General features: G+C 43.2%; 6 protein-coding genes across 7 annotated transcripts; 4 read left to right on the top strand and 2 right to left on the bottom strand.

The window, feature by feature from the left end:
- The first annotated feature begins 46,652 nt into the window (after positions 1–46,652).
- fam20cb (FAM20C golgi associated secretory pathway kinase b) lies at positions 46,653–90,703 on the top strand. The gene is made up of 11 exons (XM_079182131.1): positions 46,653–47,179; positions 47,432–47,607; positions 51,042–51,120; positions 83,581–83,673; positions 86,772–86,887; positions 87,533–87,713; positions 88,084–88,193; positions 88,332–88,413; positions 89,303–89,362; positions 89,934–90,084; positions 90,571–90,703. The coding sequence occupies exons 1-11, from the start codon at positions 46,668–46,670 to the stop codon at positions 90,685–90,687; spliced, it is 1,677 nt and encodes a 558-aa protein (XP_079038257.1). The 5' UTR covers positions 46,653–46,667; the 3' UTR covers positions 90,688–90,703.
- A 5,720-nt stretch (positions 90,704–96,423) lies between these two features.
- On the top strand, positions 96,424–98,571 carry foxl3 (forkhead box L3; the record flags this gene model as incomplete). Its single annotated transcript, XM_079183077.1, has 3 exons — positions 96,424–96,555; positions 97,626–97,794; positions 98,098–98,571. Exons 1-3 carry the CDS (start codon positions 96,449–96,451, stop codon positions 98,569–98,571), a joined length of 750 nt encoding a protein of 249 aa, XP_079039203.1. The 5' UTR covers positions 96,424–96,448.
- A 7,193-nt stretch (positions 98,572–105,764) lies between these two features.
- tom1l2b (target of myb1 like 2 membrane trafficking protein b) lies at positions 105,765–118,551 on the bottom strand. 2 transcript variants are annotated; one of them, XM_079182181.1, is made up of 15 exons: positions 118,474–118,551; positions 117,981–118,065; positions 117,162–117,240; positions 116,725–116,874; positions 115,547–115,681; positions 114,969–115,115; positions 114,177–114,293; positions 113,785–113,918; positions 113,567–113,618; positions 111,537–111,705; positions 110,728–110,854; positions 110,566–110,641; positions 109,673–109,732; positions 108,758–108,794; positions 105,765–108,608 (listed from the first exon to the last, which is right to left on the bottom strand). In XM_079182181.1, exons 1-15 carry the CDS (start codon positions 118,523–118,525, stop codon positions 108,460–108,462), a joined length of 1,569 nt encoding a protein of 522 aa, XP_079038307.1. In that variant the 5' UTR covers positions 118,526–118,551; the 3' UTR covers positions 105,765–108,459. The 2 variants fall into 2 exon arrangements, with proteins under 2 accessions (XP_079038307.1, XP_079038308.1); XM_079182182.1 differs by lacking the exon at positions 109,673–109,732.
- A 295-nt stretch (positions 118,552–118,846) lies between these two features.
- Positions 118,847–122,445, bottom strand: atpaf2 (ATP synthase mitochondrial F1 complex assembly factor 2). The gene is made up of 8 exons (XM_079182201.1): positions 122,091–122,445; positions 121,932–121,976; positions 121,656–121,804; positions 121,277–121,374; positions 120,818–120,898; positions 120,572–120,684; positions 120,207–120,322; positions 118,847–119,731 (listed from the first exon to the last, which is right to left on the bottom strand). Exons 1-8 carry the CDS (start codon positions 122,233–122,235, stop codon positions 119,594–119,596), a joined length of 885 nt encoding a protein of 294 aa, XP_079038327.1. The 5' UTR covers positions 122,236–122,445; the 3' UTR covers positions 118,847–119,593.
- A 232-nt stretch (positions 122,446–122,677) lies between these two features.
- On the top strand, positions 122,678–127,792 carry LOC306713497 (glucose-induced degradation protein 4 homolog). Its single transcript, XM_079183218.1, has 6 exons — positions 122,678–123,050; positions 123,498–123,557; positions 123,988–124,095; positions 124,190–124,291; positions 124,399–124,529; positions 126,302–127,792. The coding sequence occupies exons 1-6, from the start codon at positions 122,859–122,861 to the stop codon at positions 126,363–126,365; spliced, it is 657 nt and encodes a 218-aa protein (XP_079039344.1). The 5' UTR covers positions 122,678–122,858; the 3' UTR covers positions 126,366–127,792.
- Positions 127,793–135,280: 7,488 nt separating this feature from the next.
- Positions 135,281–137,826, top strand: LOC306713224 (NADPH oxidase organizer 1-like; the record flags this gene model as incomplete). Its single annotated transcript, XM_079182872.1, has 7 exons — positions 135,281–135,421; positions 135,520–135,600; positions 135,698–135,770; positions 136,011–136,194; positions 136,285–136,481; positions 136,590–136,697; positions 136,997–137,826. The coding sequence occupies exons 1-7, from the start codon at positions 135,347–135,349 to the stop codon at positions 137,824–137,826; spliced, it is 1,548 nt and encodes a 515-aa protein (XP_079038998.1). The 5' UTR covers positions 135,281–135,346.
- Positions 137,827–144,179: the final 6,353 nt, after the last annotated feature.

Genomic DNA, 144,179 nt, shown 5'->3' with positions numbered 1-144,179 from the left:
AGATGGCGCTCTGAGGCCCACCAGTGGTCGGGAATACATGTAGCTGACATAGTGTGTGTGAATGGAACCCACTCAGGTGGCGTCACTCTAACAGGGTACTACTACTAAACTGTTAAGTAGTTTGTTTTTTGCAAACAGCTACATTTTCATTTTTTGGGGACATTTGTTTCCCAAAAGATCCCTACTTTCTGAAAGTACAAGAACTTTCGTAGTGGGGTTTGTAGAGATGACCATCGCTGATTGGTCAAACACATGTGTGATTCAACTCTTGCACCCCTTCATTCATAAAACGAGGAAGTAGTCTAGTATCCATCCGGGAACTTGCTTGATAACATTAAAAGTAAAGTGAGGCTTTGCTGTCGGCTTCCTGACTCGCGCTGGTGACCTCAGTGGGCGAACGGCAAGTGCTGTGAATGAGAAGAAAAAAAAAAAGTTATTGAGAAATATTTTTGTGGAGAGAGTCATTTCAGATCTAAGATTTTGAGATGGTAACTGGTAAGAATAGGAGCTACTCGCTGGTTATGTAGGTTAACTAGCTTCATGTAAATGCACATTTGACTGATGTTAACAAGTTTGTGTCAATTGAAAGTAACCAAATGAAAAAATAGATGAAGTAGTTTAAGGGAAAGTGGTGAGAAAATATAAAACTAAGTAATTCAATTAACTTCACAGTTCAATTAATATTGAATTCATGTTTGATCTGTTTGGGTTTTTTAAATGTCTTTGTTCCCTGCTGCCACACGGCCGCGTTATTGTGAGCGATGCCCACCAAAGTTGACTCAACATTATTGTCCTCGCGCAGCAACTCTCCTGAAAACAGATCCAATAAAAGAGTGGCGCGGCTGAGAGTAGAAGCCGTGCATGTGTCTGGAGTGACAGCTCAGCAAGCCGGCAGACAGACAGCCAGTGAACCTTATTACATGTATATATGGAGAGTCCGCATTCCCCTGCCTCTGCTTCTCCACTGTAACTCAGACAGTAAGAGTGCACGGACCAGAAACATGCTGAGGCAGCGAGGAGAGATGGTAATCAGATTAGTTTTTCTCAAAACTTTCATGCGAGGCAGAATGTGGCCGTCATTTGAGGCCGTGTCACTCTATCGTCAAGGCCCGCGTGGATCCTGATGAGTGGTGGCGGCTTGACGGACGGTGATGAAGAGCAGGAACACAATGCGAGTCCCTGAGTGTTTAGCTGACTCGGCATGCCCGGAGAAGGAATCAAAGCAAATAGGATTCAATAAAGTCTCGTTGCAATTGATCATTCTGTAGTTTAAGAAAGTTGAGGCACACACACACACACACACACACACACACACACACACACACACACACACACACACACACACACACACACATAGATATCCGCTGCTCACACCCGTCACGTCACACGGAGTGAGATGGCCTAGATAGGTAGATGGGGAGACAGGCAGGGTGTTAGAGGGAGCAGAAAGGAGAAGGGATCTGAGGCCAGATTCATTTCCACCTCCAGTGGAGGGAGACCACCTATTTAGCCTGTCTGTGAGAGGCCAGGCCACAGGGACGATAACAGATCACAGCCCATCAGCCGCCGGAGCTCAAATCCACCCGACGGCGTTGAGAAGAGAGTTCATGACTGCGTTTCACCAACTTACGACTTCAATTTCCATATCATTAGGCTCGTCTGCGTTACATTTCCACAGGAATACAAATAACAGATGTCATGAATTTAACAGTGTAGGTTGTGTGATGAGGTTATGTAGAAAAATATGTTTTCCCACTCCTTTTTTTTTACGCTGATTTTGTCATATTTGCCAGCATATAACTTCGTTACGCCTCGCGCAGCAAGTTGCTCGCGCGGACAGAATGATCTCCCCGTCTCTTGTTTAGTGAGTGAAAGAATGGAGGAGGAGCCCCACTCTCCTGTCTTTCCCACCTCATTACCCACACCTGCACAGGACTGCGGGGGATCCTAATTTAAGTCACTCGTTAGCACCGTGCTAATGCGTTCTGACAGCAACAAGAGAGGGGGATGGAGGGAAGGTGACAGAGAGAGAGATCGAAGGAGAATGAGGGCGAGGGAGGGAGAAGGTGGAGAGAACAAGGTGACAGAGACAATTCGCGAGACAGGAGACCGGGAGAGAGGGGAAGCGTCTGTGTGCTACAAGAACTGTTCTTATTTCTCGCTTTGATTTCCATAAAATGAGCATCATCCTAAATCATCCGGGCCCTCCGCTGTTGGCCTCGTATGCATAAACCATTAGATTCCCCTCGCTAATGCACATAAACTAATGAACACAATATCGTTTCTGCACTACTGTACGCCGCGGCGCAACGGGGAAATCAAATAAACGCCTGTTTACCGAATAAATTCTTCTGTGTGTGTGTTTGCTCTGCCGCCGGTTGATTGTATGTTTTGCAGCAGATGCAGCCGCACGGTAGCTACAAACGGCACGACACCGCGGCATGCTGGGTAATGGATCGGAAGAAATTACCAAGGGAGTTGGGGAATTTGACTTCTGAGAGGGAAGCGGGGTGAATTTACACCTCCTTAATGGGTTTGGAACAAGGTCGGGAAAGATTTTTGAGTGAAAGCGAATCCCTTTGTCTGCCAGTGATGTGGAAGGATATATCCTCCATTACCTCACAATTGCAAGAAACAATTTTAACTTCCTGCACAAATCCCATTTTGCTGCCCCGAGTGAAACGTTTTACAAGATTTCCATATTAGGCCAGTTTTATGTCCCATATTTAGTAATGTATGTCTCCTCCACGGGACTGCTGGCGAAAGACAATCAAGAGACTCATGCCAGGGACAACATGGGGTTTGTAGGTCTTTACCAAAGCAGGCTGAGACGCTTCAATTCTATCTTTATTTTATTTATTTTTTTCACTTGATCGTAACATAAAAAAGACTTGAGTATTCTGTTGGATGGTGAGTTTAAAGACGACTTGAGGCGTTTCCATCTTTAGTCCCGACTTATCGCACAGCTTCCAAAAATAAACTTGCACCACGTGTATGTTTTTATGCAACAACATATTCAGCTTCAATCCATATTTGTTGGCATTCAGCCTTTTAAAACAACATTTTTCACTGCTGTCAAAAACGGTCTACTCCCCGTGCTGTAGCAATGTGTTCATCAACAATTTCACAGCACCATACAATTACATTCACTTAACCACAGTGACACAAAATCAGAAGCGTACTGCCATGTCAGTGAAGCATAGAGAAAGAGAGAGAGACTGAATGTAAAGCTAAATTCATAAAAGGCGTTACATAATTAATAGGGGTGGAAATCTCTCGGCATTCCATTTGATTCAGGGCTATGATACATGATTTATTTTTTCTCACTGTGACTGGCTGCTATTTTTCAAACCTTGCAGATTTGTAATGATTCATAATAAAAAAAAAATGTACTTCCATTATCTATTATTAATTCACTATTAGGTACAAATTGAAGAAATGTGTCAACTGGAAGGTTGCATTTCCAATCATTGCAAAGAGAACCAACAAGAAAAGGAAAATAATGTGGCCTGCAGCGGCATCGTCGTAGTAAACACACAGACTCCGGCATGTTCTGAGTCACAGAATTGTTACAGGCGAGTTTAAAGTCTCTGATTATTGAGTTTTCTGCATCGAGTCATAATCTTTCAAGTATTTTTTCCCCCAGAACCCCTAATAATTGATTATCTTTGTGTTATGGCGGACAGGTGAGGATCATGATCGATTCTTGGCCGACAGTAATCGTTGATAATCTTGTTCTATCGCCCCGAGCCTACAGAGACCAAAGAAATGTCAGAGAAGGTCTGAGGCTGAACTCGTAGCCAGGACGTCGCAGGTGTCTTAGATCAACTGAGTTTCCAGGACGCCCATTATTTCTAAACACAACCTTCCAGAAGTGTGAAGTTTGTGTGTGAAGGCTCAGTCAGTCTGAGGGAGAGCAAGAGCAGCCACTGATCCTTCTAAAACTCGAGACAACAAACAGAATAAGAGAGAAGGTTGGAGAGGCAGGGGGGGGGGGGGGGATCAGCAGGTTCATCTCGATAAATATGAGGAAATGTTCCAAACCCACTCATTAGTCCTGATCTGGTGTATAATTCGAAGGCAGAGAAAGAGACGGGACAGGAGGAGCGCAGGGAGGAAGGAGAGCTGATGACAATATGCTGCACGTTGGCATTTGCAGATGAAAAGAGACCTTCTGACTTTAAAGGCACTGGAAGATGCGTGTGAGAAGAAAGATGGGGAAATAATAAGAAAGTGCCAGAATGAATGCACCTGCAGTAGAAATGGCACCTTCTTATTGTTGATGGTAAAATCTAAAACCATTGGGCCAGAAGGTAACTGAACAGTTCCTCTTATAGAGTAGGATTACTAAGGTCTGAGCAGCAGGAACATCCGGAGATATGTTTGTCCTGCAAATAAACAAACTGCAGAGAGATTAATGGTATAAATACGTTGAGCCACTGTGGAGATATCAGTGTCTAAAGAACAAAAGTAATTTGAGGTAGTTTAGGCTATAAGCTATAAGTAGGTGAGTGATTTCATTATTTTACTTAGAGAAACATACACTGCCGAGAACATAAACCCTTTGAAAGGTCTTGTTAATGTGTCATTTTAAGAGGATTTTAAGCTGGGGAACATGGGAACATGGATACGCTGGGTCATGATTTCATGTTTTTAATGGATAAGTTAGCCAACAGAAAGGTCTAAAGGTTGTATATATTTCTTTTGTATAGCGAAGAGAAAAGATTCATCCTAGTCGAGACAACTTCGACAAACATCAGTTCAACTGAAATAACCTGTTGTGACTCCTGCACGCTGTCAGCACAGAACGTATTCAAGCTGCTATGGTCGTTGCTTTCATCCTAACAATTTATGAAACGGCTTTGTTTGATGTGAAAGGGATTGCTAGTGGTGAGGACCTTTTACAGAGAATTGTTACCCGACCGTTCACCTCAGCTCTATGTAGCATTTTAGCATCTTTCCCCCTCATTGTTTTAGTTTGACACAAATAGAGTCTAGCTGGTGAACATGGACGAGCATTTTGCAGGTGAAGCGCCAGATATTTCAGAGAGTTGGTGGAGACAACAACAGAGCTAATGTCTAAATACAGTTTCAAAAACAGTCCAATTTAAAAGGTATTTTGTCTACAATAAATAACAGAAACATCCTTAAAAACATGTCATTTTGTGGGTAATCTTAGAATATAAACTTCCATGAACTCACTGTCCTCAATGCTACGTCTCTGAATACTTCTCCTTTTCCTAAAACTTGTATGTGTAAATTTGAAACGGTCATTTGAGACACAAACAGGAACATTTCAAGAGGACTCAGAGGAGAAATACGGTTACATTTATATTGGCAACTTGAAATGAGATTACTGACCCGATGAACCAAGTACAAGCCTCCCTAGTGCAGCTAAATAAAGACCCATTCTAGTGTCGGACGTACGAGATGTGACCCTCATCTATCCCTGGATGCTTATCCAGCAGGTGTCAACCGCTCCTTTCAAATCCTGAGTGAATGATTCCATCAGATTTCACCTTTATTCTGTTTTCTGCACAGTGTAAAACTTATATACCTCAAGTTCTGACTGGTATATGTATTTTCAATGCAGATTTTTTTAGTTTTAATAATCTTAGAAAGGAAATATGGGCTCTGCATGCATTTCAGCAGATGAGATGCATATAAATATGTGGTAAAAATAACTATGCAATTAATATTTCCTCTTGTCCTAACTGTGTCTTTGCATGCTGGTAATGCAGCCTCACCGTTCAGAAATATGACAACAGAACGCTGAATAATCCCTGATTGAAAATCATATTGGGAAGCCTGGAGCACAAAGATATGAGTTTTAATTTGGTTTTGCCGATGCATTTTGAGGGATAAACGAGCAGATAGCGGCGTGATCTTAGATGGATTTCCTGGTTATTTCTTCACGGTTGACTGTTTGTGTAGCGTGTAGTACCACACTGGTAATGAGATTTTTAAAGCTGAAGTCATATTCACATGCTGCACTGCTAGGTAAAGAAGAGAATATTCAGGAATACATGTATTAGTTACAGCTCTGAGGGTTCAAGTTAAGCCACCTGCAGGAGATGAACAGGTGAGTGTCAGTTGACTGTTTGCTAAACTGGTCCCCCGAAAAGCGATAGTCTGATAGCTTAAGTAGGGTCACGCTCACATGTAACGTGCACTAAAAGGCACGCACGGTCGGCATGTCTATGTAAACAAAGCACAGAAAACCTTGTATTACAGCAGTGTATCTCTTTAGCCATTCTGTGACCAAATACACGAGCACAAAAGTGTAAAGATCGGATTAAACTGTGTGTTTCCTGCTCTATTGTTAGCGTGTCTGGCTAACAATTAGTCAGGGGTGGAATGTAACAAGTACAATTACTCAATTACTGTGCTTATGCACAATGTTGAGGTACTCTATTTTATGCTAGTTTACTACACTGCATCTATTCAGCACATTGATCTGACAGCTTTAGTTTCTTTACAGATTCTGGTTAATAATACTAAATATGATCAACTCATAAATGTTTTACTGTAGATTCAAACACCCAGCAGTATACTAAGCAATTCAAATGAGCTCCATCTTTACCAGCTGCAACATTACAGTAGTGAACACATCAATGCATCAATGATAATAATCATGTAATAGATATTATTCTGCATGATGAGTACTTTTACTTTTTACATATAGTTTGATGATAATACTTTTGTACTTTTACTAAAGTAATATTTTGAATGCAGGACTTGTGACAAAGTATTTTACACTATTGCTATTATACACTATTATTATAGTATATAGTATATTATACACTAAGTGACTTACAGGAGTACTTCCACCACTGTGTGTTCGCGTTCGTTTATTGAAGTATGAAAAGTCTTTTCTTTAACTCGCTCTCTCTTTTCTGATTCTGTTCACCTCTCCACCTAAAGTAAAATGAGTTCTGCCGTATGGTAAAGTAATGTTATGCAACGTGAAGTTTGAAACGAAATGAAATGACACCTTCAGTCATGATGAGGTGGAATGTGACCTGCTCCACATTATAAATCATATTACATAGTCTCACTTCTTAGCCTACCCTTCCTTCTCTTTTGGAAAAATATAAAAACATTGTTTTCTTTCCCCCTGGAGCTAGAATCTTTTGCTCTTCGACGTTTTAATCCAGTAAGTGTATGAAACCTATGACCAACATAGTCATACACGCTGTCATTGTGATACTTATGGATGAGACTATAATGAAAATAGATGATTCCCCATTTAGCTGGAACCTACTCAAGTTCTTTATTTCCGTGTCTTCTACAGTTGCCGCTGAGGGTGATGATATTTTTAGCTTTTGGCACGATATCGCAAATAAATAAATAGCCATGAGGTGCATATTTATAAAACAAAAGAAGTCAGCCAGAGACAGTCAATTCTGTATTTTCTCAATAACTCTTGACTTCTAAACCAAATCTGTGCAGCAGAGTTAATGTCATTTTCATATTATGCTGAGCTCCCGAATCTGCATTTGTCCTGTGTTCAGAAAGACCTCTCCGGCACCTCTATAGTCAATGACGTGAGCCATATTCTGCTTTTGTCCTTGTCCAGCGCACCGGAGTGTGTTTCCAGCTTGTTGACCTCTGCCTCAGCTTAGAAGGCGCTCTCCAGCTATTATCCTAATTTGCTCTGGGCTCCTGCCGTCCTGTAAGAGGAGCAGTGAAAGGGTTCCAGAGCACAGTGTACCTTCACAGTCGGCTTGTAATTAGCACAGATTGAAGCGCGGTGCCGTATAGCATCCCCCCCCGGTGCACGGTGACAGATGCCTTGAACGATAAACACGGTTGTGCCACCATGTTAGGATGCTTTTACAGTTGCATTTTAAATTCTGAATCAACATGAAATAGGAAGCGTGTTGACATTCGGCTTCATGGAAGCACGGCACGGTGCGAGTGGGATCATTTAACCTTTTCATTTAACCTCTTAATGTGTTTTCTTTTATTCAGGTGCAATTTTTAAAAGGGTTCACTCCTTGACCTTCAGCTACTGCAATAGTGTCAGTATCTCAATACGAGGACTTTTAACACTGGCTGGGAGATTAAATGGGTTTCATTGTGTGTGTGCGGCTCGTGTTTGTGTGTGAGATGGTGTACTTTCCAGTAAGGAGGGTCAATGTCACCGTATAACTGGGAATAGCCGCGTTATCTACCTGCCGTTTCTGTTCCACTTGACACAAGGGACGGCTGTCGAATGAATCACAGTTTAAGGGCCTCCGCCACCAACAAATAACCCCATTACCTTTGTGGGAGGATGGAGAGAGCACTCCCGTGGACTCGTCCCTGTTAATAATTAAAAACACTGATGCTGTTGTCACTTTTCATGAATCAAATTTAACAGCGTGGAGGATTCGTGTGCATCGCGTCAGTTTTGCGCTCTCATGTTTGTGTGCGCGTGTGTGTGAAAATATACTTACAACGTGACCGTAGCTGTTTGATGATGGATGGTTGTTGAACATCTGTAACTGAATTATTTTCAATGAGCTGCTGACGGCAGCAGGTGTAACCTCACCTGCTTTATTCCACAGAGTGTAACAAAACTAAACTCGATAGATATGCATCTGTAAAAAAATACACGTCAAAGGCTAAAAGAGAACTCGTTTAATCGTTTTATATTCTAATGTTGCGTCGTACCAAGAAGGAAGAGGTTTGTTTACCTGCAAAAAAAATGCTAATAGAATAAAAAAAAAACATATTTGTAGAAACTAATTTGCTGGCTACTCCACAAGCAATTCAGTAAATGAATGGCGTGTGTGTGTGTGTGTGTGTGTGTGTGTGTGTGTGTGTGTGTGTGTGTGTGTGTGTGTGTGGCTAAAAGAGCCATACAACACCTTCCTTAGGGCACTCTGCGTTATCACGAAGGACAGAGAGGTGATGTACTGACACGCGTGTCTTTGAGGCTCCATGCATCTGCGCCCACACTTGTCGACACGCTCATGCACGCGCGGGCACGTGCACGTGCACGTGCGCAATCGCACCCGGCCTCTGCGCCGGAGCCCACGGGACCTCGGTGATAAATTGTTGACAACCTGCAGTAATTACTGATCTGCGCTCCGATAGCTTCAGCCACCGTGTCCGAGGAGGAGAGATAAAGAAGGAGATGTTTTATTTTATTTTTATTTTTAAATCTACCAGTTTTGTCATATCGTACAAAGAGGTTGTGCCGTTTGATCATCGTGGAAAATGTTCTCAGACAAATTAATATTGGCCTCTTGTTTGTTTTTCCGGACAGCAGTTTCTTGTTTGAGGGGCAGAAATCGAACACTTTCCCTCGGCTGTGACTTTTAACTTTTGCTTTCCAATTTTCTCCTCTTCTGTGAGTCACCGTCCTTTGACAGAGTTCTAATGGTGCCGAGTTGAAAATAATGAATTCACAGTGTACATGCTCAAACGAGGCTCCGCAGCTACAGTAGGCCTGATGACATTTAGATAGTATTTGTGTTTCTCTGTGGGTGACCTGTTTCAAAGAGCAAATCTTCCCTTTTCATCTCGCTCAATCTCTAATTACAGTGAATCATGTTATTTCCTGCTATTGATATCTTCTCCCTGACTCCAGCTCATTCAGTGGCAGAAGGAGGAGGAAATTGGTAAATTGTGTGACAGATGGTTAGGATGTGACTCCTTTCTTGCAGCATCTGTTTGTATTATCATCCTGCATGTGATCACGTTTATTTATTTATTTTTAAGCATGGCTATTTTGTCATGGTCATCATGGAAGCAAGTTGGCATAATGGGGAAATTATCCCCTCAGAGACAACACTTTGGATAATGAGACACTTCTAATGTAGTCCGGGCATGAATGGGTTAATTGTGATCATTTCTAAATGTGCGTTCACGCATCTCTAATGTGTTGCTACACTGTAACTTAATGTTTATGTGTTAAAATCAACCCCCGGTGATGCAAACCACACCCCAAAGCACCATTCTAACTAAACGAATGGTGGTACAGTTAAAGGTTTTAAATGGCAGTAAGCAACCTCTCATCCATGCCGCAGGCTTTCCAGGTGGAAATGTATCCCACGTAAGCCCGGTATATTCATTCTCCCTTTTAGCTCTCTCCATCTCTTTACCTGATGAATGTGTCACTGTGTTTACCAGCTAGTTGCTTCATTTGTCAGTCTGCTGCTTGGTGCATGGGCAGGTATAGCCTACAGTGGGATTATCACTGTAGCTGGAAACAACGCAAACGGGAGCTGTGAATCAAAAACGGAGTCGCGGCTAAACCGAAACAATACGCTGAAAGATGCAAAAAAGTTACCCTGCAAAAAGGCTGATAATTCTCCTTTCACGTCATTGAAGTATTAGTACTGCTTTATACATATTTATGCGTTCAGTTACACTTTCATCAACTCTGTTTTTATCATTTCATGTTGCCTCCCCACATTCCAGCCGAGTTTCGGCCAACCAGTCTGTCATCGTGTTGGCAGCTTCTTTGCTCACTGAGCTCTGTAGGAAAACGAATGGGCCTCCAGTGACTTGTTGATCACGTTGCTCACAGTGGGAACATATGGCAACATCTCAGACAACTGAGCGAAGCATGTCGCGTCAACATAATCAGATCTGCGTAGGTCACTGTGTTGTCTAGGTTTGTTTCGCAATCGCAGCGATATCACAGCGACGACGGGAAGTTATTTCCATTGCAATTACAGTCGATGCAAATCACCTGCTCTTTACAAACTATCTTTTAATAGTTCAGGCTGTGTGTGTCAGTTCTGCTCCTCTGTGGCAACCAAATCAATGGCTTAATTTGAACAATTGACACCCAGTCATGCAATTGATTTAACTGGCTATCACACTAAAAGCATCAAAGCAGAGTTCAGTAATCAGTATGTTTAATCAATTTAGAACGGCCTCGAAAGCGTCGACATGGTTGTTATTATTGTTGCATGTCACGATGCGAGAGGAATCTGTCCGCTGGAACTCGGAGGAGTGGGCGGATGCAAAAGTCTGGACCCAGGCACAAAAAAAAAATCAGTGTTGCATAAGCAGCTAGAAATATGATCAATTTAAACCAGTTTTGGGGTCATTCAGAAGTGAGGCGTAAGATGATCTCACCACCCATTAACCCCGAAGACCCCAAATTAAGCAAAAATTAAAACATGATCGGTTTTATCGAGCGAAAACAACACCCACAGTTTTGACTGCGCGGCAACTACACAGTGGTTACAGTTTGTAGCGTGACCTCCCTCACCTTTCCTCAGGCGCTGAAAGGTTCACGTGGTCTCTGGCCTCCACTTGACACCGAACATCGCTCTGCGCTCCGTCCACTTCCTGCCAAGCTCTTTGTTTGCAAACCCCCCCCCCCCCCGCACTGCTGATATCTGTGGACTCGAGACTTCTCCGAAACGTCGTCTCAGGTGAACATCACCTCCGACAGTGCCAAGTCGATAAATAAAGCCCTCCGCGGAGAAGGCGCCTCAGATTTTGCGGGGAGGGGGGGAAAAACAAACTCCTCAAGAAAGTGAGAATGCCTTCGCTGTGTGCGAGACGTGTGTTTTAATGGGACGACATCAGTCTGGACAGAGCTGTTCCTTTCCCCTCCGTGTGCTACTGGCTCTGCACAAACACTTAAGTGCTGTTTGAGTGTGATGAGTCCCAAGGTTTTCTATTCCTCAGTCAACATCTGCATGAGCCAAACAAACAGCCGGGATCTTGATCGTTTGTCCTTCTGTTGTTGTTTGGCCGTGTTTGTGAAGCTGTCACCTGGGGCTCTGGGAAAGTTGTGTTGGGTACTTTTTCTCTGTTTTCTTTTTTTTTTTTACATTTCAGAGACTTGTATGATTGATAGATAAATCGGAAAACAATCAGATTAATAGAAAATGAAGATCAGAGTTAGTTGCAGCTCTGCATCACGTCTTTTCCTTCTTATCAGAATGATTAAGTGCAAATAGCACAAGTTAAAATATCAGTGTGTTATATTTGCCTCATATAAGTATAATCAGTGTGAACAAATCAACATACGCCCACAGATAGAAAGGTTTTCTAAATTAATGTTTTATTCAGTTCCTTCAGTAATTTTCTGATTTCCCTCGCATGCTATAATTAGTTTATTTAGTTAATTTGCTTGATTGCATTGGTTTAGTGATTTTTCTCTTTTTCTTTGTTTATTGTTTACTAATTGTAAAGTCGAATGAATCGATAAATATGATAAACTCGGGGAAAGGGTGGAACCCTAATCTTTCATCAATGATTATGCTGGATGATTATCAGGCACAAGTACACATAGTACACATATTCTGTCGTGCTGAATGTGTGCTCACATGTACTCACTTCCTTTTGTGACGGCCACAAAGGCTCTGTGCTCGGGTGGCAGACGGAGCACAGGGGTTTTATTGCTTACAGTGTATCCTCCATCTTTCTGATGCCACGGCTGTGAACTGAGCCGCGACGCAGCTCCTAATTAGACGCGATGGTTTAATTAGATCAACAAGCCACAGGCAGTCGGTCACTCCGACGGGCTCCTAATGAACCAAAAAAGTGAAAATAAACCTCACGCTGTGTGTGAACTGTCTCTGTTTGTGTGAATGGATGGAGAAGGGAAGTCTTTATTTTTTCTCCCCCCTTCACTCGCAGCATGTTGCCAGAAGCTGATAATTGAGACAACGCTGACAAAAATACAAAAGAAGTGTGTGATTATTTTTTTTTAGATTTTTGAATTGTCCTGAAGATTATACAGACCGGTGACACCTACACGATTCAGTGTGTCGCAGAGAACGTCCTTCGCTTTAAGGAGGGCTATTTGAATAAATTCCATTATCAATGTGCTGAGGCAGTTTTTACATCACAGAGAAAAAGTGAGCGTGCGAGGGCGGGCGGGGGGGGAATGACAAAGAAGAGACGGATAGACAAGGAGAGCGAGCGGGATGTAAAATGGTGTCGAACAGAGATGAGAAACAAAGAAGGAGGGGCGGAAGGGTGAGCAGATATGATAATAGATTCACTACAGAGCCAAACCAATTTCCATTCTTAACCTCATCCAGACCAGCTGATGATTAAGAACACAGCCGGGGTCACCTTGCTCCCGCTCTCCTTTCCCCGTCCCAAATTAGAGACACTTATGGATTCATGACATGCAGACGGGGGATGGACTCTGAATTATATGCCAATATATCATCCTGGATGCTCCAGAGTTAATAAGTGTGACTCACCCAGATAGCATATGTATGAGAGTATATATGCTAGAGCCCGAGCTTGATCTATTTCTGTGCTGCATGTGGAGGGAGGTCAGAGGTCAGACATACAGAGTTCTACTCTGAAGACTGAAGTTGTGTTCAAGAGGTGTTGAGGTTCACCTGCGTGTGACCCGACAGAGCTCAGGGTTACTTTTGCACTTGTCGTGCAGATCTTAAAGAGGCACTGCAGTCGTTAAGTATTCACTTCCAAAAAGTCCAGGGGCTTGTTAGAGACAGAGTGTTTTTATAAAGAACAGTTAGACACTGTGGGAAGTTCACTCTCCTGCTGAGAGTTAGATGAGAAGATCGATACCACTGTGTTATGTCTGTGATCCTACATGCTACCTTCAGCAGCTGTTTAGCTTAGCTTAGCTTAGTTTAGCACAAAGACCGAAAACAGGGGAAAAGGGGTCGCCTGTTCTGTCCAAATGTAACGACATCAGCCTACCAACACTTCTGAAGCTCACTAAATAACACGTTGCATATCTCGTTTGTTTCATCTGTACAAAACCGACAAGTAAAAATAAGAGTTTCTGGTCTTTACGTGGGGTTCAGCCAAGGAATAGTCTGGCACATAATCCCTCAACATCATGTTCACATGGATTAAACAAACAACATATACATTGGTTAACTTTAGAGGTGCTGGTGGGCTGATTTTGTTACCTTTTGATAGAGCCAGGCTAGCTGTTTCCCCCTGTTTCCAGTCTTCGTGCTAATAGCTGATATATCATATATGAATATACACTCTGAATCTGACTTTGTCTTGTTGTCTGCCTGTCTTGTTGGCGTTTGTGTCCAATCCTGCTGATGCTGAGTTGTGACATGAAGTTTGAAGGTGCTGCTGTCTTTTTGCATCGCTGCTAATGCTAAGCTCTCCAGTTCTTCCTATGATCACTCCAAACAAACCACTTTTGCTGCTTTGAAAACTTAATGTGCACCACAAGATATTACACTCCTTGAGCAGCTATATTTCTTGCATTACTCCAGGGCCTTGTTAAAACAGTGTAGAGGCAGGATTTACTGTTTTAAGGACACTAACATTCAAAGCTAATCTTGCATTGAGTAAAATCTCACACAGCACTGATCTGAGAAAGGTCTGTGCTGCAACCAACAGATTCCTCCCTTCTTTCACCCCCCCCCCCCCCTCTGACATCCTTTTCTTCTGAGAGCTCATTTATCCCATTGGAGTGTAGCCTGATGTAATTGACTCCAAAGTAGAGCTGAAATTGTTCACAGTAGCGCCATCATTTCCAGTATTATAGCAGGAAAATGGCACGGAAAGTCTTTTTTCATTTAGTCTTCTTTCATTTTGAGTCATTGCGTTAATTAACGTCGCAGTGGGCCTGACACCATAATGTGAGCTCATTCCGACTCTGAGGAATATTTTACAGACAGTTGGAGTAAACATTTCACCGTATAACCATGTAAACCGTAGCCTTCTGTCCTGTAAGATTATCATATGAAGTCAATCTGCTATTCGGCTTTTGTGACGGAAGTAATAATAAATCATTTTTACTACACAGTATCATTTTTAGCCATTAGGGAGTGTTGGTCTTATCTTTTCATATTTTAATTAGCTGAGAACGTTCGAATAATCCCCCAAATGTTGAAAAGCATGTATAGGAAAAGAGTGCATAGGAAAAAAAACAATTAACACCGTAATCAGTGGGGCCTATAGCAGCTAATTACTGTTCTCACTGACCTTGTTCACACACACAGAGGTAAACTCTCGGACCGTACACTGATGCATGTTGTAGTTGGATATATATACATATATATATATATACATATATAAATATTCCATGTGACTTTTTCTGCTGCAGTAAAAAGAAATGATCTAATGAGTTTGGATCACAAAAGAACACTATCAGTTAACAGAAACAGAAAATGAAATGCGAGGATCGGGGAGGAAAAGAGACTGAAGTGCCACTAATCTCTTGGATTATGTTCCTGATTACAGCGTTGATGACTGTATCCGTGTAGCTCGGAGTCCCATGCGCACACACACACACACCACCTCCAGATGTTATTTTGCTCCACCTGAAGGGCACACATGACACGATTTCCATTAGAAAATAGCACATTACATCCGTCCTCCAGCATCCAATTTTGTGGCGGGGTGGCATGTGCGCGCTAACAGGTTAATAGGTTCAGTGGTAACCCTGTGGTAAATTGGTTGCTCTGCAGTGGTTAAGGGAGTAATCAAAGTGCCTGATTGCAGCCCACTCACCTGTCCTGATCCTCGGGGTCGCACCATCAAAGCGGCCGGTCACAACCGCTTCTGCTGCTGCTGTTGGCCCGGGCAAGCAGATGGCTAATTGAACGGGCCGGGGCTTTCAGAAGGGAGATAGAGGAGATGAGTGAGGGAGGGACAAAGGACAGAAGGAAGGAAGAAACACTCGGGCAGAAGCAGATTCTGAGAAACAGTTAATATGGCAGCGTTACCATAGCAATAAGCAAATACCATGTCACTTGTGTGATTATGGAAACTGGAGATCACTTACTCACTCTGTCTAAGCTGCACAGAGACATTAGATGTAGTCATACGGAGCTCAAATTACTAGTTGCCAAAAACGTACCCACCAGTTTTTCATAATATTATCATCCTGAGTCTGAACAGAGATGGTTTCTCCTTTTTGTGTTGAACGAGGAAATCATTTTTTCCTCCGTTTTTGGATCAATAAAAATCACGTGAGACGTATTAAACCTATTCTTCCACTGTAGAGATGCCCTGTCTTTCTCACATCTATTGTCGAGCAGAGAAATGAAACAATTGCTTTTATCATTTAGGTGGTTTGGCGTTTACCTGCAGCCTACCAGCATTAGCACACGAGAAAAGAAAAAAGGATTCCGTGTTTTGGATTGAGTAAACGACCCGTAACGTCTACTGCACACCTCTCTTCTGCATCCTTTCAACACGATGTGAAGCAGCTGACGTAGTGGAATAGAGCGCTCATTCAGAGCAGTCGGGTATCAGCAGCAGTCTGGAATTGAGCTGTGAATGAGGCCGCTGATGCACGTCTGTATGTTCCGTGTGCGAACACAAACAGTCAGTCGTGTAGACTGCATATCTCTCTCCCCGCGTAGATGAATGTATGTTCTGATCCCACAGATACTGACGTCTTCAGATGAAAACCAACTGCTGGCTGTCACTGCTACGTTAGTGTGGAGAGGACAGAAAGACGAATGTTAGTGTTTACGGTATATTACAATTTAGGCCTCACGTGTGTGTTTGTGCTGAGTGTCTTACGTGTGTGTGTGTGTGTGTGTGTGTGTGTGTGTGTGTGCTCGTCCTCCACCTCATCCCGTGCATGGAAAAGAGGTACGAGTTGTAAGTCATCTGTCTTTGTTCAACGCTGATGTCCTGTTATATATCAGAGGCAAAGATGAATGCAGTTAATAGACCGTGACACAGCCATTAACTACAGCTGTAATAGAAGTGTAATGGAATCAAAGCAGCCATTTTCGCCCCTCAGCATAGGCAGGCACAGGTAAATGTGTAAAGACCAGTCGCTGTTGAGGCACCTGTCTCCTCCTTTCTCCCTCTCGTTATGTTTCTTTTATCTCCTCCTGTCCTTGCCATGCATCAGCCCCACCTGCCGCAGTCGTCCTCGAACCTCCGTCAGCATCCGCACCAAACATCACAGCCAGCAGATAAACGTCCAGTTGTCCATTTTCCTGCTGATACTCCGCCGCCGCCGCCGCCAGACAGATCCTGTGACGTCTGCTTTTATCCCCTGTGTCTTGGGGATACATTGTGACATCGCTCCCCACACACACTCCCCTACTCTCTCCTATAACCCCCATCTGTAACTCCTTGTGTATTCCTGTATGAAATTACCACATTGATCGGCGAAATTGTCATTTATGGTCGAGCTCTAGAGTTTCAGGAGATAATGGAAGGCTTGTTATCCACCAACCAGGACAGAAAATCGTTTGAAAATGGAGAGGAGTCATATCTGCACGATGATGATACCCATGTATGAACAGTGCGGGGAGGATTCATTGAAAGCTTATATTTCATTTTATTTTTCTCAAAATCCTATACCTGTGAAAATAGTTTATTTTTTTCTTTTTTGAAACAAACTGACTTGTAAAACTGAAAATAGACACTGTTCATAATCTTCATCTTACCCGTGTCACAACCTACGCTTTCCTCTTCCTTCCAGGCCTCTGCACCTACAGATATAAAGCAGAGGAGTGTTGTTTGCATCCAGAGGGAGGTGAAGGGGTTCAGTTGCTGTTGCGCTTACAATTGTGATGCTCCTCGTCTCCTTTCTCCTCCAGCAAATGACTGACATACATACATACATACATACATTGTGTGGCAACGTATACCTTATATGGTTATATGAACATTTGTATATGAATAACTCACCCGGTGTTTCCTTGATTCTTAAAGAAAATGTTTTTTTTTGCTCACACGCCTCCACGTTGAACGTAGATTAAAAAAACACACTTGCACAGGCGCGCTTCTTGTCAATCCGAAGTGTTTTAAATAGTTTGGTTTTAGGGGAGATGCATGTGTTTGGGACGGGCTGAGCACATGACCGGATATACGAGACTTGCATGATAGCAAATGTGTTGAGTGACATGTTGCTTAATTTCCTGCGTCTAACCCTTAATAACTATCTTATTCGATGTTTGTATACCAAACATTATTCTGATCCGTGTTTGCATGTCTGATCCATGTGCACGGTCAAAAAAAGGAAAAAAGTCATTTTTCGACCCGTTCCCTGTTTTCCCACCTTTCTCCATCACACCAGTCGATCCTGACCACATTATTGACATGTGCACATCTCTCCAGTACAGCACAACATCAATAAGAAACACCGTCTCCTAAACATAACGACGTTAGCTCTGTAACGAGATATGCCTTTGACCATTGACCACTGCCTCGGCTCTTGTCGGCTCATGGATAACCTGATTACATGTTTAAAACATGAAACACCGTTGATGTGCCATGTAGGCCGCCCCCCTTGGAGACGTGTTTTATATAAAAAAAGAACCTGCATCTCATCACAATATGAGAAGAATATGCGCTGAAAAGATACGATCTGTGTGACTTCTGCTGCGGCTTTGGTCTTGAAGGACGGTGTCGGATGTCAGCGGCCTGTGAAGCAGAACCAACTTGCATGATGGGAGAATTTAAAAGCTTCAAAACAAAAGACAAAAACCACAAAACTCTTTGAAGGGATTTTAATGCACGCGAACAGGGACGTATTTCAGAAATGATTAAAGGTGGATGAGCTACATCCGGTCCAGCTGACAACAATCAAAGTGATGTGATTTGTTTTTCTCTGCTTGGTGTTTATCAGAGCCGTGTGTAGCTGCTTCCTGATTAATCAGACTCACCTGTTTTCGGGCCCGTCTGGGACTGGACAAACTGAGCGGTGCATCATTACCTGGTCTGATTAGACCTGGACGGCTGCAGACGGCCACCACGGAGCTCTGCACCTGCTCCTCCACGCCAGGTAACACCGCATCATAACTTTCTCCTTCATTTAGCTGCTTGGCTGACTGCTCTGTCCGTCTCTACCTCCCTCTTGTAAACTTCAAATCATTTCTCCTTCTTTCTTTGGATTTGTGTATTTCCCTGGGATGAATGCAAAATGCGTAAAAGTTTAGACGCAAACCAGACCGAAGCATGAAGTGCAGACCGATGTCGACGTCTCAGCTCCACTGTTTGCCGACGAGTAAATCAAACTCAACTTGTCCTTCCACCTACTGTCCCCCCATCAGGTGTTACGAGTCATTGCTCTCCGGAGCACAATCCACCACTCTGGCTGCTTATGTGGCTGCCTGCTCCGGGATTTAGTAGACTTGTAAATGATGTCATCCGCAACGCGCGCACACACACACACACTCGAGGCTTCTGCCGTCTCTTGTGTTGAATAGGCCTGTTAGTCAGACAGATGGACAATTGCAGCGCTGAAAATTGTGGTTTGCTCACATTCTGCAAACGGTCACACACGAAAACACACTTGCGCTTTGACTCACAGAAATGCCCTTGAGTAAGGCACGTTTATATTAGCAATTATCTCATTTCCATTACACCTTGTCCATATTTAATTCATTAAGCTGTTAGTATTTACATCGGGTAAGTCATTTGAGCCTTTATAATCCGGGGCTTCTTTCTGCAAGGTTTTTTCTTTTTTTGATCAGAAAACAACTGAGTGTGCAGTCTGAAGTGGTAGGAAATGTTGGCACCATGGCAGTAAAGTAAAGTGCCAACTTCACAAAAACTACTTGGCTTGCAAAAGAATAACCAACCGATACGGTTAAAAAAAACTAAAAACTTCAGGGAGATATTGAGGCTGAGAAAAACATCTGCATCCTGTCCTATGAGGCCTGCTGGCAGAGGACCCTTTACCTGCGTATGTACACAACAAAACACATTGTTAAAAATTGCCTCCTTAAAACCTGTTGGTTTCGGTGCAGACACACATGCATTCACACGCAAGAGAGGAGACATAATAGAGTGAGTGAAAAGCAAGCGCGCACACACACACACACACACACACACACACACACACACACACACACACACACACACACACACACACACACACACACACACACACACACACACACACACACACACACACACACACACACACACAACGGAGCAGTAAGCCACGCAGGCTCACCTTGCTGTGTACTCTGTGAATGAGATGTAAATGTGCCCCTCACCTTGCCACCGCAAGATCCCGCTGTGATCAAAGCATTTTTCAGAGACATGACTCACAGTGAAAATCTGCTCTGAAGAATATCACTGCAGGTGGAGACACGGGCATTTTAATTACATTGTTTCTGTGTGTGTGTGTGTGTGTGTGCAGGTATCTTTTGTGCTCATATTTCGTGCTTTTGCATTGGAGCATTTCTTGCACAGTGCATGCGGGGTTCAGTTCTGTGTGAGTGTGCGTGTATGTTAGCAGGCTAAAGTGTGCCAAAGGTATCTCAAAGAGGCAGGTGGATCTCTTAGAAGAATCTTTTTTGCAGCAGCAGCAGTAGCGCTCAGAGGCTCAGCCACCTGCTGTTTACACTACATTCCTCCAGACCATAAAGCATATCATGTCGGCCTTTGTGTCAGCATATTTAACTCGAGTTTCAGCCTCCTCCATATGCGCCGTTCTGGCCCCCTTTTGACATATTTTGTAGTTCACCTTTGCGAAATCATTTTAGTGTGAAAGATTTGTGCGAAATGTATCTGGGCGGGCGATTTATATTAGCAACTTCATAAATGGTTCATGACACCGACACAACAACGGTAAATGAGGACCATGCCTCAAAGGCAGCCCAGAGAGAGAGAGAGAGAGAGAGAGAGAGAAAGTCCACGGTGTCTTGAAGATAGTCAAACAATTTTCAAGACCAGCAACTTTCAAGTCTATAAAAATTGATCTGTTTGTCATGAGAGGAGACCCATTTGGGATTTCTCGAGCGTGAAATCTTTGTGAAATGGGTGTATCAATCAGAAAAAACAAAGAGACAGAGATTGAAAGATGATAGAGGGAAAGAGCGAGATGAGAGAGGGGTGGAAGAGCCAGAGAGAGGGAGAGAAAAAGACTATCGCTTTAATTTAGTCATTGTTTCAGCTTTCCTAAATCCTTTCAATAAGAAAGGCAGTCTTCCAGCCCCCCCCCCCCCCCCCCCCCTCGCTCTCTCTGAGCTGAGAGGAGGAGAATATCGGCTGCACAGTTCGAGCAGATATGAAAAGCACTCGGCTCCTGTTACATGTACAAGTGTATATCTTGTGTCGTCTACAACGCGGGGCTGCTGCTCGGAGAAATGCTTTGTGTTCGACAGTATTGGCGTGCGGCATCCGTTTGAATGAAGCGCATTGAATCTTCAGCGTCCAACGGGCCGATTTCTTCTCAACGAGCACCTTCTCCTGCCAGAAAAAGCTCATTCACTATTATTAATGTTCACCATCAAAGTCACATTGCACAGAACTCACTAAGAATCATACGAGTATTCTAGGTCGATGATGAGAAACCCAATGAGCTGTCCACAGTTTACAATGACGGGGCATATGCGGCAGATAAACACAGTTTAATCCATTCCTTAAAGTTTTGCTCTTGTGTATTTGGTTTCTGAAAGTTCAAAGCCACCATCCTCCAAACTCTTTGAATGCAGCATATTGCTCTTGTTTGAGCCACATGAACACTGTGTCAGCACGTCGAGAAACCCAATGCTTGATATCTGCTGTGCTACGGATTAACGATTCATGATATTGGATTTTTGCTGAAATGCGATGTTTTCCAATTCGTTTTGGCCGATACAGATGTGTGCACACGTTTTTCTTCTACCTAATTGCAGAGATTATTAAGTCGCTCCTGTAGTGGAATTAAAATATTATCATGCCTAGTACTGGTATCATGATGGCCCACTAGATGCAGACATAACATAGTACACCGTCAATGGGCTAAATAAGAAAATTACTTCAATTTAGGTTACATGTAAAACCATATTTACTTTGATGTAACATATCTAGAGCAGTGGTGAAACAAATCCAAAATGTCAATATGATTAGCACTAGATAGTTCCTGAGTGAAGTTAGAAATCGTGATGAGCTCATCCGGTCCTCCTCCCTCTGCGGATGGGATTCACTGCCTGCAGGTACTGCTGTAGATGGAGAGGGAGGGGAGGGGGGGGGGCTGCTTTGTCTCAACCAGCAGCTAAGTTAATAAGAATTTTCCAAATTTGAAGATACGTGACAAACTAAACCGTTAAACCACCCCGACTGCTTTTGTTGCTGCTTGTTTATAATAATTCACTATTAGCCGAGCTAGCGGAGCTCATCAATACTTGTGGCTTTTAAGTGTGTAGAAATCAAACTGCTGGCTTGTCTGTGTGTACACGTATGAATAAATAAAAGGCCTTTTATTAAAGCGGCAAAGGACAAAAAAAACAAAACAGGCATTTCAGCTTTTGATATCTTTCGAATTTAAACTCTTCTTCATTTGTACTCTTAAGTACCTAAAAATATAGTGTTTTTAAATTTTTTAGTAGTGGTTTATGCACCCGTTACTAACCGTTAAGTCAAGTTTAGCACAAAATCACCGGTTCGTCTTAGAGGGACAAGAGTCTGCTCAGATTTTCTGCCTCACGGATATGAGTGCCGTGATTCTGTAAATGCTCGCTGCACCTCTCAGGGAACAATGGGATGGATCTTGTTTGTCAGGTACAAACAAGGAAAATCACATCAGTGGGACAACAAGTAAGAGCTGCAGTGGCAGCAATGTCAACAAACCCGAAAGAAGTTGCTGTCAACCTGCTCTATTATGTCTTAAAAGAACAATCATCACGAACAATGATTGAAATGCTTCACAAGGTCAAGAGTCACAGTTGCTCAGTATCACTCTGCACTACGGTGCTTTCTGGTCCTCTGCGCTGCCACGCCTCCACTCTGAATGTCTGCCACGCTCTCTCTCAACACTGTGAACGTGTTTTATCAGCAGTGCGATGGTCATATGCTGCCTCTGTCTGAGAGGAGCATTCAGTCTACAACAATACATCCTTACTGGAAGCAATGAGCTGCCATGGAGACGGGATGACGAGCCAGAACCACGCTCTGCAGCCATTATGTTCATAAGACCTCGCACGCCTTCACGGAAAATGGCTTGAACAATTATGAGCAGCTGGGAAACTTGACCTCGTAAGGTGTTATGATCATATTTATGACTTAGAACTGTTGGTATAAGGCATCATTACCGCCATATACCACTGTTACTGATGCTATTGCCATTATTTTTGACAGCGTAACTCATTTCCTGTAGCGGAAGTGATTGATCTGTTCAGTCAAATTGAGCTGACGGCTTGACATCGTTCAGAGGTTTTTTTTCACATTACATCTGAGCTCAAAGCACTCCGCGTTGACAGGAATAATTGGTTAAATGGTCAATTCACCAAAACTTCAGCAGTAATATGTCATTCCAGGAACAATGTCCCTATTAACTGGGATAATCCCGAGATCTCAGTGTGAACAGTTTTCATTCAAACTAATTCCTACTGTAGAAATGGGACCGATTTTGCTTTTTTTATAAATAGGATAAATGGTGACAATGGTTGACAGACATCTGAGAGCTGGCGTTGCTAGGAGACACATTGTCAACTTTTGAGGTGTCTAAATAACGTCATGCTGCATAGCCTATGAATGTTGTTGCAAGGCTTTTTTCCCTTTTTCACAAAGCCCACACAGTGTTAGTTTTGTACGAATTTGAGTGATATTACAAATATTGCACCAATGAAATTGCCCGTACGGTCGATGGCAACAATTCACGCCTCCTGGTGAACTAAAAAAATAAATAAAAACCTGCGCGTGTGAACTTGTATCTACTACTTTCATAGAAAAAAAATTCAACCATTCGAGGTAACTAGATCTTACGACGCCCAAATAGGTCCAGGAGCGTAAAAATGGGGCGACCTATGGCCCCTTCCCAACTTCATACCTCCAGCGCCCTTACTTGGACCACACCCATCTTCGAAACTCTGCTTTCATTTTGATCTCAACTACTTCAGTGGGTACCGAGACACTCGGTTACAGCGTCGGTTGCGGGGCAGGAAAGGTGCACAGCTCAACCAGAAAAAGATCTCAGGAAGCAGAGTGTGACCGGCTGCCGCGTCGCTCCAAAATGTATCCATTAAGTCTGATTTTAGGAGCGAAGAGTGGCAGCTAAAAGCCCTAAAAACTGTTAGTGATTGTGGTCAGCGCCGCTCCTCCACCGTAACATGAGCTGAAATGAAGCATGGTCTCGCTCCCCCTCACCCACCACCACCACCACCACCATCATCACCATCATCACACACGCCATCAGCACCTGCAGCTCTGCTCCTCTTCCTCCATTTGTCATCAGCCTGGGAGAACAGAGAGAGAGAGAGAGAGAGAGAGAGAGAGTACCTGAAAACGAGTGTGGCGGTAGAGATATAATTGCTTTCTTGTCTTTTTCGGTTCCCTCCCAAAAGGAGAGGAGGCATAGCTGTGAGTGACTGAGGTTATCTTCTCCGCACTATCTGCTGAAGAAGCACATTAATGAATAGTGCATTAAAAGTTTGAGTCAATGCTGCACAAAAAAAGAAAGAAATACCACACACTATCCTGCAACTACTGTAATTTAAAAACCACAATAGCTACTATGCAATCTTAAAAATGAAAAATAAAGGCCTTCAGGCATTGTGCACAGTTTTTTTTTTTTGTTATTCAAACAAAGCAAAGAAAAAGTAGCATTCACCTATTTGTGGTTACAGACTAATTTGATTAAGTACAGACTTTCCTTCTGAGAAGCGCACCATCCAGGTAAACAGAAATTCAAAAAGGCAAATATTTCAAACCAAACATGAAAAGACATGATAAAAAATGAATATGGCGCACCGTACAGTCCAATATTTTTCTGCACCTTGAACCAAAACTGGTTGATTGGCTCTGTTACTGTAGCGTGAATGCTCGTTTAATTAGCCTTGTGTGATAGGCTGCCCATCAATTACGTGGCTAATTGCCATCCTATCAGGCCAAATAAAACACGCTATCACACTGCATCATTGCGCCAGACGATCTAATTTGCTTGCGAATCGCCTGGATAACGAAATGAGGAGTGACCGACTGAGTGGAAGTGCGTGCGTGGTTCTGCATGTGAGCACGGAGCTGAAACTCGCACTTTTTTTTTTGAAGCCGGTTTGACCGAGTAGCCATAGCAACGACTAGCTGGAAGTGATCCTAAGCTCCCCGTGGAGTGTCGCGAGGGCCTCATCAGAAGATGGATCTGCACTGCACAAACCCTCGTGTGGACACAATCCGAAGCAACGCGCCCTCGACTCGGTTTACTTAACCAAAACTAAAAACGTCCCCTCCTCAAGCCCCGCAGTCATCAACTGCCATGTTTGCTCCTCTTAGAGCCCCGCCTCAGTGTATTCTCCCGATGAAAGTGAAGCAAAGAAGGACTCCCGAGTAGGTTTTCACATGGGCCGGCCCATGTGAAGTAGAAGAGACTGTCATTATGCTGTTCAGTGGAGCAGCAATATCTCGAGCTGCTCGGGGACATTGGGTGCCTGCGCGTGGAGCCGACCTGCCCCCCTCCTGCCTGTCTGCACGTCTACCTGTCTGTCTGCATGGCTGCACGTGTGTCTCTTGCTTGTTCTCCTGTGTGTAGTTGTGGGTTTTACCTGTGTGTGCACGCGTGTGTCTGACGAGAGGCTCAAGCCGTACCCAAGGGATCGGGCTCTGGGCTCCGAGGCAGCGCAGCAGATAATAGGAGTTTCTCTGCTAGATTACTGGGCCTTGTTCTGGCCCCATCAGCCTCTCTGCGTCTCTCCTCTCCTCCCAGCTCCTGTTTTAAACCCAGCTGGTGAGGTTGTCACAGCAATTAAACTGACTCCCTCTCTGTCGCAGCAACCTGTCACCTTCTTTATTTTTATTTTTCCATCTCTCTCCTCGTCTCCTCCTCCTCCTCCTCCTCCTCTCCTTTTGTCAAGCACTGTTTATAGAACGGCAATCGTCTCCGGATGAGAGAAATTGGACATCAGCCTCTCATCCTGGTACTTCTCCTCATTGCTTCCTTATCACCCTTTCCTCTCTTCTCCCATCTATCACACTATCCTTCTCCTTTATGTAAGACCTTGACAGCTGTCCTCATGGAGAGAGCTGCAGCTCACGCTGAGACCAATACAGATTCTGTCCAGACCAATGATTGCGGCAAAGACTGACTGCACTGGAGACCTGATACATGACTCTAAATCACTCTATTTGAGTGTAGTATTTGTGTATCTGCTGCCTCTGTTACAGTACTGCTTTGGAGAAGTAAGAATACTCTAATTCACAAGTAAAACTAGCAAAATATGTATCAACCAGCTGGTGAACATGGAGCATTTACCAGCTAAAGAGACAGATATTTACCTCAAGAGTTGGTGGAGACCAAAATCGGAGCTTAAAGGAGTGAATATCACACTTACATTCGTTTGGTAATCGATGTTGCTCTGCGTCTGCTGAATGCATAAAAAGCTAACTGGTTGATAACAAGTCTGACGTACGAACTTAAAAATTGTTATATATGTGAAATACCTACGTATTCATTGTAATTAGACACCAATTGACACTTCAACGTCATAACGATTTGGAGATCTTTTTTTGCTTTTCTCTGTGCAGTGTTACAGTCAAAGGGGCAGAACATGTCAGATGCAACAGCTGACGTGTCAGTCATTCAATAAATAAACATTTACATACAATAAATTAAATGATGGATCAACACATCTGATTACGTAACAGCCGTCATCCCATCCAGACATGTCAATTTCTTTCTCTGTATATTAGAAACACTGTGAAATGACGATTAACTAACTAAACTTAAATTATGGATAGTCTGTGCCGGAGGCCTTCTAAAAGTCAATTGTTTATTCACCATGGCTGAGATTACATTTAAAATACATGAATAAAAAGGGGTTTAAACGGAGCTAATGGAGGTACTTTTAGTCAAATAATACAACAGCCTTTTGTTAAGACAGACTTTTTCTTTTCTTCCTCTATAGCCAGTGCTAATCCAGGCCCAGTGGTCCGCTTCTTGACAGCCAATGAAATCAAGCTTGGCACCCACAGCCCAACATTATTAGCAAACGCACAAGAAACTCTGCCTTTGCCTGCTGGGTCTGTCTCTCCCTCCATCTTACTCTCACTCAGCTCACTAGGGCCACAATTCCCTCTGACAGGTTTCTAGCCTCCGTGTGTGTGTGTGTGTGTGTGTGTGTGTGTGTGTGTGTGTGTGTGTGTGTGTGTGTGTGTGTGTGTGTGTGTGTGTGTGTGTGTGTGTGTGTGGAGGAGGGTCCGGGCGTCATGTGTGCCTTGATACTCACACTATAGAGCAGCTCTTTTTGCTAATTGCAGCTATTAGGCCTCCAGAGACCGTCTGAGTGTAGCATGGTTAAAGAGGAGAGCGCAGTGAGATAAATGAGACATTGTATACCTCGTGTTGGAACAATGATAGAGCGACGTTAGATGTGCACTTGGAGCGGATTTGCTCCTCATGACCCAACGTCCCAACAGCGTTGAAGAGGTGTTATTCAAAGTTTTTTTGAATGCCAATAATTAAGGGTATTATTTCTTTTTTTGGACGCTGATTAGGTCTTTGTCCTAGAGATGGCTCAGACGCTGCAGTAACTGTCTTCTAACAATGTTTTTCACTGTGCTTAGGAATATATATATATATATATATACTGTATATATGTGTGCATCTTAGCCATTGACACTGACATTGACACATCCCACAGGTAAGTGTGGAGTCCTTCAATTAATGTTGAGATATTGTCACTGTATAGGTGAAAAGAAAATGTACCTTTTCAGGCAGTAAAAATAGCAACTTACCTTGAGTTGAAGACATTTTCAGTTTATTTAGGGAGGTTTGAAGAAGTTGTTGAACCCAAGATTCCTCAAATCACGATCCTTCATCTTTAATCCTGCCGTACGAAGCAGGTTTTGCCGCTGCAGCGACAACACGAGCATCCCCAAATGAGTAAGTATATCAGCAACGCTGGTGCTGACAATAATGAATGGGTGACCTTCTGTGCATTTCAGCACACGGTAGCTTTACAGCAAATAAAGTGGAATTTCGGTGACACGGTGATCATGCTGCTCACTGTGTGAACACGTGGTGGACTATGTATAGGTGCAGTGTGTCATCGGTAGTGTGGCTGTGGACAAGTATCGGTCTAACAAGCAGGGACAGCGGCGGCTCTGGGTAGCAGAATGTACAGCTGAGCCCTCGGGTACCGTCTTTGGTTTAATTCAATAGTACACACTGCCAGTTTGATAACCTAGTGACATCTTTTTACCCAACACCCAGACCCAGTTTCTAAATACTGTAGGGGCACACAATGAACCTGTGTATACTGTATTTTTACCCCCTTGAAGAACAAAAGTTTGAATTCTCTGTACTTTTTTGGTGTGAGATAATATCAGTGATACTGCAGCCATTTTGCAAGATTTTTCAAAAGAGGATAAAACTGTTTCTGAATAGAAATTGTGGAAACAGCGTTTAAACATCAAGCCTTGACATTTCTAACAAGTACCTGTGTAGCCTGTGGACATTCATACAAGATATTTCCACTCCTAATTACATCAAGTTAACACCATTATCAACCATTAGGGATTTACGACATTCAACATTTGGGAGGATCCATTGTGCTGGTAAGTTTGCACTTAAAAGAGGAAGTTACCAGACGAGGCTAACTAGCTTCTCCTTGCTCCCCACTGTCTCCTGTAGCTGGTGTTAGCTGTTTACACTGTCCCGAACTCCCAGGAACGAGTAGCGCTGTGTAACCTCTGCACGCCAGATGTGACACAACTCTGTGATTTGAATCGCAACACAGAGCGACTAGTACATTAACGTTACATCTCAAAACAACAGTTAGTTGCCTGTGTGTTCGTTGGAATAGAGGTGACATAATGAAGTATTTATTACAGTGCCAACATCGTCACTCTGTGTATAAAAAAACATGCCCCCTAGGGAGCACTGTCATGGCAGAAAAATAAATAAAACATCTTTTGGGTTTTCACAATTTGACAACAAATACCGTGGATACACAGATGTATTTCTTTCTTTTTTTTTGTTGCCAAAAACTGAATATTTTTCACAGTTCACACAGTATAACTGGTGTTGTCCCTCTGCCACAGTACCTCATGCATTCATGTAGCTCATGTCGGTGTTTGCCATCGGAGAGGCGGGAGAAAATTACAGCTAGTTTTCTAAACGAGGCGGATGTGTCCTTTCATCTGGGAATGGCTACGGCCATCACAACCTGTTAAGTGAAGGATGGCACCGCATATATACGTGTATATGCCGCACTAAGTGCACATGAAATGAAATGGATTCTGCTCGAGGGGATGCGACTGCAATATTTAGATTGACACGTAAGCGGATGCACTTGCACACCGCTGGATGTATAGAAGGCATAGACATGCTGAAACAGGATTTGTGGGGAAATTGTCTGACAAATTACTCTCCGGGGACCAATTTGAAATCAGCATTCATATTAACACTGTGCAGCAGATGCTCTCGGTGATGATGATAGCCACACGCTAAAGCCGTCCATTCTTCTCTCTATTGTCAGTCATAATGAAGTTATACTCTTCATTGTAACCGTGGAGATGGAGAAACATCAAAGATCTGTTCTTTGTTCCTTTTCAACTCGAGATGAATATATTAATTCCTTCCCTCTCAATCGCCTCCTTTTCTGTCTTGGCAGTTCCTCTCTGTTCATCTTCTCTTTCAGGCTTAAATCTCTCCGCTGTCGCTCTCTGCTTGCTGATGTTGCCAGTTTTTTTTTTTTTCTCTCCTCTGGAGCTCATCTCCATTTGGGATTTCTTGAACAAATCCCTCTTTCCCATGAAAGACCTTCTCCTGCTGTCTTTCTTTTCGAGGCTAAATCAATACCTGGACACCGCAGGAGGTGAGCAACCAACTACTGGCAGCAACAGACGAAACTATTTGTATCTCTTGATTCAACTAAGAGGTCTCCTCACCGGGGACTTTGATTTTTCATCCTCTGGACAAACAAAAACCGATCCGTTGAAAAGGCTAGCTTGACGGGCCGGGCTGCTGTTGATCAAAAGGCCTCATTTACATTTTAATCTGCAACTGCCCAGATAGGGCAGCGACTGCCACTTTCAGATGTGCGCCATCCGTCAGGCGTGCCGGGTGCCCAATAATGACGGCGATATTTCATGTATGTTATCACAATCTCCTCGCGTCTATCTGTCAAATGACATACGCCACAGGTTTAATGTGTCTGCCTTCCATTTGAATGAAAACATCGGGTTACCGCAGGTCTTGCAACTTGCAAACTGATTTTTTATTATTTTTTTTCAAACTCAGAAGATAAATTGAGCAATCGCTGCTTACGTTAATGTAGAAATTGACATTTTAATTAATTCAGTAATGCACATCAGCTCTCTGGACTCCTTTCTGTCTGAGGATCAATAATCCACTTCCTGAGAGTAAAACCATAGAATGGATTTGTGTAGAGATATCGCTTTAAACATTTATTTTACTAGAATATCCCCCACTGGACAAGATCATGACAAAAAAAAAAGGCTTTAAAGTTAAATTTCATTCAAAGCCACCAAGTAATCAATGAATGCGCTGTCTGATCTGTGTATTGAGGTGGTACTGTAAGTATCCTACACAGTCAAGAGGCACATTCATGTCCAGCATCCCTCCAGCAGATCAAAGGAGTTAATGCGTCTCTTCCCCCCCCCCCTCTCACCGCCAGCTCACGCCCTCGTAGTCGCGAGGATGGAAATGAGGCATGTCATAGATGGCAAAGAGAGACGGTGCAGGAGGTGGAGCAGAGAGGAAGATGTGAGGCGGGGACACGTGTGAAGAACAAACTAAAAAAGACAGAAGAATCTCATAAAGAAACCATTGTTAGTAATAGCCCTGTGAGTAATACAGATACGATTTCACCTCCATGCCAACCAACGGATTATGGTGTCTCTTTTCTTGAGGCCAGGATCTGCTGTGTGTGTGTGTGTGTGTGTGTGTGTGTGTGTGTGTGTGTGTGTGTGTGTGTGTGTGTGTGTGTGTGTGTGCGTGTGTGTGTGTGCGTGTGTGCGCACCTTCAACGTGTGCCTGGCTGCATCTGAGACACAATAAGAGCAGGAGAAGGGCTGCGGAGGGGAACTTGATGGCGGCTGAACTGGTCCGACCGCTCAGCGTCGCCGCCCCCCTGTATACACGGTAATGAACAGGAAACACTCGAGAAAGTGGAATGAAATCTGGCACATCTGTCATGGTGTAGGACCATTTAACTCTCCTTAAAAGCACCAACAAGTGAGACTTTTATTGCCCCATAGAACAAAATGACCTGATGTGTGGTCGATAAGGGTTGTTGATCAATACCAGTGACTCAATGATTGCTCAACCACAAAGGCTAAAAGGCCCTTTTCTCCGGCCAAAAAGCAAAGCAGAGCGGTGTTGTTGTGTCCGTATTGTGCCGGGCCATGTATCACGCCGTGAGTAAACCTTTCTGTTGTATTCCGGCTTCAAGGCGACACGATGCGAGCAGAAACATGGTCGTGTTGCTTCCATAACACGTCTTCTTTCAGACTAATGGAAAGAAAACACCTCAAATACAAATTGAGGTGTTCAGTTCGTTTATTTTGATTTAATTGTCGTAATGTAAGCGATCAACTGGGGGAAGATTCATGGTGAGATATATTAGTTAAGATGCATAATGGCAGCATTTTATTCCTAAAACAGTATTCTCTGATGGAGAGATATCCAAAACCTTTGACTCTAATATTTCAACAAAAGGAAACGAGAATTTTGAGCCTAGCGTTATCCAATGATCAGATTTCTGTTCTGGGAGTGTATGCAAAATAGCTAACATGTGATAAGTTAATGCATCATTTGCATATTTAAACATTTTCAGCGAACTTGAGAATGAATTCTTCTGTCAGTATTGTTGACGTGTTGGTGTGTGCTGGAGGAGGTAGATTACTCGGGGCCTTAGTTAGCTGCTAATAGTGCCCAGAGTGTCTGTATCTGGCTAATGAAATGAAAGAGATGCAACCACAACAGGATGCTGAAGCGGTATGAGCCTTTACACCAGTTTTTGGCATCAATTCTACAATTAATGTGAACCTTGCCTAGAGGATTATGGATTGTTCTTTCACATTACTGAATACACTATGATTTTAATGCCCTGTTGACTGTTTTTCGGTGACGGAGGAAAATACTGTCTATTGGCACAGTTTAAATGTGCATTCCCCTGTGCAGCTGCATTTATATGATCAAAGACATTTGATGAAGATAATTTAATTGGTTTAGTTTGATTGGGTGTGTTTCAAGTTCAAAAACCAAAATCCAGTGAACACTTTGAACCTGGAATTGGTCTTGATTGGCTCCCCTCACCACACAATCACCTAAATCAGTCCAATCAAAAGCAGGAAAGCCTGCATTTAGTGGTTTCTTTCTCATTTGAATTAAAGGAGCTTCTATAGCCGGCATCCGGGGTTAAGTAATGTGACGTCTTACGTCTTAATAACCATCAAATTCATTCAATGTCAGTCATTTTAAAGTGCGTCTGCGTGTTTGGTGGTGTTCACAAGCACACATTGCCTGCTGTAGCTTTCTAATGATCTACTCCAGCATGTGTAGATCATGCTGCTATTTTCGGGAGACCGACTCTAAGAAATCGACACGTATTTCAGCATGTGAGTGTTTTATTGATCTCTGCAGTGTTTCATTTGAAGCTAGAGGCCGGACTGTGGACAGCTGAGTGCTGATATGTCGTCACAGTAGATGTGGCGATGTTGGGGGGGGGGGGGCAACACCACTGTCTACTGAATTATCACCGTTAGAAACAATAGGAATACTAATGACTCCACAGTTATGGTGATCAGTTATGTATATTACTCATTTCATGACATTTTTCTCAAACAAACAACTCCGGTACCTGGTGCATCCCTTTCAAAAAGTTGCAATAGAAGATGCTCTATTTAAGTTATACTGTTTTGAAAACATGCATTCTTCAGCTCTCAGAACCCGTATTTTAAATTACGAAATCGTACAATTTAAGATTTTGTAAATATACGAGCAAGTTATGTTTAAAAGATCCGCGATACGTTTATCCTAAGTCGACAATAACATGCTTGATTTCCCAAAACACTAGAAATTCTGAGCTTTCTAATGCACCTGAACACACCTCTCGTTGAAACACACAACACAGTATCCGCTTTCAACTGTGTCAGCCTGACATAAATCTATATTTTTATCAAAGTATTTCACCAAGTATAATATTATTGTCGCCCAAAACTCTTCGGTCATATGAATACTGATCAATATTCTTTGTGTTTATTGCTATTTAAGTGTTTTTTGGAGATTTATGATATTTATAACATGGCTATATGGAAATAAGTAGTGTTTTGAAGTAAAACTGCCAGTAAACAGTCAACAAGTAAACAGTAAACATGGCCAAAACATGACATATATCTTTATAAATTGTAGCATAAATGTTGTATGTTAGTGTATTTTTGCCATCTTCTTAATTATAATGGTGATATTGACTTTGAAATTTAGATTTTATACTAAGCGAGGACACAATTTGTATTATTTCCTGAACCACATCTCCATTTACTCTGGAATGGTAATATAAATAGGTTTACTTGCAATAGATTCATATTCCTTAGCTTCTTATCTTTCCCAGGAGACCAGAAGTATGCGTACTGCATGCGCTTTATGGAGCTGGGTCTGATGTTTTGGTGTTTTTTCGGAGGGCTAGGGCTAGAAATGAACAGGTTAAGAGAGTGAACCTGCTCTTTCTAGTTTAAAAAGTTTGTGTGTGTGTGTGTGTGTGTGTGTGTGTGTGTGTGTGTGTGTGTATGTATTTCAGGGATGAACAGAGTTCGGAAGCCACTGTTTGTTTGTTGAACTTCGAAGTGATTGGATGCATCAACTAAATCAGCTCCTGTCTGTCCCATTTTCCCAATCAATCCCACTTTGGATACTGCAGCAGCCCTCCAGATATTTGATGGGCTGGGGATCAATAGTGTGATTGAATGATTGAAGACTACTAATCCAATTTACTTTTTTCCCCCCGTTTGACCACAATCTGCTTTCTTTAATTTAAAGTAAGTGAGGGATAGAGACGGAGGGTATTAGTGTCTTTGGGCTTGATTGTGATCACTGGCCACCGAGTACATCTACGCCCTGGTTTGGATTTGTCATTGTACACAGGCTCTGCTTTTCAATGCTATCCATTTAGGTGAGTGCTGTTACAAATCAGCTGGCTTTCCACCATATTCACCTTGGCACAGCATCCATTGCACTGAGAGACGCTGGACGCGGGAGGCAGTTACTCTGAATTCAAGGCTCTTTGAAAGTCTGGGACGTAGAACACAACAGGGCCCTGAATGTATTATGCTCAACAAACAAGCCGCAAATATGAGCCCTGCCGAGAACCATTTCAACCCTTTGTAGCCGGTCGCCAGAGCCGTACGTACATATCTGCATGGATGGAGGGCAAGGGGCTCTACAGTCATTGATATTTAGATGGATGCACAATCATCCAAACAGTCGGAGAGGCCTTGGTTTCAGTTGCAGCCTTCTGCGACCAATTGGGATTCAAAAGAAGACCGTGAATCTGTCCATCCTTGTAATGCACAGACTTGGAGACCTTGGTGGCTCACAATAACCCACCTTTGTTAATACCCTGCATTCGTCTTTGCCTTTTAGTGTTCCGGATGCGTCTTGTCTGTGAAGAACCCGTCAGTGTAATAAAATGAGCTGCGGCGGGAGGCCTGAGAGAAAAGCCTTTACCGGTTTAGGATCAGCCACAGGTATTAAGCTGCTCTCAGGGCCAAACAAAACGCCGGCAAGAAAAAGCCCAAGCAGGCAGGTGGGAGCTGCGGCAACAGGGAATCGGATAGAGGGAAATCATTGCGGTACACTGTCGCATGGTAATCTGAGGAAAACAGAAAATTGGGGATTTAGTGTTTGTTTTGTGTCAGAATTACCTTCGGATTGTGTCGCCATTTGACGTCAGAGTAAAGGATCAAGAAACGCTGATACTGAATTCATATTTTGTGAATGTTCTCTCAAGCGCGGACTTAACCAGCATCACGTCTACCTCAGGTTCATCTGGCTGCACCTTTAATCCCGCCTCTATCCCCCTTCCCTCGTACCATTCTGTACCTCGCATACTTCAGAGGTTTTTCCTTTTTTTTCTTCTGGGAAATCACTGGCAGGTGGCAGGAAACGAATCCTCTGCCTATTTCGTCTCCTCTGGCATTTCTCGCTCGTCACCAGTCTAATGCAATAAAGGCCGGCCACCTGCCCAGGCCACCGCAAACCACCACCTATTACAACAGCGCGTTTGTCTTCGCAGACAAAGACACAGGGCCTCTGTTTTGGGGGTGGGGGTGGGGGGGGGGAGGAAACCGGTTTGTGCGGCTTCATGTTGAAGTGAATCGGATGAAGTAAAACACATATTTTGAGCACAACTAATTCACCAGTTTCATTTCAAAGCTTGTTAGCATGTTGCTGTTGTCGTGGGAAAAGCCTTATGTTTTGAATTTAATGCGAGGATTCTATACATCGTTCTTTTCTAGGTTTTAGAGAATTCCACACTCTGAGCATACAAAACCATTTCAAAGTGACAATAACCGCTATCACGTATATACGTGAAGTTTAAACCGACGACATGTCCTGTGTGTTATAGTGTTAAGAGGAGCGATCACAAGGTGCATGTTGATCTGTTGAGGTGTACCGTTCTATGTACACAAGCACAAGGGGCTTTAGTCACGACAGTCTTGAGGGAAATAAGACAGGAACGGTTTTGTGTAAAGCTCAATCAATATGTCCTTTAAAAAGCAAAACAGACGTCAGAGGTCTTGCATGCGCTGTCCATTTAATAGTATTAGCGGTAATATAGTCGGATGTATATGGTTTATGAGGCAATACTACTTTTTTTTTTACTCCAGCTGATCATATCCTCAAATGCCTATTTTGCAGCAGTTGTCACAAAGCAAGATCCTGTAAGCTGCTGTATAAAATCACAAAAACAATGAAATTATGGATGCACAAAGCACAGAAATAGAGGCATGAATGTTCCATGGCTCATATCACCCAGCATTAGGGAGTACATTGGAACATGGCCCGTACCCTGAATGCTTTCTATCTTTAATACACTTGCTGTCCCTAATGCATTTGCATGGTGAGACTATTTCTGTAAAAGAACAGAAAAAAACAATCCTGTTTGCTCCCCAAGGTTGAGAAACGGATGAGGGTCAGACTTTATCGCAATTTTGCCCGATATTCGATAAGGAAAGTGGGGGAGAAACAGCCGCCCTCCTTTCTCTCTCTCTCCCCTCGTTCAATAAAGCTCCCATTGAGTGGAGGAAAACAGCAGACGCACCTTTTCTTTTCACCCTGAGGGGAAAGTACCTCACATTGAGGCTATCACTGAAAGGTCAAGCCTCTCCGAATCTCACGGAAACTCCATTCAGGATACACACTTCCTGTGCCATACTGGGCTTCGTCGAGCTATCATCTCCGTTACAATAACATTTCTGCAGCCCGGCAGCGTGATACGGGCTCCAGAGGAGTAGAGAATGTCAGAGCGACGCTTTGACCTTTTGATCGGCGTGAATATAGATGGGCATCTAACACTCTGCTGAAGTCACAACAGCAACCTGTGTCTTTCGCATTAACCGTGCCCTTTTTCTCTGTCACTGCGCCGTGTGTGTGTGTTTCTATAACACACCCGACTTTAGCATGTAAGCATATTTATAGTAATATAGCACCTTTTTTAAAAATGGGATTACAAAGTGCGACAAGAAGTGACACGATAGTGTGGCGCTTAGTACAAGCGAACGCCGAATAAGACCTTTTTAGGTGACCAAAATGTGATGAACTAAAAACACACGGTGAAAGGATTAAAGCTAAAGAGGCAAAAACTCTGTGGTAGCCACCTGTCAATCACAAGGTAGCCACGCCCTAAAGCATACCCTGCTTTATGGCCTGTTTTAATCTAAATGGACCATCATTTACTAAATGAACATCATGCTGTATTGAAGAAGACTCTAAACTAGCGATTGAGACCATGAACTCATGTTTACTGAGTGAGACGTAGGGTCATTCTTTCATAGACTTCTATGCAATTGGACTTATTTTTGCTCCCAGAGGAGTCGCCCCCTGATGGCCGTTAGAAAGAAGGCAGGTTTAAGGCTTCCACATTGGCTTCACCTTTCAGAACTGGAGGTTTCCGCTTGGGTTGCAATAACATGATTAACATTGTCATTTTGAGTGTGTTGGCATACTGATGTGTCATTGTGCCCTAAGTACAGCCTCACAGAGCTGCTAGCGTGGCTGTGGACTCTTAGTTGAGAGGTAAGCATAAACAACAGGTGTGACCGACTTGGTCAAGATTGCAAAAAAAGACGCTGACAAGAACGAGCGCAAAAACCAGAGTTATCCACGCTCTAAAGACCTTTAGGGTTGGGTTTTGCTTGAAAAGAAGTTTAATCATGGGGATAACAGGATAACAGCGCACATATTGAGTCTCCTTGATAGAAGACATTCATAACTTGTTTGCTAACATAAACGGTTGTGTCAAGGATGAAGAAAAGAGAGCTAGAAAGAGATGTTCAAAGGTCGTAGAGGTGCGGGGGATTTCTGAAGCTATTCTGAGTATACTGGCAGCTTTACTGATTGTTGGACTGGGGTCAGATTTGTTGCTAAATCACTCACCACTAACTGTACACACACCACTGGTCTGCTGGCCTTGTGGATTACTGTACCAAAGAAGGTAAATCTCCCTTTACTCACATCCTAGAGTTTCCTGTAACAAGGCACTCTAACGCAACACGTTTTTCTGGATACAACAGCATTCCAGCAAGTACCCAATGTAAAAATGTTGGCAGTAAAATAGACCCTTGAATGAATGCTGTATTGTTGATAAATTCATCATTGATCATGTAGTGTCCGTTTAGCTGCACTGGCGTATAAAACAGATCATAAAAGGAGCTACAGTATGACATTTTGTAAAGTGTTTTTTGGACGGCTTTATGGCCCAGAAGCACAATAACTCGCTGAAATAAAATACCCCTAGAAAACACACTTTATCCATCGAAATCCCTCTGGTGGCTTTGTGGGGGATTTGTGGTTGCACGCTAGTTTAAAGCAAGACTTGTACCTCCAGCAGGAAAAACAAAGACAAGTGCCTCTTTCACTGTGCCGCCGTGACTGGCTATCCTCCCACACAGTCATACACATGTGAGTGCACACACACACACACACACACACACACAAGCATAACACTAAGAAGCCAGGGCAGCATTGCCAAGTAGAGCCCGCTACCTCTTACAAACCTCATGTTTATGCACACAGTTTATGTGTTTCTGGCTGACAGCGACGGGACTTTGTTGACGCGCAGTGAGGAGAAGAGGAAAGCTGGGACGAGATAATGTGAGTAAGAAGAAGAAGAAGTGAGAACAATAATGAGGGGAGAGGAGCCCCATGACGGGTCTACAGTTGGGAGTGTCTTCAAAAGAGAAAAAGAAGAAGAAGATGATGATGATGACAAACCAAGAAGAGGGAGGCACGAGTTGCAAAGTCAGCAGTCAGGAGACCTGTGTGTGTTTGTGTGTGTGTGTGAGAGAGACACAGAGTTCCTAGGTGAGAACTGCTGGTATAAGTTAGATAGAGTGTGTGTGTGTGTGTGTGTGTGTGTGTGCATTGTCCACTATGAGTTAAGATCCCAGATGGAATAGGTTCATATATCATTCTCCTAATGGTGTTGGCCCTGAGTCAAATCTGTGAGATATCTCCCTTTCTCTCTCATTATGACTTAACGACTTCAGGATCCGTCTCCATTTAGCTGTTTTAGCTGGGCTGTCATAACTGTTGAGATTTACTGCAGAGCGACGCCCCCACTCCCACTGCATTTAGCAACCCAAACATGTCTCGGCCGAGCGGGCGGCATGGATTAATAGTGAGATTTTCAGTGTTTTGGATCCGTCAGGATGTTAATACACTTTTCAGGTCCCAACACAAGGCTTTTGCTCTCGCAGCACACCCTCTACTTGTGGAGGCAGTCTGCACTAAACCCATAAAGTGTTCTAATATAAATGTTGATTTTTGTGAGATGGTATCTGTAAAAGAGGTCATGTAAAAGCGTACAGGAGAGCAAAAAAGTGTTGAGCAAAAGGAGCATGTCACAAGATAAGATGTTGTAGAATTTTTTTTTAACTCTATTCGTGGTTACAGTGATTAATTCAAATATTTGCATGAAATTGAATATGTGGAAAGATAGTGTTGAGAATGAAAGGTACAGATATAAGAGAGTAAAGCAGTGTAGCAGGGACTGAGAAAACTACCCTAAAAGTAAAATGCATTAATACAACTTTAAATTATTATTATTTTTGATTAAGGTGGAGTTGGAGCAAAACTCTGCATAGGTGAAAGCAAAACATTCTACATTTAAAATGTACTAAAAATAGCAATATTAGAAAAGTGGGATTCAACGCACAATACTTTAAATTAAAGCAATTTCAGGTTATATCAATTACTGATAGTTAGGATGCAACTATTGTCATTATTGAATAATCTGTCTGGTTTGGTGTAAATGCTTTGGTTCACATTATCGTGCTTATGCTGCTACATTCCCTTTGTTTTGCGTCTACAGATGGAAGAGCGAAGCTGCCAGTTGGAAATGGATTGAGAATCCCAACATAGCAAAGACTGTTTCTCTGTCAGCATTATGTTTTCACCATTTAATGCAGGCAGTGCAATTCTTACAGAAATGTCTCGCCCGCATTAGGGCAGCTTTACCATCATGCCATATATGGAATAAACCCGTATTTATTACACACACTACATGGTAATGGCAGATTGTGAAGGATGGGAAAATGGTAAACTTAAACAAGTTGAAACATCTGTTTGATTAAAGAGTTAAAAAACTAAAAAAAATCATATTTACAACTAAGGTCCATCTTAAGGCTTTTTATTTTAAAGAATATGGTCACAGGCTTAATAGAGAGTTCTGTCACTATATAAGTCACTGCATTCGCTTTTTTGTCAGTGATAAATACTATGATGAATTGGAAATTACATGAACCCAATAGCTTTAATATTGCTTGCTTGTTTGTCAGTTTTATATCGGTTTGATTTCATATTGTACACTATTGTTTTGAAAGATTAGTGTTGTCTAACATTTTATAACTGTACATATATGTAGTATGTCAGTGTTTTGTCCCTTTAAATGCAAAAACTATCAATTCATTAATAAGATTACAATATGAAAATGCTGAAAATTGTCAGAATTACAGCACATACATATAAATTGCTCAAAGCATGAATTGATCGTCAAAATATTGTTCATTTTTTGCATTGCTTACGGTAACAATTTCATTTCTGAAACCCTTGTTGCCCATATGTTGAGAAATACACTGATTTGCTTGCCTAAAGATGAACGAGAGGATCGATACCTCTCACACATCTGTCAATCAAACACCGAGCTACAGCCGGGAGACGGTTAGCTTAGCTTAAACAAAGACGTTAGCTTAGCTTAAAGCCTAAAGATTGAATTCAGAGAAGTTAATCCGTGCCTGAGGGGGAAATTTGTGCTGGGTTTGCAAACACAAATACACACGCAAAATGAATTCACACAGAAAAACAATCTTGACATTTATCTGCTCTCTTGCCGAGTGAGATGGAGAGAACAATGCCATTTGTTGAGGACCAGGGAGGGTGCTGAGGGTCGCTGCTAAATCGGGACCTGACCAGCTGAGCGGCATGCTAGTGGGAGGCTTGGTGGTCGACGGAGCCGCACTCTAAAATAAACAGACTTGTGCTCAAATGATCCATACAAGGGACACTCATCCATCCAAGCACGCCTTCATTAAAGTGGTCCACCCAAGCTCTAATTATAGGATTACTGGGCAGCCAGCAGGACAAACACAACAAGGGCCTCTGGATGCAGCTGCCCCAAAACATGCTGATCACTGTACCTAGTGACCCAGGTATCCACCCACAGACACACACACACACACTCCTGCACAAACCCCAAACACTCATTTACACAGTGCTCTTCTTTTTTCTCCCTCTCTCCGCAGGGCGCTGTACGCACTCAGTTTGAACACACGCAAGCCAAACAAGCCGTATACCTGGGTAAGTATAGTGCTGATCGTGTACCTCCCCAACAGACTTAAAAATAACCCCAAGGTGGAGCGGCAAGGAGAGTCAGCCTCACAGTCTGATAGCAGAGGGAGGCAGACAGACAGGGTCAGGAGAACTCTTCTCAATAACACCTTATTATAGCCACAGACAGTCTGGGCTTTTAAGATGTTTTAAGCGATGGCCCAGGGGAGCCTGTATCACCACTTAAGAGTCCTGATTCAAGGGGAGTGATGCATCCTTCCTCCCTTTCCTTTTTTACTGATATTTGGTCATCTGTAGGCAGCTCAGGACCTCCCTGTGTTTTAGTTTCGGCCCGTCATTCAATCCCTCAGTGGTTGGATCAGGAAATCAATTTGCTGGTTGCTGGTATGACCAAAAATGAGGAAGTGGTTGTAACTGGTCCCTCTATTTTAATTTGCCGGGGTTTTAGCCATGCTAGCAGCACGGCTCTAGGAACGCTGGTTTTGTCGGTCCAACACTTGGGTCCAGACAGCAATATGTCATCGACTATCAGATGAATTGGCATTACATTTTTCTCAGACATTCGTGGTTTTCAGAGGATGAATCCTACTGACTTTGGAGATCCCCTGACATTTCCTCTGGTGTCACCAGCAGGACAACATTTGCACTTAGCCTGTGAAATATGTCAACATCTACTTGATGGATTGGCATAACATCTTGTAGACATTCATGGTTCCCAGAGGATGAATCCTACTGACTTTGGGGATTCCCTTTTGTTTGTTTTTTTGATCGAAACGTACAACCACTGAATGGATTTCTATGAAATTCGGTACAGACATTCATATCCCCTGAAGGATGAAATTCGATAACTTTGGTGATTTCCTAATTTAAATCATTTTTTATGGCATCTTCAGTGTGCAAAATACTTTGTATTTGGACCAAACACCTGCTAAACTAATTACATTCCCATCAACCTCAGCTGTGCTTTGTGGGTTGTGCATGCTAACATGCTAAAGTAAAATGGTAAACACATCATATATATATAAACATCAGGTTTATTCTATAGGGCTGATGTGTTCTTGGCTGTTCTGTAGTCTTTGTAATAATCTTTCATGATGGATCACAGATGTTTTTAAACCCTGCAAGATATTTTGGTGAAACATTGATTTCTTGACATTTTATGTTACTATATATCTATTTGTGGTAGTTTGTTTACATTGTACTGGCATCAAATATGGGGTTACAGGTAGCGTCAACTCACTGGCTGTGAATATACTAATGAGAACAAAACAGCCCACTTTAATTGAACTATTTTGTCATGATGAATAATGAAGGACTACATTGTACATTTTGTAGATACACTGTTCCTGTTGTAGAGCTGCTGATCTGTAAAGAGCTGCCAAGATGTGTTTCTTTTTAAGCCCTCGGGTATCATCTCGAAGAACAATGAATCACTATTTCTTCTAAATTAGATGCCAATTATTTTTTGTCCACCACCTCAGTCCTTCTCTAAATGAGGAACAAAGTAATGATCACAAAGAGAACACATCTCTCTCACACATCCCTAATATGCAATCAAGCAGAATGTCAACCTTGCTTTGTGCCGACACCCACAAGTGATAATTGTGTAAACAAAAGGCGCATCATTCATTCAAACATTGTAAGGAAATGCATGAAAAGGGGACAACAAAAGAATACAAACAATATCCAGAATACAATAAGAACCGCTTTGGGTGAGAGCAACGCAGAAACAAGCATTTCAAACATGCCACCGGGTCTTCTGTGATGGGGGTTGTTTTTACCGAAGTGACAATTTGAATGTGTCTGCGTTTTGTGTTTACACATCTGGCTTCTGAACCCGAGACGGGGGGGTGAGGAGGACGCCGAGAGTGGAGGAGGGTCGAGGAGGCGGAGGAGCAACGAGAGCGGCGTGAGGCTTATTGGGGCCAACAGAGGGCATCGTTATCTGTAATATCTATTGAAATGGACCGCATCAGATGCAGTGAGTGCAGCTCCGCTCGGGGATGGAAATTAGTCTTGTTCCCCACTCAGCCCTGGTCACGCCAAGGGCAGATCCAGACAAATTAATTTACTCAGACAATACATATGGATCGCCGGCGATACGGAGGGATGTGTGAGAGGCGGAAACAGTGGAGGGATGTGAAGCTAGAGAGGCCCAATGCCTCAGTACGCCGGCCAACCTGCCCTCACTTTCTATTCCTGTACAATACTAAACAGCTGTCAGCATCTTACTACCATGCAGCTTCATGCAGGGGGACTTTCACCTTTCAATTTAATGTCATGTATGTTCTTTTTAAGATCATTTTTTGTGCCATTTTTGCCTGTATTAGATAGACAGGACGGACGGTAAAGGGGAGAGAGAGCGACTGGGGACGACATTCAGAAAAAGAGCCACGGATCGGATTTGAACCCGGGCTGCTTAAAGTTAAATTGAGACGTAATCCAACAAGCACATATTTCTTTTAAATGCATTAAGCTCTTCCTGATACTTCCAAATGATAAACGCACACCATTGGGACACAACCACACATTGTTTGTATAAGTACAACAAGAAAGTCCTGACTTAAGATAAAATAACTCAATAACTAGCAACAAGAAAAAAAAGAAGTGCTATAAAACAGTTCCCCATTCATTTATTTACTCTAAATAGAGGTGTGTCTAGATATAGAATGTCGGCAAACAAAACAAAAATGTCATTTTTTTTTTTTCAATTCCACTTGAATCACCTCTTGCCTGAATCTCTTTGGCAGACTTTGTACAGTAGCAAAGCTCACCCTTCACCGTGGTAGTGCAGATAGGAACACGGATAGCGCTATCTTGCCCCTGTGCTATCTCACTGAGAGACACTGTGAAGTGTAGAGGACATAAATCTTGTGTATTTACGACCTGTGCTGTAGTCAGCTATCTGTTAGGGTGCCCTCCTCCTCCTCCTCCTCCTCCTCCTCCTTCTCCTCTTCTTCCTGATCTTGTCTGTGCAAGGTCTAGGGTGCTTTTAATGCTGTTTGTCACATGGGATATCGGAGGATGCCGTTTCTCAATCAGCCTGTTGTGTCACAGATTACGATCAAAAGGAGCTCTGTGAAAAAAACAAAAAAGGGTGGAAGTGGACACAGGTAATCACGGAGTTGGATCCTTTTGTCTGTGGATTTGTTGTTTTCTTACACTGCTCTTTGTCACGATAACTTACATTTCTACCCAGTAATAGAGTGAGATTATTCATTTGGAGTTGCAAATTGTCATCACACAAAAGTCCACTTCTATTACCAGATCTGAGGCGCTAATGTCATTTGACAGCATATAAAATGAGAGTTCAAAAAAAAAAGAGAAAGTGTTGATGTATCAGCCAGACGGTGCGAGACAATCCTCTCGATGCTGAGGAGCTCGGCTACAATTGCACAAGACGGGGCCTTGTGAGGAACCATTGACCCATCGACTGCCGTGATCCATGTCTGACTGACATCAATACACATTCATCTCTGCTTGTTTCACCCCAGGCCAGTAGGCCACAGGCTACAGTAGCCGGCGTGAGATCTGGACGGGCAACAAGCATCACTTTGTCTCCCGCGCTCGCACTATCGCCGACATCGAACACCAGTGGAGGCGATCCGATGGACCTTTTTGCTTTGTTGGGAATTAGTCACTGTTAAAGGGCCCTGAAATGTCAGTGGTCATGTGGATGAGACGTGTGGAAACCTGCCATGGAACGGGCGTTCCGTTAGCAGAGATGCAACAATGTTTCCTCTGTGTCTAACACAAAAGTCAACACAGTAGAGCTCTGAATCCATTGTTAGTCACTTGACACCTGATGCATTTTTCTTGTTGTAAACCAATCTCTGCCATGCTCAATGTACCACCACACACACACACACACACACACACACACACACACACACACACACACACACACACACACACACACACACACACACACACACACACACACACACACACACACACACACACACACGCACACACACACACAGATCTTCAGATTAGCGAAGACCTCTATGCTGCTGTTTTAATTTTGCCTCTACATCGGCTTCATTAACATTCACAACTAATGTTTTGTTCCACTGGGTAAATCCCCCCATAGAGCCCATCTTAAGCCATCTCTACTCTACTCTCTTATAAATCTACTCTCTCTCTCTCTCTCTCTCTCTCTCTCTCTCTCTCTCTCTCTCTCTCTCTCTCTCTCTACCTCCCCCCCCCCCCCCCCGTCCCTCTCTTGGCTCTTTTTAATTATAAACTAATCTAGGGAGGTAATCACAGACAGCATGATCACTTACTCATGCATATATGCCACACTATGAAATGCAAGCAGTTTATTACTCTGTCTCTACTGCCTATTTACAGCCACCAGGAAGCATGGATGCAGCCGTAATGCTGTGCCAATTAGCGGTAAAAGAGAAACATTAGTGCACTGACTGGATATTGGAGAGAGGCGGGTTTTGGCGTGTGTGCTTCCCGTGGTGTACACAAAGGTTAGAGGTCAGAGCAGTCAGCTTATTTCTCTCGTCCTTTATTTTTGCCTTTCAGAAGGCTTTAAAAGGTGCTTTGCGGTTTTCATTGCATGCAGCCTTTAAACTTCATCGAGGATGTGATTGGTGCTGAGTGGCAGCGGTGCAGGATGGAACTGGATCCTCAGACTGATGAGCGGTCTAATAGGCCTGTCTAATGTATCATCGATGGATTGACTGCTGTCTCGGAGGAGACGTTTCAGAGGGATTCCAGGAGATGAATTTCAGTGTGTGTATGTGTGTGTGTGGGGGGGGGGCTTTGCTGAATATTGGCCAGTGGAAAGACGCCCTCTTCTTGTGCAGCCGGGATGTGCAGGGAGGAATTATTCCGAGAGGAATACAGACGAGCGGTTGCTTCACATGGTCGCAGCGTCTCTCTCTCTCCCTCACCCTCTCTCTGTCTGTCTGTCTCTCGCTGTCTCTCCCCTCAGCCAATCTGCGCACAGTGACGCTGCGCAAAGGCTGGATCTAGTCTTCGCTTCATCATCATATTTAACACACCCACCCTGATTCGCACATGCTACAAGAAGTGCATTCTCCTCCTATCCCGCTTTTACTCTTAGAGGTTGCCTGTCCCCAGCGGCAGGATTCTCTGTCTCCTGTTACCTGTGCAGTGTATTCTGTTGGATCCGCCTCGGGTGATTAGTCGGGACTCGATGTGACAGAAATTACGCATTCCTGGATCGCTACTTTTTTTTTCTCCCGGGGACTTTCCCGAAGAGCTTTTAAGATGTGAAGAAGCTCGCACTTTCCGTACAATATTTTTTTTTTCTTTCCGGGGCCGAAGTCCCAGCTGATCCGCGGCCGCTCTTCCCCGCACAGGAACCGAGGTTGCACGGTGAGACCGATGCGCGCCCTCGAACCTCTTGGACACGCACGTTTAACCCCCCTCTCGCCCATCGCAGCTGCCTTTGGATCATACTCACTTGTCCTTTCTGAAATATTCGCTGGTCGACAGGAGCGCGGCGGCGTGAAGACGATGTGGCTTGCGCAAATCCACCGTTGGTCTGAACCGACTCAACGTGTTTTACCTGGACGCTCGCGGATGATGTTGCGCTTTTGAAACCTTCCCTGGACACCCCCACCTCCCTCGCGCATAAAGCCGGACTCTGATGTTGAAAAACAAAAACAAAGGCTGAACACTGAATCCTTTACTCAAGACGGCAAGTGAAGATGTGTCCTACGTGTTTAATGTATATTTCATTAGATTGGCGTCTAGTCTGATAAACATCATCAGCGATGTAGTCAGCTTGTTCATCTGCGTGCTGATCATTTGCAGTAAATACTCACATCTGCTCAAACGGGAGACCATGAAGATGATCCTCCTGCGCAAATTCCGGGTTCTGATCCTCATGGTGTTCCTCATCGCGTGCTCCATGCACATCATGATAGACTTGCTGCCCAAGCTGGAGAGGCACGGCAACGGCGGCTGCTCGTGCTCGCACACGCCGAGCGAAGAGCCCCAGAGCTGGGGGAAGCAGGGCTGGCCTAACAAGCACACGCTGCGAATCCTCCAGGACTTCAGCAACGAGCCCAGCTCGAACGTGTCCTCCCACTCGCTGGAGAGGGTCCCGGTCGCGGCCGACAAAACGCAGGCTCTCCGGAGGCTCGAGCATCTCGGGCCACGCGGCGACCGGAAGAGACAGTTCCTGCAGGACGCCTCAGCGGCCAAGAACATGCCGCTTAAGGGCTCAAGGTTGTCGGCTCTCTACGACCACCCCTTGTATAAGAGGTCCCTGCCGCCTCTGACAGACGAGGACACGCTGTTCAACGTCAACACGGACATCCGATTTGACCCCAAAGCTGCAGAGGATCAGGCATGGTAAAGCGTTTAGCTCGTGAAGTCCGATTTAAAAGCAAAAAAAAAATCAACTCTTAGTGCAACAGAAGCTTTAGCTAAACGTTTTCTGATTTGATCACATGTAAAGGCTTTGAGTTTAGTTCTGTGCAATCACATTATCGTAACTCTGCATGCGCGCCGATGATGGGCTGTTGCGCAACACCTGTCACTGTTTACATGAGAACAATCTGCCAGTCCTCTTGTCTCCTTCACCTTTTCCTCTCCTCACCCCAGGAATAACGAAGGCACCACGGATGAGTTCAGCCCGACGGGGGAGCTGACGGCCAACTCCTACCCCAACTGGCTCCGCTTTCACATTGGGATTAATCGATACGAGCTGTACTCCAGACACAACCCGGTCATCGACGCTCTCCTGAAGGACCTGGTCACCCAGAAGATCACCAGCGTCGGTGAGTCATCAGAAACAGAGGGGGGTGGGTGGGTGGCGGGATGGCAACAGCAGCCAGCAGGAGGGCTTCAGTGCACAGATGCAGGGTCAAAATTACACTTTTACTGTGGAAGACACCAAGCTGATACAGCGGAGAACCGTTTCGTGAACATTGTTTGATCTTAATAGCATTGTAACATGCTGATAACTGATGGTACTGGGTTTGTCCCATGATGCTGGAAAGAAATGTGCGCCATTAGATCCTCCCTGGTATGAAAAAGCAAAAATCAAGCGTTCAGAAGATGCACCTCCGGTCTTCTGTTTGATTAGTTTAATCAGGTGAACCCGAAACGCATGGTTGCCGTAGTTAGAAAAATCATCTCCACCAAGTGGTTAACGTATATAAAATGTAAAAAGTCATCGCTTATATGAACAGACATGAGCTCTTACAAGGATTCAAACAGTGCTGGGGTTTTTTTTTCAAACTAAACACCAATTTGAATCAGCACTCTTTGGGAAAGGTTCCCGCCTAGTTGCGACTGTAATGACATCTCAGGACCGGTCATAACACCTGGAGAGGAAAAAAGAGCACTCTGGTCTTTATCTATACGTTTTCGTCACGGGAAACGACCCAAATGGTACAAAAAAATAGCCCAAATGATCACAAGCCGCACCACACAAGTTTTACCCGCCCAATTGGGTGGGAAACAGAGTGTCGTTCTAACAGGAAACCAAAGGGGAGTGTGTGCCTCTAATGTAACGGGGCCCGCTGGTTAAGAGTGAGAGGAGGTTCTGCTAAAGAACAGGCACTGACAACATGAACACACCCCATAAGTATGCATGAAGGTGGAAGTCAGGCTGTCGTATGACGGAGCTGAACATGCTCGGCCCGCTCACTCCTCCTGCCTTACAAAGGAATAATTAAACGCCTCTCACGCATCCCCACAGAACACCTGGTATCGCTGCAAATCCTGTATCTGCACATCACAGGTCCGATTCAAATCGAACGCTGTGGCTTCTTATTTGATTGACAGGTGCACGGCGGACCTATCCTCCTGCAGAAGGCCAACAAAAAGCCCGCGCTGCAAGTGCACGTAGATACCTAACAGAGGCGATGATTCACGCTGGAGCAGTTATATAGAATCTATTTCTACTTTTTTCTTTCTCTTTCGATGGATTGTCTTCCTTTTTTTTTTTTTTGGCTCAGTCCAGCTCTCACATTCCAAGAGTGCTTGTCGACTCAAGGTCGCCCATCTTGCGCTCGCTGTGAAAAGTGATTGCAGATTTCAGGTTCGTCTGCCAATAACAAAACCGTTTCTGGCCTTTAGCAAACGATTAAATGCTTATCTGGGAGTAGGATTAGCTGTTTAAACTAGCATCCCTTTCGGAAGCATTCCTTCCCTTTCTTTCCCGTCTTTCTACTCAAGATGTCCTCTTGATTTTCTTTGTCTTGCTTTCTGTCTCATGAGCTGGGTGGATAGAGGAAGCGGTTCTCAGCGTCTGTGGCCAGCTAAATACATGGTGGCTCAGTAATTACAGAGCCTCAACACAGGCCAGGGGCAGAATACCAACAGGAGCCAATAGCAGTTGCATATTATCTAAACTCGCGGATAGTGCTCGGATGTGTTGTGCACTATAACCCCTTTTTGAGCAACTTTCATCGATGAGGACACGTGCATTAACATAAGCAGCAGATGTGATAACTGTTACTACGGATGATGGTGAAAGTAAAAAAAAAAACATGAAGTCTCTCTACAAACATGGTTTGTTTACTGTGAGGGGAGCAGGAAGCGAAACATTATAATTTGCACGGTCCCCGTATGCAGTTCCTGTCAATTACAGTGAGATTTGCCTTTATTTAAAATGCCTCCACACATCCACAGGGACGCTCTTCACACAGGAGCAGGTGAGGTCAGACGGATATTGATTCTTTCACTTGTAATTTCTTTCTCTTTCAACATTTTTCTTGTACTCATGATTCCCATATGTAAAAAATAAATGAGATCATTGATTGAGAAGGTTGTCCTTTTGGCAAAAGACCATCAAAACACTTCTCCCCGAATCGATCAGCTGAAGAAAGAACCGGGCACGCTGGCTGCTCTGCCCCCCCCCCCCTTCTTTTTTCCCCTTCTTTTTTTTGTGTGCAAATTTCGCTGTATTTCAGCCATGAATAGTCCTCGCCCCAGCCCAGTCCCACGAGTGCCTTTAGAATGCATTATCATGTGCAAAAAGGGAGAAAACATGAAGGATAGAAGGATGAATAGGAGCACAAAAGAGACAGAGAGAGATAGAGATGGACCCTCCAGAGAATACACAGAGAGAGTAAACAGCGGAGGAACAGAGAGCATCGGCGAGCACTGGCTGTCCTTCACCCCCTCACTCTCCCTTCCCATCAAACAAACATTGTGACATCAGCACTCTTTTTTAGAGCGCAGGCACACTCACAAAGACTCAAAGACACAAACACATGGCGACGCACACGCTGCACACGAGCTCGCGTGCACATCGGCGTGCTTTGCCATCATGGCAGATGAAGCTTCAGGCTTCGGGTGTACAATGGCATGTCTCCTAAGTGGAAATTAAATCAATGTCAGTAAATATTACATGACGATTAACATGACAACATAGTGCTATTTCGTCGTGTGTATATGGACTTTTGGTTTGTCTCTTATCTCTGAGCTTTATTTATTTCCTTCTACTGGTCAACACAATTCTGGTTGCTTTATATGCAGAATGTCTTGTTACTTCATTTAGATGAAGTTCTGGAGCCTCGTTACCGTGCTTAGCATGCTTAACTTGTTCTTTTCGCATTTTGCCACCATGCTTCATTTGTATTTTTGATTGACAGTTGTCAGTAAACAGTAGAAATGTTGAACATGGACTGCTTTTTAACAAATAGACTGAGCCACAATAGCAAATGCGCACATTTGCTTGTCAAATGTAAGGATTTGCAGGTTCACTCTTAAGATTTTGGACAGCTGGTTTGGACAAAGTAAGACAACGTAAAGACATCTCATTGGGTTTTGGGATTATTTGCTGGTCAATTTCCACTATTTTCTGATATTGTATAATCATTTTTTCGTCAGTGCAGAGCTGGTCTGGAGGTGAAAAAAGCTAATCGCAACAGTACAGTCACATGCAAAATGGCTACATTGTGTAATTGAGTGGACAATAGTTGAACACTGGTTTAAAAAAAAGTAAATAATGAAGTGGCTTTTATTCAGTTATTCATTATGATGTTCAGCCTTTTCAATTAGCTTTGAAGTTTGGCTAGTTTTAGCTAGACTAACTAGCTAATACCGCTAGCTAACATCTAGCTTGTCAAATTGGCCATTTATTTTGTGTGTCTTTAAAACAAATTGGTCTATAACTAACACCAAACCTTACGTTACAACAAATACCCACAGTGGCATTAATGTATTGTTAACGGCAGTGTTGTCTGTTTCACTTCAACAGCAATGAAGTCTGGAGGCACTCAGCTCAAGCTCATCATGACCTTCCAGAACTACGGCCAGGCTCTCTTTAAACCCATGAAGTAAGTGTTGTATGTGTTGTTAAAGTTCCTTCGAGCTCCACCGTTCCTCTGGTTGAACTGCCCTCTTCTCATCTGTTCTCCTCTGCCAGTGTCAGGTCTCCTCTCTTTAAGAAAAAAGCAATCTCTTTCGTATCATGCTAAGTGCATTTCAGCATAAAACACCAGCGATGCAGCTTTCTAGCTCCAACGACTTCCTTTTTTTTTCGCATCCCACCACCCACTCACTCTCCGCGCAGCATCAATCTCATTTCCTCATCCTCGTCTCTGGCTATATCAAATTGCTTTCATTTCAGCACAACCTTGATATTCGACTGAAGGCCGACATCGTTCCGCTGTGTCCGGGCCAAACGTTGACGAGGCATTTCCCCTCGCGGGGCTTTCAGGTGACACGGCACATCCTTTAATGGCCACGCTGGAGGTCCTCAGCCCTCAGGCAATGCTGGCTGTGCCTGATCATTACCAATCAAAACTAGTCGGCCAAATGCGATTAGTCTCAAGTCCCATATTGGAAAATACCACTGTGTGTTAGTTGAAGGTAGTATTTAAGGTTTTTGGCTTAGCTCCCACAGGCAGCAGCCTCTCAGGTATCACTCTTTCTCACCCTGGGGGCGACATATTTGTCATTATTTTTTCGTAGCTCTCTGTAACGGTGCCAGACGTAATTTCTGTGAGCTTTGTGATCCGACACCTATGTTCCTTCCCTCATCTCCTTCTGAATCCTATTCTAGTAGTGATATGAGAACATCCAGTGAACTACAGCTTATCATTAATGTCTCACACAAAGAGGGGAAGAGGAGCGAAAGCTACACTTTCTTTTGCTTTTATACTTAAGCTTACCCCGGCACACCCTGAAATACACCTTGGCTCGGCTTAACTTGTAGAGCAGACACGTCTACCACATCGTAAAAACTGCCCCACTGGTAGATACTTTGTAGTATTTGATTAATTCACATATCCTTTATCCACACTGTCATATTTAGACGATAACACATCCCAAGAGAAATGCTCTTTGCTCCTAATCCCTCCTCGATGGGTGGATTTAAATGTCACCCGTCCTTTGTTATGGTGATTATAATTTAATTGTGGGTTAATGGTTTTCTACACAAGAATGTTGTCTGGCTCCTGAATGTCAGCGTGGAGAGCGGGGTTAAGCCTGTGGATGAGAGGTAGCGAGGTTTTGCCGTGGGAGGAGAAGCTATTCAGAGACTGTTGTAATTACGGCTTCAATTGTACCGCACTAAGTCAGGACAGACGCAACAGGCCTGAAATCATCCTGACAGGTCGGTAAAGAGGAGTGAGGAGAATGAGGCGAGAGGAGGGAAGGGGAGGGACGCGAGAGGGGGAGTGTGGGTGAGGTGAGGGGTCAAGGGCGCGAGAAGATGGGAGGGTAAGGAGGGGAGACGGTCGAAGAGACGTGGGCAGAGATTGTCGTCGATACGCGCGCGGAGTCAAAATCCACAGATTATCTCTGTGCGCTGCCCTGAATCTCAACCCAGACAGAAATGTGAAATGACATTTTGAGAGAAAAGCACGGGGTGATGGGGTTGGATGTAAATCTGTTGCTTGACAGTTGTGGTTGTCAAAGCCGCCGTGATGTTTGATAATCCTGAATAACGGCAAGAGTGTGTGTGTGTGTGTGTGTGTGTGTGTGTGTGTGTGTGTGTGTGTGTGTGTGTGTGGGGGGGGGGGGGGGGGGGGGGGGGGGGTTCATTCCTCTCTGCTTGAATACACTTGACTTTAACAAAATAGGCCAACCCATACTGTGTGTGTGCGCGTGCTCATTTGGACTGCAATCAAGGTCTTGACAGATTTGCGGTGTCATTCCCGCTACAATTTCCCTCGCAGAGATCTCACACATGCACACACACCAACATTCACTCACACGCACACACACACACACATGCACGCGCGCGCACACATCCACTTAACACCCAACATCATCTCCTAGTTCCCAAATCTGCTGGTGTGTTTCCACATGATGCATCAAAGAGACAGAGGCTGAGAGATCAAAGACTTCTCCGGCTGTGCTCTTCTGCTCGGCTCCTCTCAACTCTAATGGAAATGTGTGCCAGGCAGCGAAGGCGGGCGGGCGGGCATGCACGCCCGCACGCGGTGTCTGGGTAACGATCGACCCTCAAACCATCCATATCTGTGGAAACCTGCTCTCTCTCTCTGTTTATCGGCCCCTGTGTCTCTTTCTCATTCTGAGTATTCCCCCCCCCTCCCCCCTTCTTTCACTAATACTCCCGTTTGTTTTTCTCTCTGGCTCATTCTTTAATGAATGGCACAAAAGAAGAAATCCATTGACAGGGTTGCCGTATCGATCCTCAGAGAGAGAGAGAGAGAGAGAGAATGATCACACACTATGGTCAGTGCCTCGGCTCCTCTGTATGTAAAGGTCAAGTGACAACACCCCTCAGCAGGATTTCACGATTTGGTTGAGTCAGCTTCCACTGTATTGAGACACCACCAAAATGGCTTACAGTACCTGTGCACTATGATGTAACACAGATGAATCAGCCCACTGAGCTGCTGTCTGCGGCCCTGTTTTTCCAGACATGGAGTAAACCCACTCTTGACTGGTCTAATCTGACTCGAGGCTTGTTTTGCGATGTTTGTTAAGACCACAGGTCTTGCGAGATCAGAGAGGCTTTGAGGGGAGGCACTAAAAAAACCCCAGCTGATGCCCAGCCCTGTGTTGCTTAAGTAGACCGTTGAAAACATCATGGTTGTGCTCTCTGTCACAACAGCGGCAGTGTAACCTGACTGAAACTGAGTCTGATGACTAAGCTCATTTATCATTTTCGTCATCCTCTGCATCCTGTTGTGCCTGTGGGCTGGACTGAAATAACCCTGAATTTGTGGGATTTCCATAATTCCTGCTTCTCTTCCTGTAAACAAACACTTAACGCTGTCAGGATGGGAGACTCTACCGTGCGGCTTAAAAAAAAACATGTCGATTTTTGACATAACCCCTCAAAATATACAGCACGGAGGCCGCTGGCAGACGAGACGCAGGGACTTCACATTTAAATGACAAAAATGCACATTGATGCTTCGCTGGAACAATAACAAAATAGTAGCAATTGTGCTCAAGAGAGCTTTTTGGTTCAGCTAGTGTTTTTCAAGTTGAATATGCAAGAATATTGCTGTTAAATTAAGTGGTTTGCTGGAACAAATATACTCAATATAAAAATAATAATAAAGAAAAAACATGATCAAATCAGCTTTTAGGTTAATCTAGCAAATAAAGGTATAATGAAACAAGTCTTTGTGGAAATGTGGCCCTCATTTCTGTATTATTTACACCACAAACTGAAAATCTCACCTAATATTGAACACATTGAATGTGTTGCTGTCCATAGCTACTGTAAGTAAAGATGCAGTTTGTTATTTAGAATGTCGTCTGCATACATTCAGAATATTACCCCCTAGACTGTTGGGTAGCACTAAATAAAAAGAGCCTCAAATATAACCTTGAGGGACACCGATACAAACACCGGGGGTGTTTTTTCCTTCGATTCTTCTTGATTCTCGTGTTTAATTCTTGTGTGCAGAGTCGTGTCCCCAGCTGATCTTCTCAGGCTGTGTATGCCCCCCCCCCCCCCCCCCCCCCCCCCCCCCCCCAACAACCTCCACCAATCACAGGGTTAGGGAAACTGCTGTGTTGCTTGACAGGTGAAGCTCCCAAAAAACATCTCTGCGGGTGCACAATCATAGCTTTTATTCTCTCGGCTCTCTGATTGACCGTACTATTCCCGCTCAATCATAGCTGACATTCGCTCACTCGATGCTACGTTTTCCAAAAAGGGTCACCAATTACCACCCTTTTTTGTCAGCAGCTTTGAGAAAATGACTCGAGCTGAAGACACGACTGGCAACCCATTCGGTGGGAACAAAAAAATGTTGCTCTTTGAAAAGGTACAGCCCCTTTGGGAAGACCGCTCCAGTGCAAAACATTTTGTACCTTTTTTAAAAAGCTTACCTTCAAGTTCAAATAATACTAATAAACAAAATGTGCCTTTTCGCTGTCAAGACATGTCTATGCACTTTTCAGTGCAATGAAAATGTGTGCATGTACAGTAATACCGTAAGGACCACCAGGAACCTTTTGTTACAAGCACGTCTACGTACCGAAATAGACCTGCGCCGTACGGTGCGTTTGAGTCTCAGCTGTAGCCTTGTATACTTTGAACCCGGGTGTCTGGGTAGAGAACACAGACGGGGTTTGATACTCTTCGTCTCTTTTTGTCTGCCCGTCATTATAGCTTCGTGCTGGTGTGAACTGGGGAAACAGTGATTGTAATATTTCCAGTGAAAATAGTCTGAGCGCGCGCACACAGCCCATTAGATGATGAGCGCAGATGATCAACGAAGGAAGGCGGGTAGAAGAACCGATGATTGATATAATGATGGTCTTCCGTTCCTTCTCGCTTCCACTTAATTGTATCGCTTGTCAATCAGCCGACTGTTGCCTCAGCCGCGCACAGATCAATCCGAGTATTCCTAGAAGAGATAGCGTCTCTCTCTCTCTCCGCTGCTCCTCCCCGCTGAGCGATCTATATCTCTGCCGAGTCGGGTCCATGAGTAATTTTTGATTGACACGTTCGGGGAGACAAGAGAGGGGGAGCAACATCATGTCACCTTGTTTGTGTCAATAAGGTATCGACAGCAACACAAGTGACGGCCTGGAGGAAATGTCTGTGTTGAATAAGAAAAATAAGTGGAAGTGGCTACGTAGAAGAGTTGGATGTTGCATCGTCAAGCTGCGTCAGGCGTGGCAGATTGAGGTGAGATGTTTTTGAAAATGGGGAGGGCATGTCTCAACGAAACCCCTCATCATCCTCGCTTTAAGCTGCAGAGATTTGTTCTCAAACAAGGAAAAAGACTGAGCGGCCGATGAAAGACGGGACAATCTAGCTATTGTTCCCGTGTGTTGCTGAACAAAAGGATGTAAAACAATCGGACCCCACTGTGGACTGACCTCCGTTCTTTGGCCCCTCACTTTTTGTCAGTGCGGTTGTTTGTTTGTCGGCGGTGTGTGCATGTGCGCCTGTTTGCTGCGTGATATTCTATCCACAAGGTCTTCTGTGCCTGTGCTTTGACTTTGAGTCGGGGAAATAAAGGGATGAACCGCCTCAGGACAAGTCGTTCGGAGCACAGATGATGAGTGCAGCTCTGTTTGGAAAGAGAGGAAATTCACAGCAGCGCAGTGGCAACAGGGGGGGGGTAGAAGTACCATGGTAACCCCCAAACTGCTGGCTCACATATCTACAAACGGTGCGACTCACACTTCTGCAGCTGGATTGAAGCACGACGTAAAGCATTAAGCACAAGCCTAATTGGATATATGCAGCACAGATAGTAATGAAAACCCTCTCCGCTTGTGGCATTCAATAGTTAGCACATCCAACGAGAAGCCACTGTGAATGTGTTTGCATGCATTACATGCTTTTAATTCAAGCAAAAGGATGTAACTGATATAAGTGGGTTTTTATTCACTCTCAAATTACAATCACAATTTGTGTGCACAAGTAAACATCGTATTTTTCCCCAGCTCTGAATATGAGTCTACCTAGACTGTAAATGCAATTAGGCGTGCACATGCTCGACATCTTAAACAGTGCACTCGGGGATAATGAATAATAGCAGAATGTTGTAATCGCCCGTAAACGCACTGGCTGACCTCAGGATCTAAAATTACAACCACTGTGTGATGTGTTATTTTGCAGCACTTAGGGCTTTGCACTGCTCTCTGCTTAATGATTTGACTCCACTATGTTGTAATTGTTTCACCAGGGTATTATTTGTGCTCAAGCGAAATCGTCGAAGGAACAGAGAAATAATAAAGTGCTCGGTTAAAAAAAAATACACACACACACACACACACTAGTTATCACATGTGCTTTCGGAGTGCAGCATAGGACCAAATGGAGCCCCGAGGCTCAGTTATCTGACCTCCTACTGTCGTCCCTGCAGAGACTGTAACACACTCCAGGCCATCAGAATCATGTAGAGCACAGCCGCTCTGTGTTCTCCCCTGTGTGTGTGTGTGTGTGTGTGTTTTTTTTAGCTTGAGATGGAGGAAAAGTGATGAAGCAAAAATGGTAAAATCCCCCCCTCATGCTACGTAGTTGTAATTAGCGTCACTGGCACTGGATACCAGGCCTAATGTAACTGTATTCATCCGTGGTGAACTGGTGAAAAGAGCAGAATCGCTGCACGGAGCAGAGCATCATTGCTAGAAGATGCTAAAATGACTATGACAAATAGATTTGAGTTCGTGAGACAAGTTAGAGTTCGACCAAGCTGCCATTGTGCCAGATTCACAAAGTTTGAAATGTGCTGTCAAATGAACCTGCTCATTGCTATTCACTTACGTTTTGGTAGAAAGTAGCACACGACTGAAACCATCGATATTGGAACATGGTAGAGCCAGAGGGCATTGATGTAAACTGTGTTACTCAGTGGCCTGGTTCCCATAAATCATTGCTTTTTATTCAAGGCCCCAAACAGGGTTGGGAACCTTCACTATAAAGATAGAAACCTGTTTTGTGGGTGAAATGAATGTGTTCCATTGGTCAAATAGTGACCAATCACTGGCTACACAAGCTATAATAAACAAATCTCTCTCTGTGCGGGGAACATCATTTCTTTTCTGGACAAAAATAACCTCCCTCTAGCTTTCTATGTCGAATTGATTTAATGTTCTGATGTAAAAGTGGTTGAGGGCCTATTTACCAAGCAGCTGTGAAATACCCTGTGATCAAAATTACAGAGCCAACTTGCCCACGCTGATAATAATCTCTTAATATGGGGCTGAAGTTACCATGGTAATGGACAATAAGCAGTGCAGACCTACTGCCGACCGCACTATAGAAAAACATGCTGTGAGCACGCAATAACAGATGCTTATCCAAGTAATCTACGGTCTAGTGTGTGGGGGGGGGGTAGTAATCTGTTAATGTAGTGTTGGCGTTCTGCCATCTACAGTCGCCATCCATCAGGATTTATGTATAATATAGATATTATTAAATAATGTAAGAGACGGTGCAAGTTTTAATCAGTGTAGCTGATTAGCACGATCGCTTAGTTTGACATGTGAGTTGGATGCTAACTACCACTCCCTTTCTTCTGTTTATTTTATAAAAACATTCAGTCTTCCCGTGACTGTGTGTGTGTGTGTGTGTGTGTGTGTGTGTGTGTGTGTGTGTGTGTGTGTGTGTGTGTGTGTGTGTGTGTGTGTGTGTGTGTGTGTGGGCACATGAGCACCACTTGGCAGTGATACTGTTGTGGCAACTTTCACGTGTCCCTCGCTCCTTCCAGGAGCAGAAATGTCTTGACGATATTATCAGTCAACTGGCCCCTTCAGGTAAATGTTATCAGCTCTAATGGTGCTGAAGGAATGATAACGCAGTGTTGCAGCCAGCAGAAATGACAAGCCAGCATCCAATCTGCATATCAAAGCCTCGGCTAAATTCCTCTGCCATCTGTGTGTGTGTGTGTGTGCGCGCTCATGCTCGTTCGTGTGTGCCAGACGCGCACACGCAGGCATGCATTTGAAAAGGCTGTGCTTCCATTTCTCCGCAGTCTCAGTTCCTGGCCCCTCACAATCGCGGTTCATCCGTGATAAACTCATTCATTGTTTCTTAGAAATAATAACACGACAAAAAAAGAAAAGCTTAATTACTCCGGCCCCGTGTTTCTGTGGGAACGCGGGCCTTTATAACATCTGTCATCTTGTCTCTTTGCTTTGAAGGGGCTGTCACTCAAAGGCGGGCTTTACTCTCTGTCTGAACACAGTGCACCTCAACAGCTGACGTGACGATCACGGCAGACAGTTATTCATCTTGCCCGGGCCCGGCCCTCTGCGCCGCCGTTCTTACTGAGGACCAGATGCTGAAAGCAGAGGCACAGAGGGTGGTTTCATGGCTGGAAAATGAGCCCTTTATGTCCTCGCAGGCACTCCACGACATATGTATATATTTTTCTTATTGAATACTTGAGTTAAGTGGAAACATCGTCCACTTAAGCTCACGAGGCTCCTTAACCTCAGTGTTGTTCTATAGCTTAAGATTTGTCTGATCAACATAAGGTGCGTTTTTTGGGGGTCAATCTTTGTTAACTCTTGTACATTTTAGCGTTTGATTCATTTAGTCTCATGATAACAAGCAAACCAAGTCTTTCCTAACAAAAGTCACAACTGGCTCGTTCACTGGTCGTCTCACAAGGCTTGAGATTTTTGGCAGCTGGCAGAATCTAAACAAGTCTAACTTGAGTCCTTTTAACTTTTACCCAAGAATCACAAACTCATTTACTTTCTCTGCTAAAGAACATTTGAGGGAATAAATGAGCGTGAAGCTCAGTCCTGACTGCAGTTTGTTTTGCTCCGACTATCAAATGTCAAATTCCGTCTTCGCGTAGCATTCAAACCTGGGTTGTTTCCTGCAGTTGGCTCGGAGACATTTTCGCGTCGAAGAAACGGCACCACACTCGTCTTGGAAAGAAGCGTTTTCACCTCGGTTCGGTTATTTGAGCCGGAATGTTCCAGCCAAACAAACTTGTAAACGCTCCCAGAGTTTGATGAAAACGCTCCAAATGTGAACTTGTGAAAGTCGCTTGTCTAATTAAATACTGAGATAGAATGTACTTAATGAGGCTCTGAAATAGAGACGTCACAATACCAGACATTCAATACAAAAACAAAAACAAAATAATAAATCCCATGTACTTAAACATGTACTCCTTTATTACCGTTTGCATGCTGTTTTTTGTGTATTTATTATTAATCCGTGATGATATTAAGGACGACGGTACGTCGTTAGTCTGGAGCCCTGATCCGCAGTACCTACGGTTACTGTAGAAAAAAAAACTGGTGCTTTCACTTTCCTTGATTTGAGAGCTGCGATGGCCCGGAGAAACAGCTGTGCTCTGCGGTTCATAGAAAACACACAGTGTCTGTTATCCTGCCACAGGGCGAGACAGCTCTGGTTTTTAAAGAAGTATCCAGCGTTTCATGGCGTGGTGCTGCTTCAGTCTGGTGTGCAAAGCTTCTCTTGTGATCTTCCTCCTTACTTTCTGTCGTTACCTTCACTAGCTATTAAAGCTGCTCGTCTCTTTGCACCGTCCCGCCGGCTAAAAGTGATCCCTTTTTATAAGCTGTAGTTAGTGTCAGGGAAAACACCTTGGGGGGGGGGGGGGGGGGGGGGGATGATTGGACTGTAATGAAGCAGGAGGTAAAATACCATGTTCACCCGTCGCTCTCTAACATTCCTGATTGTCAGCTTTAATTATAGCACCACAAGGTCTTTGGGGTGTCCCGCTTTTTTACTGCGTTTATCTCATTTCTTCAACTCACCCTCCGCCTCTCCCTTTCGGGCAAATGGACACTTGGTCTAATTAGGCTTTCTCTCCCTCCTCCCCCTGGTATTATGGGGGCATGTTGTGATACGTCATTAGCAAACAGCAGAGCGACGACTAAGGTTACGGTGGGAAAGAGGGTTGGTGTGTGAACCACAGCTGTCAGCGCTCTGGCTATGCTATGGATGCGGATTAAACAACATCTGTTCCACACCGCCGCATACTGTATGAGCCTGATTAGAGTAGAAAGCTCTGCTCTTACAATTCAATATCTGCATATCGCCCCCCAAGCGTCGCCACTGACGTTCCTCTTCAGAGGAAAAGAAGGAGACTGGCTCGTCAAAACAAGTGATGCAACCAACCTGAGATGGGAAGATTAAAAACGGCACCCGTAGCGACCAAGTCCCAACACGAATGGCTTGCCTCACTTGAAGCGGGATGGGAAAGGTTGCATGTCGGTCTCTGCTCAAACACCTCTGGTTGTCGTAGAGATGAGCAATTATTCAAAAGCTATAACAGTAATGTACTCAGACTGAGTTGAGTATTTTTTTTTTTCTTTTTTATTGGCACACTTTAATTTTAACTGTGTATAACAGTTTTGTTTCATTACAGTTTATAGGTGCTTTATTGGCAGGAGATGCAAATGTGCTCATTGCTGAAACAAACAGAAAACAGCAGATTATATAACGACTGAAATAGGAACCATTATATAATGTGTCAGAAATAACCAGAAACACATTATTTTCTCATTATTTACCAAATAATCTGATTACTGAAGAACATCAAATCTTTTTTCTCTCTTTGTGAAGGACTTGTTTGTCTGAAATTACGATTATTGCAAAGATATTTGAATGTGTGCAGAAAGCAGTTTTAATTCATGCTATTAGCCAATGGAGGTCAATGCACGTATGTAAACACAATATTTGCATATACGGCAAATAGGACATTTTTGAACAACCAGCAGACAAGGAGCAACATCAGCACTCATCTTGAGATTTGTTTTAAATTTAAACCACAAATTGCTGCAAAATCTGCACCTAAAATAGCACTTTGAATACTCCTTAGCTAGGCTAACTAGCTAGCCTATAACATAGGATGGCTAGCCTGCAGCCAAACAGCCGTCGGCAACGGACGCTACCTTACACCTGCAATAACAATCACCTTTAAAGTTGATGTCAAGCTTTAAACTCTGTTGCCTGTTTCCTCATATCCAGCAGATACGGAGCAACAGGAGCATCCATTTGGAGTCGTGTGTCTGGCTACCTGATCCATGTTAGTCCGATATTCACTCTCCTCTCAGCTCCCTTTTAGTTTCCACTGACCCCCTGAGGGAAATACTTGCCTGTTTAGCTGCTAAATGCTCCACTGTGCTCCCTAGCTAGTTATCTGCAGGTAGTGAACAGTGGGTCTTTCAGAGCTTACAGACCTTTCTGCATTGAAAGGCTAGAACTGAATTTTCAGGTGATAATTCTCTGAAGATTCAAAAAGCCTTTTCTCACCACGTACACTAAAATATTGGCCTATCAATGACGTTTTTTAAAAACAATTTCAATGAGAAACACGACGGTGAGATGATTTGAATATTGGGAGTGTTTTGCCTCTATACCATCTCCCCAGTCCGACAGATTATTAATGTCAGTGGGGGTGTGGATAAAGAAAGGATAAAGAAAAGACCATATGGTCGGGCTCACCAAAGGATTATGATTTGTTGTTGTTTGCAAAAAAAAAAAAAGAGAGCGAGAGAGGAAAAGTGACTTCGGCATTGTTAGGCACAGCGAGGAGAAAGCAGCTTGGCAAAATGGCACGGATTAGTGTGCTGCGAGAGCTTTCCTACCAACTGTGATGCTGTGCTGTGTGTTCAGTTAACTCAATGCAGCGTTGGGGGGGGGGGGAGCGGGCATCTATGGTGTTTGTCCAGCGCTTATTCAAATATGAGCTTTGGAGTCTCAGTTCTTGTCCAAGCACGAGCTAGCTTCAGAGGGGGCGTGGCTGTCTCATCATTCAAAGTAATGATCCGGGAAAATCACAGCCCAGCGTCTGGAACAGGGCAGGGCTTTCACCTTTAATTCCACACGTCCTCCCCTAAAGGAACAACTCAAGCAGGCGGGCCCACTTAAACATGCAGCAAGCACCAGATCCAAAACACTCCCCCCGCTCCTAAATATAGTGTGGGAGTACAACTCGTAATTTATTAGTCAGTCTGAAGAGGGGCTTTCACATCTCTCATGGCGTGTAAGGAAACATTAAAAGCAGTTTGTTTGAGCTCTCAGCCAATATTCACCCGTTTTATTCTGCAGTGCAGTAATGGGAGAGCTGCAGATAAGTGCAACAGACTTAAGAAATATTAAGATATGCACATTTTTTTTTACCATGTATTTTTTTATTCCCTGAATTAAAATGTGCTTGGAGTTGTCATGGTGTGTACATCATAAGTAAGTGTTGCGAGATGCAACTAAGGAACTAAGTTTGCGTCTCGCTGGTCGGTCGGCTTCAGCAATGTTCTCCCTCTTTACCCGCAGTTTGTTTGCTAAAGTAGAAGACACACGGCATTGCGTGCCACTGAGCTTTCTGTTTGTAGACTGTTTTTTCAAGTCATATCTTATAAACAGACTTTCGGGGGGGGGTGGGGGTGATCACACTCTCATTGGCTCATTTACTCAGCACCTTTCATCTTCCTTTGCGTCTCATCCTCATTCTGTTTCTTGCTCTGTTTTCTTTTCCTCATTCACCTCTCTGCTTCTTTTCTAACCCTCCCAAGGCCAGTTCCTGTTTTGTTTTTTTCTCTCTGTCCCTCTTCTTCTCCCCGTCACTCCTTTTCACCATCACTCCTTCGTCCTCCAGCCACACCTCGCCGTCTCTGGTCATGGGAGAATAGAAAAAGGCGAGAGGAGAGCGCTGCTCTCGCTCTCCCCAGCGACGCCTTGGCCCTCTCGTTCTCTCCCGATGTGATACGAGCGATTCCGCTGGGAGAAACAGGCTCATTGTACGCTGCCCCTTTAGTCCTCTCCTGTGAGTTTCCTTCCTCTACTTACTCTCGCAGCCCTCCATGGAAAATCTGAATCTGTTGTTTATTGTTCCCTCCTCTCGCAAAGCTCGTTTTTTTCCCTGCTCATAAAGCCTCCCAGACGGTCCTTATAAATGCTTAACAAGGTCAGTTTTGTATTGTACTTTCCAGCAGCCACCATCCGTTCCTGCATTTGTGAGGTTATAGCGGTGGTGCAATAAAAAAACGGGGGCTAGTTCCTCTGAGGTTGGAGGAGTAAGAAGCGGCCGTTCCCTTGGTTTACTGCTCTTATGAAACAGAAGAAGGAACTCATGGCGTCAGTGAGATCTGATAAAGTTTGTTGCTTGTATGTTTTGGCGTTAAGCCTCCTGGATACCTTCCTCGCTCCATCCGATTTCTTCCCTCTCCCGCTTGTAGTTTATTTCTATCTCTATCCATCTCCGTCTCGCTCTGTTTTTCTTGAGTATTTTTGCAGCAGCCTCCCCGTCGTCGCTCTGCGCCCTTGCCATACTCGACCCATGGCTCCCGGGTTTCCCTATGTGTATTTATAGTGTATTTATAGGCGCCGAGCTCTGTTTTCTATCTGCTTATCAACAGCCACCATGTGCCCCACCCACTAATTTACCAGACACAGCCCTCGGATTTCAGGACACCACAGGCCCTGGCTGCAGTCACTCACAGCTCACCAGACCTTGATGCCGGCTGCTTTTTTACTTTTTAAGTGTTCCCAAATCCCTTTATTTGTGTCCTGCTGAGACATTGTTTTTTTTTTTTTCCTTCCACCACCCATCTTTGATTATTTCTTCCTTTTACCATCTCCCTCTCCGCTAAACCCCGCCTCTTGGTGCTCTGAGACTCGCTGCCCCTCAGCGGTTCTCTCCAGAAACGACAGACGAATACTCGAACGCTCCTCTCCTCCGTTCTTGTCGTGTGTATATTACTTTAGCTGCGAGGCGTGAACTGTGATCCGCAGAGATCTGCGTGTCATAAATCAGACGTGCTAGTCTCCTACCGGTGCGTGTTGCCAAATCACATCAGGGCACATTTTTACACAATCTGTTGTTTCTGCTTTTTGCAGTAACATGTGAGGCCAATGGTGGAGACACACAGGAGAAACACAAGTTGGGTCCTGTTCCGGCGGCATGCCACAGCCTTCTTAGCCAGGCGGCAAACTGTATAATTAGACTAATTGTCTCGGCAATAAATTTCAATCCAGACATGAAAGAATTTTGAGGGGATGGAGGTGACATTACTAATTACTCACGTTTGCAGCCCATGTTCAGAGGGCCGGGACAAGACGTACGTTTCATGCCAGAGACTGGCGCAGTGGTGGATGTCGGGTAATTTGAAGCCGGGGTTGATTAAAGGAAAACTCACAAGTTCAGGCGAAGTTAAATGATATTGTGCACAGCAACCACATGATAAAAAAAAGAAAAAAGAAAATGCACCTCGGTAGTTTGACTCTGAGACAGAAAGAGGGCGAGAAGAGATAGAGACACGGTGGGAGGCAGACGGGATGAAGCGCTGCCTGGCAGAATGAGCCACTTCAGCTGGATTTAATGGGACGTTGCTAACGGATGTATGAATGGTTTATCTTCCCATGTCCAATTCAGCTCCTCTCTGTCCTCATTGGCAGTTCTGAATGAGCCGAGGTGCTACAGGTGAATACTGGGGGGGGGGGGGAAATCCTTTTATCCCCTCCTAATGACATTTATATAAATCGTGGTACCCATAACTAGGTTAGTGAATTTTTTCTTGTGTTTGAAAACTAAAATCAATCGATGTTAATTGCGGCTGGTGTTGACCGTCTGTAGATCAATTACTCTGCCCATGTTGCCTTGATTTCTTGAAGAGAACTTGTTTTTCTCGCTCGCTTCCCCCCAGTTAAAAGAAACAGAGTAAATCCTTGATTAATTGGAGTAAATAGGGACCGTGTTTACTACGGTTTTAGAGAAGATCCATGTGTTTGGGAAGTGCTGAGCATACGGCTGGATAAGTGAGACTTGGATCGTTCTGCACCAGTTGTGAGAAAGTGTGTAAACGGATGTTTTGCTGTTGTTAAACACGGCCCCCATTTACTTCAATTCAACAAGACTTTTCTCAGTTTCCGGATTATTTGTTCACCGTGGAGCCGCCGTGGGCGAGTAATTGATTTACAAACGGTCATTTTGTGGGTGAAGTATTCCTTTAAACCAAACATTTTAAAGGAACTGTTTCGAAGATCGATACAACTCTTATGTCTGTCCGCTAAATATGAAGCTGGAGCAAGAAGGCCATTAACTTATAACTAAAAGACTGGGAACAAGCGGAAACAGCTAGCCCAGCTCTGTCCAAAGGCGCTAACTCAGCAGCAAACCTTATGTAAATAAGCAGTTGTGGTTTTATTGGCAGTTACGTGGAGTAACTGTCAACTAATGAGCGTTAGAGAACAAAAGAAGATGAATGCCTCTGAAAAGAAGTTCAAGTATATGATAGGCTTATCTGTGCTGCAGCCACATAGCATCGACTGTCATATATCTGAACCTGGGCTTCCACATGAATAACCAGCCGTGGTCTAAGATGGGCCGCTGCTTTAAACACTACTGACTAGAGGTCACGGTGATTAAAAGATATCCTCTTTTGTCTCTAAATTACCACTCTTAACAAATCACTACTCTTACCATCCAAACTCTTTGTGTGTGTGTGTGTGTGTTTTTTGTTGTTATTTCTTTGAAGTCCCAAGCCTCGGGAAATGAGGAAAATCCATTAGCTGTGAGGTTTCAGCCGTCTCGCCCCTCCACTGCTGTACTTCAGTGGAGTGGAAGCGTAGTCCTGCCCTGTGGGTCTGTACGACAAGGGCAGAGGAAATGGCCGGGCATTAATGGCAGCTTTGATTACTCTCCTGTCACTAATGTAGCCAACATGAAAGACAAGAAGAGGAGAGGGATGACTTTAGCCCCCAATCAGAGGCAATCTGATGGCATCTACATGCAGCCGGGGCCATTTGCAGCATGAAGAATGGCTCTGGGGGGGGGGGGGGGGGGGGGCATCATCCAATCACCTCATACCTCCAAGCGCACACACACACACACACCATATCATCCTTATATCTGGATAATGGTTGGTTACTAGGGAGGTTACAGGATCTTCGCTCTCATCTCTGTCCTTCCTCCACCCTCTGAAGTCAGAAGCGTTGCTGTTCTGTTGTCGAAGCAGCAGAGATTCACGGCGTGAAGCCGCTCCTGGTTGTAGACACAGCTTCTAACGCAACCTGCTCTAAGACATTGTGTTCAGTCCGGGTGTGTTTGATTTTGTGTGTGTGTGTTCATGTGCGTAGTGTAAACAAGACAAGACACATTGTATCTATGGAGCTTTTTTTGTGACAGAGGATTCAGGGGCCATAGTTTACAAAGTCTTCTGCTTTTGGCCGAGCTAGTGTCTGCTAGCGTCTGCTAGCGTCAGCTAGTGTCTGCTAGCGTCTGCTAGCATCAGCTAGTGTCTGCTATTATCAGCTAGTGTCTGCTAGCGTCTGCTAGCATCAGCTAGCGTCTGCTATTATCAGCTAGCGTCTGCTATTATCAGCTAGCGTCTGCTATTATCAGCTAGCGTCTGCTAGTGTCAGCTTGGCTGATATGCACCAATAATGCACTTTAGTCATAAGAGACTAATTAGTCCAGGTGAACCAAACTAGTAACACTGGCCTATAAGCAAAAAGCAAAAAAAGGCCAAACATTTGATAGTTCCAAGTTCTTCAATGTGAGATCTTCTTTGCGTTTTTGGACTGTTAGTTGGACAAAACGGCACATTCCATGACATCACCTTGGGCTCTGGGGTATTGTGTCGGCATTTTTTTTTTACTATTTTCACTGTTTTACAGACTAAAGTATGAAGCAAATAATTGAGAAAATAATCACAAGTCACAGCCACGTTAATGAATACAAATACAAAGTATTTTGGATTAGAGTTCTCTCTTCTGTTTCATTCGGCGATGTCATTTATTAGCTCAACAACTGTGGTGTTTTGGCTGTGCCTGCTGAGGTTAATCTCAGCCAACGAGATTAGCGCTGCCTTCAGAGAAGCTTTGGCTCCTTTAAATGTTCGGATAACCACATTTCCAATTTGCCATGTGCATGTCCCCAAGTGTGTCATATAAAAAACCTCATCATGTGCTCAAAGTGCAGACATGTTGTTATCCGCCCAGTTCACAATGGGAGCCTGTGCCCAGTGGAGCCGTTTGTGTGTGTCAGCCTGAGTAACATAAGCTCAGCATGGCAGCCTGTAATGTCTGCACATAACGTAGAGGTGCATATAAAATACAGAGTTGCTTTTTTTTTTTGACAACTGAAAAGTGTATTTAAACGAAATTACTACATTTAAGTACAAATAGTTTCACTCAATTCATTTCGGGAAAAAGAAAATACATAAGTAGTAAGGAGGAGTATTTAGAAATTGCGCTAGACTTGATATTTGCGTGACAATATGCCCGTCTTATCTGTTGCAAATTAGGACTGCAATGGAGAAGAACACGCTGTCCCATCTTATTGAGGTGCTGTAAATTGCCTCATTTGCACAAATTATTGACGCTGGCAGAGAAATCTTCTCCGCACGCGGGATTGATGAATGAAAAGTCAGGAGCAAAGCTGCAGAGCTGTCTGCTAAATGGCGGCGAGCGAGCGATTCGTAGAGAGGAAGCTGAACTCGGCAGAGATGTCCAAGAGAATGTTCGTGGCAAAATTTCAATCATAACACAACAATTCTTTCCCCCACTTATGTTTTCTTAATTTGAAAGTTTTTACGATGGGCTTTCTTTATCTATGTTTTGAATCAAAACACGTTATATAACATACACACGGCCTGTAAATGCATTTTAAATGACCGTAGGCACTTTCTGACGATGATTCTAATTGTGGTCATAGTGTGAGACAGGACCCTGGTGCAGTGTAAACTATTAAACCACACCGTGTCACGCTGCTGAGCTGATTGACCCCGGCGTGAGGTTCTGTGCTGTGTACAAGCGTTGATCGCCAATGAGCAGCTGTTTGCGGACCGTCGGACTGTTCTGGCCTCGGCCTCTCTCCTGAGGAAACCCACGCACACACACACACACACACACAACAGCATGAAGATGTGAGTGTGGAAGACAGCTGGTAGCATGTGTGTGTGTGTGTCTGTGTATCATTTGAAATTTTCCACCTGCTCACTCAGCGTCAAACCTCACAGGAAACAGCATTTCCTGCCGTTAGCATTTCTCCCTCTCCTCTTGTCTTGCATGCTCCCCAGTCACAGATGTGACTCACCTGGGTGTTCTTACTCTCTGCCTGGGAGTTCATTTAGCGTCCACTATATGGCCTTTATTGCCAGAAGTCTGCACAATGTCTACAACATATGTCCGCGAGACCGCCGCCTCCACTAAAAAGGAATCCGCTCTCCACAGAAGCATCGCTGCCATTCTCTCCCCCCTTGTCATTCCTCCCTGATAATTCTATTAGCGCGTCCTATTCAGGAACGGCCCGATAAGTCGGCGGCGGCGCGATGGAGAGGTTCTTCTGGGGGTTAGGATGGAGCTGGCCTCTATGATGTTTCAGAGAGCCGTGGCTTTGTTCTCAGTGGTGTAGCCTCTAGCTGCCGCTGGCACAGAAAGCCGCAGTCTTTCCGCTCGGAGAGACGCGTGATGGGCTTAGAAAAGGCCGTGGGTCTGTGGTGGGTACTTCGGATGCCACAAAATGGCACGACACAACATCTTGTGTGTGTGTGTGTGTGTCACTAAAATGCATACATTAGCAACCCTATAGGCATATTTGCCAATGCAAAAGCACATCCATACATCTGCACACAGTTAATCACACTGACTCATCTCTGCTGCTTCAGGGAATAGAGTTTTTAACGTGCGCGTGTGACATTAAGATGTATGAAACGGAGGGCCGTGAACGGTTTCTGGCATGGAGATATTCTGACTGGGTTGGTCGTTGATGTTTCCGCTTAGATTAAGAAAAAGTAATCTCACCGCCCTGTGTGTCATAGTGTGTGCACAGTCAGGGGCTCCACCCTTCCCACGATGCAATGCGATAATGAACCCACCCTGTTTAGGCAACTACTCCTACGAGTCTTCAGTGGTTGTAGCAGGGCAGGCCTGAAGCTTGAGGGAAAGACGGATTGAATGAAAGGAGGAGGCCGAGCAGGTACAATGGAAGGAGAAAAGTAACGACAACACATTACACAAAGCACAGCTTCATTAAAAAACATGTGTTCTAAAGAGCTCATTCTGCTCCTCTTCTTTCCTGCCCCCTCGCACGAGTGTTGCTCTTGCTTTACGTTTCTTCCTCCCTGCCTCTTCGTCCTGCATTGCGTCCGTCAGGATGGAAGCGCGCTAACGCCAGGCCTTCTCGGTAATACCTCCTAATAAATCCATTGCACGCTGCGAGAGCAAAGGGGTGGATGAGGAGATTAAGGGAAAGGGAGAAGAGGAGCTGCGACAAGGAGGAGGGCGGGCATGAATAATGGAAAGCGACCGGGACTCACGCCATCCCATCAGGCCCGGCGACACCCCGGCATCCTCCTGTGCTGTTCTGGTTACCGCCAGATGAGGGCTGCGTGTGCAGAGGGGAGCGGGAGATAGAAGCGGAGAAGAATGACCCGAGAAGTGAGCGGATGGATGTGCGCTACGTGCTTTGAGTGCTGAAGGGCAGGAGCTGAGGAGGGCAGAGCGGCTGATAATTAGCAGTAATTGTTGTTCATAGAGGGGAGGAAAAGGTAATTGCTTTGGGTTTCATCTCAGGCACCTCTCTGTTTATGTTGGAGAGTTTCTCCTGTTCTCTGCTGTGTTTGCGTTATACTATTTCTATGCTGTGTTTCATGCGATCACAGCAACCATAGAAGAAGTTGGTGTCAAAGTAAGTATTTGATCATTTCTGGACCGCACGTAACCTTTATTTTCATCGCCGCCTACAATCTGGTGGTTATTTTCTCGATTAATCGATTAATATGAAATGTCATCAAAAAAAGTCAACTCAAGGTGATGTCATTAAATGCTTTGTTTTGGTTGAACAGCAGTCCAAACCCTAAATGTATTCAGTTTAATATATTATAAGTCAAACAAGTGCACCAAATTTGCACATTTAAGAAGCTGGAACCATCGAAATGACTCAGTTGCTGATTGATTTTCTGACTAATCGATACATTGTTTCAACTCTATGTTTTATTATCAGTCATTTAGCTTTTCCTTCATTATAAAGTAGTTTCTCAGGTACATTAGACAGGGCAGTATGAGTGGTGGCTAGATGTGAAAATGAAACACGTAGAGCCCCTCCCCTATAAACCTACTGTGCTCAGTCTGCAAAAAGATGTTATCTCTTAATTCTTTTGGCCAGATTTCACCCATGCTGTGACAGTTGGCTCGAAAAAATGACATGTACAATTTGAAGCCAGTCCTCATCCCGCCGAATAATTCTTCAATGCCTGTTTTAACCACCATCACAGAGATGCGTCAACCCTCCAGGTTTAGTCCCAAATGGACAAATAATGGAGGAGCTTTTAAAGTCTCTGCGAGGAGGAGCTTCGAGCTTCTTTAGCCTCGATTTTATAACTCCCTCAGATGTGGTTTGATTGCTCAAAAGGCATTACTAAACAATTACGGAGCTCCTAAGAGCTGCCGTGAGATACGGCGGCTGTGAAAAGAGGTTTGCCTCCACCTCCTCCACCTCCTCCACCTTCCTCACTCGCGTTATTAGAGCAGGAGAAACAAATTTGATTTGACCTCAGTCACATTCTTTTTCAAAAAGATCCAAACACATCTCGCTATGAAATCACGTTTGAATAAAGCAATATGGAAATGATTCACTCTCTTTTTTACGAGAAAAGGGGATTTTGATATATATATTGATCATACTGTATAACACAGGATAACTGAACAAGGACACGAGATATGATACGTATAGATATTACATTTTCCAGCCAGTTGGAGGCAGCGAGATTGTCTCTTATGAAAAAGTGCAAAGTACAACCTGATAATAACCAAACTGACATTTTCACACAACAACCAGCAAACAAAGGATTATGATTTTGTGAAGATTTGATAATGTTCATAATAATTATACATTGGATCAATGTAGCGCTTTTCCATGTTCTCAAAGACGCTTTACATACTGTCGGATGAAATAAGGAAACAAGCACTAAACTCTTTAATACGGACAGAAAACAGAGCTGGTAGAGAAGAGAAATGTGAGAATTCACTACATTTGTCTACGCTGAAGGAGCGACAGAGGGATATGCAGAGTGGGTGGGGCTGAGGGCGTTAAGATGCTGGTGTTCTTTATAAGCCTCTGCGTGAACAGTATGCAGCCGGACAGAACAGTTGTTTTATTCATTCACATTTTCCATAACAGGCTAGACAGACACGATGGAAGTAGCCTTGGAAAACACATCTCACCAAAACACCTGTGGTCCTGACACACATGCACTGACTTTACAGATCTATAAAAAGAGGCTTCCTTCCGCACTGTTGACTGCCCTGCCCCCCCCCCCCCCCCCCTCCCCCTCCCCCTGCAGGGGGGTAGAGAGAGAAAGAGAGGTGAGATGCAGAATAAAAGCGAGAGAACGAACAGCCGTGGCAGAGCTGACCTGTATGTACTGACATAGAGGCCGGTCCCAAGCGCTTTTGTTGCTGCACACTGGAGAGGAAAGCTCAGCGTAAGTGAGTGTGAGCTCACAGACGAAGGAGAAAATTGCAGAGTAGTGTTGAACAGCGAAGGTTCTGGTTAAACAAAGTGAGGAGAGCTGTCAGTAAGGTTCCAAACTTAAGAGACTGATTACGCCTTTTAATGAGAATCCCTCTTGAATTCATCTTAAAATGTCATAATAATAAAAATGTTGATAGAATATATCGAGCATCAAATAGCAAAAGCATCTTGTAGTGTAACAGAGAAAGCAGCACTGCATTTGGACGTCCTGACAGTGGTTTGCAGTTAATATTATTTTCAGGAATATGTTGACGTCCTCTATTTCTGACCTTTAACCCCCGAAGGCGTCCCACCTGCATCTCATTACAGCAGACCACGGCATTCGCTTTCCTAACCGCACCTACCGAGCCGAGCGGTTACAGGGATGAGCTGCTCAATTCCAATTACACTGCAGTGATTGCAACGTCGTCACAAAGCCTGTTCAACGGTGCACGACCACACACACACACACACACACACACACACACTGGAGAGCGCGAGTGGCCGGCTACTGTTGACGCAAGGAGAATTCAGAGAGGCTACATCAATCTTGTCAAAAATCAACATGCTTGTTAGTCTGTGTTTGTGTGTGTAATGCACGGGCTTAGCTGTGTGTGTGTGTGTGTGTGTGTGAGTGTGTGTGTCTGTGTGTGTGTTTAGAAATGAGATTCACCTTTTGCTCTGAGCGAGGTTTTACTGGACTGTGGGTCGATAGATCAATGTTGAGTGGAAGGCACACACTCAGCAAAGCCAGAATAGCCCTGGAAAGGCCACCGCAATCAGTCTTAGTCCAGCCTGTCCCCTAATCATCCAGTGGAGATTCTCGTTCTGAATGGAGGCTATTTAAAACAAACTGACACTTGAAGCACTTCCAATGTAGTCGAATATGCCGCAGTGAGAGATTGGGATAATTGAATGTGATTAGGCATTCACTGTCTATCTTATGCCATGATTGTGCACTGCTGCCGTTTGATGCTCTTTTGTTATTTACCACTAAGAAGTACGAGTGTTGCGGCGGCAGGTCAGATTTCAAAACGAATCGAACAGCGCTCGGAGGCAGAGGGCAGCAGATGTAATCTCAGTGCTTGAGTTGAACCTGAATGAGCGCAGCCAAAATCACAGATTGCGAGCTGGCGAGCCTGAATGGCGAATAAATAACCTTGATCAAAAAATGGCGAGCGTTCATCAAGAGAGCGGGGCTTCATAATAACCCCCGTAGCAGCGTTCTCGCCACCATTGAGGTTAAACTCAAACGATCAAATTGTTTCCGCCTCAGAAAAACAAAAGCTTGTTTCACCAACGGTCTGCATTATAGAAAGGTCTTACTTACTGTTCTTCCCTTTCAACTGCAATATGAGTCATCTAATATTTATTATCACTGCAGCTGGTACTGTAGGAGAGCATTTTGTTGGTGGTTGTTGCTTCAAATTGCAGAAACAAAGCAGTGAATCACATTAAGATAACTTTGTTTCATTGCAGTTTGAGTACAGTCTCGTCTTGTTCAGTCACTTGATTTATTTTACCTCAGTAAACATTCAAAACATGAGTCTCAATCGCCTGTTTTGAAGTGGTCACCAATACAACATGATGCTCATTCAGTAAGTTATGGTCCATTTAGAGGAAAATGAAAGATAAAGCAGGATATTATGCTTAAGGGCGTGGCTACCGTGTGATTGACAGGTCGCTACCACGTCAACCTCTCAATCAGGATAGAGGCGTGGCTATGCAAATTCCTCCTAAGCCCCACCCTCTCATCCAAAAATGGTCACCTCTGGCTCCAAAATCAAGATGGCGACGGGCAGAATGCCAAACTTAAGGCTTTAAAACGGTACACCACTTCTTTTAAACAGGCAGTGGAAGAGCCCAGAGCTGTTAGCCGGGATACATCTACTTTAGATAGATGCTCGCTATAACAACACCTTAATTCAATCAATCAGAATACTGACATTTTCATTTTCAATCCGTATAATAGTAACTGTTTCGTCAAAGGAATTGGGGGTTGACATTTTTTTCCTGCACTGTGGAAGCCGTGATCTACAAAAATGAAACCACAATACAAATCTCTGATTTACTCAAAACTGTGCACAACCGTAAGGAATGTATTATCTCATTTTCTCCCCTCGACAAAATGTCCTTAATTTTTCTACCCATGTATCACAATACATATATCAAAGGCACAATTCAGCCCACTATACTGTAGCGTAGGTGCATTCACAGTCCATAGAATGGTATAGCATAATGTGATTATGTGGTCAATGTGCAGCCCCGCGTGCCGCTCTGATGGTGGCAGCGCTTCATTGATGCCGTTCGTTTGAAAGCTGAATGAATGGTGCAGATTAAGGATCATCTATTATGCCATACGGGGGAAATCCATCATCTCCCCTTCCCACTCACCGAGACACGCGCATGTGTAATCCACCTCTGCTTTAGAAATGGAGATTAGGAAACTGTTCAGTTGTCCTCGTATATGGCTTATATGGGAATCCAATGATGCATGTTTACATTTCGGTTAAGAGATTCAGCTTAAATCTTCGGGACGTTTTATTGTGCCTTCATGTTTCATTTCATCTATCTTCCATTCATTTTTTGCCACTCACTTAACTCTGATGCATCCATCCATCCATCCATCCATCCATCCCGGTCTTTTTCTGGAAAAAAACCTCCCACTCCACCTCCGAAGGTGGAAGGAATGACATTAGGCGTTTTGCAATGCTTACTGTGAATTCGTTTCCAAACTCCGCTTTTTAATCCAAGACAATGTAATTAACATCCTGGTTTTCCGCTCGCTTTGTGACGAAATAAGACAAGTGATGGGATATTTCCTCGGAATATTCCATCACTGAAAAGACAACTCCTGGAAGTGCTTCGCTGGTTTTCTTCAGTTCGCCCAGTCAAACCACGGAAAGCATACTCCAAAAATAATAGAAGCATCAGGCCTGGGAGGCTCCTATTTGTTCTGAGCGGTAGACCCAGATGGAGAGAGAAGCTGACAGCGAGAGGTAGAAGAGCTGATGTGTTGTTGTATTTTTTATTTTTTTTTATAAAGAAAGACTTCCAGAGATTGTAAGGAAGATAGCGGTGGCGCCGTATTAGGACGTGTGCTGTTGGGACGAGGCATCCTGCTGTTAGAGTGCAGCGGTATATCTGTCTCCAGATTATGTTTAGATGATGGCTTCAACTTTTCGGCCTGTTTATCTGCCCCCGGATATTTACAGGACGACATGACAACAGCTCAGGGAGGAGGAGGAGGAGGAGGAGGAGGAGGAGGAGGTGGAGGCTGGATGGAGCATTGTAGCTCTTGGGCTTTATCGGTGAGTGTGTTTGTATGTGCGTGCCTCTCCATAAAGGATTAATGCAAAGAGAATGACTTATAGACTTAAACTAATGGCCCACATATTCCACCAGTCTGTCCCCTCGTCTCTTCTCTTCATCTAAAAAGCCTGTCAATAACAATGAAGTTGAACATTGTTTTTCCGGCGTCTCCCTCCTCCTCCTCCGTCACAGCCAACACTCTTCAGGGTGCCTTGCCACGCGCGCTACACCTCTTAATAGCTGTGTTTTGCTCGGTGATTTTCATTTAATTAAGGCTATTCTTTACTAAAGCACATGTCTCTTCGAAGTGCCTCCAGATTGAAAAATGCATCCTGCATCCTGCATCCTGCCTCCACGACACAACAGGATGCAGGATGCCTTCATTTACATGGTGCTGCCCCCGAGGACTCTGAGGCTAAGCTAGAAACAGGATGCAGTTTCTTTTAAAATCATATTGACATTATCTTTATTCACGCACATTGTGATCCATGTGAATCGTGGTTATGGTCGATGAATTGGTGCATTTTACATGAATACATAGCTGTTTTCCATGGAGAATTTCTCAAAAGGAGGCCGGTTGTAACGGTGTTTTTACAATACGTGTTTGTGTGTGTTATCCTAGTTGTCGTTGTCGCTCGCTCTCTGTACTCCCATCACTTGCTAGAGTGTGTTTGTGTGTCTGTGTAGCCTTTATGTGTCTATTTGTGGCTCTCTCCTGTGTCTATCCTAATCTGTCTCTCCCAAATGTGTGTGCACATTTATACGTCTGTGTGTGTGTGTGTGTGTGTGTGTGTGTGTGTGTGTGTGTGTGTGTGTGTGTGTGTGTGTGTGTGTGTGTGTGTGTGTGTGTCAACGTGAGAGAGAGAGGGAGAGAGCCTTGCTGGAAGGAAACAGCTGTCTCTCTGTGTGTCAGGCCTGGGATCTGAAGGGGTAAGGGACTAAAGGAGGAGGAGGAGTAGAAGGACGATGAAGAGAACTGCAGTGCCCGGGGAGCAATGACAGCCATCACACTTAGAAACTGCGACACACATAACCCGAACCGCACACAAGAACATGACACACACACACACACACACACCTGGATCACGGTGTGAAGGTTGTTTAGAGAGCCCTCGGGTGTTTGAGCTGTGCTAGTTAAAAAGCCTTTTTCTTCCCATCATGGCTGCACACACTGTGGTTTGAAGGTAGCAGCTGATATTTGCAGATTGAAATCAGCTGGTGTCTTTATATTGCACGTATTGAGGGTCTTTCTTTCAAGTTGTGGTTGTCGGTGTGGAAAAGCCTTTGAAATAACCAGCGTGGGGTTTTCACAACTCTCTGTTGTGTTCGGTATATATTACTCTAGGCCTTTTACATGAATGATGAGTTACTTCATGCATAATCAATTGAGCATTTAAATGAGCAAAAGCAATGTTAAATTGTGTGAAACCCTTATTATGTCTGCAGCGGATAATATATGATGAAAAAAGTTGATATGAAAGGAAACTACCTTTTCTTTTCTTTCCATCCTCTTCTTCACTTAACGTAGTGTTTAAATTACACCGTGGCTTTTTTTTTTGGGGGGGGGCTTATTTTTGGTGTGTGTGTGTTTAACCGTGCACGTGCCTTCATGAATATACCCGTCCACCATCAATCCATTACAATTCATACAGAGAATATTTAGAATGAGACAACAACAAGAAACGATTAAAAATGATTCACTGATTGATGATTCAGTGTTTTGTTTCAAAGTTCTCTATTTGGCTTCCAGGGCTGAAGCAGATGCTCACTTTAGGGTTAGAGCTCCCCGAAATCTATCAAATGAGTCCTCCCGGGGAGCTCAAGTCTTTTTCAGAGGAGCCGAGCTCCAAGTAGTTTCCCCGTACTTTAAACCCCGACCGTTCTTTCATCTTTCCTTCACTTCCTCCCTATTTCCTTCTTTCTTGTTCTTTTGTCTTTCCTGCTTTCTTTCCTTTCTTCCATCCTTCCTTCCTTCTGTCTTTGTCTGTCCGTCCTTTCGCAGTCAAACACCCAAATGTCATCTCCGTGTCCCACCTACAGATCACGCACTCGCACAAATCAACCTGTCACAGTTTCCCATTTGTGCGGCAAATCCTGGTCGCAGACGTTGCGATTACAGCGGAGGGGTTACGGCAGCAACACCGGTAAACGATAACAAGTATCATCAGACGCAAGCGCGCAGGTACGCCTGTCTCATATATAGCTAGCGAAAGGCTTTTTTCTCAATTTATCAAATGTCATTGCTCAAAAGGTCAACCTTCACATGCGTCATGCTCGAGATATAAAACAATGTACCGCCTCCTCTCGTCCCCAGTCTCCCTGCAGTGTTTCTTTTTCTTTTCTTCTTTTTGTTGACCCATAGATGGGCTTCGCTATCTTACCCTCTCATGCATTAAAAGCTTACCTGCCTCCTCGCAGCTCACCCACCCCCTCTTGAGGTTTGAAAAAACCCTTTCAAGCTGCTTCTATGTGTGTGTGTGTACATTATGATCCTATATTTGTGTATATTATAGATGTGTGTATGCTTTTTTGTGTGTGTGTGTGTGTGTGAGCGTGCACTCTCTTTGCCGTGCCCGTGGGTTTGACGGATGATGTGTGACAAGTGTGTGGAGTCAGCCCTTTGGTGGGAACCCGCTGGGGCTGGAAGATGCCCTTGTCCTTTCATATTTTACAGCATATCTTTGTACTCCTCCACTGTGGCCTATACGACCATAACTATAGGCTTAAGGTGATTGATTGCCAGTTTGACTTTGAAACCAGATAGAACTCTCTTTATGCAACGCCCAAATGCACGGTGCCACATGGATACTTTGGGTGTTTATACATCACCTTGGGACGTTCACTCATACCGTAAAAGTCGAATTAAACGACATTCTGATGTTTTTAGTTTTTCATTAATCCAGCTCAGATGAAACAGAAATCCTGGATGAAGATACTCGAGCGCGATCGAGGATTGTTGGAAAAGTGAACTGGCTGAACCGTGAAAAACAAAAAAAAAAAGGAGGAAAATAGAGCCCACTGCGTATTCAGTTGTGTGGAAGGAATTCACAGTGAAATGCTTCGTGCATAATGCTGAGCTGTCACAACTTTAGGATTCTTCATAATGGATGACCCCACTCTGTAGCCACTGGGATGCACCACTGAGAAAAAAAAAGGGAAACATGGATTCATGATGTGAGCATCCAGAAGTGCTCAACCACAGAAGCATTTTGTACATGTTAAGAATTTAGTTGAATATGACATTTCACACCGAAACAAGGTTGTTGGTGGCTGCAATTACTGTAAGCAGGGAGTTAAAGGAGCACTCCACCAATTGAGTACTAATTAGTAACAGAAAGCCTGCCGAACAAGCAGGGACACGATATGTGTGTTAACCAGGCAGGGGACGTCTAATAAAAGCCATTTCATTGCATTATGGGAAATAATAATAAGGACGTGGCCTTTTGTGGAGCTTGACCTCAACAAGGGGCGAATACTAAGGGCCTCTACTGCTTCAGCTTTTAATCCAGCTCTTGAAGCCTCACAGCTTTGTGGAAAACTAATACTGAATCGTTGGGAGTAACAACATTTTGATTCCCACAAAAACAGTGTCTCAGCTAACTGCACACAGCCGACCAAAGGGACCAGACATCTAGTGTTAAGCTGTTCTGTGTAGGAGCATGACTCTCGGTTTCAACTCATCACTGTAGGTGGGGAAAGTGACCAACACCAGAATTTCCTCTGGACAGAGTGAGTGTATTTATTTTATTTGCAGCTTGAGGCAAAAAATACCGTTATCCTGTTTTGATGTTAATAACAGGGTAAAAGGAAATTCGCTCTTCCTTGTTTTCCCTACTTCTCCCTCTCTCTCTCTCTCTCTGTCTCTTCGCCGGTGTTGCAGAGGTCAGCTATGCACTGTATGCACAGGTACATTTCCTGCGCTCTCTTTCACCTTTTATATTCTCACACCGCAGTGCAATCGCTGATAGACCTCCGCTGTCCCAACTGGCTGCTGGGGCCCCTCGGAGCGTCGAGCGGAGCCAAGAAAGTGTCTAACCACCCAGTGTAAACTATGTGTTTACAGCAAGGCCAGGGTCAGACTGGGCATGCTCGGCTTAGTACGTCTCACCTGCTGCCGATGATAAAAGATCTGATGTCGATGTCGACAGCTGGCTACAGTGGCGCCACCAAACCCTCTTTGAAAAAATACACTATTTCTTCTGTCCTTACATAACAGCATTTGGCAGTTCTACTGTGCCTTGCAGAGGAGGGAAAAAGAAATGTATGCTTTTCCTGGCAGCCGGGTGCAAGATACCTACTTATCATTCAGCATAACTCAGATGGGGTTTTGTAAATATTTCAAAGGTTAAGCTCAACCAAAGTCCAAAGTGAATGGGAAGAGTAGCTCTTGAGGAGCCAACAGCTCTGCTGCTCGCCTCTCTGTTTTCTCTGAGCTTACTGCATACTGTGTATTCAAACATTTATAGACTTTATAATGCGGTCATGCATTTATGTATGTTCACCCCTGCCCTACGTTTGGCAGCACAGCTTCCTTGAAACAACATGGCCCCTAATGGTTTGCTCGATCAGAGCGCGCTCAGATTTGGCTGAACACAGGTGCCGCTGTTAGAGGATTCAGACATAATGTTACGCAACGGCTGCATATTTGTTTCTTCAAAGAACACTAAGAGATATCTTTTGTCGTGTGTCCTCTTCCCTCTCCCTGGTTCTCCTTTCCTATTTAACTCCAGTGCCTCTGTCACACTTTTTTCTCTTCTCCACTTCTCCTTCCTCTTTATTTTTAGCTCCTGGTCAGCGGGGGGGGGGGGGGTTATCATGCCATGCCTCTAAATAACTTTATCGACATTTAAATTGGACGTGGATCACGATAACTATATCCAGCCTTCCTGCTTCCTGGCTGGCGTTCAGTGAGAGGAGAGCGCCGGTGCAGCCGGGCCCACAGGGAGAGAAATGTGTCTGAAATGCAAAGACATGCTTGTATTCACATGGTCTTCCCTCACACAGGCGTTCACTGACTCACAGGAAAGGCGGTGACACATAACACGCACGCCTCATCGAGTTGTGTTTTGATGCGTATTGCAGCTTAATGATAGAAGCGTGAATAAAGCAGCTTATTGTGGTGTCCTCCCCTATGGAGACAGCAATGTACTAGGACTATGTGAAGTATGCTTGTGGATTTCTTTAAAGGCGGTATGACCATGAATCATTGCAACAGAATGTTTGCTCACGCTTATCCCCCAAGAAATCTCCATGACGACGCCGCTCCTGTACGGTCAGCTCCGTCATGAAATACTTGCGAGTGAGAGCTCCACTATTAGGTATTTGGTCTGTGGTGCTCGGGTTGGCAATCTTGAGGAACTAGCAAGAGAACGCTGCTAAAAATGATCAACTCTTTCCCAATGAAGGTAGCTGGCAGCATCAGGCAAAGCCACGCCCCCCCAAATTATCATAATGAACGTAAACACAGGATGAAATACGAATTTCAACAAAAATACCCAAAATGTTTTTGAAGAAGATAACCTTTAACCTTTAAATATAACTGCATTTGTGTGTTGTATCATCCTGTGAGTCAGCCTGGACACAGCCAGGCTCGCTGGTTCCCCGTCTCCAGTCTTTACTCTAAGCTCAGCCAACCAGCTGCTGTGCAGTTGCTTAACATTTAAGGGGATTGTCTTTTTCATGCACTGGTCAGTTTTGGGATATTTTGCTTCCGTAACATGTCTTAGTAGTCGTGTAGTGGAAAGGGAACATCTCAATTACACAATAAGGTGTTTTTGCGGCCTCCTTTCTTTATTTGTGTCTGTAGATTTCTCCTAAATTCACCAAAGGTTAGCATTAGACAATGCCTTATTTGCTTTATTAAAATGTAAATTTGCAGAAAAGGTGTTCCTAATTTTTTTCCAAGACCATTTTTTCATTGGTTTTGACGGTATGTTATGGAGTAATAAAAAGAGATATCCCAAATTCCCTCCGTTAAAACGTTTAGCTCTAATAATTCAGCAAAATGAATCCCATTTTCAGATTTCTGTTCTGGTAATTAGCGCATATTTCATAACATTGTGCCTCTTTTTCATCGTTAAACATTTTCAGAAAACTTGTAATACAAAAAAAGAATTGTCTGTTATTGTAAGTAATTCAGCCGGGGTGTCTACCCTTTAACGTACAGAAACTATAGTGAGCTTTACTGGTGTAAATAGACACTTCGCTCAGCTTTCAAAGTCTGCACCACTTTTCCTTGATGTGGTAGCGAGAGCCGTGTTCCCTGAACGAAGGCTACGCAGGGAAAGAGAGCGATACAATCAGGAGACGGTGCTCGGCCTTTACCGGCAAGTGAGGAATGAGCGGGAGAAAGGAGAGAGGAGACGGGAGTTTGAGAAATACAGATAGAGGAAATGGGTTTAATTGTGATGCTAATCATAGCAGTCTACTGTGAAAATGGTAGCTAAATACCTTTCTGAAGCGCAGCACACAAAACGTATCACACCGCCAGTATAAATGTTCTGTTTACTTTGCACGTGGCTGTCTGTCAAACGCTCGCATGGTGATCAAGGACGGAGAAAGATGAGAGAGAGAGACCGATAAAGAGAGGAGGAAATTGGGTATTTTTCTTCTTTTTTTTTTTTTGCAGATGAGTGTGTTCCTGGGCTCTATGTTGGGTTAGTTAATGACTGGTGCATATGTCAGCCACGCAGCTGCGGAGTCACAATCAGCCAGCCAGCTGAGGAAGGGAGCGACGGATGGAACGGAGAGAGAGAGAGAGAGAGAAAAGGAGAGGCGCACAGATATAAAGTATTAAGAAGAAAGCCGAGAAAACAATTCTGCGTGAGGGAGAGCGGAGGAGCAGAGGAGGTGAGATAGAGGGTTTTGAGCAAAATAAACAGAGAGAGGCATCCGGAGGGAACAGGGAGAGAAGGAGAGAAAGGGAAGTTGCCAAGATAGTTTCCATTCTTCTCATCCTCCCTCAACTAGCTGAAGCAGAAATGGCAGAGGCTGCAGTCCAAATCATTGCACTCAGCTGCCTTCCTGGAAAGTATTTACTGTTGTCGATATAAAAAAAGAAAAAAGCAAAGAGAAGGCACTGTGTATAAAAGGAAAAATAACTCACATATGCAGCTCCTCTGAAGAAAGATAGCAATTTGTTGATGGACTGCACTGCTGTCCTTGTATTTTTCAAACACATTAACATATTTTCTATACTCGGGGACTCTTTCTATACTCGGGGACTCTTTTCACCTCCTATTTCCTTTTGACTTTGCCTTTTCACCCCAGCCGTCCTGTCTGTCCTGCCCCATCCTGGCCATCCTCCATCAGCCCTGGGATTTAAGCCTTTAAGAGCCTCTTCTCCCTCCAGTAAGAGCTTTAAGGCAGAATGTGTGTGGAATAGCAGTTTTTTTTGGGGGGGGAGGAAGGATCAGAGCCGGGCAGAAATAGGTACAGATCGAGAGCACGAGTGGGCGCTTCAGGAGGAAGTCTCTGACCTTCGATTGTCCCCTCTTGTAGTTGCCCCACAAAACACCCGCCGTAACTGCGACGAGGGCTTTTTTTTAGTGAGGCAAGGACACGTATTTATTGTGTCTTGGTTATTGCCCACAAACACTGTTTGCAGTGTTAGGTACACAGGTGTAAAGCCAAGAGGTTTTATCACTGACTGGGCTCCTCTGCAGTGAGACATAAAGATGTGTTCCAAACATGGATTGATTTGTATCCAATGCACCAATATCAGGAATATGGAATTCCTGTTAGCGTGTCGTCTCTCTGCTGCATTGTTCTTCTGTGAAATCCAAACACAAAGATGTTACGTGAGACCAGGTTACGATGAAACGATTTTTGGGATTAATTGATTCATCATTTAAGTAATTTGTCAAGCAAAAATAGAGCAACCAGCTTTCTCACGAGACTTTTATGAAACCGTCATCTTGTGATGGGCATCACTGACATTCTAATTTGCAGCTCCAGTTTAATATGTGGCATCGTCGGGTTAACACAGAGCCTTTCGCATATTGCTGACTGTCAAAACCTCGCCTTTGCATGACAGTTATACCTGACCTGTCTGCTTCTCTCCCCCCCCCCTCCCTCATTGTGCCTCTGCAGGCAAACCCGGGAGCAGGAGACCCCACCAGACTTCTTCTATTTCTCTGACTTTGAAAGACACAACGCTGAGATTGCCGCCTTTCATCTGGACAAGTAAGTCAACGTTCTGTCTCAGAGTCGTGTGTGGCACACGTTACCTGGGACGCCACGTTGTCGTGACGTAGGTCTCTGCTGGACTCACGTTGGGCTGTTCGGACTCATCGATGCAGTAGAACCAGAGATGATCTATCATCTTTTTAATTCCATGCATTCTTCTTCTTCTTCTTCGTCAAAGCCGGGTGGCTGCATGGACCCTCAGGTTCAGCAGTGGATGTCCGGCCCGGAAACGGGCCCCCCGATGCCACAAACATTTTCAGCTAAATCAGGAATAAATCCAATGTTCTTGAATCTGCTCTAACTCCTTCAAGCCCAAGTGCTTCTTTCCATCCTCGGGGGCCAACGTCCTGCAGGTTTGTGTTCCTCCCTGATTGCTAAATTTGATTGTCCTCGTGTCAGCTCATTAACCACCCAGGAGGGACAAAAAACCTGCAGAACGCCAAGCCAGACCCCGGGTACCTTTCGTTCTACGGTGAAGCTTTAAGATATGTGTTTGCAAGGTCCTCCCCAAGCATGGCAGCACAGATCCACGTGTGTGAATGCAGCAAGGACTGCAGTTCATTTCTCTTCTGTGCATAAACACACTACGAGTATTTTTTCTCTGCACTTATTTTGTTCATTTGATGTTCCTTTTCACCGTTTCTGTCCCTCGGAAACCCCTTCTTTTTCAAAACACAGCGAGCGGTGTGAGCCGGGGCCCGCACAGTCGAGGCCGCGAGGCCATGAGTCACAGCGAATGAATGCCGCCCTCCCACAGCTAGCATCTGACTGAACAATGACTGCAGCCTCTCCTTGCCTAGCTAACCACCACGCTCTCTGACTTCACTGCCTTTACAAGGCTAGCGCTTTATGGCTGGCCTGCCCGTCTGTTTGCCCCCCGAGACTCTTAACGAAAAGAGAGAAAAAAAAAACTCACGAGGCTCTCTGATCAGAGGGAGAAAGCGTCAAGTTTAAGCATCGCTAATAAAGTCAAACTGGCGTCGCTGTGTATGTTATTACAAGCAGAGGGCTTGTGTCATGAACGCTGGTGATACAAGAGGATTCTGAGGTCACTCGCATACATGTCCATTCACACACACACACACACACACACACACTAGGGCCACAGTGGGTAGTGATGTTGAATCTGCTTTTCCTTCAGGCACAATGACACAGTTCAGCAGCAATTGCATGAGCAGCAGCTTTCTTCACCAGTCTTCTACACATCTGGTCCTCCTCTCCGCAGACACATGCATGAAAATACGCTCACACACTCCCAGCATATGTGTGGGTTAAGGGGAAGAGGAGGAAAACCAAAGGCATGAAAGGCCCTGTGCCCATTCTAAATATAAGCCAGGCAGGGTTTTGCCAAAAGCAGCGCTTTATTTTTCTTTTTTTCTTATTTTGTCTGTTCTAAATTAGAGCCTGGCTCCAGAACTGCTGCCGCTGCTGCTGCTGCTGCTGCTGCTGCTGGTGGTGCAGAGGCTTAGGCTACACTGCCTCCCAGGGGGCCCGCAGACACACACACACAGGCTCTTTTAAAAGTAGTATTCACACACACACACACACAGAGCCACTGTCTTTTCTTATATAGGCTACACTGCTGTAAGCATCATTAATTATGTGATTGGATTTAAATGGGAAGTGCACTTGGTGTTGCTGCATTAGGTGGGGGGGGGGAAAAGAGAGCGAGCCGATATAAAGACTTACAAGGACCCAATATGACCTTAAAATATGAAAACCGTATCGCTCCAAATTCCCTCTGGCGTCTCGTACATTTTTCAGCTCAACGATGATTGACGCTGTTTGTGCACGGCCTCTCAGCCGGGCCTTTCTGTCCCCCAGCCTGAATACACAACGCAAGTTCAAAATGGCAACCGTGGGAACACGGTTTATCAAAAGGGGACAAGGATGTGAAGAAAAAAAAGAGTGATGAAGGGCGTCGAAAGCCGCCACCGAGCTGTTCCCTTCAGCGTGGCAGCAGGCCCGGGGCCCAGCAGGCCGGACTGTGCTTTGCGGCGCTTCATCCTGTGTCAGAGGAAAGAGACACGACTGCGTGCTGTCCGTCTCACTCAACCCGCCACCGCTCTACCCGATGGCATCATTTATATGACGGGCTCTCGGTTAACAGCGCTCTTCTTTTTCCAGGCAGCTTCTCCCGCATCTCTCTATCGCTCCCCTGTTATTCCCCTGGCCCCGTCTTTAATCTCAGTCTCTCTTTCTGTGTCTCTCTGCCCTCCGGTCTTTGCCATTAAGTGTTGTCAGGGTTATACATTTTTAAAGAGCCCGTTGCTGATGTTGTAGCCTGGCTGGTATTGACGTCAGGGGACCACACATGCATATAATAGGCATGTGGCACGCACACGAGAAGACGGTCACGCAGTCTTTCAGTTAAACCTTTGATCTATCTTTTAAATATATTAGACCGGAAAGCTGCGTGCAAGTTGAAAATGTGTTTGATGTAGAATGATATCCACACAAAAAAATTTCAAAAAAACACAAACGTTTACCATCAGGTGGCGTAACCGTCAGGTCAGGACTTGTGTCACAGTGCCCCCTGCGGGCAGTGGGAGTGAATGACACGGATATAATAAGGCCACATTACCGTGTTTGTGTGCTACAGGGACTTAATGGATAAGGCGCTGGCCTCCTAAGCCAGGGACTGTGGGTTCAAGTCCCACCTGAGGGGATGTGGGTCTTTTCTGCCTATGTTTGCAGAGAGCTTGTTCTTTTTTGCTGCACTCTACTAGCACTGTAGGTGATCATTTAAAACTCTCAAAACAATATTTCAACATTTTCAGGGTTATTGGCAAATCCACACCATTAAAAGTGTGCAGTATTATCGGTTTCTGTTTGCAATGTAACCGTGGATGTGCAGACAACCGGTCACTCGATTAATTTGATACTGAAGAACACTTCAAATGGCGTCATTATCAGGCAAGTTCTAAGCATCATTTTTCCATCGCGAATGGACACCAGAGATATAGATATCCGTGTGACAGTTGTGCTAATTGAGTTAAAGTGTCTTAACTGCCTCCGTGAGCCACTGTTTGAAAACTCCTGCTGTATCCTGACGACCGAATGTAACCCCCTCAGTGTGCGTCTCTGCCCTGTAGGATCCTGGACTTTCGTCGCGTCCCTCCCGTGGCCGGCAGGCTTGTCAACATGACGAAGGAGATACGAGATGTCACGCAAGACAAAAAGCTCTGGAGGACCTTCTTTATTTCACCAGGTGAGCACGGAAAAATGGCAGAGTTATTGGTTTTCAGAGACACGTCTAGAAGGGAAAAACATCAGAAGCAGCGAGATCAGAATGAATGAAATACCCCAAATGCATCAATCAGGATTATGTGGTGATCCCAGAAGAAAACAAAATAAACAAATGCCATCTGTGCCATCTTCAACAGTGTTTGTTCATCCTGCAAAAGTTAAAGCCAAGCGAAAAATGAACAGTTTCCTCCTTCATAATGCGGAGCAAAGCTCGTTCTGTGCCCTGAATTACCGTGATATTCATTTGCATGGGATTAGTATTATCAAGGGGACTCTAGCTTGTGCCAAAGCACGACTGTTAATTAGCGATACAACTTTTACGTTTATATATTACACACGGGGAAAACTTTCACAGGATTACAAATTACTGACAATCTCAGCAATTATTACAAGTCGCTGAACGTCTCCAGGTACTTTCAATCTGGGGGAGAAGTGGCCTTTAAATGATGTGGTGTGCATTTCAGAATAGGTGGGTGTAGTCACATTTAAAGTATGTGACACTGCGTAGTATAATAGAAGATACCTAACTGTCAATTTTTTTTATCTCTATAAACAATGGTTTGACAAAGCAGCCACAACAATGCCTGTTCTTTTTCTCACATCTCAGCCAACAACGTGTGTTTCTACGGAGAGTGCTCGTACTACTGCTCCACTGAGCACGCTCTGTGCGGTAAACCAGACCAGATAGAAGGATCCCTGGCTGCCTTCCTGCCGGACCTGGCCCTCGCCAAGCGCAAGACCTGGAGGAACCCGTGGAGACGCTCCTACCACAAGCGCAAGAAGGCAGAGTAAGCGATCGATTGCTGCACTCAGACAGTGCTGCGTTAACTGAATGAAGCAGACGCTGAGGGATTCACTGTCGGGGCCCAGCTATCAGAGGATAGTCATTACACTCGCTGTCAGATACCAGGGACAGTAACTCGTGAGAGCTGGGCAAGAGATCTGCGGGGTGTAAGATATCATGTAAATCAAGTTAAAGCTCACTGACGTACTAATAGAATAAAACAAACTGTGCCGATCCTGCCACAGAAGAAAGCACTTAAATGCAGTTTTGTTATGATAGGGGGGAACGAGATTCATTTGTTTGCAAAGCAGATGCATCAATTCTTATGAATTAGAAATGGGAACAAGAAGTTATTAAGTTATTCAATCCTTCAGATGGGAGGTGGACCCGGACTACTGCGAGGAAGTCAAACAGACTCCACCGTACGACAGCGGGACACGACTGCTGGACATCATCGACATGACCGTCTTTGACTTCCTCATGGGTGAGTCTCACCGTCCTGCGGTGGTCTGAGCCCCGTTTCAGAGGTCAATACACACAAGTGGTGTTCACAGTACATAACACACACACGCACGCATGTGCTCTCTCCGTTTCACCGTTGGCTGCTTGTATTCTAACACAGGGAACATGGATCGCCACCATTACGAGACGTTCGAAAAGTTTGGAAATGAGACCGTCATCATCCACCTGGACAACGGCAGAGGGTAAGCCACGGCATTGTAGCTCCAGAGGTTGAGAGATTTTCATGCGCTGCATTCGTTATTCCACTAATCTCTGTTAACGGATTCTGCCTTTTGGCATCGGAAGCGAGCCGAGTTCCAGATTTTAGTCCGTGTACTATTGACCAATCGTGTTTGAGCAGGCTTTGGTTGAATGCAGGCAAAACCGTCGGTGTAGAGGGCAAAAGAAACGCGTCGGCCCGAGATGCGATCTTGTAAACTGGCTACAATCTGGTCGTACGCGTCGTCTCTCAACTCCCAACTCCAGTCTCACATCTTAAGTTGCTGATGGGACTGTAAACAATGAGCAGCGCACAGAAAAGACTGATACTGTAGATCTGATAGATGTAACCCCATCGCCCCGAGAGGCTCATCATCATGCGTTGAGGCATTGCAGAGTATTATTCATAAACGGTATATCTCATCATAATGAGCTCACAGTTGATACGTGTGTAACACGATGTAGACGATGGTTTGAGACATACAGCATATAAGGGATGTCCATGGGGATTGTCTTTTAAATAAATCAGAAGAAAATCATCCTAAAGAAATCTTGTTTTTCAGGATAACTTATTTCATTAGCAAATGTATGCACTCCTGAATGTTCATGAAACACGCAGGAAACTGCACAAAATGATGCACATATGAATAAATGAATGATATATGTAGGATATACTGTTAAAGCTGAGAAAAAAAGAAAAGTTTGGGAGGAAATAAGAAGAAGAAGAAGAAGAAGTGATCAGGACAACAGAAGTGTAAAGCTGCTGCAGAGCAATCACACTCATCAAAAACTCTGCAAAATATAAGATGCAGACAAACGACAGCACAGGAAACAGATTTCTAAATCATTCATGCTGCTATCTCTTCACCCTAGCTTTGGAAAGCACTCCCATGATGAGATATCCATTCTGGTGCCGTTGACCCAGTGCTGCAGGTGAGGTCTCCTTTGCTGGTATTCTCGTATTCATTAAGGCTTTATTGATCCCGGTGCTAAATATACAGGACTGTCTCAGAAAATTAGAATATTGTGATAAAGTTCTTTATTTTGTGTAATGCAATTAAAAAAACAAAAATGTCATGCATTCTGGATTCATTACAAATCAACTGAAATATTGCAAGCCTTTTATTCTTTTAATATTGTTGATTATGGCTTACAGCTTAAGAAAACTCAAATATCCTATCTCTAAATATTAGAATATCATGAAAAAGTATACTAGTAGGGTATTCAACTAATCTCTTGAATCGTCTAATTAACTCGAAACACCTGCAAGGGTTTCCTGAGCCTTGAAAAACACTCAGCTTGGTTCAGTAAACTAAATCACACGTATGGGGATTATCACAATATTCTAATTTTCTGAGACAGTCCTGTAAGCATGGATTTTCACTTATGATTAGTCGGCGATTCACATTATCAGTATTGTCGAGCATACGGGTATGACTGTGCAAGATGCCACACTAACCCCCCCCCCCTCCTCCTCCTCCTCCCGGCTGCTCTCTTACTGCAGGGTAAGGAAGTCGACCCACTTGCGTCTGCAGCTGCTGGCTAAGGAAGAATACAAGCTGTCCATGCTCATGGCAGAATCCCTGGTGAGGGACCGCCTTAGTCCCATCCTCATCCAGCCACACCTGGACGCCATGGACCGACGACTACGCCTGGTCAGTGCTACGTACTCGTTTGTGTGCCCTTTTATTTGAGCCTCGAAACAAATTGTTGGAATTTTGTGTCTTCACTTTCGTCTCTGGTAACGTTTTGGCTCCATGCCCACTTGTTGTGGTTGGAGGTTGGGCCTGCACAGGTTCCACATGTGTGGAGTTTGCGTGTTCTCCCCCGTGTCAGCGTGGGTTCCCTCCGGGTTCTCCCGCTTCCTCCCACAGTCCAAAGACATGCAGCTTAGGTTCATTGAGGACTCCAAATTGCCCGTAGGTGTGAATGTGAGCGTGATGGTTGTCTGTCTCTATGTGTCAGACCTGTACAGGCTATAATGTCAGCTGGGATCGGCTCCATACTACACACTAGAACTGTAAACATCCAGGAAAAACTGTCATTTGTGTGTCGTTTTAAACAGTGAATAAAATCATCTTTCTCCTCTATTCAACAATCAAACCTGTTCTCTTCTCTTGTGGTGTCTTTTCTGCCACCAGGTGCTCAATGTGCTGTCAGAATGCATTGAAAAGGAGGGCTACAGTTACGTCGTAGAGGACGACCTCCAGGGGTACCAAGGGACAGACCACGCCCACAGTGGCCCACGACGGAGGTAGCTGTCCAGGGGGGGGGGGGGGGGCGCTGGCAGCTTGGTAGGACTGACTCCCTGGAGCTAGGAGATTGAGTCTTTCTCTTAAAACTGAACTGGAATCCTGTAACACAGGGGTGAGCTCCATCTGTACGGAATTCCTCGGAGGGCTCGATTTCTTTTTTTTGGTTTTTTTTGTGGAACTTTCAGGGAAGCCTGTCTGCCTGAGGTTCATACACGCTGTCTGGAAGTGGAAGCCTGCTGGATAGGACTGGACCTTGACAAACGAGTGCAAATGACTTAAAACGGCACAGATGCTCGCAGGTGACGTCGGAAGAGTTCTGGATGGATCTGGGGCCGGATCACAAACTAAATCCCCCCCCCCCCACACACATCACCTAGAATCCTTAAATGATCCAACCCTGACTCTAGTGTAGGATAGCGACACCCCACCGCAGCACTACCAAACCATGAAAGTCTGGCAAGAGACGCTTTCTCTCTGTCTTGTTCAGGACCTTTTTTTGAATTCAGTGAATTCTGAGAGACTTGTAAAGAACCTCCCGACGCCCCCCTCCCCTCTCGTCACAAGCTGAATTATGTGTTTATACGTATTGTTGGTGTTGCAAGTGTTTGGGTTGAACATTCACGGTGGAGGAGGATGTAGAGGTTGACTTCCTGTTGTCTTAATTATCAAAATGGTGTTTTATTACATAGTCTCTTTTTTTTTTTTTTGGATTGCTGCTGAGTTGATTCAGCTTTTATCGTCGGTATTCAAGATGGAAATATTTGATTGGAGTGCAGGTTTACTCCTGGATTCGTCTTTTAATTTTTTCCCATCAATGTTACTTGTACTTGAGAGAGTATTTATTAAAATTCATATTTATTATTTGGAAAATGAATACGAATCGCTTTCTGTTGAGAATGAGCTGTGGAATCGTCATCACAGTGGTGCACTTCCTCGTTTGTCCAAAAGGGGGCAAACTGAGCACGTGCAAAAAGTAGCTGCCAGGTCCGTGCCTCTCAGTAAAGTTAACCCTCCATTGTTTCAAATTGGTTCGATTGAAGCGCGTTTACAACATTTAATCCATCGACTGTCTCTGTTTTATTCTTTCAGTGCAACAGATATGAGGTTAGATAAATGTTACCCAAAGCCAAATGTGACACTAATAGTTTTAAATTATTCTTTCTTTGTAATATATTTGATGTCCAGATGTTGCTGTTGTGGAGAGATTATTTTTCAGGATGTATATTTCATTCAATACCAACAGCAGATAGCTTTTAACTGTTGGTGTGAACGATTCAGTCGCTGGCTGGAAGTTAATATATACAGTAGGAAAATCTAGTGCCTGTGCAATGATAGAAATACTTGAATGTCTGGTTTCATAGCAGAGAGGTTTGAACTCCTCCCGGGTACGAGCTGTAGGTGAGATTCGGAGGACTACATATAAGCGTGTGCTGACTCCAACTGTTCCATAAAAGGTTTTATTATACAGTCTACGTTTCCATAGTCCTGTGTCAGGTCAGTTCAGTGTGTATGGACGTATGGGGGGGGGGGGGGGGGGGGGCATAGTGAACCTGAAGAGGATGTGTTCTTAAAGTGAAAATGATTCTTTCTTTTCTTTTTTTTTATTCAACTCATTGTTTCTGTACATTTTTTTGCATTTCTTTGCATCATGGTAAAAGTGCAATAAAACAAAATAAGCAGAACATTATAGTGCTTTGTTTTTTAACAGCAGAAGGATGTGAGTTTGTGTTTGTTTTAAATATACATGTTTAATGTTATATATTACATCATCATGGGAGATTATCATCCATGTAGTTCAACAGCATAAACAACCTGAGAAGCATAAGTGTTTATATTGATAGGATGCAGTGATCACAGGTGGTCCTTTGATATAGTGCACACAATATTTATTTTAGAGCGTGACCTCGTGTCCAATTTTGTTAAGCTAAGCTAACGGCCTAGCTTAGCTCCCAGGCGGGGGGGGGTGGGGTAGAATACATCTACCAACAGCTAAAGCAAAAATACTTTCATCAATGTTCACATAAGGAAAGCAAATCTGTGTATTTCTCCCAAATGTTGAAATATTTCTTCAATATTCTATTTTCTCAACCAGTCCAGTGTTTGTCTGTTATCTCTCATGAGGAGTCATTTGATGTCAAGCAGCAGGTGAAGTTCTTACCTGATCCCCCTTCAGATACTTCAAAAGTTCAACTCCTGGACACAAGATGTGTCCTCAAACACCGGTCTCGTGTGTTTGAGCTTTTGAGGTTCGACGTTTCCATATCACACGTCTGTAAACTGCGAACTGCGAACTCGATTGGCGCCAAACTTCGCTGCAATGTCACAAAATCCTGCTTGTACATGACCCATTGTTATTGGACAGTAAATGCTGGCAGTGAGGATGGCTGCACAGTACAGTGCAAAGGAAAAATGGCCCTCAGCCCCAGCTCTGTGTGCCAGCATGTTTACAGTTCCCAGTGCACTGTTGTGTTTTGATAACCTTTCCTCACAGAACAGCCCCCGGAAAAGCTACTTGGCTGGTTTACATAAATGCATGCGCACACACACACACACACACACAGACACAGGCATACAGAGCTATGAATGGAGGAAGTCTGAGACAACCATCAGAGGGCCGGAGAGTGACCAGAGGAGAACTAAGGGCTGTAATCACCGCAGCAGGCCGCAGACAGGACGCCAGAGGAAGCCTCGTCATGGGAGTGAGCCATGTGCTGCTTATCTGATCTCAGTTCAGACCAACCTGATACGGTGACCTCCTCTTCTCCTCTACGCCGCTTCTCTCTGTTGCTCTATTTACAGTTTTATTTTTTTTTAAAAAGCAAGCTGTTTTTCTTTGTCTGGAGGGAACAGAACCAGACAACCTCCCGACAGCTAAATGGTCATTTTAGCACCTAATTAGCTAGACGTTCAATGAAGTCAGGTATGTTGCTTTGTGGTTAGGTTTAAAAAGCAGAACATGGAATATATCAACCCAATAATGTAGAATGTGGAAGCAATCAGGTCCTTTTATTCAAGAGAAAAACTGAAATTCCAGTACTCTACAAAAGTATTATCAGCAAAGTTCACTTGAAAGTATGAAAAATAGAATTCCTCAATAAATACGAATGTCAACTGTAAGTGTTTTATTTGTTATAATATTATATTGATATATCGATAAACAGAATTTTGCAGTTGTAGCTACTTTTCACTATTTTACGCCTGTTGGGTAGTTTGATCAAACAAATACATCGTATTTTATAAACTCATTATTGTTTTGTAATTAAAATATTTTTGCAATGTCAGCTATAGCTGTCTGTATTTCACTCTAACTTGTATTGTAGTGTGAAGTGCTGTGAAATATTATTACTCAACAAAAAGCTTTTCAAAACCTTTCAAACCAAAAGGTTACTTCAGTACAAATACCTGAGAGAATGTACTTCAACCACTGGTTGTTCTACAGAGTAGTACTGGTTGAGCAAAAATGTGCTAAAGCAGCATTGAATTATTTTCAGAAAATTATTATTTGATGGGTTTTGTTTAAGGTAGAGTAGATTAAAAAGCCTGCTACATGCTGAGTATTACTTCCCAAGACCAGTAAACGGACCACGATGTGTAAAACCAGTGGAATGCCCCTTTACCTGTTCTGTTCTGTTGCCTGTAGTGGTTATTTCCCAAAAGGAAAGGCCTACATATCTTTATTTTCTATTGCTAGACTAAAGTAAGTCCTAAATGGTAGTTATGGCCCTGTGTGGTTACTCCCACTCTCAAGAGATTTATTTTACCTGTACGCGAAAAACACAATTTCCGAGAGAAGAATCCAATTGTTAGAAAAGATCAAGACAGACATGGAGACCACTGATATTAATCCGAAATCTGTTTCATGCTTCAAGATGCACTGCACCTTTTTATGAAGCCCACAAAAAAATGTGGCCTGCACCCTAAAATTGAGTGCTGCGTTGACCTTTTAACTGCTTCATTAGTCAGAATTAATGGAGAATTGCTTCAACGTCTCTCTCTGTGTCGACCGATATAGCGCCTACAGGCTCCTCCCGCACCAGCGGGGCCACACACAGAGGCCTCGCAGACCTCGGGCTGTTTTCCCGGCCTCTGTCGCCTCACGGGAGACCTCCAACTGCCCCGTTTAGATCCCTTCAAAATACACATCCCCCTGTTTTATAGACACGGAAACAATTTATGGCCATTATAGAGCATTATAGATAACATCTACAAAACTTCCCGTTGTTGACTAAACGTCTGCCAGAGTGGACACACACACACACACACACACACACACACACACACACACACACACACACACACACACACACACACACACACACACACAGCCCAAAGAGCTAACGGAGAGAAAAAGAAAACAAAGATGCAAAGGATCTTGTTTGTTGGTTTGGGGATAGCTGTTTTAAGTACAGTTGGAGAGATTAGGCTATAAAAGAGGCAAAATAAAACATGGAGGCGGCCTACTGGCCCAGTGGACCACCCAGAAATCCCTGCTGGACGTGGGGGGAGAGGAGCCGTTAGTCCAGCAGCAGATTGACAACCAGGCTGCTACTGTGAGACCTGCCTGGACGAGCTTAGTCGAGTGAAAGTTAAAGGGCTACGCTGCTAACTCCACATGTCAGTCTGTTTACAAGGTTTACAGGGGACTACTGGTGAAAATCCTACCTCAAGTGATGTCACATGAGTCAGAAATAATATTTCTGGAGGTGAGGAGTTCTAAAGAAGCGAGCTGACCTTTGTACAGCAGCTTGCTCCTCGTCTCTGCTTGAGGCCGGTGGCTCGAGGCTACGTCAGCAGCTCCTAGCTTAACAATCTCCAACAGAGCTAGCTCCTGTCAAGTTGCTTTGTGGGTAATGTAAGCGCCAGGTTTTTGACAAGAAAGACGAATGTGTGGACTGTAAATAAGGACGATGTCTGCCGTGTTTTTTTTTAAATGGAATTCTGTCTGATTTGGACTGGGGTCTGGAAACTGACCAAAGATAGCATCCATTCATTGCTCAACAAGTGCAAACATACCCCACAGCCCAGGGTTGTTGTATGCTGCTGAAAATACAAATATGAAAGGGAACAAAGTATCCTGCTCGGCCTGCCAAGCCTAACAGCTATAGCATGTAAAGCCGCGGGTCATTTTGATGCACTGCAGCCCACTGGCTCTGCATTTAAGCCTTTCCTGTTTGCTGGACTTCACATTTTTAGTCTTCAGAGGGAAAACATCCTTCTACTTCTACTATTTATTTGAATGATTACCTACTTTTTTTTAGGCTATATTTAACTTATTTCAAGTATGCAACAAATCAAATGCAGTAGTCTTTCATGTAGGTTTAGGTTTTAAGTGTATTAGGTCTTTAAATACTTTCTTATTGTCTGCACAAAAGAAATATAGGTAGATTGGAACGAGGCCATCTTCAGGTTTTCAATCGGCCCTGACTTGGAAATCCTAAAGCGTGTGCAGTGCTGCTGATAAAATAACAGAATTTGTGAGTCCACAATGTGAAAACAAGAGGTCAAAGAGCTTAGAGGGGTGGCCCTGAGCCCTGAGACCTGCAGCCGTTCCTGGAAAGCAGCTGGGACGATGTGGAGAGAGAGGTGGGGGGGGGGGGGGGGCTGGAGGCAGCCGTCATCAGCAGAGCTCAGAGTGTCAGTTGGCTGAGCAGAGCATGGTGGCAGAGCAGAGCGGCAGGACAAGGTGTTGCTGCTGGGCTTTGACCAGGAGAGTCAGATGAGACAAACGGCGTGGATCCCACATCCCACTCCTCAAAGTGTCGAAATGTTTGACAACTCTAACTACCCCTTCAACTGTTTTAACTACGATGGAGACGGATATCCCTCCTCCAGCACAGACGAAGAGAAGAAAATGTGCAGACCCGCATACAGGTATGGACCGTTTTCTTTTTATTTAATGTAACTTTGAAACAGCCGTTTTACATCACTTTGTCCACCAGTATGTCGTAAACATGTAGTAGGTTTTAAATTTATTTTAAAGAAATTATTATTATATATTATATATTATTTTTTCCTTTCAAAAAGGTTTCATATTATCTGAGCATACAGAAACATATAACTAATCACAAATGCACCTTGCTTCAAGAGGCATAGTTAGATATATAGTGTTTCATTATTTCCCTTCAGTGGTGCACTATAGATTTTTTTCTTTTAATATCCTGTTTATTTATTTTCTTCATTTATTTAGTTTCATGATGTTTCATAGACTTTTGCCAGAGTATAACTTAATATAAATGTAAATATGTTTTGTATACAGCAGTCTAGTTTCTTCTGCTGTATCTGTTTAAACTGTGTAAACTCGGTTTTGGATTAAATTAAAGTGCAAATGTAAAACCTTCCTTTAACAGCTCAAAAACATATTGTTTTATTAGTTTATGAGAATTTAGAAGAATTGCTCATAAATGTAGTGTTACTCGTGCTCAGAGACACCCAGCTGTAAAACATTAAATACAATGTCTTTTTTCTATGTTTGTGATTGGTGTCGACCGCACAGTTAGTGTCGCACAAAACCCAAATAAGTCCATTCAGATTTCTGTTATTGGATTTGGGATACTAAGCTGTACATTTGAGACATTTCTCTTTTAAACAAAAGGAATATATATTTTCTTACAGCCCTCATACAACGTATAAATCACTAAAATATATTTGTATTTGCTATAACAACAGTGCAAATTGGTAATTTCTTTATCAAATTGTTTAGACCAGTTCGTGGCAAAGGGAAGGGTTACCACTTCGTTACGTTTCCATATTTTGGGCTTTAATAAGATCAGACAAAGAGAGAACATACTCAAGGAAACAGTTTGTAGAACTTGTCGTTATCCCAATTTTTACACACGAATGACATCAAACACAACGTTGAAGAGTCTTCATCGTGTGTCTATCTTTTCTCAACTTAACACAGTGTGTTGCTTGATTCGAGTGTGTGTGTGTCTGTGTGTCAGCTACATAGCTCTGATAGCCATGGCCATCCAGCAGAGCCCCGAGCAGCGGGTCACTCTGTCGGGCATCTACGAGTTCATCATGAAGAGATTTCCTTACTACCGCTCCAACCAGAGAGCCTGGCAGAACTCCATCAGGCACAACCTGTCTCTCAACAGCTGCTTCATCAAGGTGACACGCAAAACACGCTGCATTGTGTGCAAATGATGTCTGTTACGCAAGATATTCAAACGTTTCTGTGCCCGTTAAAGGGAATTTTACTTGAGGAATTTGAAATGTCACGCAGTTTTAGTCATTTTATTATATCGTCCCTTTTTTATATTTTTACCTTTTTATTTAGTAGAAGAAGAAATTGTTCTAGTTTAGTGTTTTCTTTTTCTTTCCCCCAGCAGTAATAGTGTATTTCCTTCTCTTAGTAATACTGTTTGTGTGATCTTTTTAATCTTTGTTAAGCATTCTTCGTATCTCCCGCAGGTTCCTCGTACAGAGGGCAATGAGAAGGGAAAGGGAAACTACTGGACCTTTGCCAGTGGCTGTGAATCAATGCTCGACCTGTTTGAAAACGGCAACTTTCGGCGTCGCCGGCGCAGAAGGAACATGAAAATCGGCTTCCGTGATTCAAGAGAAACCCCTTTCCACCCGTTGGAAAGCCACAGCAATCAGCACGTACCCGCAGCCCGCCGCCCCGAACCCGACTCCACCGTCTGCCCTTTGAACCCTGAGAGGCCGAGGCCAGGCCCCCAGCCAAACCACCTCAACCCAAACCCCACCCAGCATGGGAAACCAGAGTCAGAGATCAAATTTAGCATTGACTACATCCTATCCACTCCGGATCCACCCCTGCCCGGGTTCAGATCCTCCCACGGCTCTGTTCACATAGGGCCCACGGAGCCTCCCATACATGTCCTGGAGCCCCAACATCTGAACCTGCACTTCTGGACTCTGTAAGAGGAGAGGAAAGCAGAGACCGAACTTATTCTTTCTTTATCGTCTGTGTCCAAAACTGGGAAGTACTGTCAGGACATCAAAAAGTCAGAGAAGAAACTCCACAGGAGGGATTTTACTGACTTGAAAATGTAAATGAGGAGCAAAGTATAGAGGTACAGTATTGTGGGATGGATTCTAGATGGAAAAAAAGTCACTTAAAGAAAGCATCGTGCTGACTAAGAATTCATCAAAAAGATAAAATGTGAACAATACAGTACAGCATTGATATTGTCATTCTACTGTACGTACGGTGTCTAGTGCTGACATAGACTAGCTTTACAGTGTTCTCTATATGTATGTACACAGGAGCCATGAGCACAAATATGACGTGTCAGAAAATGCTTTAAAAAACAAACTCCACTGGATTATCTTCTTAAAGAAAAGTTTATTCAGGATATTATGGTTGGACATGTCATTCTTTTGGCCAGACAATGGTAGCCTGTTGACCCTAAATATGATTTATGTCACAACAAATGAGTTCAGCACTACAAGACATGTTTAAGACACGGGGTGTATAAATACTCTTTTTGTCTGATAAAAATAAAATAAATATAAATTCTCTTGTTAATAGTTTTTTTAAATTCTAAAATGACATCTATTCCTTCTCCCAAATTGAAAAATCCAGACCCTGTATATATATATATATATATATGCAGATATACCAGTCCTACTTCACTGAAAAGTACATTTTCCAGTGTGCGTAAGTGTGTTGGAGGCTTTTTCAAAACACAAAGTGTGTAAGTTACACATTGAACCATGATTGGCTTCCAAACCAACCACGAGGTCACAAACCATGCTTGTGAATTCACATCCTCCTCTCTCCTCCTCCAGCAGATGAATACAACGCTGAAGAAAGACCTTTTGACATGTCACAGTAGGGAAAGCCGAGATGTTGATAACAATATGAACGATGGCTCAATTCCATTTAGCTGCTTCAGTTTCAGGGTCCTGTGCGTGCTGACTCACTGTTGGCATATACATAAAACATACAAATTGCATACAGTACTGTATATATTACATACTAATTGTCAAAGTATACTGTTTAAACAGTTAACATACTAAAGACAAAGCCATATGTGACATTTTCATACTAGAAAGAAATTGTACAATATGTGCAATCCTATGACTTTACAATATATCACTGCAAATTAGATTAAAAGAAATGGTTGTGTTGCAACCCCATGCTACATAAATCATGTCGTAAAAGTCACGACATTTAGGATATTCAAAACAACTAAATAACGCGTGATCATTGATTGGACTGTTGTACTCAACACAACGCAATACACAAAGGAACATCTAATTGTGGACGGTGGTGATACCGTACTAGGAACCCCTCAGGGAACAGAAAAAAAGACAATTTAATGTTAACGTAACTTTAATTTTAATTGACAGTGTCATTCTTAAGTGTCGGTTTCACTGCTTCACACGTACACATATTGCACCATTTCCTGTTTTTTTTTTCCATCCGATTGCTCTACTACAAAAAACGTATATTATAATAATTGGCAAATAGTTAATACTTAATTAATCAGCATGGAAATGCAACACAGTCAATGTTTTTTTTTTAAGATACCACCACTCACTCGCACTTTATTACATTTGCATCCGGCTGAGTAACTCCTCCAGTTCCTTTGTGCATTGCATTGTCAGAGAATAGCCTCAACAGCACAATCAGAGATAGTATTTACAGTCTAGTTTGAGTGAACTCCATTTAGTCACTTTTCCATTGCAAACAAACTACATACAAAAACACGCTTAGAATTAGCATGTAGTATGGATTTGAGCTCAGCTGACACCGTCATGACACACTAGTCCTATTTCTGACTGAGCGGTTGTTTCCTACCCACCTCTTACAAACATGTTGCTAATTTTTTCCATTGACCTTTTGAAATCCTGATTGACTGACACTTAAATTCTAATCCAGTCACTCCTTATTATTATTATAACACATTGTACTCACACACACTTAAAAGAGGCCGAACATTTCCTTGCCTGTACAAGGGGAGATCAATCATAGCGTGTTCCTGTGCCGTTGAAGGGACATTTTTCAATTTAACCTTTATATTATGTCTTGACTACATCAGAGGAGGGTTTCAACGCACTTAACATGAGTGGCATTTAATATAGCATAACACTTGCAAGGTGAGGCCGAGATGTGACCCTATTTAAATACAGAGGCCCCTGCCTGAGCCTTAACAGCAACACCTCCCCCAACAAACACACACAAACCTCCTGACGCAATTATAATTAAACACACCTTATGCCTCCTTTGCAAATGCCCCTCATCGATCTGTGGGGTTCTTAACATTCATATGTGAACTGCCCCCCAGCAAACGTCTGCGGCTGCACAAATGTTTATGGATCAGCAAGTTTCCATTAACAAAGTTGTTGATGTTGAATAGCGGGGGCTGCTGCCGCCGCCGTGATGCCGCGGATATATTTGGGTAAATTAACTTAGCATAAAGTGCTCCGAGGCTACGGGAGTCTTTTGAGGCAGCTAAAGAGAAAGCAAGGCACCAGTCAGGCCCGAAAAGTCAATGCACATGTTATGTTGTCGGGGAATATATGAAACTGTAGCTACTGGCACATTGTCCCAACGAATGGCCTCTATTAAAATAACTATTCTAAATTCATCCGTTTGGTTTCATTCCTAGTTAATGCTTCGAACACTTTGTTCATAATTATGTGCGGTACTATTTCCCATTCAGGCGTGTGGGAATTTATTTTAGTTTGAGACTCCATTATGCTGCCAGGGTAAAATGAGCAGCTCAGGGCGAGAAACAGCAGAATGGCAGGTAAATGGAATTGGGAAACCACTGATCTGCAACGTTAATATAAAGTAAATCATAAACACAATTAGGTCATTTAATCTTGATGTGTTTGTTTAGCGATCACACTGCACCGAGGCTGTGGTGGGGATTATGGGGATGAAGATAAATATTAGTGTGTTGTTTTCTTTGCGTTTTTCTCTCCCTCTGTGGTTGAAAGAGTATGAATGATCTCCACCGGGAAGACAGGAAGAGCTACCAGCTAATGAAGAACAGGGAAATAGCTTGAGGCCTTTGATATACACACATCTGCAGGTGCACTTTAAGGCAGGGAACGTGCTATTATTTGAACATGGCTTCAAGTGTGTGCGTGTGTGTGTGTGTGTGTGTGTGTGTGTGTGGTAATGACAAAATCAACACGGCATGTCAATCAATGGCAGTTGGGGGACGTGTTTACATTTGGCCTGTTAGAGGGGTGTCCCTGCTAGGAATACCAGAAGTGCTTTTCCAGAAAGGAAATGGAAAATATTAAATTTAATAAAAGAAAGGGCTTGACATTCAAATGAAAATATAACTCAGAAATCTGCCAGAAATCTGTTTAAATTTGTCAGTTCTCATTTAATCAACACGTGGTAAAGTTTCAGGAAAGGTCCTTGCGCTAGAGGGTCACGATTAGATCCTTTGACCTACTGTTGGATTTCTATGGAAGCCCATAGGGGACTTTATTAAAATGATAGAGTAAACTTGGAAAAAAATGCAATTCCACAATAGCACACACCTTTTCCTCGTATGTATGTGCTATATTTCAGAAAAAAATGTAATTGAAATAATCCAATTTTCATTAGTACGAGTGCTCTGTGACCATATATGAAATGAAAATGGAAAAGCTGTTTGACATTTAATTTTCAAAGTAGTTTCCCTGCTGGGCAACATCAAAATATGAATTCAAACTTGAAAATTGAAATGCAATGTTATACAATGCAACCTACATGCATTTAAAAAAGATAGTGGTTGATGCTTCCTTTTCTGCATTGCTTTACACCGGACCGTATTCAAAATCAATAAGCAAAGCAGTGTCATATGTCACCACGTTCTTTCATTGTTAAAATCAAAATCAAAATGCAAACTGATGGCAGTAACTTCTGTGGTAAACACACAAGCGTTTCCATCCCTCAGCAACCTAACTTTCCTGAACAACACAAGCCACTAGCCCGAGGAGTCCCAATCAGTGGCTGCTAATGTTACAGCCTGTCAAAGACCAGAGGTGATAAACTTATAGATGCGTTGATATTGCTCACCACATTCAAGCTAAACAAGTTCCACCAAGTAGCAAAGCCAACAGGCAGTAACAAAAAATAAATTGTAGTCATCTACAATGTAAACCGCTCATTAAGTATGCGATACTACAATACCACAGCAGGCACGTGCTCATTGGAGAAAGGTTGGGGCATTGGCACTGCCTCCTCCCTTATTCCTGAATAGCTAACGCTACTAGTCACTAACATGCTTATGATATTTTCATGATGGTAATGGGTTAGGGATGATCCAGGGGACCCACTGACCTCCACACACAGGGGGCGGAAAAAGAAGAGCCACTTGCTTCCGGTCCCCGGGATGTTCAGTGTCGACGGTTCACTTTCAGCAAACCGGTCAGTATTAGAAGCAATATTCCAACTAGCTTCCTGCATTAACATAACGCACATTCTCAACGAGTAAGTTAAAAGAACCCGAATGGCAAGAAGCTCGTAGATTCATATTTTTGGCGTTACTTACTGATACGTATTTAGTTGGTTAATCAGTTCAGTAGCAGCAATGTCTCAATAAACAGCTGATGTCTTTCAAATATGCGCGCGCTTGTTGGCAATGGAAGAGTTAGTGAGCTTTAAACATTGAATATAAACTGTGAAATAAATGTCTGTTTTTTTTTTCACGTTTGGTTGTTAGAATCAATATTCCAACAACAGACTCAGCTTCTACAGAATTCCGGCAGGATCATGACCGTTTCAGAGCAACGGGTTTAAGTCGCGGCGTCTCCTGACGGAACAGCTTGAATTTCATTGTATAGTATGTCAAATAAATTCATGAAAAAACACATACTATAGTGTGTAAAAAAAAGTCACAAAAAATTATAGCATGTGGAAAAAGTCATAGTACACTATGTCGAAAATATTCATAGTATATTATGTCGAAAAAAGTAATGACAAGCCATACTGTAGTATGTCCAAAAAGTCATAAAATTCACAGTATAGTATGCTATATGCTAGAAAATGTCTTGAACAAAAGTCATAGTATAGTATGATGAAAAAAGTTATTGTATAATACTTTCAAAAAAGTCATAGTATTGTATGTCGGAAAAAGTTACGAAAAAATAGTTTGTGTAGCAAAACATCCTAAAACATTATTCTGCAAAGTAACTTATAAATATAAATAAATAAAATTTGCAAATAAATGTAGTGGAGTACAAAGTAACATTTGCTTCTGAATTGTAGAGGGGTAGCAGTATAAAGAAACAGAAAACTGATTATACTCAAGTAAAGTACAAGTACCTCAAAGCTTTACTTACGTACAGTATTTAGTGAATGTACTTACTTAGTTGCTCTCTACTACTGATAATCTTTACTAGATATACAGTAGGCAGGGCCAAGTAATAACATAATATGATAAAGTCAAAAACACAACACTGAATTCCCTTACAGCAGATATAATGTACAATATGACGTACTGTATAATGAGTACAGGCACTTGAGAAAAATCACTCCTGTTGTCAAATGTGAAATAATAAAATCAAAGTGAGAAGTTTCAGGGGAAATTTAAACAGTTTGTGATTGTCTATATTTCTTTAAAATATTAAAATGATTAGGGAGCCCTGGTGGCCTCTGGCACCAACTGAAACGCATCATCTGGTCTGGGACCTTTGTTTGACATCATTCCCCATCTCTCCACTAAACTATCTAATAAAAGCCATAAAATGCCCCCCAAACATTTTATTGACACAATATTCATACCAGCACTCTATACAGTAAATACATCAATATATGTACCATTCTTAAAATAGTTAGAATACACTACACACTTACAGAATACATATACTTTTTGTATTGTCAAGTAACAAATGTCAGTTGTCCAATAATGGATTATGCTTTGATCGTGCTTGTTGGTGCTCATGGCTGAGTTGTTATTTGATCAAGTTCTGTGTTGCAAAGCAGATCCATTGCACTGCGTCAGCATAACATGCAATGCAACTACAATGCACCACAGCTCTGGCCAGCATTTCCACGCGCACTCGGAAACATTTGCTCGATGGTTGATCCAGAGGTCGTCGTGGTGATTCCTGCTCTTTTTTTGCAGGCGGTTTTATGCAGCTTTATGGGCGATAAAGCGGTCTATTGTAAGTTTTATCGACGGTTCAAGTGGAAGGACGATCCTTTTCCTCTCAATTTGAACACTCACGAGTGTGTGATTAGGCTCTGTAGTCCAACCACCAGGGTGTGCTCTCTAGCTGCTTGAGGAGAGGGGACTCACAGACAGCAGGTCGGAGTAAAAGCTGATGCTCTATATTTCTACTCTTTGGTAGAAGAGATTCTTGAGAGTCCCACAGCTCCACACGCTCGGGCCTCTGCAACAGATGCAATGTGAAGAGTTATTGTGATGCTCGCCAAGATATGAGCAATGTGCTCAAATTCAGCAGTGTTGAGGTTAGATTCTTGTCCGTCTCACTATCAACACATACTTTTTTTTTACTACAGTAGTGGTAACAAGTTTTTACACACACAGTAGCACGACACTATTGTACACCAACAAGCAGCACATGTTGCCTCAGACAAATTACCACCAGAGTTAAACCTAGAGCTAAAAAAAACAGAATTCATTTCTAAAAAGAAATAGAATTTTCTTTCAGTGATTAACTTGAAAACATAAAAGCATCCATTTACCTCTTGAAGAGAAATCCACAAGCTCTTTTGTGCGATATGAATTGAAATAGGTTATAAAGTCTAATTTAAAACCAGCACATGTTGAGTCAAACAGGGACCCTGTGCACTAGTGTATTCCAGTCTACTGTCCGACAGACACACGCCTCTTTCTTTTCTTTTGACCGGGAAAACGCTCCAGTGGCCAAGGCTGAATGTGTGGGGCCATATTGTGGGATGAGGCGATTCCAGAGGACCAATGGGGGAAGCCCCTGGTGTGGGGCCCATGGGCCTCCAGGCAGGGTTTACTGCAGGTCAGCTTCAGCTATTACCATCTGAAGAAGGAGCCAGGCGAAGGATGGTATGCCAAGGAGAGGAGTGGAGTGGTGGCGGCACATTGTTGTGCAGCAAATAGCCGGTACATTCTGCAGGCAATACAAGACCGCAAAAATAAAAAAGACAAAACTGCAAAGGATGCGGACACACTGCTAATGTTTTATTAGGAGTTCATGCATAAGTCAAACAACACAAAGAGAAATGGGAGATGAGGCGACTCAGGAAAGAAGCAGTCACAAAGCACAGCCTCGCTTATCGGCATCTCTATTCATATCATCCAGTGACAATACAGAGAAACGCATTGTTCCTCTGCAGAACAGAGATGACTGGCAGAGTCTGGGGTATGCTGAGATTCAGTTACAAATCACTGACGGCGCTCACACTGATATAAAGCAGGTTGATCCTGGGCGGTATCAAACAGGATAGTAACAACATGTATTCTTTAAAACACACATTTGTAGCCTTCTTCTTTTTTTTTTTTTTTCTTCAATCAACTGAGATAAAAAGGTTTCTGCGTTACAGAACAGCTGACACACACACACACACACACACACACACACGCACACGCACTCTGAACACCAAAACAAGGAAACGGAAGGAGAGGTTTCCCTTTCAAAATGTGCAATGTTGATGCTTTGTCGAAAAAGTGTCCAAGTTAACGTAATCCGTGTCGTCATGTGCCAACACGTCAGAGTGAATCTATTTAAATATGGATCCTTCATGAGATAAACGGGAGAACTGGTGTGGCTCTCTTGCAGCTATGAGTCAGTGATGGGCTGCTGTTAATGTTATGTCCATACTTTTACTGTACGAACATATTCAACCAAGAATATCCACATAACCGATATAACCATAAAACATTAAATACATTAGCCAGCAGCAATGTATAAAAAGACAAATCTGAACTTCATTAAGAAAAACACTAAAACACACACACACACACACCATTATGACAATTCCTTAGTCTGTCCCTTTACATTTCCCATTTTTCTTTTGCACAATAAAACGCTTTAAAATACTGATCTGAAGACGGAAAAAATAGTTCTGAATAAATTATTTCTACACTTCAGCTCAAATATCTCCAAACGGTATCTCATTAAATTACATCTGGTTAAGTGTCAGCTGATTTACAGTACAGGTTGAAAGGTAACGCGGCTGTCAAAGTGCACGCTTGTCTTAAGCTCGTCGTGATTGTGTAACATGTTGTATACGTGTTAAATCGTCCAAAGAGGAGAAACGTCTCGTTTGTAGCACTGCGTCTGCAGCCAGCTCATTTCTGAAAACAAATGTCACGTCGAAAAGGTCGGGCCTTTTAAAAGATGTCAGCGTAAAGAAATGAAGGAGCAAACACACAAATATAACAGCTTTTGTAGTGTGATATCGCCTTCTCATTACATCCCTGGATATTAAGCTGTGAATTCTAAATCAAAAGACAGGACCTGATTATGTACCGACAACCCAATTATCCAAGAAACTTCCCCCCCACGCCCAGGAGAGAAAAAAAAAGCACAATTTTGGTCCGAAATCATACAGAAAACACAATCTACTCAAAAAGGGGGAAGTTAGTTAAAACCTGGAGTCGATGAGTAAAAACCCACCAATGACAGCATGTGTGTCTCTTCAGCTTCTGGGATTCTGTTCAAAAATAACAAGACCGCTCCCTGTGAACTCAACCCGTGGAAATTCGTGACACAAAGCGTCTGTGCTCGGTCAAAAGAAGATTACATAAAAGGGATGATGACACAGCATTTTCTCAGCAGATGGAATTAAACTACCTGCAAAGATTCAGACAGCAGGTTTATGTGAATAAAATCTCAGCAAACATAATCTCAACAACAACAACAACAACAACAGCAACAGCGGTGGTTACGTTTGTCAAAGAAAAATATACAACATGTGATTCAGAGGAGGGTAAAAGGACGCATTTGTTGGCGTTGTGCGCAATTATGCCAATCACAAAAACTATCTTCCCTTCTTCTTCTTCTTCTGTTTAAATGAGTTTTTGTAGATTATCAGATGTATACGCTTCCCTTCTCTTGTGAAAAAGCTGACCCCAGTGAGGTACATCCCTATTGTCAAAGCAGCTGGAGGATAAAGCCTTTTCAAAAAAAAAAAAAAAAAAAATCTACATTAAATCAACTTCTCTTTCTCTGTAGCTTTAAATATACACACAACTAATAAACTTGACATTTGTCATTTACAGATTTACAATTCAACTCGGACTGACTTGCAGTGCAGCACTGCGATGTGACGGGCACTTCCGCAGTAACAACCGGAACGTTTCTGTCGGGGGGGGGGGGTTTTTTGCTCGCAGTAAAAACTTAAAATGATCAAGAATGGTGGCGCTAATGCATGCTTTCAGGGCTTTGGGTAAGAAATTGATTCCCTACTAATAATGACAAGGACAGCCAAACTCTCTTTTTTTACAAAACTCTCTTTTTTTTGAGGATTAGCTGCAACATGAAGCTCTGCAGTCCACAACAGGTGGAGGGAGATTCTTCACACGTAAAGAAGAGGGAGAAAGCAGGCTGCCTCATAGTCTCTGACACCAGACATCACGTGGGTGAGATCCATCGTCTGGTGGCACGATCAAAAGGAGGCCATTCGTTTGGTTTTCCCCTTTCTTGTGAGGGAATTAACGGAGCGCATGAATAATTCCCTTTTTATAAGGAGAGCATTTACAAATCTGTAGTGTAATGAAGAAGCGCTGAATCCTAACGGTGGTGGATGCATGTTAGTGTCGGGTCAGTCTGTCCTCGGGTGATGCTGCTCGGCTGGTTTGGGTCTTAGGCTGGGGGGGGGGTCAGAGGTCAAAAAAGGTAGAATGTCCAGGTCTACATGGCGAACAAAGCGTCCTCCGGCCTCTCTGGCTTCTTGCGGTTGGGGGTTCCCTGCGCTGCACCCGGCTCGCCACTGGGGGGCGACGGTAAGCTGGGGACCATCTCTGCAGCTTTGGCTCTCTCCTCGAGGAACTTGTCGAACTCTGGAAGTGTTGGATCATCGGAAGGAGAAAGAAAAAAACAAAAAGGAGGAAGAGAACGTTAACTTGAGAGAAGAAGTGGCTCAAATGTAACAAAGCAGGAAATCAACAAATGGGAAATTAAGAGGAAAAAAAAAAGATGCATGACCTACCTTCACTTGTCACACCTTCTTCCGCTTCATCCCCTTGCTGGTGAAAAAAACAAAAAGACAACAATGTCACACCTGGGAGTTGACTCTGCTAAAGCTAATCCATTGCAAACCACCGCAAACCAAGTTAAGTTCTGATCCAGTGCATGTGCCCAATATCACCACACACCACACCACACACTCGCCAGTTTTATTACATAATAAGAAGCCACGTACCTGACATTACCACTCACCCACGATTGTGCGAACACTTTTTTTTATTAATAGTAATACATTATTTTATTGATGCCCATTTATAGAAAATAGTATGAAAACCAAAAGAAATCCACCAGTTGTTTCCCAAACAAAACAGCCGGATATTACCACACAATAATGCAACACCATCTCATACATTTGTGTTAAAATGAGCATGAACTCTCGTAATGCTTCATTGCTCATTGTTGGCCACAAACACAAAATTAAAAACATGTCTTTCTTAACAACTAAAGATCCCACGCAGTAGAATAAACTTTATCCTTGATTGTTCGAGTCAGATGGATACAGTCGTTCATAACCCAGAATGTTCACGGCATTGTTTAAGCGCCGGACTAAAACCAGATTATAGATGCTTTATAGTACATCTATTAGTGGTAGGAAAGCATGATCTCACACACAGCAACACGTGTCTGCATTCAAAACTTCATGCTCATTTTACACTATTTTGTCGTGTTAGCTTGTCCCCGTAACACAGCGTTAGTAACTTAAAAGTGAACGAGGATATCAGTGTGGGATTGGCCAAAAAGTGAGGAAATGTACTGTTAAAGAAATGTGACACCTTCTGGCTTTGAAGATACGATAAGGGGATAAAACAGCGTGGAAAAGGAAAGAGAAGGGCGGAGAGAGAACTGCAGGCAGAAATAAAAATCATGACGGGCTCACCACATCAGTACACAGCCACTCCTCTATGTCATCCATGACAGAGGACTGGCCTCCGACGCCCTACGGAGCAGCGGCAAGATGGCAACAGGTGGCCGGAGGGCGGCAATGCCACAACAGAACAGAAAAAAAAGAAAAAAAAATCCCGCCCCAAACACAACAGAAAATATGACTTAAATGAACGTCAGCGTTAACTCAAATGCAACTTAAGAACGTATTTTGTGAGGGAAAAAAAATAAAGACATGGAGATGCAGGAGAAACCAAAAAACACAGAGCACTTTGCAAAAGCTGATTAAGACGAGACTAAAGACGCGGAATATGAATAGAGCGGGCAACAGCATATCTTACAGCACAGCAGGTCGCTTGGGCCAGTAACCACCAGGTTTATCATTTCATTTCACCATTTTACGCAGTCAATAACCCACAGAGCACATAAAACAAACCGATTAGCAGCAGCCAGTCAGTCCCTTTCCTGCTTGACAGTTCAGTTAGTGTGAAAGCAGGGTTAAGATGAAGATGCACACACTACAACTGACCAGATACAAATCTTTGTCTTGTGTTAGTAATGCAACAGCAGGGAATGAGTAGCAGCTACTTGAAAAACTAAAATGCACCAGAAGCATGTTGAGACCAACAAAACAGCTGGAAATGTAGCCCGATTACTTAAAACATTGCTGTTAGAACTACAAGCTCGGTTAGAAAAAAAAAATAATGTCCAAGAGAAGTTTAAAGTTCTCATTTTGTTAACTAACTGAGCGATTAGTAGCATCCAGCAGCACCAGTTAAAGCATGAGGGGAAATGCCTGGTGCAGTTGCATGGCACAGTGGTTATAAAAACACAGACTGGGCATTAAAGCCCACGCTGGACATGAAGGCCCGTGTCACTGAGACTCACCGCTCCTGCAGTCGGCTGTTGGACATCCAGAGTGGGAGGAAGGCTTTCAGAGGTGTTGCTGTCTTCTGCTGTCGCGCTAAGACAAAGAGGTAGAAAACGGGCTTTAAGAATCCTGTTTTGCCTCATTCTTCCTAATTGAAAATATGAATATAGCTTCCTTACGTGTTGCATGTTTCGGGCAGAGCTCCAGTCCTGGTCTGAGCAAACACATCAAAGTCATCCTGGCCAAGAGGAGGCTTACAGCTAGATAGAGAGCTCAAAGTACTGCTTACACTGTCAGCGCCCATGTCTGGAGGGGGAAAAAAAAAACACTTGATGGTCTACCGCATAAAAACAGAACTCCACCGCTTAAACAAAGTAAATGGAATAGTCACTATTTCACTCAGAGTCTATTCTCTAAAGGAAAAAATCCTCTCGCAAACATTGCTGGTGCTAAATTAGAGGTCAAATGCAGAATCAGCTGGCGGCTAAATTAGGTTTACAACAAAATGTTTTGGTGCAGTAATTAAAGGAATAGCTTAAATTACTTTCACTTACTTTCTTGCCAAGATTTGGACAGGAAGATCAATACCACTCCGATAGCCGTGCATTAGCTATGGCACTAGAGCCAAGAGTTAGCTTAGCATTAAAACTGTCTATCTAACTATCAGTAAGAAGGTTAAATACAGGTATTTCCCAAAGTGTTGTCTCTCTCGTTTTCAGATATAGTCTCTATACAAACTATACTTTCAGCCTGAGGAGACTTTGTTTGTCTTCATCAATACATAGCTAGCTAGCTAGCTAGCTAGCTAGCTAGCCAGCCTGCAGGCTAATCTAGCAAAGCCCATTATGTTGGTTTGTTTCAGCCGAGTCTGACATATGTTCAGAAACACAACCAGCGCTCAACAGCTATTGGAAGTACAATCTACAATATGTGATTACATTCGAGTATAGAAAGTTGCAGAAGAAGACTGAGGTTTGGGCTCACATACCGAGGCCGGCCAAGCGGGAGGCCAAGGTGGCCGGGGAGGAGGGCCTTGCCGCGTGGGCTGTGATGGTGGGAGGCAAGCTGGACGGCGCTGCGTTCTGCATGTTGCTGACCACGGCTGGGGAGCCTGGGCCGAGGTCTATGAGGTTGTCCTCTGTAGCCTCGCTCAAGACCTGGTGAAGAAGAACGGATGAGAAACACGACAGCTCTGGTTTCGTGTAAAAGCTAATTGAAGGATTTATGGGTTTCTGGCTGATGAGCAACAAAACAAATCGTTTTGTGGAAGTCTAAGGAAAAGGCAGGGTTACATAGCATATAGTTCCTTGACTGTGTCTAGAAAGGAAATGAAGAAAAAAACATTGTGGTTCAAATAAAAAGGAAATGAGGGCATGGTGCATGGTGAGAATAAGTACAATCTCGGAAAACACGTGGGTTAGCTTCAGGAGAGCATGAAAATGTCTGTAACTGAGGATAGCAGGAAATTAAGTAACCTTTTGGAAAAACCTGTTTCTTAAGGGGGTTACAGGAATACTGCTCTTCATTAGAGACACATTTACCTTTTTACGTGGGGTTAGCGTTGTCAATAACAATAAAAGTGCTGTTAACTATTAGCACAAACAATCCCCTTAAGAAGGTAGGAATACAGCGGGGAGGGAGGAGGGAATATTTCATATTTGGGCTCTGGAGGAGTTAATCTATTAAAACCATTTTACAAAATCCCAAACCCTGACTGTTTGAGATAATGCAAACACAACATGACAGTGATTCTAGGGACACATTCACTTCGTGCCATGTTAAAGCTCGTATCACTGTCAGTCTACCTCCAGGTTTCATCATTTAATTGGCTGTTGGGGGCTGCAAAGTCAAAACATGCCATATGGGGGTGACAGATACTGGTGGAGGTGGAGGCCGGGCCCATATTATCTAGCCATGTTTCAAGAGTCGCTGTGGGGTGAGGCTGGTCATTTAGGGACAATATTTTCATACTTGCCTGTCTCAGCTAGCCACAGAAACAGAAGAGAACAGAAAGGAAGAGACAGTGAATACCATTAACATGCCTGTGCAGGGACACACTGCAATGATATGATACCTATGGAAGATATAGCATGCCTGATTAACTGGAAACCCAATGAAGGGGTAAGCATGTTCCAACAAAGTATCCTTGCCCCATGCTTTTCATCAGATTCCTGGCAATGTTTTTGGTCCATGTTGTTTTTTTGTTGTATAACTAAGAAAATATGAATCGGTACATAAAAGAGATGAGATGGAAACGAGAGGGGAAATAAAAGGCATGAAGACTCCTACTGAAGGCATAGAGTATATAGTACATGGAGTTGAGGGAACATTGAAAGGCAGGAATGTATTCCAGTACAGCTGTGACAACGCATGTCAAATAGAAGCTGATCGGCAAAAAAGTGAGGCTTGAGTGTTAGATAAAAGTCAAAAACAGGCATATAAAAGTGATATTAAAGAATGACTTCTATCTGATGCTGCAACTGGCCTTTCAACGATGCAGTCAGGTCTCTTGGCTGATGAATCTTAAAAGCACCATTTTGGCATAAACCACTGCTCCACAGCTCTGACTGGACTCTTGGTTGTTTTTCATTCTGGCATGGACAACACTAGTGGATCTCTACATACAATCATCCCAGCGCCAACATGCAAAGACTGTGTTTTGCATTGACGTCTGTGCAGTCATTGTTTCCCCCTGCTGGACTGGACTTAAATGCAACAGGCCTGCACTGACTGTAGACAGAATATTCAAAAAAATGTCATATTTGCTTTGCATTTTATAGTGAACACATGCATGTCTTTATTGGATTTCCATTTAATTAGGCATGTAAATCTGGTAAATCACTGATAGGTAACTGACGGATAACAGCACTTGACATGCAAGTCCACATTACTGACACTGACAGGTGTCGAACATCAGAGGGTGAGAAAACATGAGCAAAAGGGATGACATAGAAGAACTAGCTCAGAGGTTTCAGACAGGTATCGGATCCGAACATTAGCTACTAACGGCTGACTCACCCCATTGTTGACACCGTGAGCTGAGGACCTCCCAGACCTAAACCTCTCATACCTAAGGCCAGCGTCAAGGAAGGACAACATGAAAGAAAACAAGAAAAAAAACCCTCAGAGTTTACCTCACCAGATCTGTGCAAACATACAATGATGCTGGAGAAAAGATGTGTTTTAAAATGCATACTTTTTTTTGTATGAACCTTCATTTTCTCGTGTGTTCTAACCTTTCGTAGCGTAGGAAAATGTTATTGAGGTCATCGTTGACATGGAGCAGCTCCTCAGTCACCGTCTCATTGGAAACGCAGGAGATGAGCTCCACTATCCTCTGCTGCATGGCTCTACAAGTCCTGTTCAGCTCCTACACACACACACACACACACACACACACACACACACACACACACACACACACACACACACACACACACACACACACACACACACACACACACACACACACACACACACACACACACACACGGGTATTAAATAGTGGTCTTAGGTTACTGTTCTTAATGCTTCGTACATGTATCTTCAACTAAAAACACTAGTTGTATTTCATATTTGAAGAAACACACACACACACAGACACACACACAGACACACGGTTCCTTGCCTGTAGCAACTCATAGTCTGCAGCCTCCTCCTGTCCCGGGACCATCTCAGTCAACATCTCCGACATCACTTTAGTGTTTCCACGAACAACGTCCAGCTCACTGCGCAGCCGGCAAATCTGTGTGTCATAGAGTTAAATTCATCTACAGTTAGTATGTTATTAAGAATTATCAAATTTGAAGCCAATAGTATCGCTTAGGACAGTGAATCCAGACTTGTACTCCAGGGGTACATGGAAAGTTGAACTAAAAAATAAAAAGATTTATTTCAGTAAAAGTCTATATGGAGGACAATAAACAGCCAAAAAGAATAGCAGATTATATGATGCGGACCGTCAATAGATTAACATAACTCATAAGCTGCCAATCAACCTCAGTCCATTGTAACAAAACTGATACACCATGTGCTGTAATTAAAAGTTCATTAAAACTACATAGCAAAGGAGCAGAGAATTTGAAATAGCTAGCTAAAAGTTACACATAAACAGTTGAAATACTTAACGTTAGCTCAAAATAATGGACAATTGAAATAGTTAGCTACAAGTAATGATTAAACAACTGTTGAAACATCCAGTTTCTGCCACTCCAAGTGGTCGTAGTGTGAACACAAGCTTAACCAAGGCAAACTCAACACTGACAAAAAGAAGAAGATAGATAGATAGATATATACTTTATTCATCCCCAGGGGGGAATTTGAAACCAGAACATGTAGGAGTCTGTCAGGTTGCTACAGGTCGAGTACAAATGTGAACCAACCGTTTAGTTTCAGTGTGTTTCTGGGAGTAGCTCTGTACCTGCTCAGGTGTAGGATTGACGGATCCAGAGGCGAGAATGTTGGGGACCTGAGGGGCGGTGTAGGCTGGTGGGACAGCCTGTGGTGTGGGCTGAGGAGTGGTGCTGAACTTATGTAGGGTGGAGTCGCCCTCTGGAGCAGAAGCCAACTAGAGAGAGACAGACAAATTACCTCGGGAAGATAAATCGCATTATACTGTATATGTACACATTTAAGCTGCTCAGTATTAGGGCTGCCAACAAATATTCTAAATTCGCAAATATATTAGGAATAAAAATGGTTAAAAAAAAACTAACTAACTAACTTTAGGTCGAGCTGAATGAGGAATAATTCAACCACAGCTGTAATAATGGTAAAGAACCGCAAGTTGGCATCATATAGATATGAGATATAGATGAGGAGGCATCGTATAGATCACTCCTCATTCCAACGTCACAATTCAGCCGTTATTCGTCCGTTGTGGTGCTTTCTGAGCGAGCAACGGGAATAAAATAGATAACAGATATTCGAATAGTTCATACTACATTTTAGAACGAATCGTCATGTTTTGGCAGCCCCACTTAGTGCGATGCCTCCTACCCGCTGAGGTGTGTGTATGGGTGACAGGGTCTCCAGCTCCGACATGGGGAACTCGATGCCTTTCCTCTTTAGCTCCTCGTAGACCTGGACCACACCCGTGAGGTCCGGACTGCTCCTGAACGCATCAGCCCATGCCTGGAGAAGGGAAGGGGAAGAAAAGAGTTAAACGGAACGAGAGGGAGACTGAATAGACACAAATGGGCAAAGGGAGGGCTGACACAGCAAACAAAGCAAGGGATGTGAGAACGGTAAAGAGGACTGCTCTCTGATCATTTCTGTTTGTCTGCCTTTGAATACATTCAGTCAGCAAACCACAAAGCTCCTGGCTTCTCTCTCTTCTCTCACCAGTGGGAAGGTTACAGCTAAACTGGGTCATAATCCATTGCAACTGCTCAAAAACAAGTGCAAAAGGACTTTGAGGGTGTTCTTTATCCAAAGGTTTGCTACTCAAGTCACTTCAAACTGTAAGCCAGTTCGATCTAACATTATAATTTCCACAACAGCTCTCTTTATTTGGTTTAGGTGCGTCTGAAATAAAGCAGATTACAAATCCAATACTCTAAACCGAGGCTGGTTTAGCGTTGTTAGGACTATTAACTGTGCACAATGCTCACTTGCACAAAAGGTACACTAACCACTGAGAGTTGAGACAGGTGCTCAACACAACCGCAGTCTGCAGCCCAGCCGGGTATTACACAAATTATTACACTAAACAAAACGCCAACAACACTCTTGCCGTTGTGTAAAGGGAGCGCTGTTCGATACAGTTTTCCCCACACTGTTTTCCCAGCTGGCCCACCTAATGACTAGACAAACAAGAAACAAGCGTAGCCACATGGTTTCAGTGGCGGAAATAAGAGCCGCCCACATGGGTCTAGCAGCGCTACCCGAGCCGTGACGGGTAACGAGAGCTGCTCCCGGCTGAAGCCCTGGAGACACTGTACTTTACCTGAGGCTCTGCCCGGGGATGACAGGACACCTTTAGGACTAAACACCGACACCAGTTACCCCACTTCACCTCTCACTAACTGACCCCAATCCAAAACACCAGCTTTCTGTCACATTGACGTACAGCATTAAAAAAGAAAATGTAAAGACTGAATAACTTTATTTTGCGAGTAACCTATTAACTTTCACCGAGTCTGCTAACGTGGAAGCAATTTCCCCAATTATCTTACCTGAATCAGGGCAAGTACTTTGTCTTGAACGATTGTGGGCGGGTTATTTTTAGGGGAGATGATTTTAACGAGCACGCCGTCAACAAAGTCCCTGCTAGTGACCATAGCATGAAAACGATGGCCGCAGTTCTTCACACCCGTCTCCAGGACCTGGTGGATGCAGAGAAGAAATCACTGTCACTATAAATCCTGTTACAGGCGTCCTACGTTTTGCAAACCCACATATAGACGGACACGTTTTAAATGATCTGTGAAATGCAGATTATACACATTACATTAAGCGACAGAAAAGAACACAATAACACTTGATTCCACATGTGACTTAGTCATCTGATTGTGACAATAGGAGGACTAGACTACACGAATAACTCTTTTTAATACTGTAGCATGTAAATACAGTGTAGCTTCCCTCCTCTTGCCCACTTCTACTAACTCACCGTTAAAGTCAACATCACTTCCCTGTAGTTCCTGTTGCCATTCAGCCTCTTCTTCACTGCTCTAATCGCATCCTTTGGCCTGCACACACACACACACATTAACACATTAACACACAAGGAAAAAGCACACAAGGATAGCATAGTTCAGTATGCCCACAGCTTTTAAATCGGATTGGTAAAGTAATTCCAAGCAGAACAAACACGATTATCAAGTTGACTTAATGACGGCGGTCTTTAAGGGGCATTTTGAATGATGGACACACCTGCAAGAAGCAGAATACCAGCCACAGGTACACGCCAATGACTCTTTGACTTTTCACATCTCTGCATTAACAAAGTGGATGTTTAACTCCAAGGCAGTAATTATTAACTTTTCAATTCAGTCTGTGTATAATCACCCCTTACACTCCCCAGAGGGAAGAGGAATATGGTGAGTCAGACCTATTTATACCGCTGACACACAGCGCACTGCACTGGGTTAGACCCAACCAAAGGCAGTTTACAACCCGCTAAACAAACAAGACCTGGACGCCACACACCGGCTTAAACATACAGTACAAGGTTAATGGAGGAATGAGATAAGCAGCGAGGCCTTGCATAAATCCACCTTACACAGCCAGAGCTGGGCGTCTTCTCTTAGTATGACATGGATAAAGAAAAAAGGGAAAAGATTGACTCTGATAACATATCCTGCTCCAGCAATGCATTATCTAAACAGCGCAGGATCAAAGAAGACTCCATCAAGCCAGTGCATATCGGAGGGTTAATCAATAACAGATATGGATATTCATTGTTTTTTTTCCCCCTCTCGGTACTCACCCATCCTCTGTTTCATTGATTAGGTCACATATTTCCATGTTAAGAGTCCAGTCTTCATTTTGCAGAGAGCCATCGGTGGCTCTCTCTGGAAAGACACAAGTGTTCAGTTAAATACCCTAAAAGCGACGTCTGAGTGAAAGACAGCAGACCAATCATAAGACGATGTCTGGCGGCTAGCTGACTGTTAACGTTAGCTTCTATCCGTCAGTGTATCAGTCACCCTTTAAGATACCGCGTATATATTTAACACTGATTGACAATGACAGAAAACAGACCTTCAGTTTGTTAAATGTACTGCTAGCAAAGTGACAAGAGACGTTACCGCAACCACCACTTAGCTAGGCGGCTAACGGTCCAGCTGTAGAGAACTCATTCAGACACGTTAGCATGCTAAAGGTAGCGAGCACGTAAAAACGACCCATCGCACAACACTGACGCATTTACAGGACACACACACACAGCTAACTTCACGCTTAAACATCAGGTTACATACCAATGCAATGCCCCACTGGGGTACTGTAAGGATTTCCCAAAAGGAACTCCATCTTGCTCGACAACAAACAAGTCAGTCCACGGGTTGATGACGATTAAACATGAGGAAACGTCCCAAAGGTCCCGCCCACACAGCAACGTAATTGGTCAAGAAATCCTGACCTTTGGCGTGATTGGACAGCTACAACATCCATCATGAGAGGTGGGCGATTGTAAATAAAAAGGCACCAAAGGTTGCATCAATAAAACTCGAACAGCAATTTTATGACTGTAGCAGTCATCCTGATAGATTCTACATAGACACACAACAGATACATGTTGTACTTCCTTCTGACAGACATCTGTAAGTATACTTCTGCCTTGTATGGGTTTTAATTCACTATAATCATTACTGACATTTTGCTTACAAAAGGTGGAAAGGGCACAGACATTGTTTATTTAATTTCAACCGTGAAAGCAACAAAATGATGAGGATGCAGTCTTCCTTTCTGCAAAAAAATTTAACTTTTTGCAGAAACATAACAGTGGAGAGGATGCTGATGAATAGGTCTTCTGTCTGCAGCATTTAATCTTAAAAATGACGAAACACACACAACCTGGATGATGACAATCTTCATTACAGAAAATAATTTGAATGCAGTATGTTTCACCTTTTGCACCTCCTGCAGTATACCATTACCAAACACTATAAACAGCACAATTAGTATGGACAGTGTGCTGTCAGGATAGCATATGTGCTTGTCAGTATACAAATGTGGCACAGAGCGAAAGCAGACACGGAATTAACATTCCGCCACTAAACAGACAACACCATTAGTCACTATTCTCCTGAAACCATGCACAGTGTCCAGAATGTTACGGATGACTGGAAACTCGGTGGAGGGGTGGCACACTTGGCAGCTGCCACATATTAACACTGCAAAAAGACAGCCAATGTTTTTCACTGGATTGAGATGACTCTATGAACAGATCGCAGACAAAGCAGCTGTCACTGCTAACCACAACAGACAGGATGTGTTGTTTGTCTGAATGGATATAGAAGCATGGACACACCGAGCTGCTTGGTGTGTTCTCAGTTTGATGTGTGCTCACTGAGAGTTGTATGTCTGAGCTTATTTCTCTCAGTCCTGCATAAGTTTGCGTTTGACAGTTGAACTCTCCGATGTGAGGTGAACAAAAAGAGCTCCGGCTGCAGTCCGTGCCCTCAGCTCAAACATGTCATAGTCATGGGCCCACTCCACGTTCCCCCAGTGCTGAATCTGTGCAGGAGCGAAACACACGTTAAGAGAATAGTAGGATTGTCTGCAGGGAGAGCAGCAGGAGCTTTAATTGCTACACTGAAGGCGCTGCATTGTACATTGTGTGCTACCAGTTTAGGTTCCATGGGAAATATGATGAAAACAGAGGAGGGTGCTGTTGTTCCAGAGAAAATAAAGCAAACTATTTGAGTTTTGCAATTACACCTCCAACAAGTTTTTTTTTTTCTGCTCTTCATTTTAATCCAATAAAAACTTTGACTGACGAATAAAAGATTCTCTTTGCAAAATAAATACAAGGATTCCTTAGAAACGTGGTTATGAGCAACACTAGCACTAAAAACAGAGTCACAAGATACAGGCTACCAAGCATCTTGACCAAAGACTCATTTGTTTATGGTTAATAAAGGAAATAAATATGCTAAACGATACCATCTATAATAAAGTTGATGCTAAAAACGTTTTGCTCCTCTCCTACCTGGTATTCCTCCTCCAGTCGGGAGAGCAGCACAGCCTGTTCCACCGTCAGATGTCTGTCAATCATCCCCATGGACAGCACAACAGACTTCAGCTGGGTGATCACATACTCAAGCCCTGCACAGGAGAAACCATATTACTGTATAGCTCTGTCCTACTACAATTAAAGCTTTGTCGACGCAAACATTATTCATAACACAACTATTACTTATTCACAATTACCACAAACGAAAACATTTCTATCCATACAATCTTGTCATTAGAGTATGTGTGATAATATTTTGCACCACAGTTAAATCATCTAAATCACGAAGTGCACATAATTGTTAAAAGTGCTTATCTCAGATCAGTCTGGAGATGTTTTACCTGTCAGGGACCAGAAGGTGTAAGATTTCAGGTGTTGCCGGAAAGTGTCTTTGGTGGCCTCTGGGATCTCAGGACCCAAAATACTGGACGAGGAGCCGATAGTGACATTATATCTGCAATTAAGTTGTGGGAAATAAAGACAACGAGGAAAGGATTTAATGTGGTAGCTACATTCACGAGGGCTATAATCGGCGTGTACTCGCTTTAACATGCCTCGACTATGACAAAAGTTAATGCTGCCGTTACCTGTTTTCCATCCAGTGCAGCACAGGGTCCCACTCATTCTTCTGTAGCTCAACCAAACTGTGGGGCTCATCTACTCTGTAACTACACAAAGCAAACACCATTCACATTTAAAGCCACAACTGCAGGGAAAGTCACTTTCAACAATGTCAAAAATATCTCTGCGAATAAACAAACATGGCAATTCTAAGTGGACAAGCTTGTCTACATTTTTGATTTTTTAGATTTTGTCTTATAGACAAACACGGCCTTTGAACTGAAAAGGTGTAGCTTAAATAGTAAAATAGACATTTAATATCTGTGTTGTCATTGTGTTGATGTTGTTAGAAATGAGCTCCGGCTATATATGGATGTACAGAACACAGAAGAAGTAATCGTTGTTATCCATGGCAACAATAAAGCCACGTTTTAAAAAGCTAATTTCATTAAAAGGTGAAGTTAATAAGTAAATAAGTAGTATACCAGACGGTGTCAGTGTCCAGGAACTTGAGGGCAGCAGTGATCATCTGGTCCTTGTTACGGTGGGTGGGATTGTCCAGAGCTGTGTTGCAGAGCGTACTCTGCAGGAAGAGAACCAACATTTCTCTTTCAGTCTGTTACATTTTTGTTAACTATCTTTTACCAGCGGACTCTCTCGTCTCCTCCCTCCTCCTGCCTGTGACCCGGAAATCAATTTCAGAAAACCATCTTGAAAGATTCCTAAAATGCATCCCGAGGAGAGAGGAGCTCCAAAGGTATGGTATATGAAATTAAAAAAACACATTCAACTTTGAATATAGCGGTCTTAAAGAATATCAAGCAAACCAATTATAATACACTTTACACCCCCTCCCAGTTGTACCAGGTGCATGGTGTAGAACTTCAGAGTGTCCTTTTGAGCATCCCACTCAGTTGCGACGGCGATAGCCAGGGCTTCATTTGGCACAGTGAACAGGTTCCCTCCTGGCGTTTTCAGTTTTCTTCTGTCTAGGTTTATCTCATATAAACCACCTAAATGAAAAATGAAACATTGGAAATAATAGTTAAACACATCTCTTATGTCTCAGCTTCACAGTGAAGAGCAATCAATCACAGAACTGCTATTCTCGACCTATTTCTAATGACTTCTGACACTTACCTTCCCCTTGGGATATACTGACGTCTTGATAAAATCTTCTTCTTTCTGGAAACAGCAGAACACATCACATCAGTCCACACGCGCACAGCAATGTTAAGTTACAGCATGTATTGCTGCAGCAGAAAGACAGATATTATGCATATTGATGATGTGTCTTACCTGCTGTGGCTGAGGAGTAATTCAGAGCAAAGCGAAATTGCTGACTTCTTGGGCACATTTGAGTGGGAGAGAGGATGCTCCCAACATGGCTCTGAAGTCGAACAAGGCTCCTCAACATAGCGGCAGTTGTGTGAAGATGTAACATGAATGTTTTGAAGAAAAGCTAGCTGACAGGCTAGGCTACCTGTTTCGTTTCTGACCTCAGTTCGTTATATGCCACATTTGTATGCGAGTAAATGTTTTTCGTATTAGCATTAGCTCTTGTTTATACTGTGACGTTGCTGGCTACCTGTATAACGTTGCTATACCTCTATTCACTGGTGCACATTTCTTCCTCAGCCTTCTAATAGCATGTCCGGTGATCTAAAGCGTGCGTGTGACCTTCTGTGTTTGAAAGAGAGCGTCGCAAATAGTTTTTACAGCAGGGAAGTGTAGTTTTTCTACGTGCTTTTACGCACTGTAACACTACAGATACAAAACTACAGACGGATATTTGCGTAAAGCCTTCCGCAATTCGCACCAATGAGCGTTAAAGATGTAGGCAGGCTGAACTCTGTTGGCCAATGAGAAGGGCGGATTCTGCTGCTCGAAGTCCACATACTTTTCTGGAAGCTTGGCGCCTGGTAAACTAAACTGTGGAGGATTCGGGGGGGATTTGAATGTTGGTGGACCTCTCAGTCCTCTCCCTCCTCGTCGTAGACGGCGACAGAGACCATCGCTCGGACGGCAATTGAGCAGGATCGGTGCCCAGCTCGCCAAGCGGGAGCCATGCCTGTCCCCGCTGGATACGTCAGCGACTCCCCAGCAGCGGCCTTCGCATCCTCGGCCTCGCTTACTCCACCGCCGCCGATAAACACCCAGCAGCCCGGCGTTGTCACCTCGCTGCTGTACAGCGGCTCCAAGTTCAGGGGCCACCAGAAGAGCAAAGGGAACTCGTACGACGTTGAGGTTGTTTTGCAGGTGGGGACTGTTAAACGTATAATTTACTATTTAGGCCAGCTGTCAGGGGGATTTGATGATCTGTCAAACGGGCGCTGTGATGATTGACAGCTGGAAAACCAATGAGCCCTGGCCCTGTGGTTGAGTAACTCGCCTAGCTAGCTGTGGATATAGCAGTGCCGTCGACTCCTTATTACCAACACCTTTCAACCATAAAGGGGCGTTTTATGTAATGTTGTCATCAAACACACTTATAGATAGAGACTTGACAGAGGTCTGATAAGTTGTGCATCTGCATTTTTTGTTGGAGTTTTACAAACCTGCACGTGCATGCCTGTGTTGTGTGAGGGGATATTAGTTATGTCATGAGATCCTTTTATATGATTTGATTGCCACTTACTGTCATTTGCATGTAGAAGAAACTACAACTGTGAAGTAAATGTCCACATCTTGTGTTCTCGTTGTAAGCATGTCACCATGGAGGATTCCTACCTGTGTGGCTACCTGAAGATAAAAGGACTGACTGAGGTGAGAGGAGTATTTCCCTTTTATTAAGCTGCGTCTGGCCACTACTCATTGTGTTTACGATCTTTTCAAAAGACGGGTATAGTCTAGTTATTCGTTCTTGTTTTATATTATGGATACTGTCAGGTTGTGCTACTAAAGATTCAACTGTCATTCTGTACAAGACTGTCTATCATAAGTTACAGTACCATATATAAATCACAATATGACTAAAGTGATTGAAGATGAACACGATAAACGGTGATTATCCGCACAAGTGACATTCTACCCTATGATTTGTTTTGGGATGAAACATTATACGGGCAGACTTTCGAATAGGCGTGACATACTTTCACTTTCAAAGAGAAGAAAACCCCAAAACGGCATGTATCCGATTGGCAGTGCCCAGAGCAAACGATAACATCACAGTTGTCTGTTGCATTCGCTGTCGCAGGAATACCCAACTCTCACCACGTTCTTCGCCGGGGAGATCATCAGCAGGAAGCGGCCGTTTCTCACCCGCAAATGGGATGCGGATGAGGATGTGGATCGTAAGCACTGGGTAAGGCGAAAGCTTCATTCGTGACCTACACAGGGTGCTCTACAGCGGGCCGGTTTCACCGTGACATAATCCTTTTTTTTCTTTTTGTGTCAAGGGCAAGTTCCAGGCTTTCTACCAGTATGCAAAGACGTTCAACTCGGATGATTTTGACTACGAGGATCTCAAGAGCTCTGACTATATTTTCATGAGGTGGAAGGTAAGGCACTGCCTAAATGGAGCGTGACCATATGTCGTAGTAAGTCACCTCTGAACTGCAGCTGTTTTTTATTTCTCCCCCCCCCCCCCGTCCGTCCGTCCCCGCAGGAGCAGTTCCTGGTCCCCGACCACACAATAAAAGACATCAGCGGAGCTTCCTTTGCCGGATTCTACTACATATGCTTCCAGAAATCCACAGCAACGATCGAGGGCTACTACTATCACAGGAGCTCTGAATGGTAACGCAACGCAACACGAGTCGCTGTGAGGGGGGAAGCGGAGTCATTTTACGAATCGGCAGACTTGTTGCTGAAAGGTTGCTGGCTCGAGCCCCGGGCCAGCTGGAGAATCTGGTTGGGGAAAGTCCTTAACAGATAAAAATGTCCAGCTTTCAGCAGCGTCTGTCAAGGTGCCCTTAATTCCAAATTTCCCCCTTGCTCAGATGTTTAGTATATGATGAATTTGGCCTTTTGAACAGCTCCCAGTTGGACTGTGTAACCTTATATGGATGAAGCAGAACAATCTGACCCTCAGTTTGTAGCATTTGATTAATATGGCTGTCAGGCCTGGCTTTAAGCAAACTGAGGCCTGCTTGTACTTTAGTGTTTTTCAATTTCATTTGACATTCTTTGGCATTTCTTTCAACTCCCTCTGCACATAATGCTCTGGCTATTGTTACAGAAGCCCTCTGATTTTATTCCTTTCTCCGACCAATACATGGAAGCAGTTTTTGTTTCCCTCTGTTGTGTGTTGGTTTTTCAAAAGTGGTAAATTATTAACAGCCAGCGCTTATGTCATTCCTGCTATAACATTGGCATTCAGCACTATTGTGAGGACTGAAAACAGTATTAACCGCAGTGGGAGCGTTGTTGTGGTCTTTATAAAGGGCTTGTTTAATAAAAGAGCAACTCCGGGGTGAACTCTGCCAACCACACATAAAGAAAAGGTCCAGACTGTGGTTTGTCCTCAATTCATTTTGTTCCTCAAGTATAACTGACTATTGGCTTTCAAATGTCAACATCCATCTTTTTACTCGAGTAAAACCTTTCAGTTCGGGGTTGTTTTTGACGAACTGGACTGAATTCAATTTCTTCAGATATCACATTTTTATATCACATCTCGGCCAAACTTGAAGTAAATGCTTCAGACTTTTAATACATTCCAAACATGATTAATGGGAACATGGCCAAGTTTATTTTTTTCGTGGTAAAAAAAATAGGTAATGGTGAATTTTGACTTCTTTAAGAAGTAAAGTTCAGTTCTGCTTGTTTTGGCGACGCCTCTGTATAGCACATGTGCAGTTGAATTCTACAGCAAACACTCTGCAGAAATACAACAGAAGAGCACCTGTTATATCTGTTAACTGTGCAGCCAAACAAGCTCTCATAGTTTTAATAAATATGTCAGTCAGTAGTCTGCCTTTCAGCATCACGCTGTGAGCGACCGCGTTCTGATTTCATGCGGCGCAGTAAGTAGTTTTCCACACAACAGCAGCTCTTCAACTAACTACTGTAGCTGCTCGCTCTTGTTACTCTCTGCAACAAAACAAAAAAAATGCCGAAAGGGGTTGTTTTGTTTATTAGAAGCATATTTGATGAACGATAACAAATACATGGTGTGGCTTATCACTAAAAAAAAGCCCCAGTTGAGTGCTTTTAATGCTCTAATATGGTGTTAAGTGAGCGAACAGTAACCAGTAAGGCTAAATTACATGCATCTCGTCTAGTGAAGGCAGTTTAAATCCAGTAGGGGGAGCGGCGGAGTCCGCCTCTAACGATGCTAACTTGTTTATCGGGAGGCAATTGCTGAATGGCCAATGCAGAGAAAATGGTGAACAATATAAAGTAAGAAAAATGGGGGTTGATTTCATAAAAAAAACGTAAGGATTATGGCTTTTAAACATAAAGAACCACCACAAACTATTTGGATTATCTGATGAATGCTTTGTCACAAAGCGGAAAACGGGCTCGTGTCATGTACCTCTAACATGTACTGTGTTGTTATGCTGCAGGTACCAGTCTCTAAACCTCACCCACGTTCCCGAGCACAGTGCAGCCATCTATGAGTTCCGGTGACCCCGGCCGGCATCGTGGATCTTTTCTTGATGGACACAGACTTAAGGCAAAGCAGAGGTCTGCAGATGCTTCCGAGAATGCGAAAAAAAGGAGAACGACTCGAGGATGAGGATTTTGGACTCTGGAGAAGTGCAAACTCGTACCCGTTCCCAACAAGTGGACGGACAGCGGAGTGACCGGTGGACGGGGATAGCGGACAAATGAATGTATGGTTTGAGATGAGAAGAAAGGAAGAGAGAGCCGTTGTGCTCCCTGGCTGGAGCTTGTAAAGTTCCAACCAGCAGCAGAGACTGGGTGTGGCTCACATAGTGTACCCCTGTCTTCATTCGTTTTAACGTCTTGGGTTTTAAAAAAAAAAACGCTTGGCGCAGTATCTCGAGACACTTTATAAACCGAGTTGGGAATTCCCCTTCTTGTTTTGCAACTAGAAGCGTCTACGTCGGACAAGGATTCCTCCGAGGAGTCTGCTCTTATAGGCACGATCATCTAAAGATGTAAACCGCCACGTCTGTGAGGAAGAAAAGCACGAGAGTAGTTTGGGTTCATGATTGATTGGAGCTTTAATCAGCCCATAAGCTAGAATGGCAGTATTTTTTTTTTATTTTTTTTTTGGAGCTAAGCTGGGTCTTTGTTTGCCTGCCAAGATGATATTTTGTTATTTTACTCTAAATGACGGACGCAGAGCGACACTTTTAAAGGCTGCAATGTGAGTGACAAGCAAAACGAGCTCCCCCCCCCCCCCCCCCCCCCCCATGTTCATACAACTCCATGTTCATTATTATCAACATGTGATTGCTGTGGATCTTGTTCTATTGCGTTACATTTGCACAAACATGGACTATATGTTACTAATGCTTGCAGTCAGGATTTACACTCGCGTGCCCTCGTACACAAGGTGGCAGGACAAGCTTTTTAACTCGTTTTTTTTAAAGGGGTTGAGTGCGTGGGGGAGTTCGGAGCCAAAACAATCACATAAAAGTATTAAAAAAACAAACAAAAAAAAAAGTATTTTTACTTTGCACTCTGCATTTAACAAAGAGCTTTTTACTCCCTCATCTGTCATTCTGAATGCAGATCCCCTCTTATCCCCACGTTTCTGTCCCCTCGACTATGCAACACTTTCAACATAGCGCTCTTTAAACCTGCAGTTTTCAGAGACAGAATTTTATTCTATCCTCATAGTATATTAAAAAAAGAAAGAATCTATCTTCATGAAAAGAAATATTTTTGTTAAATTTGCCTATGAAAACATTACCTGATCATGTTCCCTTCCCACGTGACGGTGCCATCTTTCTAAAGCTTATCAGAGTTGTATTATAACAAGTGTGTGTTTTTGAGAATAAGCCTGGATTTGATTGACGGTGTGACTGTAAAGAATGGATTTAAAAAAAAAAAATCATATCAAAATACCTTTCACTGTGTCTTGCTTGTTTGACCAATGCATCATGTTTGGAGGTGATATTTTCACAACACGCGTTTAATTATTGTTTACTCATTTTAAAGTCTAAAACAAATTGCATTGTATACAGTTCAATAACAGTTCAAAGTATTTGTCAAAACTGTTAAAAAAAAAAAAATGATTTCCTCAATTAATAAACTTGATTGTGTACTTGAATGCAGAAAGAAGCGTCAATAACAATCCTTTTTACCCCGAACCGCCCTCTGGTGTCTTGAAACTTTCACACAATCTTTGTTGTTTGAGCATGAAGCATGAAGCACACGTATGACACAATGCTAACATGCTTGTGTCAAGCAGGTATAAGGTTTACCATATTGACCATCCCACTTCAGCATGCTTGCATGCTAAGACATTTGTACATTTGCTAAATAGCACTAAACACAAATTACATCTGAGGCTGATGGGAAGGCCATTCATTTTTTTTCTAGTAATTTATCTAAAACCAGCGACCAAAGTGTTGGACAGACTGAAATCTTGACCCAACGACTGTGCCGGATGAAAAGTCATTGGTTTAGTTAGTAGGCGTACAATTCATCCTGAAGGGGGCATGAATGTATGTAGCAGATTTCATTGCTATTCGTCCAGTAGTTGTGACATTTTACTACAAAACTACAAAAGTCAACCACATGGTGGCACCAGAGGATAAAGCAGGCTCAGTCGTCTCGTGCCAATCCATCCAGGAGTAGATGTTGAGGTATTCAACAGCGTGGGTGAAAGGTTTGACATCTTGGTGGCGCTAGAGGTAAAAAAAAAAATCAAGGGATCGGTAAAGTATTTCTGGAATGCTGCCAAGTATTGCACTTATGTACAATTTTGAGGTACTTTACTTAAGTATTTCCATTTTCTGCGATAGTTGCCATATTTGATGAGTGTATTGAACGCTTAACACTGAAAGTGTCCTATGGGTTTTTAGCCTAACTATTGGATGGATTTCTAAAGAATTTTGTACAAACATTCATGGTTCCCAGATGATGGATCTTTGGTGATCTTCTAACCTTTATACTAGCGGCACCCTGCTCGAAAATTACTATTGAAAGATTTGAAATTTGTCTGGGAATTGAATTTGTGATCCTTAAACTTTTCATATAGCGGCCTTATCATGTCACATTTTCAGTTGGTCCAATGCAATGTGAGCAAATACCTTTGAAACTAATGACAATCCCTCACCTGTACTTAGCCGTGCTTAGTGTTAATCAGCCAATGCTAAACCAAGATGGTGAATATGATAAACATCAAGACGTGCAACAAACGATGCAGCCGTGTGGTATGCGCTAACTGTTGTGGTGGAAAACAACTATTCAATAGTACCGAGTGAGTCCTATAATACTGAACGCTGAAACAAGAAACATTGAGGATAGAAGTTTGTCTTTAAAGTATTTATTCTCTGGCCAGAGAAGGCTTTCATCGTCATACAGGCTGCAGGGCAGTCTGCAGAGGAATCAGCAAGGAATCCGGTGTCTCTCTTGCTTATAAGCATCTCAGCTTACAGGGTGGGGCAGCGTCAGGTATTTGCATTAACACAATTGATCAGCAGTTTGACGCTCCCAATGGACCCCTCCAGTCATCCCCTTATCTCTGAGAGTCTTCACACCTCAACATCTGCAACTGCAACCCCCATTGAGTCACACACGCCATATGGTCCTGCTACCACTCTCTTAGGTACACAATCATTATGTCACATGCATCGTTTTGTTTAGCACACTAAAATGTTCTATCGCGCTGTTCGGCAACACGCTTTCCATTTCCCCTCCTACTCCCGAGTTCAATTGAAGCAAACAAATCCCCTCCGAATTCAAATTCCAGAAGAGCTGCTAAATCCTCCCCCTCTGGAAGTAAGTACATGTGCGTTAATTTCACAATGCAAAAACAAAGTGATTCATATTTTTGTGGCGTCGCACACAGAAGAAATATATAATTGCTTGGCAGAAGAGTATACATGCAGGTATCTGATTAAGATTGTCTTTTAACAGAGGATAAGAATGTGCTAAAAAAAAAATGTACACGGTTAATAAGATAACAAACATTACTAAAACATTTACAGCAACTGTGAATCCCTTGAGTAATTCCAGCACTGGCTATTGTAGTTTGAGTGAGTCACATTCCTGAGAGGGTGTATCACAATGCAGATAGATACCTTGGGCGTTTCCTGCATGCGTTATTAGATCTCTGCAGATCTGATTTCCTGGCACTGAGTACCGGTCACTGGTCTCTTCAGTACTGCACAACTGCTTCCGTCTACTTGTGATAACACTTCTCAGAAGCTTCACACCCCGGGCAACCTTCAACCCCGCCTCACTATTGAAACGCTTATTTACCAAATACTTTCCCATACTGGCATCGATCAAAAGCTTTCCCATCAAGACTGCAGCTTCCTTGTAGCTGGCATCAGGCTCAATTACCTTGGTTTTGTTCTACCCTCTCTGTTACATGTAACGCCATCAATGTCTGTTTATTTTATATGGTTCTCCATAGGCAAACACCAAATGGTTCAGTCCTTAATGTCTGTGTAAAGGTTGCTTGACAATCTGGCTTTATCTCATGCAGTGTTTTTACTTTCTTGAGAATTTGGCAATGTTTGCTCGAGGCTGTGCTGAAAGTCATGAAACGTGTTTTATGTCAAGTCCACATCTGTTTGGTTTCCATTTAACTGAGTAGCTGAGTTTGCAAGAATTACGCGTCCATATAATCTAACACACACAACACAAATGACTTCCTTCCTCAGAACAATAAGTGTGACGAGGAGGACGTGTTTGCCTCTGCCTCCTTGTTTGTAATTAGTCACGTTTCAATGAAATTGGTCAAAGTGTAGGAAAGTTTTCAGCTAGTGAATTTTGCAAGATATTAACATTTGTTTTGTTTGTGTAAATGCCCGGCAGACGTACAGGGAAACAAATTCTATGAGCCACGCACCTGGAAACATTCTGCCAGGTCCATTGTCAGTTTCAAGGCAACTCAAACAAAGAAGGGATTGTGAAGTGAGACCAAAGCAAACAACATGACGCTCTGTTTCCTGGGGTGCTATGTGGAAAGTTGTTTTTCTTTTCTTTGAAAGGAAGGGAGGTCTTTTGGGCTTTTTATCACAGTAATAAAATGATTGGCACACAGACACCCACTGCATAGCTAAACTCTGAACGGACCCTCACAGAAAAATGTTATTATCTTTGAGCCTACAAATGATCCTCATGAGTGATCTGTGTTGATGCCCATCGGAATGCACACGAACAAATCTCATTTAGCTTCTCATTTCTTTGAGGTCTCAGACAACAGCGTGTTATACGTGCTAAACCAAGACTCTAGATTTGAGAGATAAGTATTGTTTTCTTCCTTCAGAATGAATCACAACCCATTACACAACCCATTACATAAAAAAACTATTAAAGTTTTTTTTACAACCTGTTATTGTTAATAATAATCACTTTCATGCAAATGTACAGATTTCTGACAAAATGCTGGTTTATTTACACAGTAGCTGGTCTATTCTCACATCATTTAATATTAAATAGTATGATTAGGATTTCTTATATCCTTAGTATGTTTGTATGTAATATGTATTAATATATTATTTAAGATGTGGGAATTGTTTCAGAGGTTTCCAATTTGTTTCATGGTGACTTATCTGGTCCCTCATCTGGTGTATGGAAGGCGCTTGGACCTTTCAAATTGTTTGTGTCTAACTGTGTTATAGAGGTTTCCTGTTATACTGCTCTGCTGGTTTGAAGCAACACTAACAACACAATCCTGTGCAGCAGGTTATTCAATAAATGCACACTTTGGCAGCCAAACTCTGAGACTATTTTGCCTGCCATCATCCTTTCCAGAATCAGCTGGTGCATAGATAAAAGACAACAAGTGTGATTGTGTGCTTGTCTGACTGATTAGCGACTGTGTCATTTTGTGTTTTGTGCCCACGCTACTTATTGTATTGCTCTCTGAGCCTCAGTCTGGGCCTTTGCCTGCTCTTTGTTTCACAAACAGATGCCCAAAAAATTCCAGAGTCACGGTCCTCTTGTTCAGTGTGGAAACCTCATGTGGCTTTACACACAGGTGTTGACATCGCCTCGGGTCGTACACGTAGCTGGACAGTCCTGACCTTTTACACCGTATCACTGTGTGTGTTTGTGTGAGTGTGTATCGCGATAAAATACTGGCATCACTTCAGACGGGGACTCCACGCCCACGTCCATCTGATGAGTGGTCGGGATAACCCCCTCCGACTGTAGTCCACCCCTGCAATCCTCACTTTGAAGGAACACCTGCTCCCCCCCCCCCCCCCCCCCCCTGCATACACAAGACATGGATGGGCATGTGCTCACCTTTGCCCATTTAGTCAGTCTCAACAGACGCACACATACACACCCGGCTCTCCACAGTAGTTCCTGATAAGGGATATTGCTGGCAGATGACAAGTGTGAATGATTGCATGCGTAAAAAGGTTTTAATTATGGGAGTTGAGGAAGCGATTGAGTAAGACAGCAGCTGATGTAATAAATTCTTCAAAAACTAAGAGGCAAACATGTTCGATTGCTGAACAAACACGGTTTGTTTTTTTTAAAGTTGTGCGTCAAAATTGAAAGTTAGAAAAATGTCGCAGCAAAAATGAGTACAATACCCCCACCATGGATCAGCTGCCATCAAAGGAATTGTAAAAATGTTTGGAGATATTTTTATTTTCTGTCTTGTTGAGTCACATGAGAGATTCAATACCACTCTTGTGTCTGTCTGTTAAATATTAATCTACAGCCAAGAGACTGCTAGCTTAGCATAGTATACAAACTGTAAACAGGGAAACAGCTACCTTGGCTCTGTGCCAAACATTTTTGTTTTTAGGAGGGGTTATGTAGCCTATTTGACTTCTTGGCCAGGAGCAGGTCAGAGGCTGACTTAAAGCAAGGCAATGCTAGCTTAATGTTAGCATTCAGCTAACATCAGTGCAGTAGTCAGATTGACTCTTTCTATTCTTTATCCAAGTCAAGCTAACTTCCTGGCTGTATGTTAGCTAATATTTAGTGTACAGATGTTGTCGTTAGCTAACTCAAGAAAGTGAATTAGCAGGTTTTCCAAAATTTTGACCTATTTATGTATATTAATGCACTTTGGTATTTTGTCACAAAATATGTTTTTAATATTTACTGAAAAAAAGAGTGACATTTACTTGAAAAAAGCTAGGTAACAATTTCCACAGAAATTTTGACTCAGGAATTCTCAAGTTAAGTTTACTTACTAGTAAGAATTGTTTTTTCTCCAAAATATTCAAGTAACTTTTACTTGCAAATGTCTTACTTAGACATAAACTGTACTTGGCCTTTGACAGTAATCTTTACTTAAAAAAAAATGCAACATTCAAATATGAATGTTGCATTTTTTTTTAAACTGGGCTACTGTTATTTAATAAAATTGTCTTAACATAAGGCTTCAACAAAACATGAAACAGCTTATTTTAAACTAAACCACCTTTACTTGTTAACTGGTGAAAGAGATACCTGTAAATATATAACAACATATATAACCTGGGTGGCATTGCCAGACAAAACATTTCTAAATCAGTGCTGCCAATAACAAATGTAAGAACACAAACACTTAAGTCAACAAACACTTTTAATTTGAAACGATGGGTATTGCTTGACAACACTTAGATGCGCATAAAGACCATTATGCGTATCTAAAGAAAGCAGAAGCCTTTGCCACACTTTGACAGTCATCAAGAACCTCTTTCCCCTCGATGACGATCAACACATTGTCAGGAGTGAAGCCTTTCTGTGTTGCATTTCCATGGATGACAAGGATCTTCATCATCTTCTACATGTTGAGCATAGTCCTCTTCAATGACATCTTTGAAATTCAAATTTACTAATGTTGTTAGGGGAAACTAAAAAAAATATTTAATGTATCCAAACGCGTCATTATGTATCTATTATCAGTGTATATGAGCCCAACATGATTTTATATAATATTAATATATGATATCTAAACTTTACTGTCTCCAAAAAGTTGGTAGTGCAATTGTCCAATTTCGATAAAAAGGTTCGCTCCAGATGAACTGTGGTTATTCTTCTGAGCTCCTCGTTGATCTGAAACAAAAGACAATAAAAAACAACATGATCACGATGAGGTACCTTAAACAATGAATACAGTAGTCCTCCCAGTATACTGTACTATTGAGCAGCAACACAAACTAAGACTTCAAAATGGATCAGGGTGTTTTTCTAAGACTTTAAATGTATATGTCAAGTTAAACCATACCAGTACTAAGTTGACTTGAGGATGTCCGAGAGAAAGCGCGCGGTGTGCCTGTTGCAGCACAGCACAGTACCTGTGCGGCAGAAGTGGGCTTCACTTAACCGAAGTAATTCGGCCCCACCTCCCACCACGTCGACGGAACGCAGCCGGTCGAGCACCGTGTCCCCCGCCCAACAACTTTTCAAAATCTGAAAATCGCGACCAAAACCACCCAAAAAATGTAGCGCCGTGAGCCATGTCTGTAATGCTGTCCCACACTAGCTAGCATGATAGCCTAACTAGCTAGCACGCTAAACTGACCAGTTCACGCTGCTCTTCAGTGTTCACGACTCAAACACAGACTTGACCGAAGGCTCAACAGCAACGTAGAGCATTAATTAAACATATAACCTACCCCAATGGCACCGGTCCATAAATTTCCTCCCCTCGGGTGAAACTGAGCCGTCCTTGTTCAGGTTCTGATGTTCCGTCGTTTCGCTGAAGAAAGAAGCGCTAAATCACCTATGACGTCACCCCCTGAGTACGCGCTATAGGTTGCCAGGTTTCACTCGTATTACCCACACTCAATACAGTAGTTTAGTAGATATTACTTGGTGTGAATGATAAAATGTACTTATAAAAATGAGGATACATAATTACAAACAAACACCAAGTAACACATGGAGTAAAAGGTGATATTTTAAAGTAAAAGCACTGAAATGATAATTTCTTGTAAAATTTACAAAAACAACCGAGGTAATAATTACAGGGCCAAAGAGTCTTTTTTTCAGTGTTTGTATAACAACATAACATTATTATATATAGGCTACAATCTCTATAGGGGCACATTTTGATCAAATGTAGCATAATTTCAACTGATGATGAATAATGAAATTATGAACAAATACAACTACATTATATGTCATTTAAGTCATTTGTGTAAATAATCAATTCATTTATAACTGTTTCCTGCAGTTGCATTTGCATTTTTGGTGACAAGTAGTGCGAGTATTTATTCTTTTCATGACAGATACCTTTTTCCAGCTCAACATACTCCTGCATGACCTCTGACTTTGATGTCAATTTGACTGCCAGAAGATCCAGCTGCACTTGTTTGACCACTCCTCTGCATGTCTGCATCCTTTTTTCCAGCCCTCAGGTGTTTCACAGTCAAACTCCGCCTCCGTTATGTGAAGCATATATAAACCGCAGCAGACTCTCTGATCTGGCAGAGCAGCAGAGGCTAGACACTGAAGGTCAATAAAGCAGCTTTTCATCCTGAGAGCTCAGACACAAACAAGTGACGATGGCCGGTGTACAACGCTTTGTAATCAGTGCCCGCATTATCGGAGCCGTCCACAGGGACACACCAAAACTGAAGGTGAGTGAAGACTTCAGTCGATACTTATCTGAGGCTTAAAAATGTCTGTTTGTGTGAAAGTTTCTTGTCTGACATCTTTTATTTTTCTCTCTCCACAGATGTTCATGATATCTGTGTTGTGGTCTGACGAGACTGAAGTTATTGTCTACAGGTCCTTCAAGAATTTCCAGAAATTTCATGTAAGACCAAAGAAACTCCCACTTGGTGCACTCAGTCTACTGTTTATATTGTAGGAATAATTATTAATTCAGATGTGTTTTTTTTTTATTCAAACAGAGGCAGCTGAAAAAGAGGTTCCCTCAAATGAACCGTTTCAGGAAAAACGACAGAGTGATCCCCAAATTTAGAGGTAAGATTATTTCAACTGTATGTTACAAGGTGTATATAAATGGTCTCCTGTGAGCAACTGTGTATTTGTAGCAATTAGTTAGAGGAATAGCACACAAAACAGTTTAATATCTGTACAAACATGGTTTGTTTTAGCTTGTTTTTCCTCCTATTTCTAAGAAAAATGCTTTAGAAATGATGTTCATCTTCTTCTCATTAAATCTAGTATTAACCCTGAAACCGTTTCCTCTCCTCTCTCCAGGGCAGGCCAGGAGGAACAGCCTCCAGCAGAAAGGATCCAAGCGATCAATCCAACGCATGAAGTTTCTGGAGAGCTACTGCGACAAGCTGCTGAAATGCGACCAAACTGTGACTCAGAGCTCAGAGGTGACTCAGTTCTTCATGCCCAAAGACCACGACCTGCAGCCAGACCTCACCAAGAACAGGTAGGTTGTCATTTCAGTGTTTAGGTTAAATCATGCGAGAGTTAAATAGAAGTTCTTGTTTCTTAAATGGCTGACTTTTCTCTCACACAGCATCATGATCCTGCTGTCTGATGATCTGCCCGATGGCTCAGGTGGAGGAGGGGGTGATGTGACGGGCAGCGTCACTCACCCGTTTGTCACCCAGACTTACCGCTGCGTGGCTGCTCACGAGACAAAGGACACCAAGAATCGTCCGTTTAAAGTCGCTGTGGACGAGAAGCTGGATGTCCTGATCAAAGACCCTGCAGGTCAGTGCTTCACTTTCATGCAGTTGCTTCCTGAAAAGCAGCAAAAACCTTGAGCTACCCCCACAACCGTTTCTGTTATGCTGAAAGTGTGTTTTATTTCCTCTCCAGGTTGGTGGCTGGTGGAGAACGAGGATAAGCTTTTGGCTTGGTTTCCTGCTCCCTACCTGGAGTTATGTGAAGGAGAGGACGATGATGATGCTGGATTCCAGCTTGCAGGTGTGTGTTACTTGTAGTCACGGTCTCATTTAACAAGCTTGATTACAGAACTGAACCTTTGTAAGCTTGACAGTGGTGTGACATCATCTGTTATTACTGTGAAAATGAATGCATGTCAGATGCATCTACTTCATATTACTGTGAAGATTAGCTGTTACAAACATCTAACACTGTTGAGTTCTCTTTAACCACTGGACGTTAACATGCATCTATTCCTTTCTACCAAAACTCACTTTTATGAAGACAATATGTGACTGTACAGCAGTTCCTGAGCTTGTTGTCTTGTTTGTGACCTTTAGGTTCCCTGTACTGTGCCGTGAGGAGTTACTCAACTAAGAAGGATGACGAGGTGTCAGTGCCCATTGGCTCTGTGGTGGAGGTGCTGAGGAAGTCTGACAACGGCTGGTGGCTCATCAGGTTCAATGGCAAATTAGGTTACATCCCCTCCATGAACCTGCAACCATACAACAACCCACGGTCCGGCCTTTACAGCCTGCAGAGAAAGCTGTACAGTTCCACTCTGAATCTGGCAACCAGCAGGGAACCTCAGGCTCCTCGTCCACCCGGCAGCAACAAAGAAAACAGCCCTCAACGGGATTCTGCAGGTCAGTCCAGAGGAGAACCCAGTCTGCCAGGGCGTCTCCACAGGGCCCGATCTCTGGACGTCCTCTCTGAGACCCGGTCGCAAGTACAGGCGGAGAGGGACGCCGCAAACTCAGATGGCCGGGAACGCAGCGAGAGCAACACAAGCACCGAGAGCAACACAAGCACCGAGACCAGCTTCTCCGGCTTCTACTCAGATGGCCTATCGTCCTCAAGTTTGAGCGATGACATGCCGTTTGAGTGTCCCACAGGCAGTCCTGCAGCCTCCCTCCAGCCTGGTGTCAGTGACAGTGGGGGCAGCAACCCTGATCTCATCCTCTCTGACCGCTGTGGCTCCGGCCCTAGCTCCGACAGCTCTGAATCTGTGAGCTCCAAAGGAAGTGAGACGGCTTCAATGGCTCCCAGGATGCCACCCAGACCAAAAACCGAGGAGATCCTGACTCGCTGCACCACCATGACCCGCAAGGCAGCCCTGGCCACCAAGACCCGGCTTCAGATTCAGCCAGAGTCGATCTACAGCCGCTAGATTCACAAGTCTTTGATATATGAAATATTCATGTAACATATTTAACCTGTTTGACCCCATAGGGTCTGTCAGTCAGGTGTTTTTGCTGCAGCATTGTTTATATCACTAGTTCAATCAGGAGAGACTTGTTTTATAATTTAACAATGATTTATTATACATGCATCAAATATGGACTCCATCCTGAAGTACTATCACCGAGGGTAGGGATACTGAGGTCCGATAGGCCTAATCCCCCCTGGAGTCCAGACACTGGTGGTGGTGGTGAAGGGAGTTGCTGCAATCTGATGATGAATCAGGAGCATGACTGTGATGCTGACTGGAGGTCACTGGGGTGGAGGAGGGTCGCATCTGCTTAACGCTGAAATGACAACTGACAGCAGCAGAGAGGAGAACGATAGCAACGATATGATTGGCTTCAGGAACCGGTGTGCAGAATCTGGTTGGTTGCTTAAAAGTGCACGCCCCCAATCAGCTGATAGAGTAATTACAAGGAGAGGAGAGACAGAGATTAGAGTGAGTGTCTTCCTGACTGAACTTGCGCTTGAGCTACAGGTTAACATTTTTTGTCATACCAGAGATTGAAGAGATAGTAACCTTTACAAGATCAATATATGTTGAAAGTCACAAGATACCATAATAACAATAGTGTAGCTTCAGTGAAGCGTTAGACGGAGCAGGAACCAGAAAATGTATGCGACATTGTCATGCAATAGTAAACAATATTCTCTATAACCTTGATGCCATTTAAGGGTTAATCTATGTGGATTGTTGGAGTTAAAGAGGAAGTAGAAGTTTTTTTTTACTAAACTGTATTTTGTGTATCATTCTTCACCATTTATCACAATTTTTAAGACATAGAAATAATTTCTGCAAGTTCTGACCTGTTTGGTGATAAAAGCAATCATTTATCACTTTATTATTATGCACCTTTTATTTGTTATATCATTCACAGCAGTAATTTAACTTGTATACTATGTTATAGTGTTGGGGAAAATCTAAATGACTAATTATAAGGTGTGCTTTAAAAGCTTGGTGTCCTTATGTGTCCTTGTTGTGTGAACTGCCTCACCACAGTTGTTTAGTCTATGCGAAAGAACACTCAGCAGCATGTCCTGGATTGAAATGATAATAAGGACTGTGGGAGCGTTAAGATGGGTACAGAGCTATGTTATGAGAACATAGCCTCCTGACTACTACATGGCGTGGAAGCCATTTTGTGTGTGTGTTATGCTTTCGTGACGTATTGCCTGTGACACTGTATTGTTTACTTGGTATAAATATCCGAGGCTCAGAGTCAGACCTCTGAGCAGCCTTGATCCATGTATACTGTATGTGAATCAACTCTGTCTCCTTCTTTGCAAAGAATAAATGTTAACTGATTTATGATTTTCCATTCGGTCTTGCGTGAATTTTTCTAACATATAGTTTATATGAATAGACTGAATGCCAGTGTGAAGGCTTCTTGATCCATTTCCAAATTAAGGTATAGTGAAATGACATGTTGTTATTTAACTACCTTCCATTTCTGTTTTGTTGCATATTGTATTGTTATTTCTACTCATGTACAGTATTTGCTGTATAACCTGTTCACAAGTGTAACATCAACATTTCAATAAAATCTAATTTACACTTCAGTAACAAGAAGTCCTTGTTTAATGAATATAGAAGAGAAGAGTGGGTATGTATTTGGGTAACCATACATTTTCAGGTATTTCTAAAATGAACATGTTTTTAGAAATATCTCACAAACATATTCATGATTAATAGCCAAAAGCAATAATAATGATAATAATAACAACTACAATGGCATGCACTCGGTAGAGCTAAGATCTTCTTCAGGTGTGTTTGCAACGACCACTGCTGTGTTGTGTGATTGAATTCATATAACCAGTGCTGTAAAGTGTCGTCAAACAGAATCTATTCAAAATCAAAAACAAGCAGCGATGTAACGATATATCATTGGCTCAAAGTTGCCGCATGACACGCTTCATACAATCGAGCCGAAGCACGAAGGTAAACTCAACAAGCTATCTGCCCGCTGGCAGCGAGGTACAGCAGCGAGTGTACTGGTACTTCCAGAGGCCAGCTAAAATAGGACCAATATGTCTATATTTATTTAAATACATAGCCATATTCCCTGGATCCAGTTCACAGCTGTTGAGATGCCCTTTGTCCCAGTTGTAAACGGTGCATGCTATTTTTGCAAAGACACGAGTATAAGGTGTTGCAATAATGCAGATGAGACAAAACTGGCTAATTTAATTGTGCTGATAGTGTCCTTGAAGAGTAAATGATCTTATCTTTGAAATATTCCTAAACTACAGAAAGCTTGATTTTCAATCAGCAGAGACATAATTGAAGAGATGCTGAAAATGCAATGACATTTATTGGCGTGGTGCACAATAGGAAAGTTGGCAGTTAGACCCCATTGTGACGTCATACTTTGAGGCATAGTGAAGCCATGAGCTCTACAGACACATCCCCGATGGAGTCTGGACCGGTGGTGGTGGTAAAGGGAGGGAAGAGCAATGCTGAAGATCCGGATGGCTGAGATGAGGACTTCTGATGAGAACCAACTGGAAAGATTGGTTGCAATTCAGACCGAAGGTTATTGGTGTATGGAAGCTACAAAAACTGTGACGCACGTCTTTATGTAAAGCCTCATGGAGCTGCTGACAGAACAACATGTATTTTAGGTATGTTTAGGTGAAGCCTGAGCAGCGAAACACAACATCATCTGCTGCTAAGATCAAAGCTGCAGGGAGTGAACACCTGCTTGTCAGCATACTGATGGTATGACTTGTTTCAAAGCACCACTGTGCCTATAAGTACAGCCTCTTAGAGGTGCTGGCAGTCCGTAGACACTTAGGACCAATCGCATTTCTTATTTGTACCCCAACCCCTCGTTTTTGAGTGCCCCTCGCTTTTCGACTGGACCCTTGGAACAGAGTTGAAAGGGGTCGTGGTTGAAATCTTCCCCTATGAAATGAGACAACCCTATGAGACCCTGATATATCATCAGAAGCTTTTGATGGCGTTCACGTAAACAGACTGAGCCATTTCATGACAGAAAAGTGGTTATCAACCAGTGCTCCAACCCAGCAAGAGGGGCAGTAACAAGTGCAGCAACTTCGCTGCTGGTTTTAAGTAAAACTTTGGGCGTCACATGCCATCAACAAGGAGGAAATGAGACAGAGCATTGCATTGAATGCGGGACTATCGTGCACAAATCAGCCTTAAAACAATATTGTGACGTTAGCTAGAGACATCGAACATATCTGCGATTATTTTGTTTTACTAAGATAAGACAATGTTATTATAATATAAAATAGAAATAGAAAATATTCATATTCTTTAATAACACTTGCTTTAAAGTGTGCCTCTGGCACAACAACTGGGACACCCTGCCAGCTAGTCTCTTCAACCTTGAAGCATTTCAGAATTTAGTCCTTTAGTCACGCATGAACGCTTTCAAAAGGCAAACAAAGAATCAGCTTAGCTGAAAGGTGACATCCCTGTTAACAATGGTTTAACAATCAAAGCATTTCCAAAAGTCCCTTGGTGATGATTCAGCACTAAACACAATGCATGGAATAGATTAAAGAAAACATGTAAATGTGTGATTCAGTTTCGGGTCAGGTTTGCGTCAGAAACTCTGTGACCTGAAACTGAATTGTCTAATACAGAACTAACAGAATTACATTTAGCCAATAATGAAGATTTAGTTGAACTAGCTCGTGCAACCACATCATTTAATCATACTCTGTTTGCTCAATAAAATGTGGCTATTTTCTTTCTTTTTTTTTAAAATATGAAAATAATTATAACTTTTATCATCATTTATTATCACACAGTAAAAGGAAATAGATTTAGGGGTTTACAGTAACTCCTGTGTTTACTTCAGGAGGGACATTATCCTCATAAAGAAATGATTTATTGCTCTATTGTGAGAAAGACAAGTAACCCTGAGGTGAATAATTAATCAAACAGGTGCTGCTGAGGAGAAAATATTCCTTCTGGTTAGATTTTTTACAATCACCAAAACAGCTCTATGGTATCATGACTGTGTGTGTGTGTGTGTGTGTGTGTGTGTGTGCGTGTGTGTGTGTGTGTGTATGTTTTCAATGTAATTTAAAAGCAGATACAGAGCTAGCTAACCAGAGATCTTCTGGCAAGTTATCCCAAAGCCTTGTGAGTCATGAGGTCAATAATGTAACATGGAGCACGACCATGAATGGGTTTGTTGGTTAAGAATAACATTTTAAAACAGTTCTAAAAGTAACTAGGAGCAAACAGAGGCCAGCTAAAATAGGACCAATATGTCTATATTTACATATCCATATTCCTTGGATCCAGTTCACAGCTGTTGAGATGCACTTTGTCCCAGTTGTAAACGGTGCATGCTATTTTTGCAAAGACACGAGTATAAGGTGTTGCAATAATGCAGATGAGACAAAACTGGCTAATTTAATTGTGCTGATAGTGTCCTTGAAGAGTAAATGATCTTATCTTTGAAATATTCCTAAACTACAGAAAGCTTGATTTTCATTCAGCAGAGACATAATTGAAGAGATGCTGAAAATGCAATGACATTTATTGGCGTGGTGCACAATAGGAAAGTTGGCAGTTAGACCCCATTGTGACATCATACTTTGAGGCATAGTGAAGCCATGAGCTCTACAGACACATCCCCGATGGAGTCTGGACCGGTGGTGGTGGTAAAGGGAGGGAAGAGCAATGCTGAAGATCCGGATGGCTGAGATGAGGACTTCTGATGAGAACCAACTGGAAAGATTGGTTGCAATTCAGACCGAAGGTTACAGCTGCTGACAGAACAACGTGTATTTTAGGTATGTTTAGGTGAAGCCTGAGCAGCGAAACACAACATCATTTGCTGCTAAGATCAAAGCTGCAGGGAGTGAACACCTGCTTGTCAGCATACTGATGGTATGACTTGTTTCAAAGCACCACTGTGCCTATAAGTACAGCCTCTTAGAGGTGCTGGCAGTCCGAAGACACTTAGGGCCAATCGCATTTCTTATTTGTACCCCAACCCCTCGTTTTTGAGTGCCCCTCGCTTTTCGACTGGACCCTTGGAACAGAGTTGAAAGGGTTCGTGGTTGAAATCTTCCCCTATGAAATGAGACAACCCTATGAGACCCTGATATATCATCAGAAGCTTTTGATGGCGTTCACGTAAACAGACTGAGCCATTTCATGACAGAAACTTCGTTGCTGGTTAAATTTGGCAAGATCCCTGCAAAACATGCAGTCAACCGTGGGCTTTAAATGTGTTCTTAAAGGGCTCACATTCATTTTGAACAAGACATGCAGGCTCTTCTTTGTACCTCACAATAGGAAGTGAAATTATAGCTGTAATATAAATTTGGTGACAGTTGCATTCTGTGACTTTAACTCTGACAGAAAAACATTTATTTAGAGTTTATTGTTGTTTATTGAGTATTGTTCAAATTTCAGCGGGCAGATTTAAATTGGAAATACGTGAAGGTTGTGTGGGTGTTAAAGAGGCACCATCATTTTTTTTAACCACAATTAGTCTACCTCACGTTGAATACGATTTTAACATTTTGCAAATTTGGCGTAATTTCATTGTTATTGGGACAGCGAAAGAAAAGAAAAAAAAAATCTTGAAAAAATATTTCACCATTTAAATGACTTAAACCTTAGAGGCTATAGATATTAACATTGCAAAAGCACAAGTGTTAAAATAACATTAACGATGGGTCTGTTCTATTCAAGTGTCCCAGTAAGTCATGACTGTGTGAGCCTTTGTACATTTTATTATTTACACCTGAGATTTTCATACTGACATGCCAAAATGTCTTTATTGATAAAGGCCTATGCCATTGAAAATATTTCAGTCAAGTATTGTACATGGTCTTTGTTCACCAAAGTTATTTCACAAAAAAATAGATAATACTATTTTAGATATGAGGTGACATGTTTACTGTAACATTTAATCATTTAATGAAAATTACAGGTACAGCCAATGTTCATTTATCTTAAAACTTCTAAACTTTACAACACAATAAATAAAGTTTCAGGAAGAAGATAGGAGGAAGAAGAAAGAATGATGTCACTTCCAAGAAAAACAGACTTGGGTACATAACAAATCCATTGGAGTCTCCTGGATTGCATGACACACATTTAATACACCAAACGCATGAGTGAAGTATGCGGAGGCATATAGCTAGATTGACCTCATTGGCAACACTGATCCATGTTGTTAATGGTAGGCTCTGATACGCATTTAACACAAATATACAACTCTTTTTAGATCAAGCGCCTCTGGTAGCTCAGCTTCTCTGCCATCCGAAGGTCCAGCACGCTGC

Source organism: Pholis gunnellus, assembly GCF_910591455.1.
Source record: "Pholis gunnellus genome assembly, chromosome: 21".
NCBI lineage: Eukaryota > Metazoa > Chordata > Actinopteri > Perciformes > Pholidae > Pholis > Pholis gunnellus.
The sequence above is the reverse complement of the archived record's forward strand: the minus strand, read 5'-3'. Positions and strand labels throughout refer to the sequence as shown.

Bases quoted from the DNA above. Each gene is read 5' to 3' on its own strand.
- tom1l2b (XM_079182181.1), bottom strand. From the start codon at position 118,525: ATGGAGTTCCTTTTGGGAAATCCTTACAGTACCCCAGTGGGGCATTGC. The intron at 109,733-110,565 runs GTGAGTCTCAGT...GCTGCTCCGTAG, and splicing joins AACAGCCGACTGCAGGAGCG to GGCGTCGGAGGCCAGTCCTC. The intron at 108,795-109,672 runs GTGAGCCCGTCA...TTTTTTCACCAG, and splicing joins AGTGGCTGTGTACTGATGTG to CAAGGGGATGAAGCGGAAGA.
- fam20cb (XM_079182131.1), top strand. From the start codon at position 46,668: ATGAAGATGATCCTCCTGCGCAAATTCCGGGTTCTGATCCTCATGGTG. The intron at 83,674-86,771 runs GTAAGTCAACGT...TCTGCCCTGTAG, and splicing joins GCCGCCTTTCATCTGGACAA to GATCCTGGACTTTCGTCGCG. The intron at 90,085-90,570 runs GTCAGTGCTACG...TTCTGCCACCAG, and splicing joins TGGACCGACGACTACGCCTG to GTGCTCAATGTGCTGTCAGA.
- LOC306713497 (XM_079183218.1), top strand. From the start codon at position 122,859: ATGCCTGTCCCCGCTGGATACGTCAGCGACTCCCCAGCAGCGGCCTTC. The intron at 123,051-123,497 runs GTGGGGACTGTT...TCTCGTTGTAAG, and splicing joins ACGTTGAGGTTGTTTTGCAG to CATGTCACCATGGAGGATTC. The intron at 124,096-124,189 runs GTAAGGCGAAAG...TTTTGTGTCAAG, and splicing joins ATGTGGATCGTAAGCACTGG to GGCAAGTTCCAGGCTTTCTA.
- atpaf2 (XM_079182201.1), bottom strand. From the start codon at position 122,235: ATGTTACATCTTCACACAACTGCCGCTATGTTGAGGAGCCTTGTTCGA. The intron at 121,805-121,931 runs GTAAGTGTCAGA...TTTTTCATTTAG, and splicing joins CAGTATATCCCAAGGGGAAG to GTGGTTTATATGAGATAAAC. The intron at 120,899-121,276 runs GTATACTACTTA...TGCTTTGTGTAG, and splicing joins CTGGACACTGACACCGTCTG to TTACAGAGTAGATGAGCCCC.